General features: G+C 45.8%; 1 protein-coding gene across 5 annotated transcripts; it reads right to left on the bottom strand.

Annotated features, from left to right (window-relative positions):
* Nucleotides 1-8948: 8948 nt before the first annotated feature.
* Nucleotides 8949-69556, bottom strand: SLC6A1 (solute carrier family 6 member 1). Of its 5 annotated transcripts, XM_063411590.1 has the most exons (16): nt 51920-52240; nt 29716-29749; nt 29235-29639; nt 27784-27915; nt 26331-26431; nt 24838-24947; nt 24589-24721; nt 23189-23323; nt 22968-23071; nt 22342-22466; nt 20284-20396; nt 17563-17694; nt 16444-16546; nt 15136-15236; nt 13557-13724; nt 8949-11392 (listed from the first exon to the last, which is right to left on the bottom strand). In XM_063411590.1, the coding sequence occupies exons 3-16, from the start codon at nt 29467-29469 to the stop codon at nt 11288-11290; spliced, it is 1797 nt and encodes a 598-aa protein (XP_063267660.1). In that variant the 5' UTR covers nt 29470-29639; nt 29716-29749; nt 51920-52240; the 3' UTR covers nt 8949-11287. The 5 variants fall into 5 exon arrangements, with proteins under 5 accessions (XP_063267660.1, XP_063267661.1, XP_063267662.1 ...); XM_063411591.1 differs by lacking the exons at nt 29716-29749; nt 51920-52240 and adding an exon at nt 69418-69556; XM_063411592.1 differs by lacking the exons at nt 29716-29749; nt 51920-52240 and adding an exon at nt 52247-52384.
* Nucleotides 69557-143705: the final 74149 nt, after the last annotated feature.

Here is a 143705-nt window from a genome sequence, read left to right on the forward strand (position 1 = left end):
GGACCAAAACTGATCAAAGTGTGAGACCTGGTGACCGTTTGTCCATTTTGTGCCCATTTTGGGTCCATTTTGTGCCCATTTTGGGTCCATTTTGTGCCCATTTTGGGTCCATTTTGTGCCCATTTTGGGTCCACCCTGGGTGTAGCCCTGGCCAGGCTCTTGTCCTGCCCAAGGTGTGCCCTAAAGGCCTTTCAATAAATCCCTGCTTTATTCTCTGGCTCTGCCCAGTCTCTGTTCCAGCTCAGCCTCCCAAGGCATCATTACCACTTGGACAGCATCCATCCGTCAGTGTAGGTTTTCTTACAAGGAATTCCAAACTCCTAAAGATGCCCAAACTGAAATCTTTGGAGCCAAACCCTGTGAAAAGTCTGCACCAGGGAAGAAAAATCTGCACGTGGGAAGATGGGTGGAGAAAACACCCAAGGCAATCCTCAGTTATTCACAAACCAACCCAAAGAACCCCAAACCACATGGGCTGGTCTCGAGGAAAAGGTTGTTTACAGGAATGAGGAACATTTGCTCAGTGTTGGCACCAGCCAGGAGGATCTTGGAGCAGATTTCCCTCCTCCTCCCCTGATTTTCTGTTTCTCAGGAGGCTCTGGAAGAGCTGGTGCTCCCCTGTGTTTGGATCTTGCTGTCATCACCTGCCCACACAGCAGATCCTCTGCATTTAGCACAGAAAACCCCCCTGCTCCCTGTTTAGCACAGGTGAAATTCTCCAGGTTTCAAGAGAAAAGGGAATTTTTTACAAGCTCCTAAATTCAACCCTGCCTCCCTCTCTGCACTCTGTAGCTGTATGTTTCCTGTGAGATGTTTTGTATCCCAGAAGGACCTGGTGCTCTGTTAGAAAGCTCTTGGAATTAAAAATAGACTTTTTAAATTAACAATTTTGTAATTCTCTTCATTATTAAGCAGTGAGGAAAATCAGAAAATCATTAAGGTTGAAAAAGACCTCCAAGAACCTTCAAACCAACACCATGGTGCAAAGTGCCACATATACTAAATTTTTTTTATATTTCCAGGGATGGTGACTCCACCACCTCCCAGGGCAGCCCATCCTAATAAATACATGAGAAATTTGATTTTATGGAAGTAATTTTTAACTTTGAAATGAGGACATGTGTATCAAAAGCATGTTTATCTGTGATTCTTCAAGGGAAAAGAAAGTAAAGGTTCTTTTCAGCCATGAATAAATCTTTTAAGAAGTATGTCATCTGCACTAATTTATTCAAAATATTTTTGTTCTAATTAATTTCTAAAGTGTTCGGAAACATTTGCATAAGGAAATCTTTGTAGTTTTGACTCCTTTAAAAAATAAAATCAGCCGTTCATGATGTAATAATTAGTGAGCAGTACAAAGTGATCTAATACCCATTCTCCTGCATCAAACTGGCTTTCATTTTTAATCATAAATGCTGCCATTCTTAGCTCTGCAATAATTACAATTTCCATCGAGCTGCCTAGGGGATGTGCTCAGCCCTGGGAGAAGGAAAACAGGTCACTCCTTTGTTCTTGTTTTCAAAGGCCAGACCCAAACTTTTCCTCCCATGGTGGGAAAGGTGTTGGGAACCTCACCCCATAAACACAGCCACGCTTCTCCCTGCGTGTGGGCATTGCTGCTTTGCCTTCTGTGGCAAATGTGGGTCTGGAGAGCCTCAGGAGATGGAGTCCCAGAGATCCGTCTCATTAGTGAGTCATTAGGAAATGCTCATTGCTCTTAAACCAGCTCACTGCAGCCCCTGAAGTCCAGCAGGTGCCTCCAGGTTAAAAGTCAGCCCAGCAGTTCCTAAAGCAGTTTTATTTTGCATGAGTGTAAAATAATCAGGCTGCAGGGTCACAATTCATTGCAGAATTTAGGGGCCAGGTGTTGGCGCTGATGCCTTTTTTGGGCTACCTAAATCAGAGACCAGACAGAATTCAGGGAATAAAAAGCAGTTCTGTTTATGGAAGGGCCTTCAGGTACATTTTGGGCAGACAAAGCCCCCCAGGGCTACACCCAAAATGGCCAACAGGTCCCAGGTTTGCACCCTTTGATCAGTTGGGTCCATTTGCAGATTGGGGTTCATCTCCAATTGCAGCTTCAGGGAATGAAGTCATTCAGCCCAAGTTTGCTGCCCCAGCTCCCTTTTGTTGCCATCTCTCAGGCCTGAGGCAGTGAGGTGTCCTTGACTGCCAGGCCTGGAGAGGAATTGCTGTGTGTGCCCAAACTGGGGGAGCAGCAGCTCCCACTGTGTGTGGAGTTTGGAGTTCTGCACTAAAGAACTGCAGGAGTACAAATAAATTTAAAAACTACAAGCTGAAATCCTAAGGCATCAGTGCCTTTTTGCCAAAGTCTCCTCAGCAGTTTGAGTGGGTAAATAGCTGCTTTTGCAGAAAAACCTGATGCTCCTTTCAGAGTGGTGGAAGGCAAAAGGAGCTGATTTGAGTCATCACAGGCACCAGTGATGTCTCTGGGAGGGGCATTCCCTTTAACGTGGGAGGTGTGCAGTAATATTGAGTACTTCCCATATGCAGGTGGCATAAATCCCGTGGATTTAACAAAATTTCATGGAGGGATATGTGTGAAGATGATTTCTTGTCTGAAACAACAAGATTCAAAGTTCTGGAGATGATCCCTGTGAAAAACAGAACTGGAAGCTGGCCCTGGTGAGGTTTAATTTCTAGAAGATGCTGAGAACCTTCTGAGCTGAGGCTTCTCTTTCCTTGTCCTTTAGGATGGTGGGAATGTCACCTGAGCCTGTCCTCACCCAGACTGGGGTGTCCCCCTGCCACGGGAGTGCAGAATTTGGATTTGTCCTTCACACACAGGCAGAGCTTGGGGGAGGAACCTTTGCCCTGCCTGGAAAGCTGAGCTGAAACACCAAAACACCAAACCCTGCTCGTGGCTTTGGGTTTGTGCAGTGCTGAAGGAACGAGAGCCTGGCTTAGCCAGGACCCAGGGGCTGCTCCAGTGGCAGTGGGAAATAAGGAAATAAGTCAAGGAAATAGGGAAATAAGGAAATAAACAAGGAAATAAAGAAATAAGGAAAAAAGTCAAGGAAATAAGGAAATAAATCAGGGAAATAAGGAAATAAAAAGTAAGTAAGTAAATAAGTAAATAAGTAAATAAGTAAATAAGTAAATAAGTAAATAAGTAAATAAAGAAATAAAGAAATAAGGAAAAAAGTCAAGGAAATAAGGAAATAAATCAGGGAAATAAGGAAATAAAAAGTAAATAAGTAAATAAGTAAATAAGTAAATAAGTAAATAAGTAAATAAGTAAATAAGTAAATAAGTAAATAAAGAAATAAATAAAGAAATAAAGAAATAAAGAAATAAGTCAAGGAAATAAGGAAATAAGTCAAGGAAATAAGGAAATAAGTCAAGGAAACAAGGAAATAAGTCAGGGAAATAAGGAAATAATAAGGAAATAAGGAAATAAAGAAATAAGGAAATAAGGAAATAAGGAAATAAGGAAATAAGGAAATAAGGAAATCAGTCCTTGAGCAGATAGAGACGACGAGCGGTGGCGAAGTTCAAGTGCCACGGCTTGAGCTCTGATGTAATCACAGAACCTGCAATTTGCCACCCTTTAAAGTCCATCAGGATGTTCCCGGGGCGCTGTGAGGGCAGCGTGTGCCAGGAGGAGAGGATGAGGTGAGGTGAACTGGGAATGGTGTCCCCTCTGTCCCAGCGGGGGCTGCTCCTCCCTGGGATGCAGAGACCGCCCGGCCACCCTGCTCTCAGCACGTGGACTCACCAGGGACCTCAAGGGGGAGGAATTTGCCTCCTCTTGCCTCCCCTCGCTCCCATCAGTCCCCAGAAGGGTGTCCCTGGCTGGTTTGAAGGCTTAGGCAGTTGTGGCATTTGTACTTGCCCTGACAAAAAGCTGGGCTGCGCAGAGCGGCGCGGGAACATCGTTCTGACAGCCCAGTGAGTTTTACACTCCCAAACTTTCCTGGTTAATGTACCATGGGCTCTGCCCTGCTCCCTGTGCTGGCACACGTCCCCTGGGATGGATCCTGGCAGTGGGATCACCCAGTGGGAATGGGAACGGGAATTCTGACACCCCCACTTAGCCAGGGAAATCTGCACAGGGGTGAGAGGGGAAAGTGCCCAGTGCAGGAGTGGTAAAATGCTGAAAATAGAGATAATGAAAAGGTGGGAGCAGGGAGTGCTGCTTGGGAAAAATGGGAATTTCCAGCTCTTGGCCAGCAGTTGCTGGTGCTGTTCTTTCATTTGCATTTTTGTGCTGATGAAAGCTGCTGATGAGGCTGCTCCTACAGCACTGACTTATCTTGGAGAATTTAGAATGAAATGTTTCCTGAAAAGCCAGCAGTAAATAAAAACAAACCCCCATCCACGAGTCTCAGTTTCGCAATCTTGGAGAATCGAGGTTCATGAGATAAAGAAAAAATCAAAGCAGAAGGTGGAAGTGCAGAACAAGAGTGCCAGAAACCCCTGGAGAGGAGCGTGGCTTACAAAGGAAAAAGATGAGCCAAACCCACAACAGATCATGAAATACTGGATGGTAGGTAACACAGAGCATGTAAAGAACAAAGAAAAAATCTTTTCTGAGTGTATTTGGGCAAGTTTTCTGTGAAAGAAGCTCAAAAGTGACACACACAGCTTTTCGTGCTGACACTTGAATGTCTTTGAGTGATGGAGCAGAGCAAAATTCCTCTTTCCCACCAGCAAAAGGCAGTGGGTTGGTTCCTCAATGTTCTCCAGACCTGTTTTATTGTGCCATTTGCTTATAAGCTGGCGTTTTATTATTTAATTGCAGACATTCAAGTCTATGTATTTTTTTTCCTCCTCAAAAGCCCAACAGCAGCCCCATAAAACAATGTGGAAAGAGAGCAAGTAATGAGAGCAGGTCCTGTGAGGGGCTGAGGGAGCTGGAAAGGGGCTCAGCCTGGAGGAAAGGAGGCTCAGGGAGAATTCCTGGCTCTGCACAACTGGAGGGAGCAGCCAGAGGGGCTCCAGGAGGAGAGGGATGGCCTCAGGTTGTGCCAGGTTGGACATCAGGGGGAATTTCTCCAGAAAAAGTTAGAACAGTGAAGACTGAGTTGGGCAAGAACAAATAACCCCTTCTGTGGCTCATTCCCAGCCTGCATTTTCGTATCCCAGCTGGGCTGGAGGACCTGATGGGTGGCTGGGAGCAGCTGCTGGGAGCTCAGTGCCCTCGGTGGGAGGTGGGCTGGAACCCATTTCCCCTCAGCACCCCGGGAGGAGCGAGGCAGAAGGGTTTTTATGGTTTTTATTGCACATCCCAGTCTAACTGCGGAGGTTTGAAGCAGATCCTGACAGGCAAGCTCTGTCACGATACAGAGTGCTCAGACAGGAGGAACCAGGCTGGGAAAGGTCACCCTCAGCCCCTGAGAGAGGCTGGATCTGGGGGGATCAGCAGGAAAGGCCATGTGCTGCTGCTGTGTGACAGCTGGGGAGGAGCAGGTTAAAAAGCGCTGAGCTCCCTCACTTGCAGGCAAAGTTTGTTGCCTGCAGCCTGAGTTGGTGCTTCTCCCCAGTGTTTTGATTAATTATTTTGGTCATTCACTCAGTGAAGTGTTTGCAGTGCGGTGCAGTGAACTGAAACGACCTAGAAATAATTCCCTAACACGACCTGACGCTCCGGCTTATATTCAGAGAGAGATTTTATTGTTTTACTCTCGGGGGATCTTCGTCAGAGCCCTCCTCAGTCATCCCAGGGAAGCAGGACCCGGTTTCTGCAGGACCAAACAGCTTCATACCCACCAGGTGATGCTCAGTGGCCTCCTGCTCATGTGTTGGGACAGAATTTTTGCCCGTGGAGCTTTGGAGGAGCCCTGTGGGATCTGCCCAGGGGTTCAGCGCCGGCAGCAGGAGCTGCAGCTGATTTTTTGGGAATCAGGCCTGGCACAGCAGCTCAGACACAGCCAGAGGTGGGGGAACTGCTGTTTGTGGGCTCTGGGTGGGGTTTTACCAGGGGCACTGCCCTGCAGGAGCTGGAGTTAACTTTTGGTGACTTTCCATCCACTGGGAGCACTGGGATGCGACGGCAGCTCTGTGTCTGCACGTGGGGTGGCCAGTAAATGATAGTGCCAGTGGGGCTGGGAAACCTTCTCCTAGACTAAACCGAGCCTCCCAGGCTTCTCTCTTTATGTTAAACATTTCCAGACGTTCCCAGGTTGCTTTAGAATAATTAGAAGGAACAGGAAGTGCATGATGTAAGGGAATGAGGCAGCGACTCGTTCCATTCAGTTTTATTCCCCTTCCAGCACTGTGTGGGTTTCCAGTTTGGTAAAAGTGCAGAGGAAACTCCAGACTGCAATTGAACATGTACATTTGGGCTATTTTCTCCCCTCTGTTGCTTTGTTTGCAGCCACCTCTCAGCTGCTGGTCCCCAAAGGCACGGCAGGCAGCTCTTGCAGCCTGACTAAAGCACCATTGCTGGCAAATCACATTAATTTTTGTCCTGGTGACAGTGCCTGATCCGTCCTGCCCTTCTCCTAGGCACTGCTGGACACATTTAGCACCAGCATGTTCTTATGACTCACAAATAACTCACAGGATTACTTCAGCCTGCTTGAGATTCCAAAATAATCGCTCAGGATTTGCCACTGAGTTGGATGTGAGAGCGTTCACGAACCTGGGGGGGAAAGGGATCAGATACGGAGTTGCAAAATCACAGAATTACGGAATCGCTGGATGCTTTGGGTTAGAAAGGACCTTAAAAATCATCCCATGGGCAGGGACACCTTCCACTATCCCAGGCTCCTCCAAGCCCCAACCTGGCCTTGGACACTTCCAGGGACCCAGGAGCAGCCACAGCTTCTCTGTGTGCCAGGGCTGGAATTCCTTCCCAATATCCCACCTAACCCTGCTCTCTGTCAGTCCTCCCCTGTCCTGGCACTCCAGGCTCTTGTGAACAGGCTAAAACTTCTCTCCTACCAATCCACACGTTTTAAAAATAATGACAAATCTGAAAGAACGTGCCATTGTAGTGTGTGGTCAGAAGGAAGAACAAACCACAACAACACAACTCTAAAAGTTAACGGGATTTCTGTGCAAACAGAGGAAATTTGCCCATTCTCCATCAATTGTCAGCAGGAAAGAGTGATGTAATTATTGACTGGCCTCAAATTGTAAAGGCAGGAATGAAAAGTGGCAATACTTGGATCAGCTTCTTAAGAATACCTTAAGCTGTGTGAAGGGATGAATATTTTGTTTCACTTTACCCCATTTGTGCTGGGTTTTTTTTGTTTATTTTTTTTTAATTATTTTTTAACTTCACAGGAAGAAGAGAGGAAGTAATTTAGATTGCAGAAAAGAAGTGTTACATGGGTAAATCCTTTCCTCCCAGTTCATTTTTACTGGGTTTAAAATAAACACCCCGAGCAGGGCAAGAAGCTGGGAAAGAAGAGTGAGGGGGGAGTAAAAAGAGCCTTTAGGATGTAAAGGCTGGTGCCTTCCTTCCTGAGCACTGAAAGTGGGTAATTGTGGTGCTTTGGCAGAGTCAAAGAGGGGCTGGCAGCTGCTGCAGCTCTGAGCTGATCCTTTCAGGGTGCTGGGAGCGAGGATTTGGTGTTGCTGTGTCTGTCCGTGGGTGTCTGTCCGTGCTGTGCAACATCTCACGGGCTCCTCTTCCCTGGAGTGGAGTGAATCCATCCTGGAGGGAAAAGGATCAAGAGGTGCATGTCCAAATGCTTTAGTGCAGCCCCTTCATGCTGGGCTGTGCCCACGGAGGGGTGTTGGCAGCAGGAGCTGCTGCCCTGTGCCATGGGATCACCCTGCCTCGAGAATCAGCCAGCAGTGGGGGCTGAGCAGTTCTAATAGCTAATTGTAATGCTATTGTGGCCTGAGCAGAACAAAACAGAAATAATCAGGCTTAAAACAAACAAAAAACCCCCAAAAGCAACACAGTGTTATTTTAGAATAAAAGCACATGTAGCTGAATTAATAGACGAGCAAGGACACGGATTCCTCCCAGGGCATCCTGCAGTCCTGTAGGGGAGAAGTGACCTTATTTGCATTTTTCTTGTTGAATTGCTGTTGGGATTTCTGCAGCACGGCAAGAGCAAATTCCTCCAGGAGAACATGGAAATATCACGGCGCTAACGCAATATCCTCCAAGAAGCTCCCTGCTCCTCAGCCCCTGCTGCCCCCCTGCCCTCCCACTGTCCCCAGCCAGCAGTGACAGCCCTCAGCCCCTTCCTTTCCCATTTCCCTCTGTATTCCCAGAATTGCTGCTTCCCCTTTTCCAGAACAATCTGGGGCCTCCCCTCCCCGCCGTGCCCTCGCCACGTGCGTCTCCCGAAGGTCGGCACTTGGCAGTCGAAGTCTGTGATTCCAGACGCCTCTCGGGAGCGTTTTCCATTCTAATCAGGTCCTCTAAATTGCTCAGGCTCTTCCCCAGCATGAAGCCCTGCTCCAATTTTGCAGGCGGATAATTAAATCCCGGGCCCAGGAGCGGCGTTGCAGCTGCGCCGCGACTTCTCCTCCGCGTCTTCTCCGCGCCTTCCCGCCCTGCCGGGGCAGCTGAGACAGGAGCACGGAGCTGTCGGAGCTTTGGAGCCACGGATCCTCTGCCTGTGGAGTATCCAGCACGGGGATGGCTCCAAAATCAGGGAGGCACCGCAGCTCACACCCCAAAGCAGCAGAGGAGCACATGAGGAACCGTCCGAAACATTCCAAAATCCAGTTTTTTTCCTTCTCCCAGAGCTCGCTCTGCCATCTTCCCACAGGAGAATTAAAGCAGCAGGATGCCAGGAAGGGCTATTAACTGTCACCCCTAAAGCTCCCTGTGTAATGTATGCACATACTAATTACATCGTAGGAATGGCATGGATTAATTATACACATCACATGTGGGATACAGCGTTTTGGTATTTAAAGGATATTTTTATAGAAATGACACATTTGGAACTTGAAAATAGCGCAGATTGGGCTTGTCCAATGAAAGACTGCAAAATTCTGAATTTAATGTATAATATAACCTTTATTCTTTTTCCTCTAAACTCTTGGAAACTTACATAACAATCGTGCTTTAATTATGACACCGTTTATAGACATTTAAAATGCATCTTAATTTATAAATATTTTACATTTGGTCCATAGAACAGGTTGCAATTTACTAAATAATACTGTACTCTTTTAAACAGGCTCTGTATATATTTTTGAATATGTATATATTACATATATATTTTTATATAGAGATAGATTTGCTTGGTGTTGGATATTTCCTTATTGCAAAAAGCATATATGATCATACAATAATCTTTCTTTTTCAGGGCAAGTACTACAAAAAAGATACAGCTATTCACAGTTTACACACAGTAGTTCTACAACACTAGCTTGTGCTATGTGATAACGTTTGTACAGCTTTTTGCTAAAGAGCAGGTCTGTCAAACATCTGTCATAATTGTTTACAATCAAACATTAAATACTGCATTTCTCTTAGAACAACATGGGACTCGGTTACATTAAACAATAAAGAGAAAGTTGGAGTTTTTATCCTTAGTCTAATGAAATCCACAAGTATCATGTATCATGTGTGATGTCTGTGTAGGATGTAGGGGTTCCTCTAAATCCCAAAGACTTACAGGACGTTTGCATCTCAGCTATGGCCGTTTAGGATGGAGCTTAGATCTCGTAGTATTTTACATTTGACCTAGGTATGAAACAGTTTAGAACCTACCCAACATACTCTGAGAGTTTAGGATGTAGTTTGAAATACATGTGTATTATATATATATATTATTTCTACATAATGTGCTTGACATTCTGAGAATAATACCTTATTGCAAGAACATGTTTGTCACCTTCAGACGAGAACAACAAAAAAACCCAACATTCACAGGTAACATGATTTTTTTGTTTTTTCCACGTTGTAGTTCTACATAAATTGTGCTATCTAACATTGTACGGTGCACAAAAAAAGTTTTGCTGAAAAGCATGTTTTCATTGCACAGTTCTGTCACAGTCATTTACAATCAAACATCACCCTCCCAAAAAGAAAAAAAAAAAAAAAAAAAAAGAAGAAAAACAAACAAAAAAAAAGCCTCTGTGCCTGTCTTATAGCTGCCAAACGAGAAATGCCAACCGTGCATTCCCCACGCAGGGAAAACTTCCAGGGGCTCTCTGGCCGTGTGGCAATCGCAGGACAGAGCCCAGAGCGGGATTGCATCGGGATCAAAGAGCTCTCCCTCGTGCCCTCGGCACCACCCAGCCCCTGGAGAGGGGAACCCACTGCTCCCACAGTGCTGCCCATGCCGAGTTTGGGGTTGGGAACTGGAGGAGTTCTCCAGCGGGTTCAGTCGAGCCCTAAATTGGACCTTACAAGGAGGAGTTCGATCTTTAGGCCGTTGTTTTGGTTTCTATTTTGGTGGCAATGCAATAATAGTGGAGTGGTAACGGCGTGATAAAAGCTCTGGGAAGCTGAGCTTGAATGGCAAATATTTTGTGTTTTACTCCTGGGAATCTTTAAGAGCTCTTGGCTATCACTTTCCTAAAAAAGTTAAAAGTCGTATTCGTGCCTCTAACATTGATTCACGAAGATATCTTCTTTTTATGAGAAGCAAGACATTTTTAAAGGAATTTATGACCTTGTTTGAAAGTCACCCTGAAAGGCTGAGCACAGCCAGTGTGTTTGGCCTGGGCTGCTCCGCCACAAACAACTCAATTTTTGCACTAGGAATGTTTATAAAGGCTGTGCCTGCTGTTAATTGAAGGAAGAGTCTCTCCCCCCTCAAATAACCTCAGCTGGAACAAATTTTAAGGGCAGAATTTTGCACTGGAAATCGCTTGTTTACAAAATACTCCATTCTTTTTTGTACAAAACAACTCCAAACTTAATTTAACTCCTGCAAAGTCAGAAATAACAGTCTTGGGATTCAGTGGTAAGAAATAGTGATCAACTACTAAAAATCAGCAGCACAAAACTTCAAATAGTCGTGCTAAAAGGTAGATTAAAAAGGTCTTGGCACATCAATTTACAAATTCCAAGGTATGCAACTATCATTGTGAAAGGATAAAAACATTAACAGTCTGTGGATTGCTGGAGAACACAGAAACACTGTCAAACATCTGAGCTCGCGACGGCTGGATCGAACCCACGGCGATTCCCTCGGAGTGGAGATGACCTTGTTGCTTTTGTTCTTTTTTTCCTTTTTTTTTTTCCTTTTTTTTTTTTTAATACGTAATTTTTTTTTTTTTTTTTTTTTTTGCCACTAGAGGTAGGTAATTATTTTCTCAGACGTGAATTTGTGGTCGTATTCAACCATATTTTTTGTTTTTCTGGAGGAGGAGCGGGACTCGGACAGAGGGGGGTTTAGATGTAGGCTTCCTTGTTGGCAGAGTTGCTCTGCTGGGCCTGGTCTGGCCCGTTCTCAGGGTGGGTGATGTCTTCACTTGGCTGAATCATCACTTGGATGCGCTGTTCAAAGGACAACAATAAATGTGAGGCAGCCAAAAAGCTCCTTCTAACCTCACTCTTTTATATTTTTTTTTTATATTTAAAGACAACTCTTTACAACTGCCTATCCTCCCAGTGAGCCACTTCCACTAAACAGAATTCCAGCTCTGTCCTGAACGTGGCAGGAGGAGCTGGAAAACCCCGTGCCAAGTGCTGGATGCCAACAAGGAGCTTTCCTGGGGAAAGAAGAGAGGAGAGGCTCTGCTGTGAGGCTGCAGTGGGCAGCAGGGCTGGGCTCCAGAGTCACGGGCATCTCCCCAGGAGAACTGAGAGTTCCTCCAAGGATAAAACAGGTGAAATACACTTGAATTTCAGAGAGTTTTATTCCTGTTTCTGTTCCTATTCCTATTCCTATTCCTATTCCTATTCCTATTCCTATTCCTATTCCTATTCCTATTCCTATTCCTATTCCTATTCCTATTCCTATTCCTATTCCTATTCCTATTCCTATTCCTATTCCTATTCCTATTCCTATTCCTATTCCTATTCCTATCCCTATCCCTATCCCTATCCCTATCCCTATCCCTATCCCTATCCCTATCCCTATCCCTATCCCTACCCCTACTCCTACTCCTATTCCTATTCCTATTCCTATTCCTATTCCTATTCCTATTCCTATTCCTATTCCTATTCCTATTCCTATTCCTATTCCTATTCCTATTCCTATTCCTATTCCTATTCCTATTCCTATTCCTATTCCTATGTATTTCTTTATCCCTTTGTCCTCTGTTCCTTCAGCTTCTCTGCCCAGCTCACATTCATATCTTAAAACAAATCCCAGTTTGGCTCCCCCCATCACTTAATAATCATTTGTCAGTGCTTTCAGAAATGAGACCTTAATCCACAACAAGGCTGAGATGAGGAACTTTCACCCTGTTCTTACACAACCCTGCCCAAACAGCCGCTGAATTTTTGGCCAACAGTTCTCCTTTTGCACCTCAAAGTTTGCGTAAGACCGAGGGAAATCTATTCAAAATGTAGGAGCTAAGAATAGGCAGGAGGGCAAACAAAAAAAAAAATCAAAATCCAGATTTTTTTTTGCAGACTTCTTTGAAGCCTCACTGACTCCTTCAAAATTTGCTGAAGACAAATATTTGGATCAAGACAAGAGTATTTCATGAGGCATCACTCGTCAATTCTGCTTAAGATCATCCAGCCCTTTGCAAAGATGGCTCTGTCAGCTGATTTTAGAATATTCCAGAAGTCCTGACAAATTCCTTTTGACAGTCTTTTGTTCCCTCAATCACAGAGTGTTTCAGTACTTGGGCTGGAGAGCTGGCTCTGATGTACAGGAGGAGCAGGAGAGGCAAAACTGAGGATCCACCCCGATTATAAAAAATGAGGTGTGGTGATTGTAGGTGGTTCCTGAACAATGTGTGGGGCACTAACGTGGTCAATATTTCCCCCTCCTTTAGCAGCACATCTCTGAGGACCTCAGAACCGACTGAATAAAAAATAAAACCTGACTGAAATAAAACCTTACTGAAAAAACCCCTGACTCTCCTTCATGAGAAGTGTTACCTCCTTTTAAAAAACAGGGTGAGCAACCAGGGAGAGGCTGAGGGCAATGAGAAAAAAGCCCCCAATGTTCTCCACCGAGTGACTGCTCACAGAAATCCCACAAATAAAGGGAAGGGCTCCCAAGATATTTCATGTCCCCCCTCCCAGCAGAGCAGAGCAGGGCAGGTGTGACCCAGAGCAGGTGAAAAGCAGGAGCTCAAGCCTTGGGGGCATCAGGGAGAGGCAGGATGGGGTCACTGAGCATGCAAACCCCGAGCTGTGAGGATTAGTGCCTGACTTTGATTCCAGCTCCCCAGAGCATCCCCTGCCTTCATCCACGGCCGCGCGTCTCGCATTAATCAGGACAAATTTCCATATCCTGCAAACTGCTCCTCTGTTTTCTAGGTGTGAGGAGCTGGAATGCCAAGAGCCTGCAGCTGCCAGAGCAGAGATAAGGACCCTGTGGAACGTGGGGAATTGTGCCCAGCAACAGATGGCTCAGACACTCTCTTGTCTCTTGGCTGGTGCTTTTTGTGGGTTTTTTTAGCTCAAAGCAAAATAATAGATGACAGAAAAGAAGTGCCCAGCAATCTTTGTCCCAGGGGTTGGGGACAGGCGGACTTACCTGTTTTAGGGAGCCTTTCAGGGTTAGGAACATGTATGCCATGTAGCCGGGTATCAGCACCATAGAGGAGAGGGCCATGAACCAGCCAACCCCCTGGCCCCATTTTGGGAACACGTAACTCCCCATGGTCAGCGGGGTCATCTGCACAGCACTGAAGATGAACACTCCCTGCAAAAGCAGAAGGGAGGGTTTGGGGTGAGGTCCCCAGGGTGTTCTGGCTTCAGGAGCTTTTCTGGAGCTTCCCAAGACGCCTCTTGCCAAAATGAGCGTTTCACATTTAATGCTGTGTTTTCACATATAAACCTGCACCTCAGATAATCCAGGTGTGCTGCTGGTGCCAGTACAGTCCTGGGATAACCTGCACAGAGCCCGAGGGGAGGGGGCTGCAGGGGAAAAGGGGAATCCTGGGAATACCTGTGGACAGGGTGCCACGGAGCAGCCGCAGCCACGTCTTGCTTTTGGGATGTTCTCCAATGGTGCCCTGCAGATGTGGTATTCCATAGGCTATTCCCAGGAAAAACTCCTCTCCTGGATTGCCTCAAAGGTCTAAACCAGCCAGGAAAACCTGCTGAAGTGAACCAGGAGAGAGGGAGGCTGGTTCTGATCCCGGGCTGAGGTCGTGTGAGGGACAGATTCCCAGGGGAGGAGGCAGAGGCAGATTTTTATCCTGCTCTGAGCTGGGCTGGGCAGCACATTCTGCTGAGGACCTGACAAATCTGGGCAGTTTTACAATGTTGGGCATCTTCCTCCTGTGCCACTAAAATAAAATTTATTTCTTATGCCTTCCTGAACATTTAATTTTACAAAAATGAAATCTGCCTTGCTCTGGGAAGGGATGAGTGGAGGAACCCTCCACGTGAACACATTTCTGTGTGTCCTTAGTGCTCCTCATTTGCTTTTCTCTGGTGAAATGCTGGCTCGTGGAATAGTGGCTGCTTGTTCAGTCTGTTACATTGCACCTGGGTTCAGTGTACGTGCAGTAAATTTACATTTCTTTGCCCATTACTTCACTGAATGGGATTAACTGGGTAAAGTTTGGAATCAGAAAAGGCTGTCCTGTGGTTTCCAGTACAGGTTCCTTGCAGAGTTTGCCAGAAAACCCACAGCAATGAGTATAAAATGATTAATCTGTGCCACAGGATCCCATGAGGGAGAACACAAGCTTAGAACCCCACTCTGTCACCAGAAGTGTCTGTGGAGGAATTCAGTTTACAGAATGTTGGTATCCTTGTGTATATGGAAAATACAGGGTTTAGATTGCTGAATTCTATTTTAGAATTAAAAAAAAAAACCAAAAGAAGAGGTTAAAATTTGTTCCTTACAGTTTTCTAACTCTGCCAATCAACCTCTTGAGCATTTCTAGAGGTCTAATAAAAATCTTGGCTTATCTTTCTGGGGCACAAGCTTCCTCTAATGACACTGCTTTTGCTTACTGCCTTCAACAGGATGGCTCAAATCCTTAAAAAAGGAGCGAGGGCAGAACTAATATGAACCTGTGGGGGTGGAAATGACAAGGCTGCAGCACCCAGGCCACCTCGTTTACATCCTTTCAACCAGAGAATAAAAGTTTGTTCCTTACTGCCACGATGATAGGAGTGAAAAAGGACCAGCAGAGTTTCCACCAGATGCAGGGTCTGTATCCCACCATCTCTTGGATGTTGTCATAAAATCTATTAACACCTGGATATAGAAATAAGAAACAGCACAGAAACGCATCAGGTAATGGAGCTGACTGGAAGCTCAGTGGTTCTGAGAGACATTGTCATAAATTTTCATAAATCATGATTGTATTTGGACGCTCTACAAAGATCTCAAGATACCTTTTCCCCTGTCTGGATGGGAAAAAAAATATGCAAGCTCAAAAGCACCAAAAATCACCTGTTCTCACTCTTCCACATCGCAATTAATTAATTAAATTTAATTAAACAGAGACTAGCAAACTCATTCCCATGCAAAATGAGGAAATTGTACATGGCAAGGTCAGATACAAGAAACACCCTTGACTGATTTCAACTCTAGGTCATATTAGAATGAGACATTTAGGGTGTTTTACAATTATAAAAACTGTGCTTGTCACATATTTATGGCTTTGCTTTCCTCATGGTCAGAGCCTGGAGCTGATAATTCCATGGTGTGGTTCAAGCCCTTCATGGATCATCCACCCAAGCTCCTTGTTGGTTCCTTTCCGGCTCAGAATATTCTGTGATTTCTGGGATAATTTGGGGGTGTTTTTGCATGTGCTGGGTTCACCAGCAGTGCCTCTCTCCCATCAAATGCTGTTCCATCCTCTCAGGCCCACTAAAATCCAGCAGGAATTCTCCAGTTCAGCTCTGGAGCAGCTGGAGTGCCTTGGTGATGATGGGAGTGGCTGCTCAGAGGAGCTGACACAGCCCTGAGGTCAAGAATTCTCTGTGACAATATCCCACACATCCACTGATCCTTAGAGCCAGAGATTGCCAGTCCAGGCTTCTGGAAAATTCCAGCTGATTATTCCCTAACTGACCAAGGAGCCTGACTCACTGCAGGACCCTGGAGTGAGAGAATTTCTGGAAAAAAAATGAAATATTAAAAATCCCAAGAGCCCTGAGGCAATATGCACCCAACACCTCTGAAGATCCAGGCTTTCCAAGGGAGTGGGACAGGAAAAGAGATGAAATATCACATTTTAATATTCCTGGAACACTTCACAGCTCTCAGGCCTCTAGGTAGGGTGTTTAAAAGGCAGCAGCACCTTCCACAAGCCAACTTTGAATTATATCCACAGAAACCAAGGCCACTTTCACTTCCACCCCCAGCATGTGTTTTCATTTGTTCAGGCACAGATCAGAGGATGAATTATCCTGGGGGTGTGTAAAGCTCAGAGAAAAAGTACAAAGAGGCTGTTTACCATAGCACCAGGATATCGAGATGCACTCAAAGAATACAAGGAACAAGAGGCTCATTCCACTGGCAGAGTAGTAGTCAAAAAGCTTAAACACATAGATTCCACCCTAAAACAAAGGAAAGAAAGTGTTAAAAACAGAGCAAGGCCTCCGGCTTCAAACTGTAAGACACAAACTAGAAATGGTGGATAGGTTAGGGGCCTATTAGTGTAAATTAAACAGGTTAAATCCTTTCAAGGCTCGAGGTTAATCCTGACAAAATTGAGATTGCTGCTGTTTAAACTGAAAAGTTTAATTTAGCTTTTTGCTCTTTGTTTGATAATTTAATCATAATTTAATCACTAAACATTTCCCTCAAATAATTTGCAAATTCAACATCTCCAGGTGCCACTTTTTGGAGTGTAAGGGTGTGGGGATGTGCATTTTGCTGTCCCCTGAGCCCTGCAGGGGACACCCATGTGATGCCTTTTTTGGGCTACCTAAAAACAGAGGCCAGACAGAATCAAGGGAATAAAAAGCAGTTCTATTTACTGAAGGGCCTTCAGGTACATTTTGGGCAGACAAAGCCCCCCAGGGCTACACCCAAAATGGCCAACAGGTCCCAGGTTTGCACCCTTTGATCAGTTGGGTCCATTTGCAGATTGGGGTTCATCTCCAATTGCAGCTTCAGGGAATGAAGTCATTCAGCCCAAGTTTGCTGCCCCAGCTCCCTTTTGTTGCCATCTCTCAGGCCTGAGGCAGTGAGGTGTCCTTGACTGCCAGGCCTGGAGAGGAATTGCTGTGTGTGCCCAAACTGGGGGAGCAGCAGCTCCCACTGTGTGTGGAGTTTGGAGTTCTGCACTCAAGAACTGCAGGAGTACAAATAAATGAAAAATACAAAAGCTAAACATATAAAAGCTAAAATCCCAACATAAAATAAATAACTCTAATATAAACAAATAAAATATAAATAAAAATATCAAAGCTAAAACCCTAAGGCATCACAGCAACCGCAGGGCGTTCTACACTTAAACCGCCAAAACCCTGGGTAGCGCCAATCCCTGACATTTCCGTGGCTGGCAGTGATTCCGGGCTGGACCAGGGAAGGGAAAATGCTGCAGACCCAGAGCCCTGGGCAGCAGTACCTGAGTGATGTTGGACAGCCCTATCACGTAGGACACGATGCACACCACGGCGATGAAGAGCTCGCGGCGGTTGCGCAGCAGCTTGGGGAACTCGTCCACCAGGGCTGTGATGAACCCTTCCACGGTGCAGAACTGCAAGGGAAAGGACACAAAACACAACCTGCTGGAGCCCTGGGCATTGAAAATTTCATTCTTTCTGTGCTGCCAGGCACTGACCCCCAAGCAAACCCTGCACTGACCTGAGGCCGTGGAGAAGGCTCCAAAATTGAGTGATAGCTCTGGGATTGTGGCTGTGGGGTTTGGATAGAAGTGTGTGACAGCACAGGGTGCAAAACTCAGAGTTTCAGGGTTTAGAATACAGGAATATCTCTATAAAGCAAGGTGGAGGTTTCAGGGCAGAGGCCAGTCCTGCTTTTTCACCTTCTCCTTCACGGCTCTGGGTGGTGTTTTGTAATTGGGGAGAAAAGTCCTCATTGCAGCCAGGGGTGATTGGGTATTGGGTTAAAAATAAAAAAAATATTGGTGTTATCTCATAATTGGACAATTTGTTCATAAAAGACCTTGGAAAGAGTTAGACACAGCCATTTTTCACCTTGTTAGCTAGAGCTCACAACTTGTGAGACTGCAATATAGATAAGAATTAATAAACCAGTGAGTCTGAACACCAACTGTGTCTCTTGAGCATTTAATCCCAGCTCTAACACAAGAAAGGAAGACAAGAAACCCACAACAATCCATGGCAGGATGGAGTTTTGGGGAGCAGTTTGTAATTGGACCCTTCACTGGCCTAAGGCTGCAGCCGTCCAACGAGAAGTGAAAATTCACTTGACGGCAGTGGAAGCTCTGCTCCTGAATATCCTTGTTTCTGTCTAAAGAGATCTGTGCAAAAAGATTTCCAGCTCAGGGAACACTCAAAATTCTGAGCTATGAACTGTTGCTTCCGCTCTGTGAACAGGAACTGCTCTTTTTTTGCAGAAAAGATCATAAACCTACAGTTGAGGGCTTTGATTCTTCAATCCTACAAAATAAACTTCTTTTTTGTGTGATTTACTCACATACAAGAAAGCCAACACTCAGAGAAAGCTTAACCAGACTGGTGCTTCATGCAGAAGATTAAAGATTCTCATATGATTTTCATATGTAATAAATTAAATATTCTTTGTATCCCCAGAAAACATTTTTGTTGAGGCCATGTCCTCCAAATGGAAATCATGGCCACACTCCAGGATCCTTCTATGTGCATATATTCAGATAAATGTTATCATGATGGTGGCTGAAATAGTGAAAACCAGAAGGTAAGTAAAGTTTTATCAATTTTCAGCAGAGCAAGTAGAATTCAACCAATGGTTACAGCTCCTGTAAATTACAGTGTCTGAAATGTTTCAGTGACAGACAGAAAACGCAGAAAGCATGACAGCTTGTAGATATATATTCTTTTTAATAATATTAGACCACCTTCCTCAGCTGTTAGTTGCCTAGAGACAAGTGCTTTCAAGAATATTTTTGACCCAATTAATTTCACAGCAGTTTTCCCCCAGACTGAGCAATGGGTTTTAATGTCAAGCCTGAAGCTCACTGAAAAACAAAGCAATAGAAAGTGTAAATTTTCAGCTTCCTTTCATCTGCCAGGATGAAATGCCCTCTTGGTTTTCTTGTGTTCACAGGCTCAGTCCAGCTTGGATTTGTGGAGAATGATGGATTTTCTCTGCTGCAAGGCTGGAGCAGTGCTAGGGCAGTGAATCTCACATTCCTTTACGTGCTGGGAGGGCTGTGCTAGGAACTGGGAGAGGCTGCTCTGCCAACTGCAGCTGACTGCAAGTAAATTAACACATCTGCCCAGGACTGGGCTCATAAAAATGATCCAAGAGTTCAGCAGCCAGGGGGGACTTCCCTGACCGAGCCCTCCAAATATTCCTTGTCAAATAAATTCAGGGTGCTCTCCTGGGTACTGCCAGCGGGGTTGGTCTCTGTGTTACAATTAGCACTGATTAACAAAAGGTTTTGTTAATAGTTATTTCTAAAGGTTTTCTCTTGTGCCGTGTGCTTTTTTATTCATGTCACAATCAACATTTCTAATGAGTCCATGTCTTAATTATGTCATAGTTTAATCTAGACAGAGAATGTTTCAGATTTGCAGAACCCCGGGGTTGAGCCTCCTCATTCATTTCCAGTTGTCAGACACCACCCAGGGCTTAGGTGAGGCCTGAACCAATAAATTTGTGATCCTTCCCCTTGGGAATTGATTTCAGAACATCAAAACACAGAATATTCTCAGTAACCATCCCATTGCCTACTGAATTAACTCCAGATATTAAAAGGAAATGTGTGCTGTGTCCTTCCACTCCAGTGGAGAGTTCTGCAGCTGCCTTTCAGAAAAACCTGTGGCCTCTAAATCTTGTAAAACACATCCCAGCGTCTCCTACATGGCTGAACACTGCAAAAGTGTTTTTAATATTGTGATTTAACAGGGAATGTTTCAAAGCCAAGCTCCTTTTTGCCTGCAGAATAAATTTTCTGCCCATTTTTCATGTTCTTCCAGCAGTTCATAAAAGAGCAGAAGTGTTTAAGCGTCAGGTTTTTACTCAGTGCCTCCTATTCTTTATCTGACTGTTCCAGGGACTGTCCTGCCCCAGCTGGCAGTGGAGAGCACAGGGAGAGCCCAACCTCGTCCCCCCAGTGGCAGAAAATCTGTATTTTCATTTGTTTCCACCCCGATTTTACCTGACTGTCAATGCCGAGCATGAGGAGCATGGAGAAGAAGAGAATTGCCCACAAAGGGGAGATGGGCAACTGTGTCACTGCCTCTGGGTACGCCAGAAACGCCAGTCCAGGGCCTGGGGGAGAAACAGGACACAGAACATCAGTGGGGAGGGCTGGGGCTGCAATCTCTGCTCCTGCTGAGCTTTCCTTGCGTGGCTCTGGATGCTGCACCTGGGCAGGGAGTTCAGCTCTTCAGGGCTCGCTGGGGGCACTGCAAGGACCTGGCTTTTAAAATGAACCAGCCAAAAGCAAAAACAAAACACTAAAACCAACCCCAGAACCCCCCCAAGCCAACCAACCAGAATACTGAATGCAGCTCCTGAGAGCCCCTTGGCACAGCCAAGGCAGGAGTGTTATCCTGGGCTAGGGTTACATCTTCAGGCACTGCTCAGCTCTCTCCCCTCAAGCAGTTTTGGACAGCTGCAATCTCCTGCTTTGCACCGTTCAGAAGAGAAACAGAGACAGCTCAGAAATGGAGAAGACACTTTGCAGCATTTCCACTATCCCCATTTGCTGTTCCATTCCATTCACTCTCTCAAAATACTCATTTTAATAAACTCTCTAGTTGTGGACAACCAAACCATTTTCTTCTTGATAACTGCTGATGGGGGGCAGAGAGTTGGAAGGAGAATTTGAATTCCTATTTAAAAGGAGTTTTTTTGTTCTCATGGCGTAGCTGGACATCAGGAAATTTAATAAACACAGAAATAAAGCTCGTGTGCTTCAGCTAAGGAGTGTCTCTGATTTTCCAGTTTCCATTAAAAGTCTGTCAGTGACAAGGGCTTGGTCACAGCTCCCAAACCAGTGGAGCAAGGGTGGCATCAACACCTGGATTGTCAAAGCCTAATGAGGATTTTGAAGCAATTAATTGCTAACAAGAGCAGATATGATTGGAAAGCAGTTCAGAAAGCATTCCAAATAGCAGTGCCAAAACCAAAAAAAACCCTTCAGATAAATATGTCAATTTTACTCTGTTTTGCATTCCACAGAAATGCAGCTACACCTTTTAATAATATTACTTGTTTTATAAGGCTATATAGAAGATGGAAAAGCAACTCCTCATGGTGGTAAAATCTGGCACCAGCCTCCAAGCTTCCTAGGAGGAATAGAAGCCTTAATTAAAGAGTCAAATTTTCAAATATCCTTTGCAATTAGTGGTCATGGGCATCTTTCAGAGGTCTGTCATCAAATGTACTTAATATGATGTAAAAATATTGTCGTGTTTGCAGGTGTAGCCTTTATATAACTCAATCTGTGTCAAAGACATAAATCCAAAAAGCTTATTTCACACACCACTGCCTTTCCAGAGCAGCTTTTAATAACAGTGCCTGCCATCATCATTTTGCACCTAATCTCTTTGTACGTGTAATTTATTGAAGATTATTTTTAGGGCTTAAATTCTCTCCTTTCCTAACTGAGGAGATGTTTCAGTGGGTTGTGTTTGCTGTTGCAGCCATCCAGATTTTGCCCACCAGTGAGTTCCAGCCAAGCTTGGGGTTATGAGATCCCTCCCTGTGGCCAGAACTGCTAAGTGAGTATCTGGTGCACCAGCTGGGGTAGGGCAGCCATCTGCTCTGCTGCTTTCAGCTTTTTCAGCTGGAAGACAGACAAGAGACTGCAAAGAAAAACAGGATCCTCCCGTGGACATCTCCCTGCCCTAAATAAAATGTCTTTCATGATAGAGAGTCCCGTGAAATAGGTGTAGGTCTGGGCAGGTGAGAAATGGATCTGCCTCAAAGGGCTTAACATCAAGAAATGGGAAAAGGAATTAAAACCCAACTGAATGGGGAAATATTAGCAATATTTTAATATTAGAAAATATTAAAAACCACCCCATAGTGACCAGCATTCCTCCTGCTCTGCCTGGAAAGGGTTGGGACAACACTTTTCCTTCTGCCATGGGGGCACTGAGGGGACAGGGAGCTGAGGAGCTGTGAGGAGGGATTTTGAGCAGCTGCAGGAACAACCTGGAAGCAAAGAACCACTGATGCACAGCTGAGAGGAAAAGATATCAGGTACCTGATGCTGCAACATCTGCAATCGGCCTCTTTGTGACATTGGCCATGAATCCCACAATGGAGAAGATGACAAAGCCAGCAAACATGCTCGTGCATGAGTTTATGCAGCACACTATGATGGAGTCCCTGAAACAAAGGGAAGCAGCTTTAAGCAGCAGGGAAAGCAAATGTTCATCCTTTTTTGTTTTTGTTGTTTTGTTTTTGGGTTTGTTTGGTTTTGGTTATTTTTGTTTGTATTTTAGGGGGGGTGGCTTGTGTTTTGTTGTTGTTTGTGTGTTTGTGTTTTTTTGGTTTTTGGTGGTTTGGTTTTTGTTTGTTTGTGGGGGTTCTTTTGGTTTTTGTTAGCTTGGTTGGTTGGTTGGGGTGGGTTTTTTTGTCCTGTGGAAAGATTTAATGATTTAGGATTTCACTATTTAGGATTTCACTATTTAGGATTTCACAGTTCGGGTTCCACCTCATGCTGGGGAGGTCTCTCCCATTGGTATAAACACAGTTACACATCTCACCCCCAGCCAGACAGAACAGGTAATGTTCAATACTGAACTTCATTTCAATTATCTGTACACAGAGACAGAACCCAGCTCCAGCTGAGACAGTGCACTGCAATATGTGCAGTCATCTGCTTACCTGTAAACATTATTGTGGAAAGGGTTGTAACTCCCAAGGGCAATCAGTGAACCAAGACCCAACCCGTAGGAGAAGAAAATCTGTGTGGCAGCGTCCAGCCAAACCTGATTGCAGGAAACAATTTTTTAAAAAATCTGTTTCTGCACTTGAGGAGCAGGTCATATGTCTGAAAGGGGAACAGTGAGGAGTGAAACTTTTGTTTACCAGAAAGGAATATTTACCTCAGAGTCTGAAAGCTTACTGAAGTTGGGAGTTATATAGAATAAAATGCCTTCTTTTGCTCCAGGCAGTGTTACACCACGGAAGAACAAGATAAGCAGCATAACATAGGGATAAGTAGCAGAGAAATATACCACCTGATGTGAAGAAACAAGACAGTGTAAGTGTGCAAGGAAGAATGATCAAAAATATTTGCTCCCTGAAAATACTCTAGCAGCAACTGAGCATGGCTCTTAAAACTGAAGCACTTTTCAATGAAAAAGCCTGGGAAGTGCCTACAGCAAAATTCCCTAAACTCCAGGTCTAAGGGCAGGTGGCTGTTGCCTATTTTTCTGCAAAGAGAACAGAGCAGACTAGGATAATTTCAAATTTTTTTTTTTTGGTATTTAACACAGGGAAGTCCCAAAAGCACAAGGATCACGGCACCAGGATCCTGCTCGTAAAACATCTGGCAGTTTATTTCTCCCACTCTCTCCTCCTCTATATTACAGGCTCCCACTTTCTTGCCTTTTCAGAGGTCCTATAAAAAAACCCTTTCTGAAGTCGGACTCAGCCCTCTTTTTGCCCTCTTTGTGCTTTGCAGGCAGCAAAAAGGAAATAATTTGCTCTGAGCTCAGCTAAGCCCTGTTCAACACATGGTTGGATGTGGGTCACAGTTACAGCCTCTTACCAAAAGCCAACAATCCTTTCCTTCAGTGTGAAGAAATCCCAGTCCTCTGCACCAGACCTGAGCTCTTCTAACCCAACCTTTGTGCTGACACCAAACCCCGTTGCTGTGGCTTCTCATTTCCCTGGGATTTCTTCAGACAGGGAAAGGCATGAGCCAGTGTCAGATGTTGCTGCCCTTTCATTCAGGAAGGTCTCTCAATAATAGAACTTCCTTTAATTGATTAGTAAATCCTAATTTCTGCTCACAGCCACTGTAGGTGTGTGCCAGGCCCCAAAAGCACAGTGTGAAATCCTAAAACCTCAAATGTTTCTCTCTCCCAGGAGGGAAGGTGGGAGCAGCTCTTCCCAGCACCTCCTAATGTATCCAGGTCCTGCAAGAGCTGTGCAATGAATGCACAATTCTTGCTGAAACCAAACTGCTCCATCCTCCCTATGTTGCTATTCAAACCAGCTGGAATATTCATCCCAGGGACAAGCAGGAATAATTTTAGATGATTTAAACCTGGCCAAGCCAAGGGGTCTGTAAGTGAAGCATCTGAGACCTAGCTACAGAGGAGCCAGCTCTTTCAAAAACATGGGGCTGTATCAATCCAGGAAAACACAAATTAAATACTGCACAGAGCTCTGACAGCCAAACTGCCCCCAGCGCCTCTTACCTCAAGAATTCTCAAAATATTTGGGCAAAATGGGCATTTTTTAATTGAAAGGTACTCAGAGCGCTTTTTAATCTTACCTTTCCAGTCCAGCCTACCCCCTTCCAGATACAAAAGTACACCAGGATCCAGGCAATTGCCAGGGTGATTGCCAGTGGCCATCGGATTTGCCCGGGCTTTTCCAGGCCGTCGGTCATTTGGTGCATGTTGCGTCTGGAACGAGCCAACAGAGCAGGCTTTGGGCAAGGAGTTCAGAGGACAGAGCAGGAGGGACAACAAGGTGACCCTCGAGCATGCACGGCAGGGAGGGAGGGACATGCTGAGCTTACTCCCAGAACTCCACCACGGCACTTGTCATGTTGGTGGTGTTCGCTAGGGTGTAGTTGGAGAAGCAGCGGTCGGTGTTCCAGGGGTTCTCACAGTGTTTCCAAGGAAGGGTCTGGGGAAGGAAGAGAACCAAAAACCCTGAAGTCAAACACTTTTAAAGTAAGAATTGCCTCAAGTGTCTCTTTCTTTCACTAGCTGAGTGCAGAGCTACGGCACCTGGAGCTCTGCAGACATTGATCTCCCCGGGGTGAAAGTTATTTAAATTCCTATCAGTTGTGCAAGGCAGGTGTGAAAATATTCCTTCTTCCCTTTAACACAGCAGCCCAAACGCTCTGGATCCAATACTCTCACCATGAGAGTGTATTGAAACAGCAGCAAGGACCTCCTGCAGGTCCTGGTTCCTCTTGTTGCACAAGAGATAATAAAGTTGTGATGGTTATTGATCCGAGATTTTCATTTTCCCCTCAGTGTCAGGAGATAATTAGAAAAAGGTAAAATTTCTATTTGTTACATGCACGTTCTGCATCTGTCCATCCCATCTTTCAGAAGTTCTGAGGAGCAGAACCTGTTTCTCAAGGTATCCATTAGAATGAGCTTCATTTAGATATAATTTACAGATCCTTCTGATGGCAGTGGTTGGAAAATCCTCTCCCAGAACTGTTGTATCATGGCACTGTGTGCTTTATACACAAGGATAGGAGGCTTCAAGGGAATTAGAAGTCAATATTCATTTAACATGGGCCACGAGAAACACTTCCAGACTCTGCCTGACCTTTCACATCAATAACAATTCTGAGGACAACAAAGCAGAAATGGTCGTGTCACTCCCAGACAGTAATTAATGCAAATTTGGTCAAGGCAAAATTCTTTAAAGCCAAGAACAAGCAAGCATGAGCAAAATTTATAGAAGAGACAATTGAACAATGATGCATTAATTATATACAACTTATGTAAGAATGCCTCCTCAGATGGCCAAACCCCACAAATCAGACAAGACTTACTCAGCTGATGAATCACCCTTGAGGGTGAAAAAAAGGCAGCTAAAAATAAAGTAAACAGGAAAGAAAACAAAGCAAAAATAACAACAATGAATGGAAGTTCAGAGCTAATCAAATCACAGACCTTCCATTCCATGGGGGCGTCTTTAATAAACCCCTTCATCATTAAAACACATTGCAATGATACAAAGAACTCATGTTTGTGTGGCTGCTGCTGAAGAAATAAAATAATTAGTTGTACACTACAATTTTTCTTGGGGGAGTGACTGGCCCATAAGCTCAGTTTTCTGCTCTAAATTTCTTGTGGAGAAAAAAAAAACATTAAAGGGGTTTTTACAAAATAGTTTTTTTCCAGTAAGAATGGATTATCCTAGAGATTACTGTGCATGCTGTGTTAACCTCACACATCGACACTGAGGCAGATTAGTGATGTATTCATATTTTACTTGGCTTTACATCCAAGAAACAATTCCCCATCCCCTCTGACACACACTTACAGTGGTAAAGGAATTATACAGGTAGTATATGGCCCACGAAATAATCACAATGTAGTAAATATTTAGCCAAAAGGACAGGACTGCAGCAGCCAGTCCCACACCTGTAAGGAAAACAAAGAGAAATAAAACAAGGGAACTTCCAATTGAGGAGCAGCAGTTCAGGGCAAACACATCACAGGGGGCAGGCACCACTTGGGAAATGTAGAAGGGAGAGTTTCAGAAGTGCCATTGCACAAAGGGTAATTATTTGGGTGATGGCTCAGCCATCCAAGAATTCACTGCCAGCATTCAGCTCTCCCTGCTGCAGTCCCACCTGCTGCTGCTGAGAGTTCCCTGGCATGTGTTACTCCCAGGAAAAAGAGCTAAATCAGCTCATTCTGTGGAACAGCAGCCCCACAGGACCTGGTGGCAGATGCACACACAGTGAGAATGTGTTCCAGGGCACTTAGCACACGGGGCAGAGTGCCTGGTGCTCAGCACAGGGCTGCTGGCTCGTCAGAATAAAGAAATGCCAGGGTTCCACCACGGGGATGTCTCCTGCTCCCCTGGACACTCCAGGGCTGTTCTGAACCACTCAGGACAGCATCCCACGACCCTGAGCAGGAGGAAGTGCTCACGATAATCAGGATAATGCAGACCAAGGTTGTACCAACCCCCACCAACAGCAATTTGAGCAAAACCACTTCTCTGTGAGGAACAATTTAATCTCTCTGTGTTTTCCCAACGTGAAATCTCACAGAGCAAAATCCAATCTCAACAAACCTTCAGCTCCCCCTGTGCTAATTGTCAGTCCTACTGGGTGAGGTAATTTGTAACACCACGTGCAGCTCTGCTGGGCCAGAACTCAGCTCAGGAGCTGGGGAGTATCAAAGGATTTGGGATTAGAAGGGTGAAAAGCATCCTTTGAGAGGTTTGTGGGCCTGTGCAGAATCGGGATTAAACCCTGGGGTTCTGGCAATCAAACCTCACACTCAAAGTCAAAGTGTGGAGTCAGTTTGTCTTAAGGAATTCAGCATGAAATTGCCAGAAGCATCTGGCTTTTGAATTTCAGTTAAAAAAACAGGTGATGTCAATCTCCGCGAGCTCAGAAAAATTTACCAAAGTTTACCAAATTACTGTGAACAGTTCCAAACCTGCTCAGACAACTACTGCTGGATGTCCTATTTTTAACACTCTTTATGCATTTCTACAAGAAACCCCAAGAGTTTTTGAAGTTCGAAAATAAGTTTGTTGCGATTCCAAAGCTTAAATCTTGCTCTTTTTAATGGAGAACAAAAAATATAGCCCAGCACGTTTCAAAATCATCAGTTACGCCTCAGAAAATCAGTGTTTCCTCTAGAAAAATCATGGTTTAAATAGAAATGAAAGGCACCAAGAAACATCCTCGCCTTGGCACTTGTGAAACTTCTGCAGTTTGGAAACAAATGAGAAATAATTGGAATCCATGCTGTACCTTTGAACATTGGAGCAAGCTTCCACACTCCAAGGCCTCCTATGGATGTATACTGACCAAGAGAACACTCCAAAAGGAACAGTGGCACTCCAGCAAAAATTAAAGTAAGGAAATAGGGAATCAGGAATGCACCTAAAAAGAAATTTTAAAAGGAGTCAGTTATAGTGGGGAAAAACACGACTGAATTTCCAGTTTCCATCCCTGTTGTATATGAAAAGAAACCCACAGGGTTTTTTCCCTCTCAGGTGTAACTTTTCAAAAATGTTAGTGGCAATCACACATGCACTTCTGAACCAGCGCCTCAAGAGGTGAAAATGAAGGGAAAAACATCACTCCCCATCCTTTAAATGTTTTCTGCTGAAGTAAAAAGCTGAAATCCAAAAGCCTTTGTGTTTTGTTGACTTCACCTCTCACGGAGAGCACAAAGGCTTTTATGGGGAGCTCAGAGTCAGCTAAAAACTCCATGAAATCCTCTCAAAACTCAGCCCAAAAAGAGGGATGATCTGCAGGGTTGGGTGGAGGGCAATGTGCTTTAGTTCTGCTCTGATACTTTATGGTCTTTTACGTGCAGCTGGCAGCTAGGAGTTAGAATAAACTTCAGGGCAGAGCTCAAAGCAGAGCTCCACGCTCCAAAATGGCTCTGAACCGCCTGGAAAAGTGGAATGCAATAGAACCCAAAACCCCCCAAAAGCAAACCAAAACAACAACAACAAAACCCAATCCCCCCACCAAAACCAAAAAAACAAACAAACAAACAAACCAACCAAAACAAAACAAAAACCCAAAACATCACAGCAAACAACCAAAAAATGACAAAAACAACCCAAACCAAAATAACAACAAAAAATGCCCAAAGCCACAACAAAACAAAACAAAAAATCAAAACCAAACCAAAACCCCAAAAACGCAAAACAAAACAACCCCCCTGCAAAAAGCCAACAACCCCCACAAAGCAAGCAAACAATAAAACCAAAAAACCAAACCAACAGCAAAATGCAAAAAATCCAAAACAAGACAGAAATCAAAATAAACCTCAAAAGACCTCACAGCAAACAAACAAACAAAAAACCAGAGCCCCAAACCAAAACAAGACAACCCAAAAGACACAAACCAAAAAACTCAAAAATACCCCCACCAAGAACATCAAACAGCAAACAAACAAAAAGCCAAAAAACCCCCAACCCCCCAATAAACCAAATCAAACCAACCAGACCAAAAAAAAAAAACAACCAACAAACAAAACCCAAAAAAACCCCCCAAAAAACCCACCAAAAACAAAACCCAAAAAGCCGTCAAAAGAAATCCTGCAAACCCCCTCAAAATACCAACAAAAAATGCCCAACCAAAACCAAGTACATGTAAGAAAAATCTGTTAAGACCAGGTTTTGATTTGTTGTTAATTTGATGTAATTTGGTCATTTGATCCTGATGCACGAACACGGCCAACGTACCTCCACCGTTCTTGCCACACAGGTACGGAAATCTCCACACATTCCCTAAGCCAATGGCATAACCTACACAGGACATAAGAAAGTCAAATTTCCCTTTCCATGTGTCTCGGTCTGGAAGGTCCGTCTTCTTCTTCTGCACTTTTACTACCAAGGTTTTGGGCTTGTCGTTGGTGATGGAGGCGTCGACCTCGGTGGAGATCTGTCCGTCCGCCACTTTGGTGCCGTTGGTGGCCATGTCTCTGGGCTTGGCTGGCGAGGCTCTGGCGGCGGCCGGGCGGGAGATGTCAGCACCAGTCCACGTGGACAGCAGCTTTGCGGCTCGTGGCGATCCACCCGGGAGCGACGGCGAGGGCAGGGACGGCCCACGGAGCCGGCACGCGGAGCCTCAGCGCGCTCCGCAGCCACCTGCGTGACACGGGGACACCTCAGACACTGACAGCCACGGAGGGGACACGGGGACACCTCAGACACTCACAGCCACCTGCGCGACACGGGGACACCTCAGACACAGCCACCTGCACGACACGGGGACACCTCAGACACTGACAGCCACCTGCGCGACACGGGGACACCTCAGACACTCACAGCCACGGAGGGGACACGGGGACACCTCAGACACTGACAGCCACCTGCGCGACACGGGGACACCTCAGACACTCACAGCCACCTGCGCGACACGGGGACACCTCAGACACAGCCACCTGCGCGACACGGGGACACCTCAGACACAGCCACCTGCACGACATGGGGACACCTCAGACACTGACAGCCATCCCAGGCCCCATGGAGGGGACACGGGGACACCTCAGACACTGGCGGCCACCCCAGGACCCATGGAGGTGACACAGGGACACCTCAGACACTGGCGGCCACGGAGAGGACACGGGCACACCTCAGACACTCACAGCCACCCCGGGCCCCGCGAAGGGGACACGGGGACACCTCAGACACTTGTAGACACTCCAGAACCCATGGAAGTGACATGGGGACACCTCAGACACTTGCAGCCACCCCAGGCCCTGCGGAGGGGACACGGGGACACCTCAGACACTCACAGCCACCCCAGGCCCCATGGAGGGGACATGGAGACACCTCAGACACTCACAGCCACCCCGGGTCCTGTGTAGGGGACATGGGGACACCTCAGGCACTCGCAGCCCCTTGGGCCCCGTGGAGGGGACATGGGGACACCTCAGACACTGGTGGCCACCCGGGGTCCTGTGTAGGGGACATGGGGACACCTCAGACACTGGTGGCCACCCCGGGTCCCATGGAGGGACACGGGGACACCTCAGACACTGGCAGCCGCCCCAGGTCCTGTGTAGGGGACATGGGGACACCTCAGACACTGGTGGCCACCCGGGGTCCTGTGTAGGGGACATGGGGACACCTCAGACACTGACAGCCACCCCGGGTCCCATGGAGGGACACGGGGACACCTCAGACACTGGCAGCCACCCCGGGCCCCATGGAGGGGCCGGGCGCTGCCCTAGGGGATTGCTCTGGGCTCAACAGCAAGCAGGGGAGAATCCTCACAAAACAATCTCTAAGATCTGCTGGTTACAACTTTGCATTCTGAAAGAATTTAAAAAAATAATCAAGGAATAGCAGTTGGCACCATTATAGTGGATTTAGGGAGTTCGCTATTAATGCAATCTCCAAGATCCACTTATTTTTTTCCTACAGATTTCCTATGAGTCTACAGAAAAAAGAATTAAAAAACACACAAAACAACTCTAGAAATATCAGTTGCCACCTTTAAAAGTGGATTAATACTGAATTTAGAATGTTCACGATTAATCCAACACAATCTCCGAGCCCCACTGATTCTATTTCATCCCTATAGATCTCTTATGAGTCTACAGAAAGGATTAGAAAAAATAAATTAAAAATCAAGGAATATCAGTTGCCACCCTTAGTGGTGGATTTAGAGAGTTCACTACTAATGCAAAACAATCTCCAAGGTCCACTTATTATATTGGGTCCCTATAAATCTCCTATGAGTCTACAGAAAGAATTAAAAAAAAAAAATCAAGAAATAGCAGTTGCCACCATTAATAGTGCATAAATAGTGAGTTTAGGACATTCCCTATTAATCCCAAACAATCTCCAAGACCTACTGATTATAATTTTTCCCATAAATCTCCTATGAGTCTACAGAAAGAATTAAAAAAAATAATGAAGAAATAGCAGTTGTCACCATTAATAGTGGATAAATAGTGAGTTTAGGACATTCACTATTAATCCAAAACAATCTCCAAGACCTACTGATTATAGTTTTTCCCATAGATCTTCTATGAGTCTACAGAAAGAATTAAAAAAATAATCAGGGAATAGCAGTTGCCACCATTAACAGTGGATTTAGGGGGTTCACTATTAATGCAAAACAATCTCCAAGATCCACTTATTATTTTTTCCCTATAGATCTCCTATGAGTTCATAGAGAAAAAAATGAAAAAAAAAAATCCAGAAATAGCAGTTATCACATTTTATAGTGGATTAATACTGAATTTAGAACATTCACAGTTAATCCAAAACAATCTCCAAGACCCACTTCTTATATTTTGTCCCTGTGAATTTCTTATGGGTCTACAGAAAGAATTAAAAAAAATTTAAGAAGCAGCACTTGCCGCCTTTAATAGTGGGTTAACAGTAAATTTTAGAAGTTCACTATTAATCCAAAATGATCTCCAAGGCGCACTGATTACATTTTGTCCTGATAGATCACTTACAAGTCTAGATAAAGAATTAAAAAAAATTATGTAATAGCAGTTGCTACCTTTAATAAAGGATTTCTAGTGAATTTAGAAAGTTCAGTATTAATGCAAAACAATCTCCAAGACCACTTGTTATCCGTTTTCCCTACCTCTTATGAGTCTACATAGAAAAGAATTTTAAAAATACCAATCAATAGCAGTTGCCACCTTGAAGAGTGGATCAATACTAAATTTAGAATGTTCACTATTAACCAAAACAATCTCTGAGATCCACTGATTATATTTTGTCCCTATAGATCTCTTATGAGCCTGCAGAAAGAATTAAAAATGTAAATCAAGAAATAGCAGTTGCCACCATTAATAGTGGATTCATAGTGAATTTAGAAAGTTCTCTTATCTAAAACACCTTTCCCTAAACTGCTCCCAAAGGAATTTAATAATAAACCACATCAAGAGACGGGACTTAATCCTGGGTAATGATGTCAGGTTTTACATGTGGTTATAATTAGCTGTTAATGTAAGACAAATCTTAAATTACGAGCGCAGTAAGATGACAGCCTGCAATGATCTCTCCTCATTTCTGTTTCCAGCCATTCATGGACCTTTTAAAACACCATTGCTGTTGCTAGGTACAACTTCAAAATCTAAATAAAAGAATATTCAAGAGAGCAATTATGGATTATAAAAAAATGACCTGGGGTATTTCAGTCAACTCAGAAATGCTTGTGGCTCCTGCAAACTTCCACAGCTCTGCTTCAGCTGGAAATAACACTCTGAAATAATTCTTTTCATGTCCTCTGTGACCCATCCACCACTGATTTGTTGCCTGTTTTCTCTTGATAACTCCTTTTGCCACATGTCAGCCCAGTGCTCGAGCCAGAGGCTGCAACACACGAGACGCTGGCCAGGGTGAAGGAGCTGCACCTTGTAACACTGGGCACGAGGTCAGGCAGAGATCAACAATAATTTTATTTACAGAGTTCTGAAGGGAGGTTGAGGTTATTAGCTGTTCACTTCTAATTGAAAATTATGGTAAAAGAAACATTAAAAAAAGAGTAAAGTCTGTATTTTTCTATGAATTCTCATTTCTGGTCACTGCATGATTATAAAGCCACATCCAGCTATTAAAAGGAAAGGTTTTGGCTGGAAGCTGTGGAAAAACCAGCTGTAGGTGTGGTTGGAGTGAGAACAAGGATGGTGCTTTTAACTTTCCTTCCTCTCTGTTCCCTTTCAGGATGAGACTCAGAGAGGGAAAATCCATCTCTGCCCCATCCTCACAAACCCTGTGTGCCTCCCTTTTTTGAACCCCACTTTTCCACATCCCAAGCCTGCCCTATTTCCTGCACCACTTTCCTGGAAGTGCATTGCAGGAAATGCATTTCCCAATGCAGGAGGAAATGGGGATCATTGTGGTGGCAATGGGACCTGCCCGGCTGCAGGGCCACGCGTGGTGGCTGGGGCCAGCTGCAGGTGCAGCCCCAGATGTGCAGTTTGTCAGCTCCATCTGCTGCTCAGCAGCCAGAACTGAACGTGTCTCTTTTCAGCCAACACAGCCTGGATGGAAAAAAACCCCACCAGGGTGTCCTGGGACTTTACCAACACTCCAGCACTAGATTAGGTTTGTTGTTGTTGTTGTTGCAGTTTGTGTTTGGGTTGGGTTTCGTCATCAGCAGAGTTTCCAAGTGTTGGAAGAGGCTGAGTGTGGTGAGGATGAGTGAAAAAGAACCCCAAACCAACATAAAGCCCCCTCCAATACCCCAACACTGCAGGGAAGGATCTACACTTACATCTCTTGTTTGATTCATCATGAGGGAGAAATTCCTGCTCGCAGGGACCTGGGCTGAGTCAGAACTGAGCAACCAAGCCAGGAGGAACAGGGATGGAGAGGAGCAGGGATGGAGAGGAGCAGGGATGGAGGGGAACAGGGATTGAGAAGAACAGGGATTGAGAGGAACAGGAATTGAGAGGAACAGGGATTGAGAGGAACAGGAATTGAGAGGAACAGGGATTGAGAGGAACAGGAATTGAGAGGAACAGGGCTTGAAAGGAGCAGGGCTTGAGAGGAACAGGCATGGAGAGGAGCAGGGATGGAGAGGAACGAGGATGGAGAGGAACAGGGATGGAGAAGAACATGGATTAAGAGGCACATGGATTAAGAGGAACATGGGTTAAGAGGAGCAGGGATGGAGAGGAACATGGGTTAAGAGGAACAGGGATTGAGAGGAGCAGGGATTGAGAGGAACAAGGATTGAGAGGAACAAGGATTCAGCTCCTCAGGTCTCCAAACGGGCTCTGCAGGTGAGCGCTGGGTATGGAGCCCATCCTGCTGCTCCAGCCCTCCCAGGCTCTGCAGAGCTCTGGTGGGATTAAAGCTCTGCTGGATGCAGAGAGGACTCCATGACAAACAACGGGTTAGTGAGGAAATCTTCAGGAATGAACCAAGGAACCTCCTGGAGGAAGCAGCCCAGACCTATTTCAGCACCTCTGTAGTGCTGAGACTTCCCAAGAACGCCCAGCACATTTGTGTCAGGGTGAGGGGTGGCTGGCAGGCAGCCTGGGGCTTTTTGTATTAAAAGACACTGAAAACAGTGGTTCAAACAATCACCTTGTGCACTTATGGCACAACACAACCACTGCACACACCACAAATATCCCAAACCTTGCCAGCAGCAAAGCCAGACTCAGCAGAGGCTCCTTTGGAGAGGATGCAGGTGGGGATTGACCAGTTTGCTCTGTGCTGCCCTACCACTGCTGGGCCATTATTCCAGGTTTTACTGGCATTGGCGTCCGTGCATGGACATTTGTGCATTTATGGTCATACAGCACATCAGCATCAGACAACAAACAAATACTTCAATTCCACAGTTTGGAAAGAAGGGGTCATTCCAAACTATGAAAAGTAACTTTTCCCTGGCCTAAGAAATAACGATAATAAATGCCAACAACAGAAGTGGAGTCTAACCTCCAATCCACACTCTCCACACACTGCAGTGCTTTATGACTTACAAAAACCTGGAAGAACTGGCAGTGCAGCAGCAAAGATCCTGGGTTCACGCTCTCTAATCAGATTAGGCACTATCCCACAGCACTGGGATTTAAATTTCAAATTGCTCTGACATGGAATGGGACAGAAAGACACTTATGTAAGCTCCGTGGGCTGGCCTGGGCAGGAGGAAATACAAATTGCAGCTGTCAGGCAGCAGGGCAGGTACAGCACTCACTCCCCCAGCGCTGGCTTTGTGGGAAGGAGATGAAGAAATCCATTTAATAACTCTGTCTTTGCTCTGCTGTCCCTTCAAACAACGGCAGCTTCCCACCACATTCCTCAGGGCACAAAAGAGCTTCCTTGACTTCAGTTACTAGGGCTGCTGAGCCAAGGGCTGCAAGCCCTCTGCAGCAGGGCTGGATCCCAGCTGGTTGTCCCGCAGCACCACCACGCTGGAGAAGAATGGCCTGGGAGAGCCAAGCTCACATAGCAGCCAAGGGCTTGGGCACTGCCAGGGAAACGGCAACAAAGGCGGCCCCACGGCACAAAGGCATTTTGCTCCCTCCTGGACTGCACAAAAGGGGATGGGAGGAGTTGAGTTCATGAAAGTGAACTGCAATATTGCTGTCATCTTTCACAAGTTTTCGTGCTTGTGGCAGCAAAAATCTCCATTTGTGCACAAGCAGCTGTGCAGGCATTTCTGCTCAGGATCAGGCCAGGAGTGGGGCGGTAGAGGGAAATGCATCAGAGGCACTCTCCAAACTGTGGTGCCTAAAGTAGGACGTGGAAACTGATTTTTAACATGTCTGTATAGGTGATAGCATTGAGAAAAGCAGAATTCTCCATTTTGGATGTCTGAAGCTTCTGAAGAGCAGGGATCCAGTACCCACTTCTGGAAATCCCAGCTCACTGGTTTCAAAGTCACCCGTAAAACATCAGCTCACCAGACTCCAAAGAGTACAAATATATGAAATAACCAGAACTGCAGAGTTAAACCTGAGAAAACCTTCTCTATTCTGGCACAGCTCTTTAATCCAGCTGTGCTGACAGAAAAGACACCAGAACCTCAAAATCAGATTCCTGGGCACATCTGTGCCCTAAACCCTGCAGAAAGGAGTTTGACAGGGCAGGGCAGGGCTGGGCTTGAGGGAGGGCTCAGTGTCACAGGCAAAACTGCTGCTGATTGGTGGCCAAATATTCATCAGGAGAAGGCACCACCATGGTCTGAGCAGCAGAGAAAGCTCTTCTCAGTTAATTCTCCACTGATCAAAACCCCAACAGTTCCGAGGCATCTTTGCCCTTCTCTACACAGGACACACTAAAAGCAGGAAAGGCTCCAGTTTGAGGCAGATCTCAGGACAGAAAGGAGGTATTGGACCAAATTGGACAATATAAATTATAACTTCTCTTACTGCCTGCTGCTCCTGCTAGCCCAGGATCCAGATTAACTCCCTGTTTCATTTATTTTATGTGATCATGCAGGTCTGTGCACACTTCAAGCTGGGTGGCAGAACCCTGCTGCACCCAGGCAATATTTTTGGAAACAAATTTTGCATTGATGTGGACATCAATGGCCACAGGGGGCCATTCCTGTGGGATGGGGACAATCCCTGCCCTGGTCCTGTGGCCTCTCCATTCCTGACCCAGCCTAGGGGCCACTGGCCTCTTGCCCACCTGGGCACACCTGGGCACACCTGGGCACACCTGGGCTGGTGTCCAGCTGCTGTCCCCGCACCCCCAGGGCCTTTCCCACCTCTCCAGCTGCTTCCAGGTCCCTTCCTGCCAGACAATTTCCCTTCAGGCTCTAAGACACGTCAGGAGAGCTCATCTGCTCGCTCCCAGTTCTAGCCACCCCTAAGGAAACAAATTCCCTCTCTGGTCACACAGCAGAGTCTGCAGGAGAAGGGAAGAAAGAATTCAGTTTCCTAAAAATAGCCTGTCTTGCCTCTCCCTAAAGGGTACCAGCCTTCCTATGGCTCTTATCTGTCTCTCATGGGATGCAGGAATTGCCACAAAAATCCAAAGAAATCATAAGGATGCCGTATTTAACCATGGTGTGGAAACAGGCCCATGAGCACCAGGAAGGAAAAGCAGCAGCTTTGTAGTTTTCCAATTTTCACATGCAAGGATAACTCAGCGCTGCAGAAATAAAGATGAAAGCCACAGAAGGTGACCAGGGACTGTCCAAATTTCTGTGGCATGCAGAGATTCCTGAGGAGGCATCTGTGCAATTTAGAGCCCAAAGGACAGGTATTTACTGCCCAAGTCCAGCTTCAGTTCAGTGATCAGATTTACAACTTTCTGTAGCTCTCCTGGTATGAAATTCCTGATTTAAAGATACCGAGGTCGAACCTGCAGAGAGAGCTTGGCTCTTATACAGTGCTGCCATAAAGGACATATCCTGGTTAGATCCTTAAATAAATACTAATCACTAATCCTCAAAAAACCCAAATTTTCATGTTTCTAAAGGATTTACTAGCAAATGTGTAGTTGTGCAATGATAAGGGATTCTGTAATTAGTCTGAAAAAAGCACAGTAAAATTAAAGAAAAAACCACACTAAAATTAAAGAGAAACAAAAAAGAAATACAAGATGTAAAATCATGAAAAGTGATGGCCACATAGGCCATAGCAAGGTTATTTCTGAAAGAATAGATTTTGTTCTTTTTGTTACCCTCAGGGTCAGGATACAGCAAAACACACTTAAACCACAAGTGCAAAATTATCCTGACCATCTTGGCAGTCTGCATGAGGCCCATTGCAAAATCCACAATATTTCCTTGTAAACATGTAGTGATATTCCCCTCTTGACCGTGCAAGGTTTTTAAGGTTTAAAACAGTCAATAGATGCTGGAAGGAGCAGCTTTTTCCACTCATCCTGGAATTATATCAAAACTAATTGATAATCAAAGATTTTACAGCGATTAACACCAATTCCTAATCAACCCCAGTAGCTCTACCAAGGCTGGGGGTGGCCATAAACTATTTTGAGTGTATTTTTCCTCAGCCCACAGCACCATCTGCTCCTACTACTTTATATTTACACACCACAACATTTTGGGCCCAGCTTCAGATGGATTTCTAACAATTTCCAACAGAACCAAATGGCTCTGAGGGCCTGCTTGCTTTGGTGATTCCCCCTTCTGGAATGGTGTTCCCTTTGCTGTTTGTACTCTTGTATTCCTTTGCAATAAAGTCTTTGTCACAATTTCTATATTTAGCTTCTAGACTGATTAAATATAATAAATATAATCAATAATAAATAAATAAAAATAAGTATAACAAAAGTTGATAAGTATATAAAATATAATAATCACCATCAACTGCAACCACACATTCCCTTCTAGCTCCCACACAGTAAATAGGATGTGCTTTAGAAAAGCAAGAACAGCATTTCCATATTTTTTTTGGAATCCTGGATTTGCTCCCATCCATCTGAAGCTTAATGGAGCAGGGTGATAATACAAGTTACTGCTGCATAAAAATGGGTTTGCTCTTTGTTCCTTGCATTGTTTGGGCGTCATTCTTTAGCCCTAATTGGTGCTAATTGTTGTTGTGCAGACCCCAGGGCCTTCCCTGAGAGCCCACACAGGTTTGCAGGATAGAAAATGCAACACGGAGAGGCTCAAGAAAGGACATAACTAGTGCCTAGAAAATGCAATATCTGGGGACCAGGGAGAGGCTCAAAAAGGACACGACTGGTGCCAGTCAGCGTTGGGATCGATGCTACAACAGGGTCCATTATTCCTCTGCTGACACCCAGGAAATAACCCAACATTCCTGGTCCACCCTGGCCACAGAAACAAAGCCAAATCTAAATTTAGTGGAGTAGTGGATTTACGGCCCTGTGCTGAACTGGAGAATTGAAAGGTTCTCTCTCCCAGGTACCACCAACCACAGGATTTCCTTCCCCTCTCCCATCCCCTAGCCTGGGAGGAGAGGAGGGTGATGAAGAGCCCACCCACTCTTTTCCCTGCTGTTTTGCACCCCTTTTTTGGTGTTTTTGGAGTTTGTAACCCAGGGAGGTGCTGCGGGCAGGAGTTGGGCAGTTCTGAACTGCAGAATTGAAAGGTTCTCTCTCCCAGGTACGACCAACCACAGGATTTGCTTCCTCTCTCCCATCCCCTAGCCTGGGAGGTGAGGAGGGTGATGAAGAGCCCACCCACCCTTTTTCCTGCTGTTTTGCACCCTTTTTTTGGGTGTTTTTGGAGTTTGTAACCCAGGGAGGTGCTGCGGGCAGGAGTTGGGCAGTTCTGAACTGCAGAATTGAAAGGTTCTCTCTCCCAGGTACCACAGATCACAAGATTTCCTTCCCCTCTCCCATCCCCTAGCCTGAGAGGAGAGGAGGGTGATGAAGAGCCCACCCACTCTTTCCCCTGCTGTTTTGCACCCTTTTTTTGGTGTTTTTGGAGTTTGTAACCCAGGGAGGTGCTGCGGGCAGGAGTTGGGCAGTTCTGACTTCCTGCCTTGGGGGCATTGAGCTCCTGCCGGCCCCGGGAGCTGCACAAAGCCCGTCCTTGGAGACACCCCAATGCAGGAAGCCAGCGCTGAAAAAGGGAGCAGCAAGTGCTCACAAAGGCAAAGTCATTTGCCCAAGCAGGAGGCTGGAGCAGAATTTAGAGCAGAGTTTCTTTGCGTGCCAGTGCAATCCCTTAACCTTCAATAACAGCGCTGCTACCCTCTCCTGACGGCCTCTTTTCATCTGCAGCATGTACAAATGACTAAGTATGAAAGACTTTTTGCCTCGTGGAAGCAAATAAAGGCAAATAAAAGCACATAAAAGCTGCAGCAAGGATCACGGTCTCTGGGGAAAAAAAAAAATTCTCAGTGTAAATAACTGGAGGTGGTGTTTGTTATTTAATTTTTTACCAAACTCTAAGCTCTGTGCTGTGTCTGACCCCAAAGGAGAGAATGCCATGGCATGCCACAGCCAAATTTGTGGGCAGGCAGTGTTCCAGGGGGGAAAAGAGGTGGAGAAGGTGATCCTGCTGCCCTGGGTCTGCTCTGCCAGTGCCTCCATCTGCCACAGCCAGGCCCGGGCACTCAGCACGAGGGGTTTTGGAAGCCCGTGAGAACCAACACTCTGCCTAAATTATTTGGAGGAGCCACTTCCCCAAAGTAAAATGTTTCCTTTGGTGAAAACATGATGTGAAAACATGATATCAAACGCTCTGCCTGCCTTCTGTACCTGCTGCTCGAGGCCCCCGGGATTTGGGTTTGTTTGAGCACTGGAGGCAGCTCCCATCTGTTACTGTGTCTTTTTCTTTTTCTTTTTTTTTTTTTTTTGAAGTGTTATGGTTTTGGGTGAGAGGAGGTAGAAGCACATGTCAGAATGCAGCAGAAGCAGCACAATCCCAGCCTGAATTTCTGGTATTTAAAGGAATCACTGATCAGTTCCTGTGTCTTTGTGTTAGGCCCCACGTCACACACAAGAGCCCAGTGTTGGTGGGGAGCAGCAGCCAAAGCAACACTGAACACTTTGATTAAAATTCCAGGGCCAAAATTCACAGAATCTGACCCAAACACACAGATTTTCACCAAAGCCTTGGGGTTCCTCAGCCTCTAATTTCCCACGTAGCTCCCAATGCCCAATCAGGCCAAATTTAGACCAGACACTGTCTTAAAATGGATCTTAAGGCTGTTGACTCTTAATGCTGGAAAATGGGCATCTTCACCATTGTGGAGAGAGAGAAAGTTTTAACAGTGTTTACAATTCTCTTTATTAGATTTAAAAATATTTACCCAAGTTTCAATTTCATCCTTAAGAATGAAGCCACAAGGAGAAGAAAAACAATTTCTGCAAAGCGATGCTGAAGAAAAATTAGAGCATTGAAGATCAATTCAAAGTCAAGTAGAGCTTCAAAATCATGAATAAAACCAACAGAATCTGGCCCACAAAAATGCAACATTTTTGTTCTGGATGTGTTCTCCCTTGTGTTTCTCCTGCCACCTCCACTGAGTGCTCCAGATTTTGGGGATATTTGAGTTTCTCTTAAACCTGAAAATGCTGCCTGAAAGTGCCAGGGCTGAGTTATTGTTCAGGGGATGACATCTTGGCACATCTGAGATCAGATTTTGTCTGTGTGACTGGGCAAGTCACTTTGGGTGACATCCAGAGGGGGAAGTTATCTGCAGCTCCCAGACCCACCCACCAGGCAGGATCCACGGACTCCAGCATCAGAGTGAGGGCTAGAAATACATTTTGACAAACAGAATTATCCCCCTTTTTTTAGAGGCAGGCTGTGCCACCTTTGTGCAAGTTGAGCTTCTTTCAGTTTCTATCATTTCATTGCAATTTATTTTTTTTTTCCCCACAACTCCCACAAAACTCCTTGTCCAATTTGAGCCCAGCTCAAGACCTGCCCTTCCCCAAGCCTGGTGGAGAGGAGGCAGCTCTGGCAGATGCTGTTTCCTGGTTTACAAAGCCTCTCGACTCACAACAGCAGCTGCCAGCACTGCTAATCCAAGGGATTCTAATTTTGGGGCTTCCTCTACGTCTTAGCTCATGGCTTCTTTTAAATAGGCCCTCTTTTCTGAATAAAGAAAGACTTTGCATTTGTGATTCTTACATGCAGTTATCATACAGAGCAAAGCAAACAAAAAAAGGCTGCAGGCACATGCACATGTTAATGCAGTTAAGACTCTTGGCAGGAGAAATTGGAAAAATCAGACCATTTTGGAGGGGGTGCAGTAGAGGGAAGAGAAGCCCCGAGTCTGAGGTTACCCTTTTCAGACATAGCTCCAAGCTAAAGCCACATTTTCTATCTGTTCTCTTTTCTTTGATCCTCAAACTTCAATCCAAACCTTCAGGTTTAAATGGGATTTCAGTCTGAAATAAAGCAGTTTAAATGGAAACAAGACATTCTTTCCCCCTCACCCCTCCTGCCAAATTAAGAATTTGAAGCTCCAATATCAAGGTGCTTTGCAAATCTGTGAAACTTTCTGGCTTGAAGTGATAAGGACAAACAATCAGGGCACTCACTCTGAAGGTAGGAGATAAATAGAACAATTTGTTTTCTTTTTAGTTTAAAAAAAAAGAGGAAATATAAAAATAATAAAAGCAAAAAGCTTAAGAGAAACTCGAGCATTTTGGAAGTGGTCAGTGCAGGAAAAGCAGTCCTTGCTGGTTTTGTCTGATGGCTCAATGGCATGACAATGGCAGCAGGGCAAGGCTTCACGCCTGTCCCAGAGGATTTCCAGCCTCCCTCGAAGACAAGCACTGGGCTCAGAGTCTGTTCTGAAACGCTGGCATGGCTCTGAACGGAACAAAAATTCGTTTGGGGGGATTTTGGAGCCCTAATGCCCGGAACAACAACTCAGCAGCACCTCAGATCAACTTCCTGGAACTAATGGGCCTTTAGGAGATGCAAACCTGCTCCTGAATTCTCACACGCTCATGGCAGGAAGTTCTTGGAACCCTGGAACCTGAGAACTTTGGACTCTCTGTGCTGCCAGGCACTGACCCCCAAGCAAACCCTGCATTGACCTGAGGCCGTGGAGAAGGCTCCAAAATTGAGTGACAGCTCTGGGATTGTGGGTGTGGGGTTTGGATAGAAGTGTGTGACAGCACAGGGTGCAAAACTCAGAGTTTCAGGGTTTAGAATACAGGAATATCTCTATAAAGCAAGTTGGAGGTTTCAGGGCAGAGGCCAGTCCTGCTTTTTCACCTTCTCCTTCACGGCTCTGGGTGGTGTTTTGTGATTGGGGAGAAAAGTCCTCATTGCAGCCACGGGTGGTTTTTATTGGGTTAAAAGTAAAAATAATTTAGGTGTCACTTCTTAATTGGACAGTTTATCCTTAAAAGGCCTTGTAGAGAGATAGAGAGAGCTCCATTTTTAGTTTGTTAGCTGGAAGTGCTGTAGAACTCACAGTTTGTGAGACTGTAACAGAGATAAGAATTAATAAACATCTGAGTCTGAACAGGAAACACCTTCTGGAGCATTTAATCCCAACCCTGGCAAAGAATATAAAACACAACAACCACTGTCAACATCTGGGACAATTTCCCCCTCAGTCTGTGCCCCAGAAGAAGTGCTTGGAGTTCTGGATCTGCTCTGTCAGGGATGCTGAGGCCACACTGGAACAGAATTAACTGGGGTAATGATCAGGAGCCCAGAGCAGCAAGCAGGAGAAGGAGAAAAGCTGCAGGTCCCGGGTGGAACAGGTCACTGGGGTGAGTTCAGTCCTGTTCCTGACAAGGGCCAGGCACAGGTTCTGGGGGTAGCAGAGGGTCCTGGGGAGCCTTGCTGGTCACATGGAAGGTCCTGTCCAAAGTGCTAAACCCTCACTTTGAGCCCACTGACCATCTCTATTCCAAGGGGACTCGTTCAAAGGCAGAAATTGAATTATTTACTCCCAGCCTTGACAAAACACCTTTTCCTTGGTCTCTGGGGCACATTTTTCAGTACAAAGCCTTAGGAGGCAAACACCTTCCTTGAGGAGGCAAAGGAGGGGTTTACCTTCCCCCCACACAATTTTTTTGAATAATAAACCACTTGAGCAAATATATGACACATGGGAGGTGTGACTTTTTTTCCCCCTGGAGGAGATTAGGTTAAGCTTGCTTTTTTTCCAAAGGTACACAGTTCATCAGCAAGAAGTTTAAGGAGGAAAAATGTGTTTTCATATCAGGTAAGAGCGCACACAGTGCTTGCCTTGCTCTCAAAATGGATGAGTCTGCAGCAATCTGCACGACTGACAGCTTTATTTTCATCTGCCTGCCCTGATAGAGCAGATCAGGAAACATTTTTCCAGATCCACACTTGAGGATTTGAACATTCATACTGATACCACTTTAATCTCATTTGACTCTATAGGAAAAAAAAAAAAAAAGCCCAAACCAGTTATATGCATTTAGTTACATCAGCTAAAAGCTTATTTTCTGCAGCAAATAATTTGGTTTCCTTCCCCCCTTTTTTTGGGAACTGCTTTTTCTCCCCCTCAGACTTTCACAGCCTTCCAATTGCAAGGTTTGTGGCACTTGCCGAGGGTGAAGGAATCTAATTTGCTAATTCAATGATCATTTGCAAACTAATGACTGTGAGCACATATAAAACCAACATTAAAATATCTGAAACAGCAGCCATGGTGGGGATTACATTCTCAGAGTAAACTAAACCACCTTGCAATTGAAGCATTTAAAGCCTGAGCACATTTCTGGTTCAGGAATTTAGTCTCTTCCTGGACAGCAGCTCTATTATTAATGAAATTAGCAGTAATAAAAACACAGATCAAACCTTCTCCCACAGCTGGGCTTCTCCAAGAACTCCAGCTGGACTGACTTTTGGGTTAAGGCAGCACAACAGGAAGAGCAATGAACCCCCCTAGTTCCCAATCAGTGCTTCAGATTCACCCAAGAAATTGCATTTCTTAGTGGTTCTCTTTAAAATCCCTCAAGCTCCCTAAATTCCAACCCAGAGTAAAGGACATATGTATGAAAATAAACAAAAACCCACCATCACCCAACAGCAACATTCAGTTCTCTCTATTGACATTGCATTGGGCCAGATCTGTAGTTGATAATCAGCAAAAATTCAGTTTTCTGAAGCTTGACTGGAGCTCCTACCTTTAACCACCTCTAAAACCTGCCTGTGACCCTGAGCTGGCAGAGAGGATCCTCACAGGAAAAAGGAATGTACAAATAGACCACAGAGCACACTCCTGCCATTCAGGTGCTGCGAATGACCCCTAGTCTCAGTGAGTCCAAATTAAATTATTGTGCCAGAGTTTCTCCAGTGGAGATGTGAGAAGAGAGCCCTCGGGCCACCACAGATGCAATAATAAATTAATTTATTTGAGAAAACAGCCTGAAAATGGGTATTATTTTTTTTTGGACAATCAGGAGAATGTGTCTTCTCAGCTGCTTTTGGGTAATAGATGAGGAATGTTATTTATCAGCAGGCATGCAGTGATATTCAGGATGGATTAGCAACCACTCCTTCGCTGCCATGCCGTAGCACATGTTCTACTCCACGCTTTTCCCTTCATGGATTTCACTTTATCCCACCACAGGGACTCCCTGGGATCGATGCATTCCACTCCCATCAGCATCTCAGGACTGCCCACACAACCTTTCCAAGCAGAGCACATTTCCAGGTAAATCCATGGAGCAGATCTTACAAAAACACGTGTTTTCACACTGGAACAAATGAGGCGGGTATTGATCTTGCATGATGCCTGGGAGATCTCTCAGCAGCAGCAATCCCTTCCTGCCAGGACGTTACACAGAGCAGCTTTCAGAGGGCAGAAATCAATCGAGGAACATTTGTCTGGTTTACAGCAAAGGCAAAGAAAAAAAGAAAGATGAAATGGCCACAACCATCTGACAGGAACTGATTGAGCTGGAAGGGGAACCTGGGCCTCTTCAGGAACAGCAGGTCTGACTCCAGAGCACAAAGTGTTCCACATTTCCACGAGGTTTTCCCCACCCAGCAGGCTCTGGAGGGTCAGGTGGCTGCAAACACCTCCAAGGGCAGCCTCTTCCTGCACAGAGATCCTGGGGAGGGAAACGTTTGAGTTTCCAAAGGTCACCATGAACTTCAGAAGAGCAGCTGACACAATGCCTGTCCTCCTCCCCTCTCAAAATCAGAGTGCAATTCTCAGTATCCAAAGGATTTGTCTCACCAATTCCCACATTCTGGAATGAGCATTTCAGCAGCAATTGAGTATCCAGGTCCTTGGGGAGATTTTAGCATCTGAAGTCTGATTGTCTGTGCCATAAACAACTTCCCTCTTCACCTCTGGGTTTGGATCAAAAGAGGGGCAGGAAACAAGCTAAAAAATCAAACCAGTGCATAGAAAAGCTTTGCAGAGAAAAAAACCATGGAAGGACATGGCTAATCCCAGCTCCAAAACAGGCTTCAAATGGAAAGCAAAAAAAGCCTCCCTTTATCAGCCACCATTTCTGCTTTTCTACATTTTGTTTTATGCATTTGATGGAAAATACTTTGATAGCAAATACTTGATTGAAAATACTTCAGGGCAGGCTGAAGGCAGGGTGGTACCACTTCAAATTCTTCCCAAAGAAGGCCCAGAGTGCTGGTGGGAAGGTCCCAGGCATCCCAGAATCAGCCCCAAGCAGAGCATTCCAGCAGCCAGGCAGTTAAAAAGGCTCGGAAAACGCCAGCTCAGCTGCCACACACAGCCCTGTTGAATAAGCTCATCAAATTACCCACTGGAGCATTTCCAGTGGCCCAGCTGACTTGCTGAGCTCGGGGATTTGCTTGGCTACGCTGGCACAGGGAATTTCAGTCCCGCTTGCACGGCCACGGGATCTGCTCCCTCCATCAGCATCTGCCGCTCCATCCTCACTGTGCCGCGGAAGAATTCCGGGTGGAAGGTTCATCCCAGCTGGAAAATGGGAGAGCAGGGCAGGAACACGGGAAGGGGAACCTGCCCGACCTGCAGGGAGCAGGCAAAGACACAGCTCTGCTCAGGGAGATGTGGCAGTGCTGGTGGGGACATCGCTGCTCCCCCTCGTCGCCTTTTGAGAAGTGGCTGCCACAGCAGAAAGGTGTAAAGAGAGGGGGCTCTGCCAAAGGCAAAATAAACACCCCCTGACCTCAGGAGCTGTGATTATGGACCACACTTTCAATCTGAAAAGTTCATCTCGTGCTCTCTGTCTCAGGCCTCAAGTGTCTGGAATGTCTCTGAATTACCCTTCTCCTAAGGGCAGACTGCTTTTCAAGAAGTATTCCAATCAAGAAAGAGAAATATGACGGTCTTTCTTCATTTTTCTTCTCCCTTCTGTCCCTTTTGCCATGAAGAAATGGCATATTTTTGGACGCCAGGCTCTGACATGCTTACTGATCCAGCGCCCAGAGGATCAAAAATTAAGTGATCACCACACTGCATCCCTGATCTCAGCGACCACATGCCATGTCTGGGGGACTAAAACCCCTCAAACCCTAAAAATCCCAGCCTGTTCTTAATCACAGACAGACCTGCTTGCTCTCTCTTGAAAATTTAGCTCCTGGGTTGGTTTTGACTGCACTTCACAAGCTTGACAATATTCCACACATTTTGTCCCACTCCTTAAATGTCTCCATTCACTTGCTGGTGGGACCAGCTTGTTTGGAAAGGATTGCTCAGACCAGAAGTGGGAATTCTTTGCTGCCATCTGATAAGGCAGCAGACAGCCCCAGCTCCAAACCTTTTCCATTTCAGTATAAAACTAAACAAGTGAAAAAACAAGTGAAATTTCCTTTTCCGAATGGGCTTTATATTTAACCTTCAATTATATTAACTGTGCCATAAAAGTGGATGTACTACTGTAATTATACACTCAAAAAAGGCTGCTTAGAATCTGGAGTGATTGTACTGCTTCACTGCCTCGCTGCTTTAGAATATTTTCTTTTCCAAACATCTCCTTCTCTCAGTCCAAAGGAAAAGTTAAAGGTGACAGGATCTCTCCGAGCACCGAATATCCCTCAGAAAATTGCACTTTCAGGTCCTACAAAGCCAAGAGGAGCTTAATTGCCTGCAACTGCAATTCCAGCCACTGCAAATCATATACAGCTCTCCCATGAAAGCATTAAAGAGCTAAGACTTAATTAGCATCCCTGATTAAATAGCAATTCATACAGCCATTATATCTCCCAGTTAGGCAGCGCAGTGCTCTGGAAAAGCAGAGAAGGGAAAAAAAAAAAACCCCAAACCACACACGCTCCTTCTCTCAATCAAAAAATTCACCTCCACCCACTCTCCCCAGGCTTGATCCTGGGAAATGTTCATTATTTACGATGTAAAGGCCACACTTTGAACGCTGCCAGGCAGAGTTTCCACCAGCAAACTCGACCTGTGTGAGAGATCAGAGAGCCCCTCGGAAAGCCTGGCAAAGACAAGCACAAGGAGCAGCTCAGGGAGAAAAAGCAGCATGAAAAGGCTCCCACAGGCAGTCACGTTCCAGCAGCCCCGGGGAGGGAAAGGGGGGGCTCTCAGCAGAGAAAACACCACGTTGCTGATAAAAGTCTCCAGAACAGGCATTGCTGAAACTCTGCTCCTGTTCTCCCCGGCTTCCACTTCACAATTTCAAAGACAGCACAGAGGAGAGGATGAGCTCCTCCCCGGGGTAGGTGGGATGGCAATTCTTCCTCTCCCTTGCCTTTGGGAAATGAAGTGATGGAAAAGGGGAGCAGGAGCGATAGTGGGAGGCAGAGACACATCCAGAGACCCCCCCTCTGTGCTGGGATAGCACAGCCAGGGGTGGCTTTATGCTGGACTGAGCTGGTGTTTTGTGGTGTGGGAAATCCCTTGGATTTTGGATTTCCAGTCCTGAACAGAATTATTCACCTGTTGGTTCTGCTGCCTCGTCCCTGTTTCTTGCTGGATTTGGGAAGATCTCCAGGCAAAGAGGAGCAGCATCTGTTGCATTTTTTGCCAAGTGGATAATGCAGCACAGACAGCTCCCTCTCCCCAGCCAGCTCACAGCCTGGCCATGCTCTCCAGGCTGGAAGGATCACTCCAGCCCCTTGTGAATCTCTTTTTATGAAGCCAAGCAGGGAAAATGTACAAGAGGCAGTGATGAGACAACAGCAACAGCAACAAAGAAGTAAGGAAAGGGAGCAAAAGTAAATTTGCACCACATGTGCAATTGCCATCACAGGACAACATTTTATCAGGACGGGTGCAGGATTAAAACACTGATCCTCCTCTACAGCAGACTCTCAGTTTTCAGATCAGGAAGACAAATGATTTGTGGCTTTTAATGATAAGGAACAGGGTCAAGAACTGGTTTGGGGTACTACCACACTGCTCCAGGGCAGCACACTGAGATTTTGGTAGCTTATCTCTCAGATAAGCAGAGAATTGCACTGCAGCAATAATTCCTTCCATCAGCCAAACTGGAAATCTTAGCTACATGAAATAAGTCTGTCATGAGGATAAATAAACTGTCATATGACAAGACTTCAGTAAATTAGCCAGACAGACAGAACAATGACACATGGGATATAGGAGGAGAGGGAGTTGCTGTATTTAGTGTTTGAAATGTCATTTGGATGCTGCTCACTGCTAATGTGCCTCCTGGGCCTTGCAGAGTCCTGCTCCATTGGCCTTCAGAGAGCCAGAGGTCAAATTTACATAGAATAATCTGAATACTTGCTCATATTTGAACATTCCCTGCTTCCTGCAAAAAACCTTCTCAAGTAACTCTGTGGAACAAATGTGTTCTGTGCAGCACAGTCGGACAGTCCCTCACATGCACCACACGCTCCTGTGCCACCTCTGGCATTCCTCTCCTGCCCCCAGTCCCACTCCACACTATTCCCTTTCCAGAGGTCTTGGAGCAGCGTTCCTTCCCCTAGAACTGAAGGAATCTCCTTTTTCCCATCGCTCCTAACTCTTATCCAGCTATTTGATGTCACTGCTCAGGGCACTGTTTGCTCTCTGATGCCCCACGCCCTCACCAGCCGAGTTCACCTCTGGCTCTCGTTTCTCCAGCCTGGCACCGGCTCCTGCTGAGGGAACAACCAAGATTTTTGGATTTTCAGAGCCCCCAAGAACTCAAGACCATCACTGAACACCCAAAATAACTCAGAGGTGAGTGTGGAGCAGTCTCAGCTGTTTGCACTGTAATACATGACTGCTCAGTTGAGGAAAAGCTTGGAACAACATATGGTCCCAATTACCTCTGTCCTCCTGCAACCAATACTTTTCTTTTCCAGATACAATTTATCTGGGCTGCTTGGCAGCTCAGCTGGCTCCTCTTCTTCTCCAGAGGAACACAACCACACGCAGATGCTATTTATACACCGCGCAAATTATTTCTGCAACCATATTTTCCCAATAAAACCGGCCTCGTGTCCCATCCAAAAGGTGAGAGTCGTGATCTGTGACTGTGAAAGATGCCTTGGCTTTCTGAAAAGTGAATCCAGAGTCCTGGCAAAGTGTCAGCTTTGTAATTGCATTCTGTGGACCTGTAGTAGCTCTTTCCTAGCAAACAGCTGACGAATTCCACCCCAGATGTGACTGGGAGTCAGTCCCAGGTTCAGCTGTTAAATCAGAGAATAAACTTCATAATGAGCACCATAATTACGAGCCTTATTTTTCTCATGGACCTGTCCTCACAGGTATTTTTATGCTCTTTTTCAGCTCCCACAATCCCTTCACAATAGCTGGGCTCAACAGGAACCACAGGAGGAAATCTCTTCCTCACTCTCTCTTTGAAATGCTGGTCAGAAACCCAGGGGAATACAAATGGCACACGAAACCTCATTTCCCTCACTCCCCACAGCAGCAGCTTGGGAGTGTTCAGTTACTTCCCATTTAAACCTTTCCAAGCCTTGGCTGAAGGGAGAGTCCCACAGTGCCAAATACTGACAAACAGATCTGAAGGGGGGCAAAATGTGTTTTGGGAAAATGAACTCAGATTTATTTCCCCTCACACTGGCTTTATAGGTGCATTGCTGAATTTAGGAGTAAAAGTAAACCAAAAAAAAAATTGATTTGCAAAAAGCCAATTGCAAACCAGCTGCTTCTAAGTAAGAAAAAATCCCACCACACATGAAAACTGCTACAGAAATCCCCACAAATGCCAAATATCTTTCTATGCTATGTCTTAGGGCCCATTTAATTCATACAATTCAAAAATGAGCACAACATGCTATCAAAAGCACTTAAAAAAACCCAGAAACCCAAGCCCAGCATTATGATGAGGCACCATATTTATTGCACACCAATGGAATATCCTTGCTCAGCTCATCAGTGTCCACAAAAAGCCCCAAACATGGGAATTCTGTGGGCCAGCTCTGCAAGCTCAGCCAGAATGTGAATGAGAAGAGGTGTTTGGAGCATCTCCTCTTGTGCCACCACCCCCCAGGCTGAACACTTGTCACAGTGCCATGTGCTGCCAGGTACCCAGCAATTTGTTGCAAAGCAGAGAGATGGATGCTCAGTAACCCTCCTGAACTAATTTTTCTCACTCTCTGGAAGCAATTTTCTAGGCCATCTATCTGGGAATGTCACCTTCCTAATGGGAAGCAAATAACTGCTGCCTCCTCCAGCTCCAGGAGAACACAGCTGAGCTTTATTTTCTTTTTATTAACAATCTACAGCAGTGATGGCACAGGAAAAATGGATTTTATTCAAGCCTTTAATCAACACTTGATGAGAATTACGTGCTTTCCCTCTTTAAGTGTAGCTCTGTGGCTTTTTTCTTTATACTAAAATGGATATGTTTTGCTTTAAACTGGTGAGTTTGATGCTTGAAATTAAGGTAACACCCCAGAAGTTTAACATAGGTGAATAGCAGGGGGAAAACTTTGAGCCGTGAGAAACCTGCCAGGGAGAAGGTGGTTCCATTATTGGAAATGTCTTTTTTATTTGCCTCACTACAAATGTTTCCATTAAAACAAGGAAAACATAAAACAAGCTGAGATGTCCCCAGCTGGATCAAGGTTTCACAGAAATTGAGAGAAACCCCAGTGAGCACTGAACCTTTCTGGGTCCTGTGACTGGGAAGACTGAGTGAAATATTCAAAATACTATCTCACTTCGATGAATTTTTAAAACAAAATGGAAAAGATAATATCAGCACCAACATTTCTTGAAAAAAAAAAAATGCTGAGCCTAATGCAAGACCACTGAGCAGCACTGCCCTGCTCATGCAGAGCTCCTGGAGGAGAGCTCCGGGAGCAGGGAATAGAGGAGAAAATTCCCTTCCACGCCCTCCACTATCCCTGGCCCTTGGTTGGGAAGAGGAGGGAGAGAAGTAGGGAGCAGGCAGAGTAGTATATATATATTATATTTTATGTATTTAATATATTTTATGTATTATATAACTATAGTACATTATAAATTATATATATAATATATTAGATATATTATCTATATATCTATATATATTATCTATATTATCTATATATTATCTATATATATTATCTAATATATATATTAGAGATATATATTATTTATATTAGATATAATAGCTATATCTACTATATTATAGATATTAGATATAGTAGATATATGAGATCTATTTCTTACCTGCCACAGAGAATCCCAAGGCAGCTCCTCATCCACAAGAAGCTGTCACAACTTTGGGACCAAACCCCCTCTCAGCCCCATCAACCACGAGTCCGCAGAACCCTGCGCTGGCTCCTTCCCAAAATTATTTTTCTATTCCCCAATTAAATTCGCTTCCCCAGGGGCTGGTGCACCTCCCGAGCAGCAGCAGAGCTGTGTCCCCACAGCAGCGCTGGGCTCTGGAAGCTTCCGTGACCCTTTTGGATTCCAGGCTGGGAACACCGCGGCCTCGCGCGGCTGCCGTGTTCCTGAAGGAACTGAAAGTGTTCCTCGGCTGCATTCACCCACCCATGCCGGGAGCCCTTCCCTCTCCTCCCGGGAGGGAAATTCCGAAGGGTTGGAAGCCAAAAACCGCTGCCATTGTTGAGGCCTCAGAAAGGCCCGGCCGAGGGGAGGCGGCGCCGGGCCCGTGGCTCCTCCAGCCCCGCGACGGGAGGATGGAGGAACAGAAACTCCCCTTGGGAACATTAACCTTGGAAAGGGAAGCCTTGCAAAGGCTGAGGATTGTCCCAAAACAAATCCTGACCTATATAATCCAATAGTTTTTGTGTACTGAGGCGTGAGCAGATACTACTCCGCTGCTTTAAGTGAACAGGCCCGGCGCCAAAGCTATCAATGGAATTATATCTGCCTGTGCTGCTGGGAAGTTCTGCTCTTTGCACAGCATTCACTGAGGTGTAAAATGAGGACTTTATGTTACTTGCTTGGACTCATTTCAAAAGCAATTGCTGCACCTGTTCATACCAAGGCATAAAGTTCTTTTTTTTTGTCACCAGAGCTCAACACCACAAAACCCGGATTGAAATAATAACACTGTCTTTTATATTACTCCACATTTCTTTATTCTTAACTAATCACCTCCTTTTCAAAATGGATTTTTGCCAAAGAAATCAAAATAAAAATGTGTTTCTGCCCATTAGACAATAAGCAATTACTTGGCTCTTCAGAATGAGAGAAATCTTTCTGTATTGCACAATATTGAGTTGGAACAACACATCCCAGCTCCTCTGGAGCTTTGTCTTCCAGGTATTAACCAGGCAATGGGGACTCCTCAAGGATAATGCACATTATAGTTCATTCCATACCCCCTGAGTACAATGAAATACCAAAACAAGTCAGATTTCTCCACAGAAAAAATCTCAGTTCTTATCTGCATGGCCCAGATTGAGGGAAGAGTTCTCCCCTGTGAATGAGCACTAAGCCAACACAAAGCAGCAAAGGACCTACTCCAAATATCCTGCCAGACTGCAGGGATTGTGCAAACGGGGGCCTTGGCTCTGGAAAGCAGTGAATATCCTCAGCCTCCACTGGGAGCCCGTGTTCCTTTGAAGAAAAAAGGAATTTGGCTAAAGGGAGCAAATTTTAACCTAATCAAACAAACAGCACACCACGGTGTAAAGTTATTCCAGTAAGGAGAGCAATCTTCATCACCCTGGGGTTACAAACATCTACGTGCTTGGAAGGAGCAGAGAAAGTGAGAGGTGTGCATAATTCATTGATTTATTGCCATTTGTCTATAAGCCAGTCAAATGCAGACCAACAGCCAAACCCAGCTCGCACATGGATGAGCCTGATGACCTCCAGAGGCTCTTCCCAAATTTTCTGAGGTGCACCATGAATTTTGGAGGTGTCCATCACCTCTAAAGGTGGCCCAGAGATCCTGGGGGAAGCCAGGCCCATGGAGGCAGCTGCTGTGAATGAAGCTTTCCATCAGGGAAGGCAGAATAAATCCTCCTGCCTTTACTTATTTATTTGTTTATTTATTTATTAATAGAGCAAATAGACTCCAAATAGTGTTTCTTCTCAGTACAAACATTGGCTAAAGTGCCTCCCACCAGCTGAGGCTGCATTCAGATACCTCCAATTTTGCACTTCCATCATTCCCAGCTTCAAACCACAGGACCTTTTATGTTTTGTTACCAACACAAATATCAAACTCTCCCAATAATCCTGAAGGGATAACAACACTCAGGGCAAAATTGGCAGGCTGCTTAAGAAGGCAAAAACCTCGCCACATTTCAGCAGGGCCCAGGGTATTTGCACATTTTTATAGTGTCCTGTTTCTTCAGGTTTGTTCAGGGTAAGAAAACTTGTGCAATTCACAGCAATTCACCGCCTAACTCAATGAGAGACAAGGAGGAAACTGAGGCAAGCTGGCTTCTCTTGAGCCATGGAAGCACTTGTGGGTATCAAGGGGTAAAATTGAGAAAAAAACCACCTGTGGGAGCATTATTGTTTTAAAACATTATATGGGCAATGGGAATATCACATAGCAAATATTTATATGCAATTCAGAATGTGTTGATAAAAGATCACCATTGGATTATGTTAAATAATGTGGCTGAATGTTTTAAAAATAAACACATGCATTGCAGTGGGATTGAGGTGTCTGTCTTCCTTAGACTCCTAAGAGAAATTAAAAAACCCTATGCTGACTGATTAATGCCTAGTTTGGGTCAGAAATACCAGGTTTGATTAAGTTTTGTTCTAATGGCTGGCTCGGACCAGGGAGGGAAAGATGTGGATGGGGGCAGGAGAGAGGTCACAGCTGCCTATTACATCCACAAATAGCAAGACCATTTTTAAGATCCATGGGGCCAGAGCTCGGAGCCTTTTATTAGCCAAGAAATTCCCATTTCCTGCGAGTGCTCCCCACAAGACAGCGCCGCACACCTCGCATAACCCAGCTCTGAACACAACCCCTGAGTCTCACTCTTCCAGCTCCATCTCTATTATGCACCACATCCTCCAGTGCTTTCAGCAGCTCTTTTTAGGGCTCATCACAGCAAAGAGATGACAAAGTGTCAGCTCCCAGCTCCCCTTGAAGATCCCCCCTCCGTGCCGAGATGCCAATCTGAGATCCCACAAGCCAAGGCACGCTCGTGTTCTATCACATGTCAGGAGCTAGAAACAACAGCCTGGAGGGTGCCTCTCCCCCCCTCCGCCCCTGTAAACAAAGGAACTCTTTATTCCTGGAGTAGTAGATCTCGCAGGGAAGCTGTGAATCCCGGCTGCTACATGGCACAGAGAACTCCTGCTCCTGCTAAGCGAAACTCCTACAGATAAACCGTGGTGGTGCTGGAGGCATTTATTGTGAGGCAGTTTAGACACCCTCACACGCAATTCCTTCTGTGCGTTCCAGAGTGATTCCAGTGATGGGGTTTCACTCTGGTTTTAAGGAAGCTGCCACCTTACACCAACAAAATATAGAGCCTTGTTTTAAATTGGACGGAGGTTATTTTAATTTGCTGCTCCAGAACTGGAAACATTTTGTGGAAGCAGCAGTGACATTAAGGAGCTGGATTAAAACTGTAAGGAGAATAAATGGAAGCAGCATTCTTTTGTGATTCCCATCCTCCAGAGAGAACAATAACCAATTCAGTTTTCCTGAGGAAAATAAGGACCCTCCCACACAAAAACTCACAGCAGCCCAGCTGCCGCCCAGTCCACATTTTATGCTCCCCATCACCATCCAAAAGCACAGAACTGCATTGTCCACTGCTGGAAGGGGACCCAGGCCAGTGGAGCTGTGGCTTTCTGCAAAGACCCCATTTCTCTCTCTTCCAGCTCCAAGAGCTTCCTCTCATTTCCAGGAGCTGTTTCCAACCCTCCATCTTGAAGGCAGCAACACCATGGAGAAAAAAACTGCTGTACAACAAACATTTCAGCTCAGAATAAAGCTTAGAACAACTCCTTGTGATCAATCCATGCACAAACACAGCAAATGCCTTTAAAAAATAATAAACAGACAAAGCAGTGTGATCTTAAGCAGCCCAACCCAGCAGAAAAGACAAGGGGATGTGGCAAATCCACAGGCTGGCTTCCCATAGGAGCCATCCCAGCATCGTCACTGCAAACACGAGCCCAGCAGAAGGGATGGCATCGTGGAATTCTCCTTCCAGCAGCCCCTCTGTGCAGGAATGCATGGACCCAGCCCTGACGAGCAGAACGAGTTGCAGACAGATTTATTTTGATTTCACTCCCAAGACAGGCTGCCACACGTGCCAGATGCCAAGCAGAGTCATCTCTCGTGTCCCAGCGCTGCTTCTTAAACAACAATTCTTAGGGGTTTTGCTCTTTGCCTGGTTTGTTTGGGGTCTTTCAGATGCTTAAAGCATTCTGCAGAATTGTTTTTTGCCTGTTTATGCTCCTAATCCAGAAAGCATTGGGCAGACTGAGGTACTGCAAGCTGAGGTTGTTCCCTGCTGCTGCTCAAACTCTTCAGCTGCAAATTCCTCTCTTGGTCCCAGCTCCCAAACCCTGCACCCTCTGGGGAGGGCTGGGTTACGAGGACTTCTTGTTGCCAAAAATTAGCACAGCAAGTGGAATAAAATGGTGCAAAAACAATGCCCAGCCTTTGGCTCCTTGGCCATTCCTTAATCCCAGAGGATGCAAGAGGGAGCACCCGCTCCTCCAGGACAAGCAGCAAATATTTCTGCACTGCTGCTCCCACTGCTGCCAAAACCTCCTGTGACCAGCCAAGGCAGGCAGGGAGGGTGGCCTTGGTGGCTCCCATCTGCTTCCCAAGGAAGATAATGCTGGATCCCCTCATTGTGGCCGTTCCTCTGCAGATTTATTATTTCTGTGTGTCCCTGTCCCCAAGGGAAGTGCCACTGACACATCTCTGGGCACTTAGAGCAATTTTTCCTCAGTCTGCACACCTCGGTCACCCCCAGGGAGAAACCTGCCCAGAAACCTGCCCAGAAACCTGCCCCCTTTTATTCTGCTTGCTTTATAACTGTTTATTATCACCAGTGTGGTCTTTAGATTGTCTGCACGGATGGTGGAAGCAGCTAATTTTGACATGAGCTCAATTAATCCTCACAATAGATTGTGGCCAAAATTAATCCACGTGAGCTTTGGAGGGAGTCTGACTAGAAAGAATTTCAAACAAGATCTGTGCCTGCTGTAAAAAGGCAGATTACTGCCCTGCCCCTCCATCTCACCTCTAACATCAGCACATCTATAAATGAAAATAATTCACCTGTGGCCACAACACACCTGGATTTTAGCCACCAGGTACTCACATTTTTACCTGCTGTGCCTCAGGCACCTCTCAGCAATCCTTTTTATAACCTCTTGAAGCAAATCCCAACACAAGCAGCTCTGTCCTTGCAATGCAATTCTGTTGAGGTTTTCTAGAACTTCAAAAATGACCAAAGGAAAATTTAGCGGTCTCATGACAGGAAAAACAATCTCTTGAAGGGTTTGCTCAGAAAGTGTGTGTTCCTTGGAAATAGAACAGCTTTTGTGTTGCCCAGAAGACAAGGCAGCAAGTTCTTATATAAAGAACAAAAGGAACTAAATGGAGTTGCCTTTCTACCACTGTCAGTGCTGGCACAGATGTGAGCTGCACATAATAGTGCTTGTGGCTTTTTAAAAATAGACTTTAAAAAACTATCTAGGAAATTTTGGGACCTATTTAAAGGCCCACCTAAGCATTTTTCATTTGTACATATTTGTCCATTACCAAACCACTCTGGAGAAGATATACAGGCTCCTGTAAGATAAAAGACATTCTTGGAGGATTTTCATTTGAACCTTCCCCGTCCCAAAGACATTACCTCCATCAGCTACCCATTTATTTTTATGTCATCTGCATAAAGACAGGAGCAGGCTGTGGTGCTGAAGCTCAATTTTCAATATGAAAAGGTATAAAGCTGTAATAAATCCCACCAGTCACCGTTCAGCTCCCTTCTGTGGGAGGAATCACACTGAGACAAATCCAAATGTTCCACGGCCTCTCCAAATTGCTTCTGAACGATGTCCTTGAGCACCTCCGATTCTTTATTATTTCCATCAAACCCAATTTCCACTGGGACTACCCCAGCAGTTTATCATCACTCTATAAACCTGTCAAGAGCCTTGGAGACCCCTGGCAACAGCTTTTGTCACTCCAGCGCCTCCTTGGAAGCTCCTGTTGTATAAAAGCAGAACCATCCTCCTGCTCAGTGGAAATTGATATCCTCGGAGGGGCTGAATGCAAATGTGGAGAGCAATCTTCCCCCAGCCCTGCCAGCGTGGCTGGGAGGCGCAGCCATCCCTCTGCTCCTCCAGCCAGCCGTGAGGATGCAATCCCACCACGTGCCCATGCACTGGCACAGAGCTGCCTCCTCTGGGAGGCTGCTGTGAGCACTTCCAGAGGGAATTGTGAGGGATAAACCACAGCCAGCCCCTTTGTTGGTGTCTGAGGTCCGGCTGAACGCTGCCTGTGCTCCTCAGGGTGTGGCCCAAGGTGCCAGGGCCACATTCACAAGCAGGGCAGACTCCTGGTGACCTATCCAAGCCACTGCCCTTTCCAAGGTACACACTTGGCTCCCTTCCCTGCTGTCCTCTCCAGGAATATTCCTTCTCATTCCCCTCTCAGCACCACAGGCTGATCACTGGGACAATTCTGTGTTCAAGCCAGCAAGCAGAGCTTTTGTGGGTTTGGGTTTTTTTCTCACACCTGCTCTCCTAAAACTCGGCCAGCCACAGGGAGATAATTCACTGTACAATGCCAGTTTTAGTGCAGTGAACAGGGTGGAATCACAGGATGTTGTGCACCACAGCCCAGCAGTCAGCAAGAGCTCTCAGGTCAGAGGAGCTCAGCCAGGAGAGGTCACCTGAGGGCTCAGGTGGAAGGTGAGCATTTGGTGACTGGGAGGTTCTCCATGGAACAGCACCAGATTCCCTGTCTTTCATGTGGTTTGGTATTTATCCCCTCAAAGTCTACTTTTTCAGAAAAACAGCGTTTGAGAAGATATCACAGAGTAATCACAGTCTCTGGTTTTATCAAATTTAGCACCATTTTGGTATGGAAAACTCCTAGGTGCAGAGCAATAGGCTGACATACATCAACCCCATAAAACCCCATAAACCCCCCAAAACCCCATAAAACCCCCACAGACACGCAGCCAGGCTGCTGTGTGTGGTTATAGACATTTCTGCTTGTCCCCACACCTAAAGCTGAGCTTTCTTTAAGGTGCTGCTAGCCCAGGACTAGCCCAGATAAGCCAAGGACAAAGGAGTGACAATCCATGGCAGTGCCACTGCTGCAGGTTGGCCCAGAACGACATTGTCACCTCGTTATGCTGACAACCACTCCCAGCTGGGTGCACAGCCCAGACCAGAGGAAAAACCCAGCTGACATTCAGTCTGTTCACTTCGAGCTGGACTGAGAAACTTCATAACCCCAGAAATCCCCTCAAACACTGCCAGGTGAGGGCAGGAGCCTCCCTGCCACAGGAAAAAGGGAGGAAATGCGGAGTACACCCATTTTCACACACACAGGTGATGGTGGGGTGTGGATTTGCACATTTACAGGCAAACCAGCTGGCAGAAATCCCAATCCTGCTGTGCACAGCAGCTGCACATGGAGGGAGGGATCACTGCACACGTGAGGCGCTGCTCCACCACCAGTCGGGTTTTGCTCAGGCAGAATTCTTACTGATATCTAAAGCCATGCCTAATGTCCAAGCTCATTAATTACTTCACTTCCTATATACAAAATATATTTTGTTTCTAGAAAAGACTAAGATTTTCACCCATAAAATTATTACATAAACTCGGAAAACATTAAAGCATTACCAAAAAACACCAAAAAATCCCAGTGAACCAAAAAAACCCCAATGGCTTTAATTAAACATATCAAAGTCCACTAGGGTGTTTAGGTGCTCTAAAATATCACTTTCTGTACGTTACAGGGCAAGTGACCTGGTTATCAAAAGATGTCTTAAATGATATCTCAGTTTGTCCTGGCTGTACAAAATCCCCGAGAAGTCCAGAGGAGCTGATCCAGTACAACCAGGTTTTGGGATTGTCAATAAAACTGGAACTCTGCTGGGATGTGGTGGCAGGATTGAAACCCAAACCAGCAGGAGAGGATAAATGGAATGGCTCTCTGAGCACCACACTGGACATGACCTGCGCTGAAGAACAAAGTCACACAAACCTGCAAACCGTGCCCAGAGGGCACAACAGCCTCGAATTTCTAAATCTGTCCTCCCAGACACATTTCGGACAAAGAACACCTCAGACACTTTTTAAGTTCACCATCTCTGCCCCAAGAAAAGCAGCTGATTGGAGCTGAAAACCTCTCTAATTCACAGAAAACCTCTCTAATTCACATCCCCTAAAGGTCCAGTACTTTTAAGGTTGATCCAGACAACACCGGAAGGTCCAAACAGCACAAGGCAGGTATGAAAAACACAGATTATTTCCCTGCTAAGGTCAATAATTACACAACATTTTCTCTAACAGGCGGCCGATTGCCAGCAACCCTGCTGAAGGCAAGCAAGAGTTTGTGGCATCAGCCTTCCCAGGGGGCAGACATGAGAAGGACAGGAATTTAATTTGCATTACCTCATCTGCACAGTCCTCCTGAGCAGCAGTGGGCCCAGCTGCCTCTTGCCAAGTCAATAAAGCACTGAGAAAGTTTTGCTGGTTTTTGTCACTGAGGATCTGGGCTAGAGGAGCAACAATCAGAGTTTCTTTGTCATTCCAGGAGCCAGAAGTTCAGGCTGTGAAATTACAGCAGAACCAGTCCTGCTTTGTTCATTTTTATGCAAGAATCCCAGCCTCACCTAGAAACAGGACCAAGAGTGATCCTGCTCGCAGAGAATTCCTCCAAGTTAAAACCTGCATGCTTTTCCAAATGAAAACCTTCACGTTTCACCTTGCTCCAATTGAAAACTTTCATGTTTTACTTTCCCCTAAATGAAAACCTTCATGTTTTGCTTTCCCCCAAGATAAAACCTTCATGCTTTACCTTGTCCCAAATGAAAACCTTCGTGGTTTATTTTCCCCTAAATGAAAACCTTCGTGTTTTACTTTCCCCTAAATGAAAACCTTCATGTTTTGCCTTCCCCCAGCTTGGGGAAATGGCCAGTACTGCCATAATAATAATGTTTGGCTGCCAATGAGTCGATGTTTCTTAATCCCACTGTTTTGCCCAGTCCTGCCACTCCTTAGACTCGTCCTTGGCAAGCTGGGACAAAAATGAATTTTCAGTGCTAGCAAGAGGAGCAATGAAGGGACACAGAGGGAACTGTGACACTGTGCAGGTGTCCAGGTGCCAACCACCACAAGAAACATTCCACAGGTGAAAGTTCAGCTTCCTGGGGCCTTTTATTGTCACTTTTATTGTCCCCTGGAGCCCCTCAGCTCCAGCTCTTCATTAACTCCAGCCCAACACGCAGTGCTCTGTGAGCTCCACCAGGAAAGGCTGTGACCCTGAGAATTGTCCCCAGGAATTCCTGTCCCCATCCCGTGCAGAAGCCAGCTCTGCTCAGAGGAGGAAATTCTCCCTGGCCCCAGCCCAGCGGATGAGCTGCTCTGCCTTGCCAGGTGGGACACCAGGCACAAAGCCCAGCGCTTCCAAGGAATCCAGGAAATCTCAAATCAATATTCAGCACAGATCCCCGCACCACAGCAGCCACATTATCTTGTGTGGCACATGCACCGTTCCCATGGCAACCAGCATCCTTCATCCAACTCCATTATTTCGGCTGTTTGAGGCTCTCAGAATCTCTGGTGCCCAAGCCACGGCTCAGAGCTACTTTGTGCTAATCAGCCTCAAGAACAGAGACAAGAAAAAAAGAAGAAAATGCAGCAAAGTCTGGTTTTTCTAATCTATCAGCAACATGGAAAGGAAGAAGTGGCATGGGAAATACATTTCCAGCAGCTGAGGGGAAGGGACTCTTATGTAACCACCTTCATTAGGCGAGACTAATGTGCTGCAAATCCACTCCAGCCTTTTAATTCCACAAATTTCACAGCCTGCTCAGCCAGTTTGTTCACCAGGAACGGCTTTGTAAGAGGTGTTAGGAAATAAAAATCTCCCTGCACATCTATTGTGGCATTAATGCCTCTATAATTGATATCACACAGGTCTTTATTTTGAAAAAGGGCTCAGCTTGTCAGCACCAGCAGCACGGTCCAGGAAAATAATTTGATTTTGACCTTTTTATGATGTCTGCTATTAAAGTTTTGAAGGGCTATTATAAAAATCTATAATCTTTATAGTATAATCTATATTTGCTTGATATAAACTGTCCCTAGACACCTTAAGCAAGCTCCACCAATAACACAATTCCTTTTTTTTTTTTTTTTCTTTTTTGGCATTTAAGCATTTCCACATCAAAGCATTACAGAAACCTCATTATGCTTAATACAAAGTTTCTCTTAGTCACCAACCAGGGAATTTCAGGCAGAAAATAAATAACCTCAATTATTAAAGCGACCCTTGACAAATCATCCCTAAGTTGCCAGCCCGGGGTTTATCCCTGGGAAATACACATGGGTCAGTAGGAACACACACAAATGCTTTGAAGTTGGAGGGTTTGAACGCTCCTAAAAAGAGCTGTTGAAATAAATAAATAAGGCACCGTGGCAGAAAATGTCCTTACAAGTGACAAAGGAGACTGACAGGCTGCTGAGTTAAGCTGAGCTTAAATGTGCTCAGCGCAGGTTGGGAAGAGCAGGAATGCTCTGAGCGTCCTGAGCAGCGTCTCTGACAGCCACATTCCCTGCCAGGGCAGCTCTGGGCTCCTCTGGAGGTGAGCAAGGCCTGAACCAAGCTGGGTCATGCCCACTGGGAGCAGGGAGGTGGAGGAAGGAGCTGTGTCCCTCTCACCATCCCCATCCCTCCCCAGAGCACCCAGGCAGCACCAAATCCCAATTTCCTGGCTTCTCATGGATCCAAACCGTGCAGGAACAGGGCTGGCTGAGCTGGGGGCCATCCCCTTTCCTCTGCAGCCCCAAAACAAACGTTCCACCCCGAGCAGAGCCCAGGAGGGGTCCTGTCCTGGCGGGTGCTGCTCTTCCAGGCTGGAGAGCTGACATCACAACTTTCAAACAGAAGCAATAAACACTGAAACCCCAGAAAACAAGACCCCAAAAAAGCCCTTTTACCACTGGCTCATGAATGTGTCAAGCACTGAGGGAAAGCAAGTGCACCACGAGAGGTTTGAGCTGCTGCCAGGGGTCGTGGCTGGGTTCAGGGCACAACCCCAGTGCCCTGCTGGTGCCCCAGCCCTGCAGCCAGGCTGCCCCTCTGCCTGCCCAGCCCGGGGCAGCAGGGACAGCCGTGGTGCCCGTGCCAGCGTGGAGCTCCCATCAGATGGCAGCGGTTTTCTGGGACAGAGCTGGAATTTTGCTCGTGTTCCACAGCCAGCGAAATCAGCGCAATTAAATTCGGGCCGTTTGTACCATTTAAACCCGCAGAGAAGCTTAATGTATTTAATCATATAGATTCCTTCCATTAAATAATTTGCCAGAGGAAAAGGTGTGGAATTTTCCAGCCATGCTTTCCCTTGGGAATGTGCATCACAAGCGTGCAGGGCTCCCTTTTTCCTGCTCGTGGGATGGAGAAACTCTGTTGATGGCCCAAACTGCTCTTCCTTTTTGTGTGCTCCAACCCAGGGATGGCTGTTTACTTCCAGGCTCTGTCACCCTCCTGTACGAGACCAGCAAGGCATGCTAAAATGGGAATAAATGGGGAAAAATGGGGGAAAATGGGGGAAAAAATGGGGGAAAAATAATGGGGGAAAATAATGGGGGAAAATAATGGGGGAAAATAATGGGGGAAAATAATGGGAAAAAATGGAGAAAAAATGGGGAAAAAATGGGGAAAAAATGGGGGGAAAATGAGGGAAAATGGGGGGGAAATGGGGAAAAATGGGGAAAAATGGGGGGAAAATGGGGAAAAATGGGGAAAAATGGGGGGAAATGGGGGGGAAATGGGGGGGAAATGGGGGGAAATGGGGGGAAATGGGGGGGAAATGGGGGGGAAATGGGGGGGAAATGGGGGGGAAATGGGGGAAATGGGGGGAAATGGGGGGAAATGGGGGGAAATGGGGGGAATGGGGGGGAAATGGGGGGAAATGGGGGAAATGGGGGGGAAATGGGGGAAATGGGGGGGAAATGGGGGGGAAATGGGGAAGAAAATGGGGAAGAAAATGGGGAAGAAAATGGGGAAGAAAATGGGGAAGAAAATGGGGAAGAAAATGGGGAAGAAAATGGAGAAAAATGGAGAAAAATGGGGGAAAATGGGGGAAAACGGGGGAAAATGGGGGGAAATGGGAATAAAACGGGAATAAAACGGGAATAAAATGGGATTGGGAGCTGAAGGAAGCAGCACACGCAGCTGAGGAAGATGACATTGTGTTACCCTGAAGCCCATCTGCTAAGCCAGAGAGGATCTAGCACACAAGAGCAGCAGGATCCTTGAGGAATGATATCTTTTTTCAGAGATGTTCAAACCCCGTTCAAATAATCCCAGTTAATTTTAATTTCGGAAGGTTAGATAGTCCTCAGAATTTTCTCTAATTGCATATTCCTCAGAATAGACTCCTCTGGTTGCTCTGTAATCAAATCATAATTAAAGCATCTGTGTCGTTTTATTCATCCCTTCCTGCTATTTGTAGCGTTTACAGAAGGCAACAAAGATGCAGAATGCAAAATTTCCAGCAGCCAGGCTGGGTGGCAGCAGGGCAATAATGGGGATCTGTGGCTGTCTCAGTCTCCTTAGGCTTTCACTGGCCTTTAAAAACAACCCAGGAGGGGAAGAACAGCAAACAGTGCCCCCCTTGTTGTGGCCACGGCTGGGGGCCGTGCTTTATTCCCGGGATCCTTGTTTTTAAGCAGCTGCCTCCTTTCATCCCAGCTCCTCTGGGCAAACGGGCCTGGGGGAGGCAGGGGGGGCTGGAATGGAGGGAGGTGTTAAACAGCGACATCACCTCGGCACAGGGGAGAGGTCTCTCTTTGGGCACCTTGGGTGTTGTCAGATGAGTCTCCTCTCATCCAGGGAAAAAAAAAAAAGTCTCCAGATGAGTCTCCACTGCTTTCCAGCCAGGAAAACAACCCCAAACTCAAGCAACCAACAGCAAAATGATTCCCTGAGCTTTATCCCAGAACTCAGAGAAACTGCTTGGATTGTTGGTGGTACCCTTTGCCTTCCAGAGCGTCTTAGAAATCAAATTTCAGGTGCAAAGTGTTCCCATAAACTTTTCACTTCACTGTTGTGAAGTGATGAAAACACTGAGTAAACCTCTGGGAAAAGATTCTGCAGCTTGAGTTTTGTCTGCTGTACTTCAAAAAGATAGGGGGAAAAGAATCCCAATTTTTTGCACAAGCAGAGTTTAGAATCAGACTGGGATAATTTCCTTAGGAATTTGTAGTTTATGTTAAAAGGAATACAGAGACTGATAAATGAAAGCATCAGTTTTTCCAAAGAAAATTTTGTGATGTATTTAGGCACCACTAACACAGCTTTGACTTCCATCCTAGATTTTAGTCTTGTTACACAATTTTGTAACCCTGCAGAATGAACTTCAGCTGTGTAGGCATCACTTGATAAACTCCTGAATACCCTAAAAAGTATTAAAAGTACTGATTTTTCACTGTATGTTTTTCATTGTAGCATCACCCTCATGAAACATTAAAATAATTGTTATTTTGCACAGAAAAGATTCCATTTACACTGAGGTTACTCTGAGCACTTCAGACTAAAATCAGCACTGACTTTGCTCTCAACATCACTTTCCTTCCAAAATATAACTTACAGATAAAGATCAAAACTGGAATTAAATCAAAATTTCCCAGCTTAACAATTCAATGTAGGAATCATTTTTAAATAACTTCTATTTTTGGGCAACGAATCCTTTCAGAACCGGCTGTGAGTGGAAAAGAAATTTTGGAAAACCTGACACCTCAGGTTACTTAATTTCGGTCTTGAATAGAATTTTCATAGCTATTGGATAATGTTAGCTACAAGATCTGGGGTGATTTTATTCATTTCAGGGGGTGCTTTATTTCATTGGGATTGCTGCAGATCACTGGGATGGGATTGCTGCAGATATTTGGGATTGCTGCAGATCTCTGGGATTATTATTTTACTTTATTTCCTAGTTTCTAAGGGACAAATCCTGTCCATGTTCCGTCAGATTTTTCTCCATCAATAAAGAAGACCCAGCTGCAGATGAATTCACTTATCACACTACACATTTCAAATAACTGCCAGTCTTGCCCTGATAAAAGGCTCACACGAGTGGTCTGGGAAGCTGTTACAGATTTTATTTTCCCCTGAAAGATCTCCATTTAAGAAGTAAATCCAATAACCCAGCTGGTGTCTCGTTCTATCCCCACGCAGAGCTGAGGACGGGAGCAGAAGCCGGGGCTGAAACGCTGCCTCTCCTCACCCTGACAGTCACAGCACTGGAAGCAGGGGGGAAAAACCTCCCAGGCAGGTTCTGAAGCAGATTGATTGCTGTTCAAAAACCTAAAAAGTGAATTTCTCATTGCTACTGGCACAACCAGAGACCCAGCTGCCTGGTCTGGGCTCCGCTGAGGCTCTGCACGGACCGAGCCCGTGTGTGTGTGTGTGAGCTCTGCCCTGATGTGACCATGGCTCTGTCCCTTTCTGTCACCTGCTCAGAGAGGTCAGGGATGCTGCAGCATCACCCCTGCCCTGCCAGCTCGGAGGTGCTCTGCTTTATGTAACCAAATGTGTCACCACATCCCAGGCACAGCCATGCAAATGTCACAGCTGACCCCCTGACGTGCACTTGGAAGGCACAGATTTATCCCCAAGTCCAAACTCATCTCTCGTCTCCAGCGTTCAAGGCAGGCAGGAGTTAGAAGAAATCATGGTAAGTAGAAAATCCTAAGATAACTTGAAAAGAAATTGTCACCAAGGATTCTCTTCAGAGATAATATTTTTTTTCCAAATCACTTGTTCGTAGTTGAGTCATCCCAGAGAGAATCTAAAGCTTGTGGAGATTTGTCACTGCGTGTAGTACGAGGAGTGCAGAACTCTCACAGATTATTTAGAAATTTCCCTTTTGCATCTGGAGCTTGGATTGCACTTGCAGGGTGAACAGATTCAAACACACAGCCAAAAACATCCTCCCCCACCACCTTCCCACTCGTTCCCACTCCTCATGTTCAATTACTACTCTGGTAGACTTAATGGTGCCATCAACGCTGCCGAGTTCTTGAGCAGGAATAAAATCAGCAATCAGTGCCTTCAGTAAATACACGAACACCAGCTCATCCACGCTAACAAATCATTGTTTACTTCTGAAATATGTTTTAGCAACCCACGATATTTATCAAGCAAGGGAGGCTGGTCTGTGCAGCCTCTGAGTGCTCTGAGACAGGCACAGCTTTTCGCTTTACCAAACAGAACTGCACGTTGCACAAAACAAAAGGAAATTTCTACATTTCTCCCTTTTCCACGTGTGAAGCAGGGAGCTTTGCACACCTAAAACACACACTGCCCTGTCTGGAGCCTTTCAAACTCGCTGTCTGTGCAGAAATTCATGATCACAAAGCTGGTGAGGAGGCAAAACATCTAAAATTCACCCAGACCGTGCCCACCTGGACGCACACGACAAAAACCAACAGTAAAAAGCAGCAGTCCCTGCTGATCATCAGCAAATGACACCGTTTGTGCCTTTAGACTCAGAAGAAACCAAACCCATCTGTTCTGTACACATTCCACACGCTTTAAGGATTTAAAACTCTCTCACAAGGAGTTCCCTGCGATGACAGCGTTGCTATTAACATCCTTCAAACTTACCAATTATGCTGCCTAATTAGAAAGATAAATAAATTCTGAGCTGTCTTCAGTACCGTTCAATAGCATTCTTAACGTGGCAACTCCTGACAGATTTCCTGCATTTACCATTAGAACTGCAATTTATTGTGGCAGCTGAAGCTGCTCCTGCTTGCTCGGTGCCCCCTGCAGCACTCCAGCATTCAGACTCGCACTCATTTAGTGACTTGATCCTCTTTGAAACCCGAGCCACTCTCGCACCTGCACGCGAATTTAAGTAAGTCCGAGTTTTAAATCGCTGCCCTCCGCAGCCAGAACTCCGCGTTTGAAACACGAGCTGCCAAGTTCCTCAGCTTTTGACAAGACCAGGAGCGGCCACTGTCCCTTTAATGTTCCACCTCATCTCCAAAAGAAACGTCTTTTTACTAGAGCTCAGTGTGATTCATTGGAATTTGCCAGGCAGGTCAGGAAATCCCCTGAAGCAGAGGAAGAATATTAAGGAGATGGGACATGTATATCAAATCTCATTACTGTTCTCTTGTGAGAATCAATCAGGTGAAAGGATGTGATGATGTCATTATGACATCATTGACTTTGGGATTAGCAATTCAGAGCTACTTAGCAACCGGAGCCGTCCAATGCAGAAGTGAGAGACCCAGTGGAAGATGTTATCATCTGACCCACTTACTGCAAGAGAAATATTTGTCAACCCCGGTTTCGAGACTTTACAAGAGATGCAAAAACTTGCGGACAGCCTTGTTTCGAGTGCAGAATATTCGAAATAAAACGTCCCCTCTGAAGCTTTCCCATTAATATCCAAGCGTATTCTCTACCCCATGACAGCTCATATCCATGTTCCCTCTCTGTCATCTTCTTCCTCACCTTCCCACAAATCTAAACCCTAAAAATGAGCAAAGAAAAGCCTTGTGCTAAACAGACTTTATTATTTTAAGGACTACAAGCTCTAGCAGAAACTCAAACCTCGAATAGTCAAGGGAGACTAATATAATTGCATCAAAACGCAAGCTTAGAGAGCATGCTTATTTCATTAAAGTCAGCTGAAAATATCCAGTTGATGAGCTCCGGTATCCGTCAGAAATTCCAACCAAAATAAAATAGACAAAGCTTTGTGCATGAAAAAAGAATTGGTCACGCTACTTCTGTGGCTATTTCTGGGACCTGAAAGGGTTTGATGCCCGGAATCTATGGCTGACCTGATTTTCTTTAAAGTTCACTCGTCTCCCTTGAAAATACAGTTTTGAACGAGTTCTAAAGCAACGGAGCGAGGCTCTGAGATGCACTGAAATTCTGACTAAAGCTTTGAACCCATTACCGACAAGCCCGGAGCGGAGCTGGGCTGACACTCCGTGCTCGGCAGCCGCGCTCCGCCACGGGCGAGCGGAGCATCGGGACGCGTTCGGGGAGCAAACGAAAGAAAATAAACCACTCCGCCTTCTGCAAAGAACTTTTATTATCGGGGCGAGGCCAGTCCGGCTTTCCACGGCTCCGAGAGCCCCGCGCTGCCGGGAGCGCCCGCCGAGCCCCGGAGCCCGCAGCGCCGGCTCTGCCGCCGGCACGGAGCGCACGGGCACCGGCCGAGGCTCCGCGGGTGCGGGCGCGGCTGCCCGAGCCCCCGAGCCCCGGCTCGGCGCCTTCCCGAGCTCCGGCAGCCGGCAACAGGCGGCCGGTCCCGGGGGGGAGCGATGCTCCGAGGAGACGCCGGCTCAGCCTCCCTCCCCCGGGGGCTGCCGCGTCCCCCTCCGCGCCCCGGCAGCGTCCCCGCATCCCTGAGCATCCCCGCATCCCCTAGCATCCCCACATCCCGCAGCATCCCCGCATCCCCGAGCATCCCCGCAGCATCCCGCGTTTCCCCGCGGGGCACGGCGGGGCTCGGGGACGGGCCGGACTCCGCACAGCCTACCTGCCGCCACGGCCGAGGAGGAGGAGGAGGAAGAGGAACTGGAGGTGCCGCTGCCGCCGCCGCCGCCCGTCCCGAGCCACCGGCGCTGCCCTCCCCGAGCGATTTTAATGTTCATTTAAAGCTCGGCGCCCGCCGCTCCGCCGCGCCCTCCCCGCACGGCAGCGCCCGCTCGGGCTGGGGGCCGGGCCCGCACCGCCCCCGCCCGCCCCCGGACCGCCCCTCGGGACCGGCGGGTCCCCTCGGGGGTGGCAGACCCCCCTCGGGACCGGCGGGTCCCCTCGGTATCCTCCCTGGGGCTGATGGATCGCCTTGGGGCCAGCAGTTCCCCCTCAGGGTTGATGGATGTTTTCGGGGCTGGTGGGTCCCCTTGGGGATGCCAAATCCCCCTCGGGCCCCGCGGGTCCCCTTGGGGCTGGTGTCCGGGCCAGGTGTCCCCTGTGTCCAGCTCCCCCTGTCCCCTCATCCCGCTCCGGGCAGGCTGGAGGGTCGGAGGGCAGAGCCAGCCCCGGGTTCTGTTGCCCTCAGCTGGTTCTGCCCCGGCCCCAGCGGAGCAAAGTTGAGCAGAGAAGTGGAGAATGGCAAATCTGGAGAGCTGCTGGAGGCTGAGAGCTCCCTGACCGGGTCTGGGTCACGAATGTGTAATTTATTTCCAACAGGAATGCTTTGAACTGTGTTTTCAACGTGTGGAAGGAGGCACAGATGTGTTCCCAAGCCTCCTCAAAAATGTGGGTCCTGCTCGGTTTGGGGCTGCCTCAGTGAGATCAAAGTGATTCAGGGACAGGTGGGGTCACCTGAGCCAGCCCAGGGACAGCCCGGGGCCGGGGCAGGTGAGGAGCAGGGAGCGGGACCATGGAACTGAGCGGGAATGTCCCAGGCAGGTGAGGAGCAGGGAGAGGGACCATGGAACCGAGCAGGAATGTCGCAGGCAGGTGAGGAGCAGGGAGAGGGACCATGGAACCGAGCAGGAATGTCACAGGCAGGTGAGGAGCAGGGAGAGGGAACATGGAACTGAGCAGGAATGTCACAGGCAGGTGAGGAGCAGGGAGAGGGAACATGGAACTGAGCGGGAATGTCACAGGCAGGTGAGGAGCAGGGAGAGGGAACACGGAATGAGCGGGAATGTCACAGGCAGGTGAGGAGCAGGGAGAGGGAACATGGAACTGAGCAGGGAGAGGGACCATGGAACCGAGCAGGAATGTCCCAGGCAGGTGAGGAGCAGGGAGAGGGAACACGGAACCAAGCAGGAATGTCCCAGGCAGGGACAGCAGCCCGGGGGACAGTGCCCGGGGAGCTCCTGCTGCAGGGAGTTGTGTGATGGCTCCTCTTACAGCAGCATTAAAACAACCATCACAGTGATGGATCCTGTCCTGTGCCTTCACTGCCTGAAAACGCAGCTTACAAGGTGGGGTAACACACGCATTTTTTGTGTTAAAATCCACAAAATTGGTAACAAAACCAGCCACACGAACTGCACCGTCCAATACTCATTGAATGAAGAGGGTCTGACCTCCCCTTTCCATCCCAGCAGGCCTGAGGGGGGTTTCTAATATTATTTACCCCCAAACCCTTCATGAACCCATCCCGGGTGTTTATTTCCTCAATGTCTTCTTGCTCGGTGTGAATTTAAGGCTGATACCGAAGCAGTGTTTAACACGTGATAATCACACAGCAATAGGAGCATAAACACTGATGCTTATCAGGACATAAAGATCAGGAGGCTACATCCCATAAAACGGGCTAATTACCATTTCCAAACCCAGCTAATTGTGCAGCGGTTGCCAGATTGCTCCAAATCTTCAATGACTTCCTCTCAAGTTTTAATGGAGAACACATGTCAGCAGAGTTTAACTCTGTTGCCCATTAATTACAAGGAGTATTAATGCTGAGAACAATAATTGGATTGCCCTGTTAATCCACCATAATAATCAGGAATTTTCTTTGCCCACGTGGCTTGAAAAGGTAACAGCTAAAATGATATTTGAGCTGATTTCTCCAGCAGCAATGAGTAACTCCTCTCATTACTTCAGGGTTATGGATTTTGCCACTGATTAGCACTTGATTAGTGCTTGTCCTCATCACAGTGCCATTGTCCTGGCATTTTGGTTAAGGATTGGTGCTGATTGACGGAGCTGTTTTAAAATACAGGATGTATCGTGTTGTTCAGACCTGCCCTCAGAGCAGCAGTGTTCCATTCTCCCTTGAGGCTGGATCTGGGACAGGAGAGGTTCCTTTCGCTGGGCTGGGCCATGCCATGAGCCCTGGTGACACTGCAGTGGGGCTGGCTGTCCTCTGTCTCTGTGACAATTTGCAGTGGAAAGGTCAAAACTGCTGGAAAAGGTCAAAATTGCCTGACCTGGGCACTGGCACCCATGGGTGGGACCACTGCTCACGTTTTTGGTGCAGTGCTTGAGCCTAGATGTATTTATAGTGGAAAGCTCCAGATCTGCAGAACAAATTGACATTAGGGAATCAATTCTGTGAGGGAAGTAAAGGAAATAAATTGCATTAACAGCCACCAAGGTGCAGACCAAAACCCCCCAAACCCTAATTAGCACAGTGGGTCCCAAATTGTCCTGGCTAGTGCTGTGACCTGCATTCCAGCCCTGCACCTGTAAGACAGCAGACTTCAAAATCACCTGAATTCAGTTTAGTCTGATCCATGAGAGATTTGAAAATCTAAAATAATCCTGGGGCTCTGATATTAGAGGGCAAGTCTTAGGAGAAGGAGCTGAGGGAGCTGGGGTGGTTTAGCCTGGAGAAAAGGAGGGTCAGGGGAGTTCTTACCTCTCTCTACAGCTCCCTGAATACAGGGAGATGGAGATCAGTCCTTTTTCCCAAGTAACAGAGGACAGGAGAAGAGCACACAGCCCCGGGTGGTGCCGGGGGGGAATTTGGAAAGGAAGAAATTTGTGCTGTGTTTTGGAGGCAGTGCCATAACCTCTCTCTAAGCCTGACCCATGAGGAGAGCTGAGGCAGGGTCCAGTGGAAAGATCTGATTGAGATTAGAAGGATCTGCAGCTCATCCTAACTCAGAGATCTGGAGCCAGAGGAGTGTCCAAGCTGCCTTTGAACCAACAGCCACAGGATCAAGGCATGGATTCCTCCTGGTACCTCCAGCAGGAACCCTGTCTGTCCCCTGAACACCCCGATTTGAATCCCTTTGTGTGCTGCAGTCCCTCACAAACACCCAAAGGGAGCTCCTGCTGCAAGCAGCTCGTGTGAGGGAGGAAAGCTCCGGTTTCCCCCGAGTTTCCCCCAGATTATTTATAAATGTGCCAGGCTTCTCCTGCTGTGCTGGCAGGCTGGTGACTCAGAGGCACAGCTCTCGGGGATCTGCTGGATGGAGGCTCCCTGGCTCCGTGGGGTGTGCCTGGGTGCTGGCTCCCCTCAGGGACATTTTGGGGTGGCTGCAGGTGCCAGGGTAAGAGGGAGAGGCCTGGAGCATCCCACTGCAGTGCAGGGACAATCCCCCAGGCTGCCCAGGGGACAGGGCTGTGCACAGGAGCAAGAATTCGGTGGCACCTGGACAGCCTTGGCAAGAAAAGTGACCCAGGCACGGGTTAGGAATCTAAGGGAATATTGAGGGCTTGAGGGCTGAAACCCTACACATCTTCCCAGCTGAAAAATGAACTGGGAGCTGTGGGAACCCTGGGAGCTGAGAATTTCATTCTTTCTGTGCTGCCAGGCACTGACCCCCAGGCAAACCCTGCATTGACCTGAGGCCGTGGAGAAGGCTCCAAAATCGAGTGACAGCTCTGGGATTGTGGCTGTGGGGTTTGGATAGAAGTGTGTGACAGCACAGGGTGCAAAACTCAGAGTTTAAGGGTATAATATAGTAATATATATATATAATACATATAAGTATATAGTAATATATCTATAAAGCAATATGGAGGATTTAGGGTGTTGGCCAAGTTCTTCTTTCACCTTCTTCTTCATGGTTTTGGGTGTTTTTTTTTGTAATTGGGTAGAAAAAAACCACATGGCAAACCCCCAGTGGTCAGTTATTGGGTAGAAAAGTATAAATAATATAGTTGTCATCTCATTATTGGATAATTAGTGCTTGAAAGACCATGGGAAGGGTTAGAGCCATTTTCTGCCTTGCTGGCTGGAGCTCACAACTCGTGAGACTGTGCTATGGATAAGAATTAATAAACACCTGAGTCTGAACACAAACCCTGCATCTCCTGTGCTCTAATCCCAGCTCTAAGAGAAGAAAAGGAGATAAAAACCCCACAGGGAGCTGCTCCCTGCAGGCCTAAGGAAGGCAGCAGAGGCACTGCCAAGCCCAAGGCACCTCAGCCCTGCTGCTGGCAGTGCAGGGGCTGTTGCTGTCCCTGTCTGCAGCAGTTTTAAAGCTGCTGAACCCCCCCAGCTGCAGTGCTGTGCTCGTGGTGCTGTTCTGGGTGGCACAGAGACAGACTGGTGCTTTGATCCTTGCATTTGTCAACTGCTGAAACAATTCCACAGTGTCATCTTTTATCCCAAAAGTAGCTGCCTTTTTTTTTTTTTTCTGCCAAAAGGAAAACACGTCCTTGTGGTCAGTGTTGGCTGTTTCTTGGTTTTGCTTTCTTGTTTCTTGGTTTTGCTTTGACACTGCTCCTTTTGATGTCTGGAGATCCGACAGGAATTTACTCAGAGCAGGTAAAGGTGATGCCCTGAATAATGGAGCAGATTCAAGCAGGAACAATCAGCCTTTGCTGCTGCTGATTTGCTAATTTGTCAAGGCTTGTGGTCATTGTGGGTTGCAAGTCTCAGGTTTGAGTTCAGTGGGGTCATGGCCAGCCAGGACTTGGGTGAGGGATGTCACCCACGGGGTGACACTGCTGGCTGAGCAGAGAGGTGCTTGTAGGGTGTCACATTCCCCTGGGGAATGGTTTCTCCCCCCTCAGGGACTCCTAGAGTTTCTAACCATGTAGTTTAACCCTTCCTCCCCTTTCTGACCCTGTTGGCTGTGTCCCAAACTGGAGCAGGAGCTAAGAAAAGACCTCTCCCTCTGTGCACGCCCTCTTTCCCTCTGGACACCACCTGGAATAAATGTCTGAACTGCAGCTGGGGGTCAGAGCCTCTTTTGGGTCCTTTATCCTGTCCATGAAATATCCTCCAAAGCCTTCCAAGGCCTGAGCTAGCACTGGAACCTCGGAGTGGTTAAAAGGAGGATTTATTTCAGTAGGGAAGGCTGGAAGGGGATCCAGTGGATCCCAAGGTCCTGGCCAGCATTTTTGATGCCAGGCCCTGTACCTGCTGTCTGCACAGCATTCCAACTCACACGGTTTCCACCTGAGAAATAATTGCCAAATATTCCCGTTGGATTTCCCAGAGCCTTTATCCCACGCCCTGCTCCTTGCACAGATGGGTGTGTTCAGGAGAACAGCTTCGATCTTTCCAGCCTTCCTTCAGCTCAATCTTCCCTCAGTTCCAGCCTTCCTTCAGTTCCAGCCTTCCTTCAGTTCCAGCCTTCCTTCAGCTCCAATCTTCCTTCAGTTCCAGTGTTCCTTCAGTTCCAGCCTTCCTTCAGCTCCAATCTTCCTTCAGTTCCAGTGTTCCTTCAGCTCCAATCTTCCTTCAGCTCCAATCTTCCCTCAGTTCCAGTGTTCCTTCAGTTCCAGCCTTCCTTCAGCTCAATCTTCCCTCAGTTCCAGTGTTCCTTCAGTTCCAGCCTTCCTTCAGCTCCAATCTTCCCTCAGTTCCAGTGTTCCTTCAGTTCCAGCCTTCCTTCAGCTCAATCTTCCCTCAGTTCCAGTGTTCCTTCAGCTCCAATCTTCCTTCAGTTCCAGTGTTCCTTCAGCTCCAATCTTCCCTCAGTTCCAGCCTTCCTTCAGCTCCAGTCTTCCCTCAGTTCCAGTGTTCCTTCAGTTCCAGTGTTCCTTCAGTTCCAATCTTCCCTCAGTTCCAGTGTTCCTTCAGTTCCAGCCTTCCTTCAGCTCCAATCTTCCCTCAGTTCCAGTGTTCCTTCAGTTCCAGCCTTCCTTCAGCTCCAATCTTCCCTCAGGTGCAGTTTTCCTCAGGGAAGGGCTGCACTGCAGGGTTAAAGATCACCCATCCCCTTTGAACTCGTAATTAAGCACAGCATTTGGCCAACTTTATCAAGAGCTCTTGGAGCCTTTGGGATGAAATATGCTATTATGATTGTAATTTGCTGGTAATTATCTGTTGATTAAAGGCAGCAGGAATGTGTGTCACTACCCACAGCTCCCTGTTGGCAGGGTCGGGCAGCAGTGAGACCTTTCTGCTGCTTTGCTGGGTTTGGTGTGGAAGTATTTCAGTTTTTACAATGGAATCGGTGCTCCTTATCCCTTGTGTGAGGATTTCTTGCCCTCACCTCACCTCTTTGGGCTGGGATACAGCAGGGACTGGAGCTGTGGAGGTGGGGATGCAGAAAGGGACACAGCCAGAGGAGATGACAAGGACAGAACTGAGCTGTTCTCTGGAATTTGTTGCCCAAACTTCCCCAGGCAGTGCTGTGGAGATCTCTGTGTTTAACATCTCCACCAGCAGCACTCTCTGTGCTTGTTTTGGCTCTGGGAGCATCAAAGACAACTTCTGCAAGCTTGGGCAGCTCAAACTCTGGTCCAAAACACCCCAAACTCAGTGGGAGAAAGTTTCTTGTTGACTTTGACAATGGTCCTTGGAGCAGGTCCCTGGTGATGACTGAGCTGGAGCCCAGCCACAGTGACTCTGTCAGAGCTGTGATTTGGCCTTGACAGACGATGAAAAAAAAATCTAATAATTATTACAGCACTTATTTCTGCATTTCTATAGCATTAAAAGGCATTCAGAAGGCTTTGTTGTATTTTTACATCTCAAAGAAAGAAGGTTGGCTCGAGTTGTGTTTTAAAAAATAGCTTACATCTGTCTTGGCTGCACAGAGCAGTCATTGGGCTTAGAGAACATCTGGAAGGGATGTAAAACTTGCACACAAGGAGAGGGACTAAGTATAGAGGGACAAAAGGCTTGAACCTCTCATCACAGCCCCGAGCCAAGGGAGAAAAGGGACTAAAGAGGCCTTGTGTGCCTGAGGAAGTGGCAAAAGCCAGCTCCAGCAGGGACAATGGCTGCAAAAGCTGCTGCCAGGGCCAGCCTTTCCTCCTGTCCAAAAAAGTTTGCAAAATTTCCTCCTCCTCCACCACACTCTGCTTCAAAGGAGCCCCCTGCACTCGGGCTGGTTCTGCAGTTTATTGATGCAGTGAGGAGATTATTTTTCCAAATGCAGTTAGCATTATTTTCATCCTGCAAATCATGTTGGATTAATTTGGGACAAGCTGTGTTTGGTTTTGGTTTTTTTCCCCCCTCCTGCCAGAACAGTGTGTTGGGCACTTTTTGGAAGCCAGGGGACCTTGCTGTCTAGGAAGATGTCACACAGAGGTGGCTGCAGCCACATGTCCCAGGGCACCAGGGCCACACAAATTCTGGGGAAAATATTAAAAAAAATCTATAAAATTTGATTATAACAGGAAAATAGAAAATCTTCATGGACACAGCACAGGGAGAACTCCAAGCCCTCAAAGCCATGGGAAGAAGAGGACAATTCCACATAGGTTTGGGTTTTTTTTTTACCTTTAAATTCCTTTTTAGTTATCAGTGAACAGCACAAAGGGGATCAGTGAGACCTCAGACCTTTCTCCACACAGACCACATCATCTAAAATACACAATTTCCTGATTGCAGTGTGCTCGTGCCAGGATTTGGGCTTGTGCAGACCCTTCTTTAGTGTTTTTTTCTCCCCAAATCTTTCAGAAACAACAGTTTGAGACACAGAAAACTGGAGAAACCCGAGGGGCTTTGTCCTCAATGCATTGATCATTGTCCTCTGAGGGTTTATTGGATCTCACCCGTGGGAAATGGGCTTGGGAATGCACCCAGTCAATTGAGTGAGGTCTTTTGTACCACTTAATTGAATCTCATCAGCATTTCCTCCTGCTTGTGCAACTGATAGCAAGCTGTGTTCAGCCAGGGTGGTTTGCTGAGGAGAAAATTCAATTTTATGTGGATATATATCTATTTCTTGGTGTGAATGAGGTTTGCTTTCCTGGTGTGGATGAGTTTTGCCTTCTTGCTCATAGAGAAGGGAAATAAAGCATTAAAACCCTGGAAGGAAAACTGCAGAAGCACCAGATCCATGCTCCACCTGCTCTTGAAAAGGTTTAAGGGTGCAAAAAGCAACATTTCATTGCCTCAGTCCAGGAGCTTGAAAGAAAACCTCCCCTCACTCCTGTAACACTTCTCTACATCGAGGTTTATGGTCCCTTGGAGATGAAGGTGGTGTTTGTTCAAGGCATGACTGGCAAATCTGCCTCCAGATTTCACACCTCCAGGAGCTGTATCAAAAAAAAAAAAGAAAAAAGAAATTGAGTTCTTCTCTCAAAGCATCAATGCATTTTTTTTGTGGATATCACAAAAAAAACCCAAACCAAACCAAAAAAAAACAACAAAAAAAATTGAGTGCTTCTCTTAAAGCATCAATGCATTTTTATTTTTTTTGTGGATATCCCAAAAAAAAAAAAGAAAAAAAAAAAAAAGAAAAAAAAAAAAAGAAATTGAGTTCTCTCAAAGCATCAATGCATTTTTATTTTTTTAAACTTACAGTAAGGCAGGTGATGCAAAGCATTATCAACTTTAAATATCAGAGTTTCTGTTTCAAACCTGTTTGCTGGGAGAAAGGGAGTATCCCCAAATACCTGAGCACAGGGACTGGCTTTCTGAGACAAGGGCATTTCTAGGGATTGAATCTAAGGGTTTGGCTCTGTTTGGGGGGTGAAATTCTTTGTGTGAATCAGAGAAATGAGAAGGAATTTCTGCCCCCAAGTCAGAGGAGATCTCTAGAAAGTGCCAGAGAACTGAAACCAGGACAATAAATGGACTCTCAGTGAGGTCAGTGTTATTCAGCCAAAAAACCCCTTGGATCCCTCTTGACAAGGAACAGAGGTAATGTCACCCCCCCTTATCCCCTAAATGAGCTCCCAACTTAAAATAATCACTCACATCACAAATCTTTAAGAGTCCTTGAAAAGGGAGTGCTCAAATCTCTGCCAATCTCTTTTTCCCCAAAACCCACACGAGCTGTGCTGTGTGAACTTGTTGATGTGCAGAACTAACACTCAGAGCAGTGCTGGACACACAGAGGAAGACTGAAAATGCTAAAAATACCCTCAGTGATCAACCAAACACACCGATAGATCTGTTTGCAAAGAGGAAAAACCTTCAGAGATTTCATTCAGGCTTTGCTTTGGAATTACCAGGACAAACCCTTCCCCAGTGGAAGTTCTGCCATCACCTTCTGATGATTGGACACCCTCATCCATGTGTCAGCCTTGATGTCAGTTCAAAACCACAAATATTAAAATATTGAAATATTAAAATATTAAAATATTAAAATATTAACAATAACTTTATATGCAGAGCCATTTAATGGACCTTTTGCCATTTTAGCAGCCTGCCAGCATTTTGTGTTTTCTGCATTCAGTGGTGTGTCTGCAATGTCTGTTCAGGATAGTTAGGCAAATTCATCAGTTCTAGCTCAGTAGTGCAACATTTCCAATATTTTGATGTTTCTTTCTATTACTCCCTCTCTAGTGTGGTTTTTTCCCTCCAGAAGGACGAGCAAACAACTTTTTAAAGCCACCTGCAGGCTCTGGATTTTAAAGGCACCTGCAGGCTCTGGATTGCCAGCAGCCTCCTGTTCCAATGGTGCTGTGCCCTAAATTTTGGCAGCAAGCCCCCTAAAATCACCTCTGTGCTGTGGGCTTTGTGTCTGAATCGATTTGGCTTTTTACCCCAAGGCAATAAACAGCAGAAAGCAACGGGGACCACTTCCCTGGGAGCCCGTGGCTGCTGAAATGCTGGCAGCAGTGCCCTGGGAGGTGCTGTGCCTCAGACAAAGCCAAAGCAGGCCCTGGTGCTGCGGGAAAAGTGGGATTTGTTCCTCCCTTCACAGGAGGAGGAACATTCTGGCTCTGTTCCACCCCATCCTGCCTGCCCTGGGTTCTCCCTGCAGCTGTGATTGCTCCCTGTGTCCTGCTTTTGGCTGAGGCAGAGTTAATTTTCTCAGCAGTTCCTGGTCTGAGGTTCGTTTCTGGTCTTGTGGCCAAATTTTGACCACACAGGGATGTTCAAATCCCTGGGGAACAGCATATTTATATTTTTATATTTACACATCAAGGCCTTCTCTGCTGCTGAGCCTGCCAGGAAGGAAAGTGGGGTGCAGGAGAAATTGGGAGGGTGCAGGGCCAGGAAGGCTGATCCCAGTTATCCAGAGGGATATTCCATGTCCTGGGGCATCCTGCTCAGCAATAAAAGCCACAGAAACGGAGGGGATGGAGTGGGAAATGTTCAGAGCTCTGGTATTGCTCTTCCCAATAAAAACTGTGCGAGCTGGAGTTCCGCTTTCCTGGGAATGGCCAAACATCTGGGATAAAGGGAGTGAGCTCTTTGCCCTGCTGGTTGTGCCCTCAGCTGCTGTTTCACCTCTGAAATCATCTTCATCTCAACCTTTTTCTCACTCTGCTGCCTTGATCCCGGTCTGCAGGGTGGGAATGCCACAGCAAAGCCACAGCTCCAGTGAGGACTGATGTGGTTTTGGGCTAAAACAAAACTAATGGAATGAAAAGCAGTTCTATTTACTGAGGGGCCTTCAGGTACATTTTGGGCAGACAAAGCCCCCCAGGGCTACACCCAAAATGGCCAACAGGTCCCAGGTTTGCACCCTTTGATCAGTTGGGTCCATTTGCAGATTGGGGTTCATCTCCAATTGCAGCTTCAGGGAATGAAGTCATTCAGCCCAAGTTTGCTGCCCCAGCTCCCTTTTGTTGCCATCTCTCAGGCCTGAGGCAGTGAGGTGTCCTTGACTGCCAGGCCTGGAGAGGAATTGCTGTGTGTGCCCAAACTGGGGGAGCAGCAGCTCCCACTGTGTGTGGAGTTTGGAGTTCTGCACTAAAGCACCGCAGGAGTACAAATAAATAAAAAAACCCACAAGCTAAAATCCTAAGGCACCATTCCCAGTGACACTCAGGAAGTGGCTGCTGGATTTGCAGTAAATCTCAGCTGCAAGGGGGGTCTGTGCTGTGTTTTTCCCTCTCCCATACGTGTGACTCCTGTGTGAGCAGGAGCAGGCAGGGAAAAAAGCGGGCAGGGGAAGGAAAAAAGCGGGCAGGGGAAGGGAAAAAAGCGGGCAGGGGAAGGGAAAAAAGCGGGCAGGGGAAGGGAAAAAGCAGGCAGGGGAAGGAAAAAAGCAGGCAGGGGAAGGAAAAAAGCAGGCAGGGGAAGGAAAAAAGCAGGCAGGGGAAGGAAAAAAGCAGGCAGGGGAAGGAAAAAAGCAGGCAGGGGAAAAAAGCAGGCAGTGCCTCTTGGAGCAGCTTCTGAGCGTGGCTGCTCAGCCACCACGATGGCTTTGGGCTGCAGGTTGATGTGAGCAACATCTCCAAGGGAGGAAGTGAACTCCAGCAGCTGGAATTATATTTTGATTGCACTCTGATTAATTTCCCGGCGAGAGGGTGAGATGCTCTCGTTTTGCAGAGATGTCTCAGTGTTTTCTGTCCTCCTCTGAAATCCTCCAGGCTGGATTCTTGCAAGGACATTGAGGCCCTCCACAATTTCAGTTTATTTTGGGACCTAACCTGACCCCCCAAATGGGATATTTATAGACATTTTATGACCATTCTAATGATCTCCTTCCTACTGGCCGTGGGTGTCCTGTAAAGGGGAGCCCCCTTGTAAAAGCAGTTCTAAAATCATTTTTACTGGAGGGAGAGGGGAAAAGCAATTAAGCAGCTACAAGAGAATTGATTTTCACTGGGAGAATTAAGAAGTATTCTGGATTTTTCTGTTGAGTTGTGTTCCACTGATGATGGTGATTGTCTGGTCCCATTAGCAGTGTCACACATTTTGCTGGTTCTATAAAGTTATTAAAAATTATTTCATGTGCTGGAAAACCCCCAAACAAACACATGTGCACACACTCACAAATACATATCCCAGCAGGAGTTAATGTCAAAAGCACACTGCCAGCCAGCACTGCTTTTCTATGGATGATTTAAAAAAAAATTAATCAATTTTTAAAAGTCTCTTCAATCCTTACCCTGTAATTTCCTGCTCCCCACACACTCCAGCCACGTAGCAGGGATGGAAAAGCAGCAGCAGCAGTTTGGAAAAGGGGAAAAAAAAAGGAAATTTTTATTTCCCAGCACCATCTCATCATACAGGGAGGTGCAGAAAGAGCAGGTGGGGCACGGATGTGAGGAATTCTTCCACAGCCACACCCTGAACTCGCTCCAGAGCAATTCTGACTGAGATTTGTAGACAGAAAGGTTTGTGTCTGTGCCTGTGCAGCCTTCAGGGAGCACGAGCAGCGTGGCAGCCACAAAGGGGCTGTGACCAGCCCTGTGAAGGCTGTAACCCTGAAAACCTGGTGTGAGCAGCCTTAAAATGCCTCCAAAACCCTGAAAACCTGGTGTGAGCAGCCTTAAACTGCTCCAAAACCCTGAAAACCTGCTGTGAGCAGCCTTAAAATGCTTCCAAACCCCTGAAAACCTGGTGTGAGCAGCCTTAAAATGCTTCCCAAACCCTGAAAACCTGGTGTGAGCAGCCTTAAAACTGCTCCCAAACCCTGAAAACCTGGTGTGAGCAGCCTTAAAATGCTCCTAACCCCTGAAAACCTGCTGTGAGCAGCCTTAAAATGCTTCCAAACCCCTGAAAACCTGGTGTGAGCAGCCTTAAAATGCCTCCAAAACCCTGAAAACCTGGTGTGAGCAGCCTTAAACTGCTCCAAACCCACCCAGAAATTTTGGATTATTTTCTCTGACCTTCACTGTCAGTACAACTCCCTTAGCCTCACCCACCCCAGCCAGAGCTGGAGTTCATACACTTAAAATATAATTTTTAAAAAATATATAATTAAAAATTCAGATTTGATGGGGGTATCCCAGCAGCTGAGTGTGTGGGCAAAGAAGTGTCTGAAGGACCAGAAGAGCCATAAAAATGCCATGAATTTCACCCCAAACACCACAGAAACAGCCAGCTCTTCCCAGGCCTTTTCCATCTTTCTCCCTTCACACACAGCAGCTCCTACTCGCAGTTGTGACCCCTCCTCTGATGTTATTAATAGTTTTAAAGTAGTTTAAAAATCGACAAATCCTGTTCCTACAACCCCAAATATTTCTTAGCTCCACCCTGCAGATGGTTCCCGGCCCAGCAGGGATGGTATGGATGGTTTGCATCACCCAGCAGGGATTGAAGAGCTGTGTGGGTGCAAATTCCAGGAATTTCCAGAGTTTTCAGCAGCCTCAGCCATCCACTGCCACTCTGGGTGGTCCCAAGCAATCCAGGGAATGCCCTGGTAGCTGATTTCTCCAGCTCATGGGAATTCCATGGCAGGGGATGCTCCATTTACCAGCAGCTTCTCCGCTTGTTTAAATCACACTTGATGGAGTTCCCCCTTAAAACTCTTCCCTTACTCCATTCTACAAACCAATTTCTATCACTAAATGTGCATTTCTTCCAATTCTTGCCAGAGAAGCATCCGTGGAGCAGCAGCTGTAGTGCAAACTGAATTTCTTAGTGAGACAGGAAAGCGAAGATTGCTGAAATCTGTGATTTCAAGTGCCTGTCCTCAGTAAACTGGAGAAGGATTTCTCTCTGGGAAATGCTGAGCAGCGTTTCCTGGTTAGTCTCTCAAAGTGAGCCCAGAATTACCAAGTTCTTTCAGAAAGGTATCCCATCTCATTTTGGAAAGAGCCAAAAAGGCTTGAAGTCCTTATTTTATATCTTTTTGAATAAGGACTTCCCAAAGCTCAGATGCAAAGTGGTTGTCAAGAATTATATGAGGAAATCAGAGCACACCTTATTAAAATTTGTTTTAGCAGGAAAACAGAAACGTTTTCACCATGCTACAGACATTGCCAGTGTAAAGATAATTTCTGCCTTGCTCTGATAAGAACATTTAAAATAAAAGTCCTGTAGGTAAGAGATAAGTTGAAAAAACCAGAGCTGATAACATTAATTAGCTATTCATGTAAAGAAAAAGGACACAGAACTTGAACACAAAAATATGTTTGAGATTCCAAACTGTTTTCCACTTTTTATGAGCTGGCATAAAATCCTCACGAGAATGGTTTGTTTGAAGAGTGATAACTGAGATAAAAATGAACAATGTAATTCTGGGTTTGAAAGTAAAGAGTTTGGGATTGATCCTATGCCTCAGAGAGATAAACGTGATCTGTCTTATTCTGCAATTGTTTGTGTCCTTACCAGCGGGCAGGAACACACAAAAGTCATGTAAACCCAAAGCTGTAACTTCAAAAGATTTATGATTTCCTTGGGAGGATGAGGGAAGGGACAGGAGGCAGCACAGCTGTTTCTGCAAATGCCTTCTTGCTCCGTAAAAAAGATTCAAAGTGGACACAAAATATATTTATATAATATATAAAACCTATAGCTCCTGCTGGCCAGCAATGTTTGGAGCTCAGAATCATCTGAGCTTCTTGTTTTGATGGTATTTTAATTCTCTGCTGACTTTCCTCCATTCTCCTGCTTCTCTCTGCCTTCATCAGCCACAAAAAAATGTCCTGGCAGATGCGTGAGCTTTCTGAGAAGGTTAAATGTTGTCGAGCACCTGCTCCTCTTGGTTAATGTCTGCAGGAGTTTATTCCCACTTCCTAAAAACGCTCTTCAGTGTGTGATGGATGGTGTCTAACACCAGCTGTCGAGAAACCTCATCCCATAACACAATCAATATTATTCACCCTCCCCTAAAATGAAATAAATCTCCCCTTTTCCTGAGGCTAACTGGGAACCCAACCCTGCTTTTTGTGGGGAGCAGGATCAGGAGGGCTCTGTGGCAGTGCTGCTCTGGACAGGGATTTCTCACAGCTCCCTTCAGTGTCCCCTGGCCTCAGGGGTGGCAGCAGCAGCCAGGGGATGTCACTGCAAGCGTGAGTGGCTGCAGTGCTGCTGTTCCAGGGCTCTGCTGGAAAAGCCCAGAGACAAAATTCTCACTCCTGGCCTGAGTTTGCTGCCTTTAGCAATGGTCACCAGCAGCTGCCTTGGTTTTACTCCTGGACTTGGCCTTACCAAGGAGTCATTAGGAGAGCACAGGTTGTGTTTTATCTTCTTTTTGCCAGGGTCGGGGTTAAATGCTCCAGACAGTGTTTTGTGGAGATGTTCAGATGTTTATTAATTCTTATCTCTGTTACAGTCTCACAGACCATGAGTTCTACAGCACTTCCAGCTAACAAATTAAAAATGGCCCCCATCTCTGTCTCTACAAGGCCTTTTAAGGATAAACTGTTCAATTATGAAATAACACCTGAATTATTTTTACTTTTAACCCAATAACAACCACCCGTGGCTGCAATGAGGACTTTTCTCCCCAATTACAAAACACCACCCAGAGCCGTGAAGGAGAAGGTGAAAAAGCAGGACTGGCCTCTGCCCTGAAACCTCCACCTTGCTTTATAGAGATATTCCTGTATTCTAAACCCTGAAACTCTGAGTTTTGCACCCTGTGCTGTCACACACTTCTATCCAAACCCCACACCCACAATCCCAGAGCTGTCACTCAATTTTGGAGCCTTCTCCACGGCCTCAGGTCAATGCAGGGTTTGCCTGGGGGTCAGTGCCTGGAAATTCTGGAATTCTCAGTGCCCAGGGCTCCAACAAACACACAGGGTTTGTGGAGAAGGAAACACTTCCCTACCTGCCAGCACCTTCTGTGGAAAATCTCTGTCAGGACAGAGGTGGTGGCAGCTTCTTAAACAAGAAGTTGCAGAAAATCATCATCTTATTTGTGAGAGCTCTTTGATTCGCCGTGGGTTTTATATTATTACCTGTGAGCTCTGGAGATGAATCTGAGGAAGGTGAGGGCTGCAGCTGCTCTGGAATATCAGCAGTGTTTGGTGGCCAGTCAATGTTCCTGCTCATGATTTAGACTTTCTTTGTGTGCTACACTACTCCCAGTAGTACAGGGAACAGGATTCGTGATAGCGAAAAATCAAAGCACTCATACAATTTCTTTCCATCTATAATTATTTTGCAGGAAGTATCCTGAGCTCACCCCAGATTAAGGAGTCGTTTCAGATGAAACTCCAAGTTTCATTAATGGAACTTTTATCTGATGAAAGAAATAACCCAGTCTTAGCAAAAGCTGCTGAATGCTCCTCCCTGAAGGAATTTTGTCCTGAGGCTGGGTCCATCCAAGAGCTCTGTGTGTGGAAGGAAATAACTCCACTACACCAGTGTCACCTGCAGAGCTGCTGCTCTGCCTCACCTCTTTTTATTTTGCCATCGTATGGGCTGGTTTCCTTTAGTCAAGGAATTTGGAACTGGAGATATTCAGCTGTTAAAAATATTTCAGTTTCCCCTTCGGTGACCTCAGCAGCTGCACACACAAATGAACTCATACATGCATGTGTGATGGAAAAACAAATGTGAGAACGTGGTAGTTTTTAAAAAAATGTTGTCAGGGTTGAGAGGGTGGGTTTTTTTGGTGTAGTTTTTTTTTACTGGATGTCAGGAGTTTGTGAATTCCTCTCCAGATGTCTCAGCACTTGGAGGCATGATATAAATAAGGTAAGGGATGTTTTCTGTGGAGCAAATGGCTGGAAGAGCAGACTGCAAGAACAGTAACAGCAAAAAAAAAAAACCCCAAGAAATGCTAATCTGAGGGCTGTGAGCAAAAACACAGGGATATTTAAATTCAGCATCACCGTAGAGAGAAAATCCATGTGGAGAAGAAGAGGCAGCATCACAGGACTGAATCATACAGAGCAGTTCTGGGGTGCTGCCAGGCACTGCAGACAATAGCAATCATCAGCTTTCCAGTGGAGATGCCCTAACGATGGAGAGGGCTGTGGCACATCTGCTCTGGAAGCTGCCCCTGGCACCCTGGCACCATTCCTGGGGCTCAGGGAAGTGCCCAGCAGCATGGGAGCACTTGGATATTCAGGAGGATGGCGTTCTGATTGCTCTGAGTTCTGCAAGTGATGCTTCTTGGTCGTTCTTTCTTCTTTCTTGTTCATTCCCCAGTCAGCATCTCCTGGGAAAACGCAGAGCAGTGAAATTAGACAACAAAAAACAGGCTAAAGAAAAACAATTTTTAATGCTGGCTTCTTGCAGAACTGGTGAAGACACCCTGGTTTAGGTTCGGGGAGAGACGTGAAATTTATTTTCCACTGCAACAAATTCGAAATGCTGAAATCGAAATCGGAATTTTTCAGAGCTGTCTTAAAAGGCTAGATAGGCATCTGCTATTCAAATTAATGGAATTATTTAAAGCAGATTATGTAGCTTTGTGTCTCGGAAGTTCTTTTCACTAGATATCACAGATAAGAAACTTAGCAGTGCTTCATCCTTCTCTTTCAGTGTGCAATCAAGCATTTAATGGTCTGCCACTGCAAATTCATTGCAAAAATGGTATTTACCATTTTTAGTTTAACTAGTAAACTGCTCCTCAATAATGTGGGCTGGATCCCCTTGTAAAAGGGGAATATTTGGCTTTACTTTAAGCAAGGCAGGTTTGGGGATATTTTGCTTTCAAAGGACACGTTCCCCACGCTCTTTTGGAGCTGTCAGTTGGATGGTTTTGCTTCTCTCCAGCCTCAAGGGATCAGAACCTGGGTTCTGTACATACAGAAAGGTGTTGAGGCTCCTCACAGGCACTGAGGGTGCTAAGGGTGGATCTGTTTGGGATTTGTGAGACTCAGAATGAAAAACTGCAAGTGGGACAACACAGAAAAAGTCAAAACCCCTCCTGCTCCAAGGGGATGCTCATCCCCATTGGTCCTGATATTTAAAAGAAAGAAAATTTGAGTGAATAGTTTCTCTTGCTGTTGCTACTGAGGAAATAGGTGCGGTCTGGAGCCCTGTAATATAAGCTTTGGGATAAGAGGATTGCTTGTCTGTACATTTCTGGGGCTGGAAATGCAGTTCTAAGCCCTAAGTAATGAGATATTAGAAATCCTATTAGGAACCCTATGGTTAAACGTTAAACAGGGATCCCATGGTACCACTGAGCACACAGCTGCCACAGAGCCACTGGGGCAACTTTAGTGGCAAAGCCATCTCCAGGCTCACTGGAAACTGAAACAGCCAGGGAGAAATGGGGAGCTAAAACCTCTGAACCCTGCAAGGAAGAGCAGAGGGGCTGCTCAGTCTGCACAGGGTGAGGGATGAGGGAAATGTGAGGTGAGGGAAGGAAAAGGGACTTTAATGCTGATTTTGGGAATCCCTTTGCATGGCAGCCAGGGCTGCCCTCGAGCTGCACTTTCCCCCCAGTGGTGAACAAGGTCCAGCCAGCCCCTCTCCTCCTTTGGAGAAGATTTCAGCTTTTATATTTCTCATTTATTTGTACTCCTGCAGTTCTTTAGTGCAGAACTCCAAACTCCACACACAGTGGGAGCTGCTGCTCCCCCAGTTTGGGCACACACAGCAATTCCTCTCCAGGCCTGGCAGTCAAGGACACCTCACTGCCTCAGGCCTGAGAGATGGCAACAAAAGGGAGCTGGGGCAGCAAACTTGGGCTGAATGACTTCATTCCCTGAAGCTGCAATTGGAGATGAACCCCAATCTGCAAATGGACCCAACTGATCAAAGGGTGCAAACCTGGGACCTGTTGGCCATTTTGGGTGTAGCCCCTGGGGGGCTTTGTCTGCCCTAAATGTACCTGAAGGCCCTTCAGTAAATAGAACTGCTTTTAATTCCCTTGATTCTGTCTGGCCTCTGTTTTTAGGTAGCCCAAAAAAGCATCAAAGGGAGTTCCCACCATTGATTCCAGGAACCTCCTGGGTGGTTCCTACCCTGCTGTGTGTCCCTCCAAGGGATCCTGGGCTGAATCCCACACAAGGACCAGGGTTTAAGCTGAGGCTGCTCCTGCAGAGTCTCCCTGGGCAGATGCTTGGAGCAAACCCCACCAATGTCACCTGCCCTGCCCTCCCTCTCTCCTGGTCCTTGGTGGCTCTGCATCCATCCATCCCCAGGGGAGCTTGGTGACACAGAGGGGACACCCCCTGCTCGTGCCCCTGCCTGTCCTCCCCCATCCTTCCATCCCAACACTGCAGCCACGGGAGCCACAGGAAACATAGGAATACAGAAAATACAGTTTCACTCTGAAATGTCTTGGAACATGGACGTGGTGTTCATTTTCTGCCCTCCCTCACATGAGAGAAAACTCTGCTGTTAGTGGTGGGATGGAAATGTTTTCCCAAAGCCAACAGCACTTTTCAGACTCATTTCCTCTTCCAAATGTTCTCAGTGTTGTCAGCCTCTTGCTCCTGTGGCTCTTTGGCAAAATATACCCTCCTATTTTAGGTGAATAAACCTAATAATCTTCAATTTCCTTAGACAGATAATGAATAACTTGCTGCCTACCTGGGGGTAATATTAAAATTACTTGCTGCTGTATGGGATGAGCAGGAGGAGGTGACAGAAGGAGAGTTGATTTTGTCCCTGATGACTTTTTGGGATTGGGTCCTAGGCAGGGTTAAAATTTAACAGGACACTTGCCTGGGTCTCTGCTGCAGGTGGAGAGAGGAGTGTGCAAGGCTTTGATGTGTGAGACTGAGCATAAAAAAGGGTCAGGAAGAGCAAACAGATCCCAACAGAGATCCCTGCCCTGTCTGAGTACTGAGCCAGGAAAAATAAATGTAGATCTTTTCAAAGCAACCCAACAGAAATGGGGAAGTGCCCAAAGTTTGGGGTTTTTAATGTTTAGTCACAAGTTCCCTGAGCATCCTCTGATCCCAGCTGGGGACTGGATTGTGCTCGAAGATATGGGACTCCAAATTCAGCTGGAGATGCACAAATTGCCAGCTGACTCCTTTAATACCATTTTCTCTGCCCTGCCTGATAGAAGACCTTAGGCTTTATGTTGTGCCTCTGCTGGATCTGTTTTTACTCCTCTTTCTGACCCTTCTCCAACCAGTTCTGGTTTCTGCCAAAAAAAGTTGTTACCACTGGGTTTTACCAACACTTACGTATTATTTTGGAACACTGATAATTTCCCCTAAATTGAATTGTTATTCAGAATATAAAAGTCAATGCCTGCTGAAAAAGAAAGTTTGACAAAACCAGGTATCTTTTCTTGAGTGCTGCTTGGATGAAAGGGGCTCTAACACTGCCAAAATGTCATTTTCTTACAGAAATATCCTGTTCTCATTATTTATTGTAGCAGAAGAGGCCTAACCACATGAATAAGGTAAGGCACGCTAGGAGACCAAATATCTTTTGTTAGTCCAGATGATCCATCTGGAAAGGAGTCAAAGGCTGTTTCTGTTTCAGGCCTGAAGCAGGAGCTGCATGTCCCAAACCCTGTTGTTTACCAGTGATAGCAGCTGGTACCATAAAAATTGTTGCCATTTCCTCCTTCCTTACCTGCTTCGATTTTTATTTCACAGTTTTCAATCTGCTCCTTTGGATTTTGTTGTTGTTGTTGTAATTAGAAGAGAACAGGCTTTTTAAACACCCAGATTCAGGACAGAATTTTTAAAACAGGAAGATTTTTTTTGCATTTAGAAGCAGAGTTGAAGTGTTGAAATCTCACTGTCCTTCAGAGCAGAGAATCCAAGTCCTGCTCTTTTCACCTCAATCCCTGATTTCTCAGTGGGACAATCCCTAATTCTGTCTTTTCTGCATCTTTACCAAGAATTAGGTCCACGCTGCTGGTCCAGGCCTTAGGGAGTGTTGCTTTTTATCTTCTTTTCTGCCAGGGTTGGGATTAAATGGCCCAGACACTATTTTGTGTTTGGACTCTGATGTTTATTAATTCTTATCTCTGTTACAGCTGTGAGTTCTACAGCACTTCTAGCTGTAGAAAAATGGCTCCTAGCTCTTTCTTTACAAGGCCTTTTAAGGATAAACTGTTCAATTATGAAATGACACCTAAATTATTTTTACTTTTAACCCAATACCCAACCACCCGTGACCGCAATGAGGACTTTTCTACCCAGAGCCGTGAAGGAGAAGGTGAAAAAGCAGGACTGGCCTCTGCCCTGAAACCTCCACCTTGCTTTATAGAGATATTCCTGTATTCTAAACCCTGAAACTCTGAGTTTTGCACCCTGTGCTGTCACACACTTCTATCCAAACCCCACACCCACAATCCCAGAGCTGTCACTCAATTTTGGAGCCTTCTCCACGGCCTCAGGTCAATGCAGGGTTTGCTTGGGGGTCAGTGCCTGGCAGCACAGAAATTCTGGAATTCCCAGTGCAGGGTTCCAGCAGGGATCAGTGTCTGTGAGAAGAGCTGCATCCAACAGCAGGAGATGGGGTAAGCCTCATTCTCCTGAAGGGATGATCCAGGAGGATCAGAGCAGCCCCAGGTGAGCACCAGGATGGTGAGGTGGACACTCAGGCCCTGCAGGCCCTTTTCTCCCAAGGTTTTCTCTTACAGGAAGAGTGTCACCAAGTGCCAACTTTGGTCAAAAGAACCCATCCATGATGTTTCCCGCCAAAAGCCAGGCTGGCCCTTGGGTGGAGAACACGAAGATGAAGGAGAAGGGGACACTGAGGCCCTGCAGGCTCCCTTCTCCCAAGGTTTTCTCTACCAGGTGCCACCCTTGGTCACCTCTGGAGCCACCTGCAACACTGCCCACCAACATCCAGCCTGGCCCTTCCATGGAGAACACGAAGGTGGAGGAAAACTGGAGGAATGTCAAGCAAAGCAGAGCTGCCAGGGCTGTTTGTTTAGCTCAGCAATGCTTCCCTCAGCACTCCTCACAGGCTTGGGGCTCGTTGTGTAACAGGCTGGGAAGGGAGCAGGCTGCAGGGGAGCCAGGGGATGCTTTGGCCCTGGCAGGGGGCTGTTTGTGCTCTGCTGGGATGAGACAAACCCGATCTGCTTCGTGGCAGGGTGCAGCTCGTGCAGCGAGCCCAGGGCCCGGCCGTGGGGACAGCAGGGCCTGAGCAGCCCCAGCTGCCAGGGGACTTTGTTGTTCTTCCCATCCTGGGAGCTGAAGCATGGAGAGAGGCAGCCTAACCTTTTGTTCCAGCCGCATTTTTCACATTTCGTGTCGGTTTGTGGTATGCTGAGCGAACTCCTGACATCTGGAGTCCCAGCAGTGCCTGGCCCCCGAGCGCAGTTTCCATTACAAGGCAGACCCCCCTCTCTGCCTTTTCATTTGCACAGGAACACGACACCCTGGCTCTGCAACCCTCTGTGCAGTGCCTGGCTCCCAGGAAACCACAGACATTCACCTTCCACCTGCTGCTCTGCTCCTGCCCCGTATCCTGCTGTTTGCAGGATGGATTGAGCTGCTATCAACTGTTTTCTGTCTATTCAAGAACTTAATTTAGAATTTTCTCTAATGTACATGCCTGGACAAAAAGCCTCCAGGAAGGGATTTCTATTTTGCCTCCTTTGGACTGGCTGTATCCCATTCCTTAAGCCTGATCCAGCTAAATTTTGTCACCCTGCTGTGCCCAGGTTGGGAAACTGAGGCACTGAGGGGTTAAGGAGACATGGTAAAGTCTACTCCCCTCTTGGGGCTGACATTGTGACCCTTAAATCCACTTCTCCCTTCCCAAGGACACCAGGTGACATCAGAGGTGTGGTTTGACAGGAATGCAGGATCAGCCTCTCCTCACAGCAGCTCTCCAGCACATCCAATATTCATTCTTCCTTGTGATGTCTTTAAACCGAGAGCAAAGCAGTTTTGTCAAGTGAGAAGGTGTGAAATGTCCATTTGTGGGGTTGTGTTGTGTCTTTGCCAGAATGGTGGGAGGCAGACAAGGATTTGGGACTGAGCTCCTGCCCATCCATCCCCTGGGAGCAGCAAGGCTCCGTGCCCTGGCACTGGCACAGGGTGGGGCCTGATGTGCCCATCCCTTGTGGGGAGCACAAACCCAGACTGTCAGGATAACCCAGACTGTCAAGATAACCCAAACCCAGACTCTCAGGATAACTCAAACCCAAACTCTCAGGATAACCCAAACCCAAACTCTCAGGATAACTCAAACCCAAACTCTCAGGATAACTCAAACCCAAACTCTCAGGATAACCCAAACTCTCAGGATAACCCAGACTCTCAGGATAACCCAAACTCTCAGGATAACCCAGACTCATGGGATAATCCAAACCCAGACTCTCAGGATAACCCAAACCCAGACTCGTGGGATAACCCAAACCCAGACTCATGGGATAACCCAAACTCTCAGGATAACCCAGACTCTCAGGATAACCCAAACCCAGACTCGTGGGATAACCCAAACCCAGACTCTCAGAATAACCCAGACTCTCAGGATAATCCAGACTCTCAGGATAACCCACACTCTCAGGATAACCCAAACCCAGACTCTCAGGATAACCCAAACTCTCAGGATAACCCAGACTCTCAGGATAACCCAAACCCAGACTCTCAGGATAACCCACACTCTCAGGATAACCCACACTCTCAGGATAACCCAAACCCAGACTCTCAGGATAACCCAAACTCTCAGGATAACCCAAACCCAGACTCTCAGGATAACCAAACTCTCAGGATAACCCAAACCCAGACTCTCAGGATAACCAAACTCTCAGGATAACCCAAACCCAGGCTCTCAGGATAACCCAAACCCAGACTCTCAGGATAACCAAACTCTCAGGATAACCCAAACCCACACTCTCAGGATAACCCAAACCCAGACTCTCAGGATAACCCCACCACCCAGCTGCCCTCGGTGTGAGCAGCCCTGTGAGCTCCTGTGGGACTGGGGAATCCACAGCCCAGGGTAAATCACCCTCTCTAATCACAGGGCAGAGCTTCAGAGGCTGAGCTGCGGGATTGTCCCTGCAGGGGCAGGCAGAGCAAGGCAGGGCAGACAGGAGCACAGAGAAAATGACTTCTGAGCACTCAGCCCTTGTACCCAGCCAGGAGCACTGACGATTCAGAGCCCTTCAAAGCATCAGCCACTACAAATGTTCCGCCACAAGTGCAGCTGATGAAATCTCACTGCTCCTTTCTTTTTCTGCTTTTTTTTCCCTCCCCCTACAGCTGCATTTTGTGAATAGCCCTGAATTCTGTTTTGTCACTTGCACTGTGCTCTCCCAATTAGAATCACAGAATCATTTAGGGTGGAAAAGACTCCTTAAGATCTTCATGTCCAAAAATTAACCCAGCACTGCCAAGTCCACGAACCCCTGTCCCCAAGTGCCACATCTGCACATCTTTAAATCCCTCCAGGGATGGTGACTCAAATACCACCCTGGGCAGCCTCTGTCAGTGCTTGACAACCTTTTCAGTGAAGAAATTTTTCCAAATATCCAGTTTAGGTCTCTCCTGGGGCCACTTGAGGCCGTTTTTCCTCATTCCATCCCTTGTTCCCTGGGAGCAGAGCCCGACTCCCCCCGGCTGTCCCCTCCTGTCAGGAGCTGTGCAGAGCCAGGAATTCCCCCTGAGCCTCCTTTTCTGCAGGCTGAGCCCCTTCCCAGCTCCACTCCTGGGGCTCCCTTCCCTTCCCTAGCTCTGTTCCCATCCCTGGACACGCTCCAGCCCCTCCAGGCCCTTCCTGTGAGGGGCCCAGAGCTGCCCCAGGATTTGGGGTGGTGCCTCCCCAGTGCCCAACACAGGGGCTGCTGTCAAATATTGCTCAGATTTTCCATCTTTGAACTCACTGGAGTGGTTAAAAAAGCCCCCAAACCTTTTCCTGTGTGTCAGGCAGCACAGGGGTTACCTGGTGACTTCAACAGTTTGACCACGGACCAGTTGAGAGTTTTCTTCTTTTTAAACCCAGCAGACCAAGAAATAGTGAGAATCACCTCAGTGGAATATAAAAGTCCCCAGGAGATTGTCACCACAGTCCCTGTGGTCCTGTAAATTTAACAGAATTTTCTGACCAGAGCATAATTCAATCCAGCAGGATTCCCACATTGGATTGGTGGGATGCAAGATGTGGAAAGAGGTTCTGGCCTCAGTGTCTGACACACTCCACTCTTCCATGGCTATTCCATAAAAAAACAAGGAGATTAAAAGAATGCTTATGTTATTTAACTAAATTTTCAAAATAGGTAATAACAGCTGAGGTTTTCTGTATTTCATTTCTTGTTGGTAGAGGAATTGCTAAATGCAGAAATTACATTATGTTTCATGGCATTCCTTTTATATTGAGTTTTGGGCTTTTGCCAGTCTTTTGCACTTCAGAAAAGTCACTGTATTTTCCCTCCCCACTGAAATTCAGGTGAGCAAAGAGCAGCTCATTATTCTTTGGCATGATAAAGATAAAGAGCTGCCCTTTATCCCCATTTACAAGGGTTTTACCTACAGAATCTCACTCCCAAATTGTAGGGAAATGAAACCCCAAATGCAGCTGAGAACACTCATTACAGAGGGATATTTTATATTCTCAGTCCATTTTTGTGCCTGTGGGTTATGAGCTGCTCCTATCACAGATTTACCAGATGTACCCACTCAATTGTGTGTGCAGAAACAGAAAAACCCAAAAAAATCAAAACAAAACAAAAAATAAAAACAAAACTAACAAAAATATCAGGGCTGGAGCCTTAGCCCTGATTTTACTAACTGAAACAACAACTGCAACCCCCAAATTTCCCCAAACTGCACCATTACAATCTGTAATTATTCTGAAATGGCATCTCCTGGTGACTGGAGGTGGAATCTTGTCGGCGTTTGTGGGGTGATGAGTTCCACACACATTTTTTCCTGAAGTAACGACAGATGGCAAACAAATGAGGGGTGAAGTAACCTGCTCCACGCCACGAGAGGAAATGTAGCATTTAAATTCCCATCTGGAATGCCTTCCCAGTCGAGTGCTGTGCCGGGCTCTGGCCGTGGATTTGTGTCCCCAAGCCCCCAGTGTCACTTGGGGTCCCCCAGCTCTCCTTGCCTGCTCAGCTCGGGGGGCACAGAAGGGACAATTCCAGCCCCTGCCAGGGGCTCAGGGCCTGGGCACATCGTGGGGTTTTTCACTGCAGAAAGCTGGGAAACAGAACTTTTCCTAAAAGCAGATTTCCTAAAAGAACGTTTCCTGATCCTCCTGCCACACTTGGATTTCAGCGCCCTCTGGGATTTCTGGGATTTGCTGTTCCCTCCACCAAAAGGAATTTAGGTGCACCTTAAAATCATTCAAATCCTGGTCAGATAAAGCATTTAAATCCTGGTTAGATAAATAATTCAAATCCTGGTTAGATAGATAATTCAAATCCTGGTCAGATAAATAATTCAAATCCTGGTTAGATAAATAATTCAAATCCTGGTTAGATAGATAATTCAAATCCTGGTTAGATAAATCATTCAAATCCTGGTTAGATAGATAATTTAAATCCTGGTTAGATAAATCGTTTAAATCCTGGTTAGATAAATCATTCAAATCCTGGTTAGATTTCTCACAAATGCCTTTCCACATCTGGATTTTGCTGCTCCCTGGGATTCCATGATCTGCTGTTTCCTTTCTCCTTTGCCATTAGGAATTTAGGAGCACCTTAAAATCATTCAAATCCTGGTTAGATAAATCGTTTAAATCCTGGTTACATAAAGCATTCAAATCCTGGTTAGATAAATCATTTGAATCCTGGTTAGATAAAGCATTTAAATCCTGGTTAGATAAATCGTTTAAATCCTGGTTAGATTTCTCACAAATCCCTTTCCACATCTGGATTTTGGTGCTCCCTGGGATTCCATGATCTGCTGTTTCCTTCTCCATAAGGAATTTAGGAGCACATTAAAATAATTTAATTCCTGGTTAGATTTCTCACAAATCCCTTATCCACATTTGTTTCTTGGTGCTCCCTGGGATTCCGGTTCCTTTCACCATAAGGAATTTAGGTACACCTCAAAATCATTCAAATCCCGGTTAGATTTCTCACAAATTCATTATCTTCTCTGCTAATCCACTCATCATCTGTACTGGCCTTGCACTTTGCTCCAAAGTGCCTCCTGGAAATCCTGGATGGTCACACATCACCTGCTGAGGGGTTCTGAAATGTGCCAGTGTGTCAAAAAAAAATTCAATAACCACACACACACTTTTTACAGGCAATGCCAAGTATTTCTAGACACATTTCTTCAGAATATTGTCCTCTGACAACCTCTCATTATCACTGCCAATATTCAGGGCTTTGTTTCCATAGATTCCCTACTTTAAAATGCTATTTTATGTATCAAAAATGGTATTTATTAAATGCAGTGCCTTCCATTTTGGTAATGCAGTATGCTCAGGCTTCCTCCTCCCATTTTTTCACGACAATGGGGGCATTCCCTAAGATTTATGCTGGCTTCAGGACTGATTATTTAGGAAAAACTCTCTGTGTGCACTCTGTGGTAGGACTGTGATGAGCACAGAGCTCATCCCAGCTAAGCCTGGCTCAGCACTGAAATTACAAAATAATAACCACAACAGTGCTAAAATCCATTTAGTATTGCTCACTAGCAAAGCTCCCAAATCCACTGGCACTTAGCCTGAAAAAAAAATAGTGATTTAATACCTGATTTGTTTTAATTAGGGTGGGCTTGGCATTGTGTTTATATTTGGGATTTAGTGTGAGAGGTGTTGGTTGCTTTTCCTGTTGTCATGTTTTTGCAGAACAGTAAAAATTACTGGGTAATCCCCTCAAATAGGTCTGTTAGGAACTTGGTGTCTGTGTTGAATTATAAACACACAAAGTTCTTCCAGGCTAATTCCTTTACTTTTTGAAATGCAGTTTAGCAATTTAATAGCTAAGATTTTACCATTAGTATCACATGGCCAGTCAGCATTTCATCCATAAATATAAAAATTGCACTCTTAATGCAGGTTTTTGGCACAACTGTACCTTTATTTAGGTATTTTACACATTTTCATGAAAGGTTTTGTGACTTGCAGGCTCTCCTGGTTGTTCCTGCTGCAGTTACCTGTGCGATTGTTTTCCCTGGAATGAGCTGGCAAGGAGAGAACTGAGAGCTTCAGGATTATCCCTAAAAAGAGACAATTTACACTCATCTCTAATTAATCCCAGGACTAGCCAAGAGTATCAGCTCCTCCTGCTTCTGCTGGCTGTTTTTCATTCATTTGAGGCTGTCTAAAATTATCCTGTTTATATTTTTGTCTTGTTTTACCTCCCCTTTCCCACACAGCCCTGGTGAGGGACACAGCTGTATTGTCTTTGTGAGGACAGAATTCCCCAGGGCCAAATCTTTCCCACATCTGCCTATCTTTAGTCCATCTGTGTCTCATTGGAAGATGAATAAATAAACAGAATATGCCACAAACAGGGATCACTTTCTGGAGCCAGCTGGGTGGGAAACAACCTGCTGGACAATTATCTCTGGGGCAAACCTGTCATTCTTCCTGGAGCTCTGGAATTATCCAGCACTGGATAATTCCCTGCTGAGCTTCCCTTGTTTGCTCCCCAGAGGGCTGCCTGGGGTTTTTATATCCATTTCAAGAGCGTGATTTGAGAATATCAAAGCACTGCCAACAACTGTGGTTTAGATTCAGTTAAATTCACCAATTTCAAGGGAACTGTGTCAAGTTAGGGCAGAGCAGCTCGGTGCTGCCTTTAGTCAGAAACTTTCTGGGGAATTGTTGCTTGAAGATGAGCGTGGAGGTGACAGTAAAAAAAAACTGTTCACAAATTTATTCAGACACTGGGTGTCCAATTCTTCTCTTGTCCCTAGGACCTGCTTTGCCAGCCCAGCTCTCCCTCCCTGTTCAAAGGGGGAGATTTTCCTCCTAAAAATGAACTAAATGATGAAAACAGGACACTGGTATTCAGTTATCACTGAGGTGTTCAGTTCCCCCATCTACATCCTCAGTTTCCTTTCCATTGCTATCACAGGAGACAGTGTGAAACCCTTCTGTTGGAGTAAAATTCTTTGTCTCTGTCTAAAGATTTGGGAGAACCTTCCAAGTGTGAAACCCTTTTGGTGGAGTGAAATTCTTTGTCTCTGTCTAAAGATTTGGGAGAACCTTCCAAGCAGTCTCTTAGAACACGTTCTGCCCTTAAATGTGAATAATGCTCCCTGTTGCTGTGCAGTGAGGAGCACAGGCAATGCCAGCTGCTGACATAACGCCACGTTCAGGCCTTCCAGGGGCTCTCAAAAGGACCTAAAAGTTCAATAAAGCACATTTTCATTGAAATCACAAATTCATCTGCCACGGGAATGAATCCTGCGTGGATTTAAGATCAGAGGTTGGGTGGATTTCATTCCTTTGTGGCTGCAGCTGAAGCTCCTTTTGCTGTGCCAGGCAGTGTGACCTCCACGGAAATGGAGAGCAGAGTGAACCCTTGCACAGCCAGGGAATGTTTCCCTCCACTGCCTCTCCACAGGGCTTTTCCTGGCCCCCAAAGCTGTGCCTGCACTGGGGTGGGGGACACACAGGAGCAGGACAGATTTTGGCACCGAGTTTCAAATCCTCAGGGGGCTGGAGGTGCCCAGGCAGGCACAGAGCAGAGAGTACAAACCCTCCTCTTTCCAAAGCCGTGTGTTTGGAACCTGCACCAGCGAGGCCTTTGTGAGTCTGGGCAAGGACTGTGACCCACAGATATTCTTTCTGCTGGGTTTCAGCCTGCTTGCTCTTATTTTCCTTTCTTGCCCCTTGTTTGCATTCTGGGGATGTCTTTTTGCTGGCCCAGCTGACCTCCACACCCACTGGGGTTTTATTGCTGTGCCATCCTTCTCTTCTGGCTTTTTCCCAAGGTTTTCCAGGTCTTAGCCTATGGTTTGTGTGGGAGCAAAATCGCAATTTTCACCATTGCCACTCTTGTTGTCTACATTAATCCATGAGTTCATCACAGGCAAATGAACTTCATTTTTCAGCCCCACCTTCAAGTTCAGATGTGCAGATAGTGAGAATCTGACACAAAACCCAAGCAGACCTTAAACAGTGAGGGCAAGAGTGTGAGAACTCAAAGAGCTGCCTGTTAACAAAGTTCCACAGGTTTTTATCGGACAACAACCAGGATTAATCCAGCCTGAGGATCTGAGGATCTGAGGATCTGAGGATCTGAGGATCTGAGGATCTGATCCTTGTATCAACCAGTCACTTAAGAGCTAGACCTTCCAACTCAGAATATTCTGGGATTTCTGGTTATGGTGAACAAAAACCAAAACCAAAACCAAACCAAAACAAAACAAAAAAACCAAACCAAACCAAACCAAACCAAACCAAACCAAAACAAAACAAAACAAACCCCAAAAAAAACCCCAAAAAACCCCAAAAAAACCAAAAAAAAACAAAACAAAAAAACCCAAAAAAACCCCAAAAAAACCCCAACAACAACAACAACAAAAAAAACCCACAAAAAAACCAAAAAACCAAAAAAAAACCCCCACCAACCAACAAACAAAAAAACCCACCAAAACAAAACAAAAAACAAACAAACAAAAAACCCACAAAAACCAAAAAACAAACAAACAAAAAAAAAGACAAATGCCACATTAAAGACCTCCCATGCCCTCTTATTTTATTTTTTCCCCAGCATGTGAAAGCAATAATTTTAAAATCAGCCATATCAGCGTCTCAGCTCATTATTTGTTGAAGAACAGAAATGAATTCAAAAATTCAAACCCTCAAATTTCCTCTGGAAATTCAAAGCCTCGAGACAAAGAGGTTATGAACGGATCCTGCTGGCAAAGCCAGGGCCTGGAGAACAGGGTGAGATCAGAGCTGGGAGTGGATTTCTGCTCCAGGAGATCCAGACATCCCAGCAGTGAGCTGCTGCACGATCCGCCCTGGAATTCTGCTGGCTCCTGGAGCAATTGCAGCACTATTTTCTGCTTTTGCTTCCAGCTCCAGCAGGATGAAGCTCTTCCTGCAAGGATACTCCAGGCAGTTCTCCCCAAAGCTCCCCTGACTGCAGGAAGGTTCCAGTGCAGCTGCATTGAACACATTTAAAAGATAATTCAGCCCTTGCTCCAGAGGAGGCTGAGGCAGGGGCAGCCTGTGAAGGGTTGGGGAGGGACTGAGCACAGCCAGGATGGGTTTTGATGTTGTTAGTGAGGGTCAGAGTGGCAGGAGCTGCACAGAGCAGGGGTTCCCTGAGTGCATGTGGCATCCACGGGAGATTGGTGCTTTTTATCTTCTTTTCTGCCACAGTTGGGATTAAATGCTCCAGACAGTGTTTCGTGTTCAGACTCAGTTGTTTATTAATTATCTCTGTTACAGTCTCACAAACTGAGAGTTCTACAGCACTTCCAGCTAACAAATTAAAAATGGCCCCCATCTCTCTCTCTACAAGGCCTTTTAAGCACAAACTGTCCAATTAAGAAATGACACCTGAATTATTTTTACTTTTAACCCAATAACAACCACCCGTGGCTGAAATGAGGACTTTTCTCCCCAATTACCAAACACCACCCAGAGCCGTGGAGGAGAAGGTGAAAAAGCAGGACTGGCCTCTGCCCTGAAACCTCCACCTTGCTTTATAGAGATATTCCTGTATTCTAAACCCTGAAACTCTGAGTTTTGCACCCTGTGCTGTCACACACTTCTATCCAAACCCCACAGCCACAATCCCAGAGCTGTCACTCAATTTTGGAGCCTTCTCCACGGCCTCAGGTCAATGCAGGGTTTGCCTGGGGGTCAGTGCCTGGAAATTCTGGAATTCTCAGTGCCCGGGGTTCCAGCAGGGATCTCCCAGCACAAAATGCTTTTCCTTGCTGAGTCCCTCTCTCAGGGCTGGAGCCCTGCTCACCCCCTCCCTTTGCTCCATTCCCCTCTCAGACACAGCCCAGCCTCAGAGCAGCACACTTCAGAAAAGGCAAGCGCCAGGAAGGCTTTAAAAAGCAGCAAAAATGTGTGAAAATCTCCAAGGGGCTGATGATAAATGACATATAAAGGAGTCAGGAGGGGCAGACCATGGAGCAGCTGGGTGTGTGGAGCCCTCAGAGCTGCCCAGAGGGGCAGGACAGACACACGGATGGTGCTGAGCAAACCAGGCAGAGAGGGAAGGGGAAAAAGCTTCTGTGAGCAGCAGAGCAGAGCAGAGCAGAGAGGTGTCCTGAGGCTGCTCCAGCCCTGCCCTGCCCTGCTCCCTCCTCTATGTGCTGGGTTCTGCCACCCCCAGAGAAGAAAAACCCTCTGGAATTTCATTCAGCCCCGTTTTGTGCCCCCCATCCTCCTTTTTCCAGCACAGATGGGAGGCACAGTTAACAAAACCCCCTCCAAAGCGGGCCAGGCTGCAGGGAAATAAGCCAGGCTTTGCATTCAGGCTCATCCAGCTCTGGTCTGACTTAAGGACTTCAGGAGGAAAAACTTCTGTCATTTATTTTGCATTCTTCATCAGGGTTAAATAATTTTCTCTTTTTTCCCCCTCCCCTCCCCTTCCCTGCCCCCAAATTGACTCATCCATCACTAGAATCAATATGAATGCAAAGATTTTTGGTGGATTTGTTGTCATGGAAACCACTTCTCCTCTCTGATATTCCCTTACAGGCTTTCCAGACCTTTTCTCGCCTTTAAATCACCATCCTGCCCTACATTCCCAACAACACTGGGGCTTTAATTCCACGTGCTGAGCTCCATTTGGAAACAAACCCTGCACAGGCAAAGCCAACAGCCAGGAGAGAAACCATTCCCTGCTGGGAGAGCGAGCACCAGGGATGGTCCTGAAATGGCTGCGGAGGGAGGGGATGCTGCAGCCCTTCCCTGAGACAGGATTGCTGCTCAAATCCCTCTCTGGAGCTGCTTTGTTGCCCAGAGAAAGGCTCACTTGGTGATTAAGGCAGCCAGGCATGAAGTGAGGCTCTGCAGCAGTTGGAATTACTGGCATAAATAAAGTTTGCGGGGTTTAATCTTGTATTAAACTCTCCCTGCTTCCACTTGGCACAAACTGCCGGCCCAGGCACTTGGGTTTTCTCACAGACATGCAGGTGATCCCTGTCAGGTGTTCTGGGATCCTGGGATGCTGCAGGAGGCACCAGGAGCAGGTAGAAACCTTCCCATAAATATCAAATATCAGGGGGTCCAGCCTGTCATTCCTCCTGCACCCACAGCCCACTGCCAATTCCCAAGCAAACCGCACCTTCCATTGGGAGAAAATACAAAACTCTCACATTTTTTAATAAATTTTTGTGCTGATTCAGAAGTTATGCTGGAGAAAGTTTTCCTAGAAAGCTCAGGAAGGTTTGTGGCCCATTCTGTCGAAAGTGAGAGCAATCTGTGCTTTTAACGTGGATAAATAGAAAAAAACTCAATAAGAAACCACCATCTAAGCCAGGTAATTAAAGAGGGAATGGAGAAACCCCAAAATGCATATTTCTGTACATTCCCAAGTTTATTCTGGAGAGTTCAGGGGTTGGCAGGAAGCCTCAGGGTGACAGGAGTCGATTTTCAGTTTCCCTTTGCTCTGCCCCCCTCTCTCATTCAGCACAGTTTGCTGTTGGTTGCCATCCATTGACATCACCAATATTTTACCAAAAAGGGTTGAAAGTGTCCCAAAGTGATGCTCCAGAAAGGTGCATTGGGAATGTGAAGAGGTCCTGTCTGCTCACAGAGTCTGCAAGGAATTTCTGATTTATTACCTGCCCTACTCAAAGTCTGGATCAGGTCAAACTGGGTTTTTTTAGTTCTGGGCAGGTCATTTTTGGTTTTGTTGGTTTTTTGGTTTTTTTTTGTTGTTGTTGTTGTTTTGTTTTGGGTTTTTTGTTTTGTTTTGGTGGGTTTTTTTTTTTCCTTTTTTTTTTTTTTTTTTTTGAGCACCCTTTACAAATCTAAGAAGCTTCTACCTGAAACATTTTGAAAAGAAAAAGTCCAAATCAAATTTCAAATTTTAGGACATTGGCAGAATTCAGCTCCTCTTACCCCTGGGAGAAAAACTGATCTACTTTGCCCAAATTTATGCCAAATTTAAAATCAACTTTGGACTGAGCAGGGCACTCCCAAGGATCTGATGGAACAATTCTGCCTGTCCATAGCTCAGGAGTTAAAATCAGAAGTCTAACAGGCCTGTTCATCCTCTGAATTAATATTTTGGGAGCAAGAAACAAGATGCATTTAGCAAGTCAGCAAACTACAGACATTTCTGTGCATAAAAATACAAGTTTAAAATCAAGAATTCACTTTTTTTCTCCTTTTAAATTAGAGAAATGAGACCTCAAATTCTGCCTTTGTGTTGGAAGCATTACACTTTCCATGTGCTCCTGTTGGGGGTTTGTTTATTCTTGTTCAGAGCTTCTAAATTAATTTATTGGGTCAGGTCTGGTGCTGAAGGAAAAGGGGTTTGGTTTCTTTAAAAGAACATAAAGACTGGACAAATCACCACACTTGCACTTTTGCCTAATATTTGTCTATTAATTGACCTGTGAAAGCACAGATCATCCTGAAAAGAAAAGACATTTGGGGAAAAAAAACAACTCCTAGGAAGGAGGGAAAAAAAAAATGGCAGCAAATGCAAAAAGATAATTCTCCAAATAGAAGACAAAGTCTGTTCCAGTTATTTTTGTAAGGGGTTGATTGCAATTTGCATCCTGCTCAACCAGCATCTGCCATCAGCAGTGCTCAGTAGTCTTTTCTCTCTCTCTTCTTTTTTATTTTTTGTGTTTTGCCTGTGAATGTGGCTTGATGACATTTCCTTCCCAAATCCTCGCAGAGTGATCACCCCCTTCTCCTCAGACCTGAGCACATCTTGCCACGAGGTCCAGGTGATCTGGAGCTTTTATTCCTCCCATAATGTCCCATTCCTGTCCCAGGGGGTCCCGCCCAGCCCTCAGGGTGTGCTGGATTCAATTTTATTGGAAAATTGGATTCCCCGGGGAGCACATCTGGGAGCTGTGTGAGGCACAGCAGTGTCCTGCTTTCCTCTGGGCTGGGAGGAGGATGAGGATGGGGAGTGAGAGGGGAGGATCCATCCCTGTGAACTGCACGATTCCCTTCAGAGGCGCACCTGGAGAGCAGAGCACTGCTGGAGGGAGGACAAGCTCCAAAAACGCCTCCAAACCCTTCCTGCCAGAGGGCCCCTGCTCCCGGGGGGCTGAGGGGGTCCCCAATCCTCACAAAATCCCCGTTTGCATTTCCCATTCCCTGCAGACAGGCAGCTTCCATCCCCAGCGCCCGGAGCTGCCTCTGCGCAGGGCAAACCAGGACAGAGCTGCTGTTCCTGAGCAGTTTGTGTTGCACGGGGTAATTAGATCCAGATGCTGGTTTTGTTCGTCCCTCTTGCCTTTGAGTCTTGCTGGGTGTTTTTTGATGAGTGACAGAGGGAAATTCATCTCTCAGCAGCCACGAACAGGAGGGAACCTGCAGTGCCTTCCCCTCGCAGCTCAGGGGTTCAACCTGGCTCAAAGGCCAAAGAATTCCAGGGAAAAGCTTTGAGGACTCCCACAGATTTATCTTGAGGATGATATTCTTGGGAATTGCTGGAGCAGTGTGAGAGAGGAGCAGCTCCCAGCCACTCCCAGCACTGCTAAATTAGAGAAATGGGGATGGGTTGAGGGAAATGCTGCCCACAGGTGAGTGAGTGCTCACAGGTCACCAGAGCACAGCCCTGATAACCAGGACGTGGCACAGAACTGAGCCCAGCCTTCCACAGCCAGTGAATAACCTCACTGTTTGTGTTTATTGTACCTCAAAAAGTGAACAAACCCCGTATCCTCCCCATTTCAATGCACTCTGCTGGTGGGCAAGAGCTGCTTTATTCAGAGCAGAGAGTAGGAGATAAAAAGGGGGGGCAATAATCAGTATTAGAAAGAATGAGTGGTGCTGTGACAGCAGGGATTTTGCTAATGTAAGCAGCATAATATGTCAAAAAAAAAAAAACCAAACCAGAATTCTGCCTGCAGTACAGCTAACTACAAGCATGTGTAGCTTGTAAATTTGATTTAACTATGGCAAGTAAACTGCTCAGCTTCAGGTAGCTGGGGTTTGGAATGCTAAACAGCAAATCAAGGATGTTGTGGGCAGGAGGAACCAAAAGAACAGCACAAATTGCAGCTGGCTGGGAAAGGAAGGACTTCAAGGTGTGAATTTTCTGTTAGCTCTGATGGGACTCTCACACCTTGTTCTGTACACGCTGAACCAGCACAGCTGTGAAAGGGGCAGTGCTTGTAATTGGGTGTCCCCCAGAAAACTCAAAAAGAAAAAAGAAAATCAGGTAGAAGTAGGAAAAGGCAAACAGAACATTTTCATGTTTCCCTCATGCCACAGAAGCAGTGCTCATCCCAAGGCACAGGAGACAAAGATCCAGGACTGCAAACGTGAACACGGAGAACCCCCTGTCCCAAAGAGCCAGGTCTGTGCAGAAACAGCCCCAAAACACCTCGAGAGGCTGCTCCAGGAGGTGTTCTGGGAGCATTTATTTCCAACTGCACCCAAAGCATCTCCTCTCAGGGCTGCTGTTTCCCTGAGATTCTCCTTGGGGTTGCTGTTCCCCAAGGTGCTCAGGGTTCTCCCAAGGTTGCTGTTCCCTGGGAGTTTCCCCTGGGTTGCTGTTCCCAGAGGTAATCAGGTTTTCAGTCTTCTCTTTGCCCTGGGTGTTTCACACTGAAGCCAGAGCAGCCAGGCTGAGTCCAGCAGTTTGTGTTATCAAGGCTGTTTATTCTTAATTATCTCTCAGTTCTTGTCCAGCTCTGCAGGGCGTCCCCAGCAGAGCAGGACACGCGGGGGACTGGGGCAGATCAGAGAGCCCCACACCTTATGTACAGTACCCCTGACCCAACCACTGTCCACAATGAACTTTTTATTTACAAAATTGTACCAATACCTGCTACCTATGCTAACATGTCAGTTCTACTCTAAACCAATCTCCAAAACCCAACTCAGCACAAGATGGGGGACGAGAGCAAGAACAAGGAGCACAGGGGCCACTCCCCAATTCCTCCATCTTGTCTCTTCAGCCCCATATACTAAGAATCCTAATTTCTATATTTATATTCTATAATAAACCAGCTACTACTTATTTTAAATTCTTAGGATTTGTGATTCTTTCTGCATGTGAGTGTTCACTCCCATGGACAGGGATCAGAGGCAGTGTCCTCCTGGGACCTGTGTGGGTCTAACTGACCCCCCTGGACAGATCCCAGACCCCCCTGTACAGTCTTCAAACCCTCCAGGGCGGCCAGAGGGATATCCTGGACTCCAACAATCTCCCACTTGTCAGCTCCTGTTCCAGCCCAGCTGCCAGTGGGGTTGGTGAGGAAATCCCTGCAGTGCTGTGCCCTGGGCCATGCTGAGGGTCTGCCAGCACAGACACGGGCAGCAGCTGCAGCACCCCCTGCCCAGTGCAGCCCAGCAGCTCTGCCCCCTGCTCTGGCCTCACAGGGGCTTAATTCCAGCCCTGAGCGAGGCTGGGGGAGGCACAGGGCTGGGGTGTGCCTGCTTGGCATGAGGGGTTCCCTCTCTGGGGGTTTCCACTGTGAGTCCATTTGTGGTTGCCACCTCCATCCGTGGTGCCACGCTCTCCCCAGCACATCTGACAGTTCCACTGATACCTCGGGGTTTTACCTTTTAAATTCTTCAATTCCTGTGCTGCTTTGGTGTATAGATCTAAAACTCCATAGATGTTGGAGTCCAGGGCTGCTCTCTGGCTGCCCTGGCTGGTCTGAGACCCGGGCAGGAGGGTCTGGGACCCTGGAGAGGGGTTGGAGACCCTGGAACAGAGCCCAGAATGACACTGTCTTTGACCTGAGTCCATGGGAGAAACTGCCAACCTTGTATGAAGAATTACAGGCCACAAGAATTTGATATAAATAGCAATTAGTTTATCACAGGGTGCAAATGTAGAATTTGGGGTTTTTAGGATGGAGTCAGAGAAGGTAAGATGGAGGAACCAGGGTGTGACTCTGTTCTTCCTTCTTGTCCTTGTCCTCCATCTTCTGCTGTGGTGGGTCACAGGGGATTGGTTTAGGATAGAAGTGACGTGTCTGACATAGGCAGAAGGTATTGGTAATTAATTGTAAATAAGAAATACGTTGTGGACAATGGCTGGGTCACAAAAAAGGTACAAAAGGTCCGAGATCTCCTCACCTGGGGGGAGTCACTGCGTGCTCTTGCTGCAGCAAGGACCTTGGCAGGGCGCTGAAAGAACTGAGAGATAAAAATAATAAACAGCTTTGAGAAACCTGAACTGGTGAACACCGACTTCCCCTTCTGCTTCTGGCACAGCTTTCCAGGAAAAGAGACTCTTAACCAACATATCTTGGGAAAACCAACCCGAGATAGTGGTGTCCATGGGTGGGCACAAACCACCAACCCTTCAGTGAGGTGAATTGTTAGTGACGGTCTTCAGGTGTTATTCAGAGAATAAACCTGGAACTCAAGGACACCTCACTGCTTCACACCCCAAAAAGTATTAATTAAAGTGAATTGGGGAGGAGCAAACTGGGGGTAAATGACTTAATTACCTCTAATTGGAGGATTAACCCCTGATATGTAAATGGCCCAAACTGATAATTGTCTGAAAAACCCGTGACCATTGTCCGTGCTGGGTGCAGCCCCTGGGAGGCTCTGACTGCCCAAGGTGCATTAGCAAATGAAGACCTTTAATAAATCCCCATTAATACCTTTAATAAATATTAAATCAATAAATATTATTAATAAATACCAAATACCTTTGATAAATAAGAGAATAAATATTTTATTTTCTGAACCTTGCCCAGGCTCTGCTCTAGGGAGCTGCCCCAAGGCCTCCCCACTTTGCAGAGGTGGAATTTGGGTTCCTCCACCTTCCTGAGGCCCTGCTCAGCTCCCTGAGGCACAAGCACAAGGAGGAGCAGGGGTGAATGTGCCAGCCAGTGCCAGCCCCCATTAGATGTGACTCTAACTAGTGTTAGCAGCTTAATATGCTGATGGTTAATGAGGCATTCAGGGAGATCCAGCTTTCTGCTCTGCTGGCTCTGTGAATTAATCACCGTTCCTTAGAGCTCCTCGTTGGCTTTGGAGCCTGCTGGCTCCCAGCAGAGGCTCTGGGGGGCTCTGGGAGCCACTGGGGCTCCAAGCTGCAGCCCAGCCATAGGTGGGGGCATGTGGATTGCTGAGCCACACCAGCTCACAGCCACCAAACACCAGGAGATAAATCTGCTCCCTGAGCCAGCCCTCTTTGGAGAAAACTTTGGGAGCTGCTGGGTACGCCTCTGTGAGCAGCTTCAAATTTGGCTCAGGACTCTTTCAGGTGTCTCTTTCCCTTTATTTTCTCCTTCATCTCTCCATCCTTTATTAACTCTATCCTTTATTAACTCCATCCAAGATTTTTTCTGATTTAACTTTTTTTCCCCCCGGTGGAAACAAAAAACCAAACAATTTAAATAATGAAATACCCCAAATATTTGTTCGGAGAAATCAAATGCTGGAAAAGTGGCAGAGCCCAGAAATCCCACTGAGGTTAATGTGACCCTTGCACAGTGAAAGGAGGGAAATAGAAAACTCTCACGGGGGCTCAGACTTTTGGAGAAGGCTCCAGTGAGCAAACTGAGGTGCTGAACCAACCCATGGAAACACAGAGCTACAAAGAGCAGGATTTGGGGTTAATTAGCCATGTCCCAAACCACCCCAAATCCCACAGCTTCTGCCTCAAAAGAGGTCACAACAATCGAATCCCTGGCTGTCCTGGGGGCAGGGAATGGTCTCCAGGAGGATGCTGAGCATCCCAAATGTCTCAGAGCCAGCTGCAGTGCGGGGCCTTGGAGCCCTCACACCAAGGCTGGGGCAGAAATCAGTCACTGCAGCCCATCACACCTTAAATCAGGGGCTAGTTCAGTTATTGAGGAAATGAACTGACACAATATGGCCGGAATGCAGTTTTGTTTAAATCATCGAGAGCTTTTAATATTTTTTTTTTCCCTTGGCTGAGAGACAAACTTATTTATCAGGCAGAATTTTCCAGTCAGAAAACATGTGCATCTATACATGCAGATGCACACGGGCCTGCCCACATTTACATGGATTTATCCGTAGACATTCATGCAAAACACTTGCCAGCAGCATCAGAAATGGATTGGAGTATGCAAAAAATAAAAAATCCCCTGAGCATCCGCTACAATTACTGAGTGTCTGCGACTTCCTTTGCCTTCCAGAGGGGAATAAAGACATCCAGCAGCTGCATGGAGGATGCAGCCCACTGCCACCACTGCACAGGGCTCTGAGGAAGGCTCACAGCTCACAGATTCTGCTCAGAGTGGTGAGAAAATCAATTCCAGACCGAAAGGGCTGGAGGCGAAGGGATGAGATGAAATGTGAGTGACAGAGAGACAGCATCCACTAATGCTCAGCCAAGTGAAAAGGCAAAAGAACACAGGAATGGTAAAACCTCCCCGTTTGTGTTTTAATTGGGAGGGGACTTAACAGGCAGCTCTGGAGCTCCAGGCAGCCCCTGGAAATGTTAACTCTGCTCTGTGCTGAAGCAAAACACGCAGAAAACACACACAGGGCCCTTTGCCTCGAACACTGTGCCATGGCAAAATGAGACCGTGATTTCCTGTGACATTAGGATGAAATGAGGTTGTCAAATCAAGTCAGAGTGAAGTGGTGGGGAAATATTCCTGTGCTCTCTGGTGCTGAGGTGGAATTTGAAGTCAGTGTCCTGCATGTCGCTGCATTTTGCCTTGATGTTTGTGTTCTTGAATGCTACAAATGCAAACAACCTCTGGAGGTGGCTTTCCTCCTCAATCCTCTTCATGCTCCGGAGAGGAATTCAAGGATATATTAAAAAAAATATATAAATATATAAAATAATTCAGTTGGATTCAAACTGTTGAACCCCAAGATGTTGGTGTTATAATCTCAAATGTTCAGCTTGGCTTCCTTCCCCACGGCTTCAGTGTCCCCTCCCATGGGACACCCTGTGGGCAAAATCCTCTGAGGGCTTTGGGAGATTGCAGGGTTTGAGGAACACCAAAATGTCTGGCTGAAATAACTCCATGAGTATGAACTGTTATTTATATATACATAAAAATATAAATAAATAAATATATATATATATATATATAAAACCCTGTATATTTTACATATATATATATATATATATAAACTATATATAATAAAAACCTCTCTGCAGCTTTTTAAAGCTTATTTTTAAGAAAGATTATAATAAAATTATGGAATGGTTTGGGCTGAAAGATTAACGAACTGCAAGAGCCAGACTGAAGTGTTTGAAAATGGTGGAAGGGGAAATCCCATTTTTGGCAGCTCTTATTTCCTTCTCTGGTCCTTCCAGCAGCCTGAAGAGACCGAGGGGAAGGAACAAGTGACAGAGACCTAATGAGGAGTGGAAAATGTCAAGCTGAAGGAGAAACAAATATCGACCCAGCCTCCAAGGCAGCAGATGTGTCTGTTGGAGGTGTTGTAGCACAGAGATCCCACACACCCTGAGCAAAGTATGGCAAATTTGTTCATTTATGTTTTTTGGGGGGTTGATCAGGTTGTTTGTGGTGATTTCAGAGAGGAGAGGCAACTTCTCCTTCCTGTCCCTTGGCAAAGAAATTGTGTCCTCAGCAGCACCTGGGGTTTTTGAGGGTTTCCTGCCCTGTGTGATCCCTAAGGCAGCTCCATTCCCACTCAGATGGGAGAGCCTCAGCAGCACGGGGAAGAATTAGGAAAGCTCAAACATCACAAATGCAAGATGGGGAGAGCTGGAAGCAGAGCCAGGACAGCCCAGGAGCAGGAGAGAGAGCTTGGAGTGCAAATCCTGCTCGCTTTTCCAGGAGCCAGCAAAGGAAATGCCTCCTGGGAGTGGATTCCTGCCGAAATCTTCATGTGTGGGGATTAATTCTGTGTTCTGGGATCTTGTGGTGAGGCCATCACACCACCCACAGCTCCAAACCATGTCTGACTGGCACTCAGGACATTTCTGTCCTGTCTGTCCACAGCAGGCAGGACTACAGAGCTCCTTTGTCCCCACAGGGACAAAAACAGGCTCTGCCTTGGTTTTTCCTTCGCGGAGGGAGAGAGCTGTTAATGAGTTACGTGACCCAAAACCAGCCCAGAAAAAGAAAACCTCCCTGCAGCTTTTTAAAGCTTATTTTTACGGGAGATTATAATAAAATTATGGAATGGTTTGGGTTGAAAGGGACCTTAAAGCCCATCCAGTTCCACCCAGGGGCAGCTTCCTGCACCCCAGGGTGCTCTGGTGGCTCTTGCTTTGCCTCAGACTGGTCCTGCTCTGCTTCTGGAGTGCCCTGGGCTCGTGTGCATGGCAGTGCTGGGAGGATGGGAGCAGCTGGAAATGCCAGGGCAAGCTCTTGGTTAACAGCCTGGAACACCAGGGCTTTAGAAGAATTCCAGCAAACCTTTCCTGGGTCAAAGCAAAGACAGGGGAAGATGAAATGTGGAAGGAAGGGTGTCCATTTCGATGTAGTAAGATGCCTTTAGAGACCCAAAAGTGGCTTTATTTTTTTTTTTTCCCTGTAATTACTAATTTCAGGCTCTGAGTGAGTCTCAGCACCCCCAAATTGTCCCTGCCTGCTTTTGTGCCTGTTATTTTGTGTTTTTCCCTGGTATCCCAGCTGGGCTGGGGAGATGTCCTGGTGTGCTCTGAACTCTCCTTCTCCAGGAGGATGCACAGTCTGGGTCCTCCTGCATCCAGAGGTTTGTCCTTGCAGCAGTGAGGGGAGAGCACTGTTGGGGTGCAGATTAATGGGATTTTAATGGAGCTGTGGGTGAACTGCAGTGTCAGAGCAGCGGGGGCTGAGCTGAGCAGTTCACTTGACAAAAGAGCTGTAAAAATGTGGAGTGCTCTGAGCTGAAGCTAATTTGAAATGAAATTTTTTTTGCTCAGCATCATTAAATAACCATATTTTTACTGATACAGGAAGAATGGAGCTCTGCTCTGCACTGCACTGCCGGGATTTCACAGGCACAGAGACAAAGGGTGGGGTGAGCAAAGTGCAAGAGAGACAGAGCGGGGCAGCAGAATGTGCCAGAATATCACAGCGCCTTTTAAATGTGGAAAGAACCTCATTAAATGTGGAAAGAACTGAAAAGCACAGAGTTTGAGAGAGTCAGAGAGCTACCCCTGGAAAAACCTACAGGACCTGACTGACAGGCTCACTTCTCACAACTTGGGCATCAAACTGCTCAAGTTCCATCAATCAGGAGAAAATTGGGCAGCTCCGTGGGCACTGCCACTTTGGCAGCCCCCACAGTGCCACGGGGAAGGCTGAAATGAGGAAGACTCTGGGTACAAAAATCAAGGGAAGTTTTATCTCTCAGAGCTCTTGTGGGGGGACTTTGGTGATGGGGACAAGAGGCTCCTCACATCTGGGACCTGGTGGCACCCCCAGGGCTGCTGCTGCTGCTTTATCTGCTTCAGTCTGACTGCGCAGCACTGATATTCTCAAAAGATTGAAAGTGCTCAAAACAACCTGCCTCAGTTTTTTCCTTTTCTTGGGGAGAGAGCTGTTAATAAGTGACCTTCCCAGCCCAAAACCAGCCCAGAAAAAAAAGAAAAAACAAACAAAAAAATCAACAATTCCCTGCAGCTCTTAAAAGCTTATTTTTAAGGGGGATTATAATAAAATTAGAGAATAGTTTGGGTTGAAAGGGACATTAAAGCCCATCCAGTTCCACCCGGGGCACCTTCCAGTGTCCCAGGCTGCTCCCAGCCCTGTCCAGCCTGGCCTTGGGCACTGCCAGGGGTCCAGGTGCTGCTCTGGGCACCCTGTGCCAGGGCCTGCCCACCCTCAGGTAAAGTATTCCTCCCTAATTCCTGGTCTAAATCTGCCCATGAAATATCAGAGTTCTGCAAACACCCTGGGATGGAGTTTGGCCAGAAGAGGATGTGCAGGCAGGAACCCAGGATGGAGAATGAGGCAGGGCTGGTGAGGAGAAGGGGACTGCTCCAGGCTCTGCTCTGAGGTGATGGCATCACCTTGGGTCACACAGCACAAGTGACAAGTGACTCCTGTCCCTGGAGCCCTCGGCTGCAGCACCATCGGTGCCTCCTCCCTCCCTGCTGATCCCATGGGCCACCAAACACACCCAGAGCTGTCCCCTGGCTGGGGTAATGTGGGGATGGCAGGGTTTAGCTGTGATTTCTGTGCAGCAAAGCTCAGGGACCTCCCAGGGGACAGGGAGTGGTGTTTGATCTTCTTTTTGCCAGGGTCGGGGTTAAATGCTCCAGACAGTGTTTGGTGTTCAGACTCTGGTGTTTATTAATTCTTATCTCTGTTACAGTCTCACAAACCATGAGTGCTACAGCACTTCCAGCTAACAAATTAAAAATGGAGCTCTCTCTATCTCTCTACAAGGCCTTTTAAGGATAAACTGTCCAATTAAGAGATGACATCTAAATTAGTTTTACTTTTAACCCAATAACAACCACCCGTGGCTGCAATGAGGACTTTTCTCCACAATTACAAAACACCACCCAGAGCCGTGAAGGAGAAGGTGGAAAAGCAGGACTGGCCTCTGCCCTGAAACCTCCACCTTGCTTTATAGAGATATTCCTGTATTCTAAACCCTGAAACTCTGAGTTTTGCACCCTGTGCTGTCACACACTTCTATCCAAACCCCACACCCACAATCCCAGAGCTGTCACTCAATTTTGGAGCCTTCTCCACGGCCTCAGGTCAATGCAGGGTTTGCCTGGGGGTCAGAGCCTGGCAGCACAGAAATTCTGGAATTCCCAGTGCAGGGCTCCAAGGAGAGGGGACAACACGAGGAGCCAGGAGAGGGCAGGGATGTCCCCCTTCCCTGGGGGACACCTTCCCTGGGGGCTGGATCCTCTCCATCCTCCACCTGTGGGGTTGTGTCCACACGAGGCACACACAGCTGGAGCCTCAGCAAGGACAAATGTTTGTGAGAGAAAACAAACTCAGAATAAAGCTGGATAAAAGTGCAATGACACCACACGGAGCTCATCACCCTCTGCAGCTGCTGGGGCGTGGAAGGCACCCAAGGGAAAGGATTTTCAGAGCTTTACTTTTGGCATTTCCCTCCTCTGACACTAACCTGCTGCTGGAAGGAGGCCCCCACTTTCTGTCAATCAGCAGGAAAAAAACCCCAGGCCTGTGAGTGTTCTGTGCAAAGCAGGTAGCTCATTTCCATGCAGAATCAATATAACTGCAAATGGAATCACTGCTGCTGAGGGAAGCTGCACTGAACCCTGTGTGTGCATGCAGGGATGTGTGTGGGCCTGGCAGAATCTGCACAGGGCTCAGTGTGACCTCTGGAGCTGCTCAGGAGCCCCTGGTGAGCAGCAGCCTGTGCCAGACCTGGACACAGGCACACCCCACTGCACACCCCAAATATCCTAATTATTATATATATATAATATATATAATATATATTATATATATATTATGTATTTTAATATATAATATATATAATTTATATAATATATGTGTCACACCAAAGAGCCCTCCAGTCCTGTGCGTGTCCCATACAGATGTGCCAAACTGTACAGATTTTTGGTATCTTGATTTTAAGTACCTTAAACGGAAGGTTTGCTGAACCCACACTGGTCAAACGTCAGCTTTGTATGAAATTCTGTGAATTCCCTGTGAATTCCCTGTGAATCCCCTGTGAATTCTGTGAATTCTCTGTGAATTCTCTGTGAATCCCCTGTGAATTCCCTGTGAATTCTGTGAATTCTCTGTGAATTCTGTGAATCCCCTGTGAATCCCCTGTGAATTCTGTGAATCCCCTGTGAATTCTGTGAATTCTGTGAATTCCCTGTGAATTCCCTGTGAATTCTCTGTGAATTCTGTGAATTCCCTGTGAATTCCCTGTGAATTCTCTGTGAATTCTGTGAATCCCCTGTGAATTCTCTGTGAATTCCCTGTGAATTCTGTGAATTCCCTGTGAATTCTCTGTGAATTCCCTGTGAATTCTGTGAATCCCCTGTGAATTCTCTGTGAATTCTCTGTGAATCCCCTGTGAATTCTGTGAATTCTCTGTGAATTCTCTGTGAATTCCCTGTGAATTCTGTGAATCCCCTGTGAATTCCCTGTGAATTCTGTGAATCCCCTGTGAATTCTCTGTGAATTCTCTGTGAATCCCCTGTGAATCCCCTGTGAATTCTGTGAATCCCCTGTGAATCCCCTGTGAATTCTCTGTGAATTCTCTGTGAATTCTGTGAATCCCCTGTGAATTCTGTGAATCCCCTGTGAATTCTCTGTGAATCCCCTGTGAATTCTGTGAATTCTGTGAATTCTCTGTGAATTCTCTGTGAATTCTGTGAATCCCCTGTGAATTCTGTGAATTCCCTGTGAATTCTCTGTGAATTCCCTGTGAATTCTGTGAATTCTCTGTGAATTCCCTGTGAATTCTGTGACTCCCCTGTGAATTCTGTGACTCCCCTGTGAATTCTGTGAATCCCCTGTGAATTCCCTGTGAATTCTGTGAATCCCCTGTGAATTCTGTGACTCCCCTGTGAATTCTGTGAATCCCCTGTGAATTCTGTGACTCCCCTGTGAATTCTGTGGATCCTCATGGCCCATTTCTGAGTCCAGCACACTGAAATTGCACTGAAGAATGAGGACTTTTGGATTTCCAGCAGGAATGCTGCCCAGCTTGCTCAGCTTCCCGCAGCACAGATGCCACTGGAGGGTTCTGATTTGTGATTTCTCCCCCTTTTTTGGTCCCATTTGCTGTTTTCCAGCCTTGGGACAGTCGCTCAGCACCATCAAAAGCCTCTGAAGCCATCCTGGCTATTCAAGGTGAAAATATTTTACTGATCACTGCTCTAAGAACCCTCCAGTGAGAGACAACTCCTTAAACAAAATTCCCTGCAAGCCCTGTAAGGAAGGCTTTGGGAACAACAGGGCTGCTTTAGCTTTTCTCTAATTTCACATTTAACCATGAGCTGTGGCAGGAATTAGTCACCAGTGAGCAGCAAGATCTGCTCCATCAAACAGAGAAGACAACTCTGTCCATCAGGAAAAAGTGGGAATAAGTTGCTGCTCAGCTTCAACCCTGGAAAAATGTTCATTCTGCTTCTAAAGTGGCTCTTCAAACGTTGTGCAAAGGCAGAGGCAGGCAGAAAAATTCTTCCCTGCACCCCTGGTCCCACAGGGGAGCAGAGCTCGTGGCAGAGGATGCAGCCACAGCTCACAGGAATGAGGAGTGGGGATGCCTTTAGGCAGACCACAGAAAATCTGTAGGGTTTTATGGTTTAAATACTTTGGTTTTCTTGATTTTTGGGTGTTTTTTTTTGTGTTGGTTGTTTGTTTGTTTTCTTTCAAGTGGATTGTGCTCCAAAAATTCCTTGGGGTGAAATGAACAGAGCACTGCATCACTCCTCCTGAACCTTCCAAAGATATTTTCCTAATCTTCCATGGGGAATATTTCACCCCTCTTCCCCTCTGTTTTTAGGGGGAAAATTGATGATTTTCCCCATAAAATTTCCCGTAATTGAGACCTATTATTTGTGAAATTGTAATTGCAAGCCTCAAACCAATTGACAATAGGGAAAATCAGGCATTACTTTTCTTGTCTTGGGTTATGTTGTGCCTAAAGCTGAGGGTGAAGAGCAGTTCAAGGGAGGATTGGTGCAAAGCAGCCCTGATTTTGCTCTGCCTTTGCCCCTGGTTAATCTGAAGAGTTTTTTAGCAATTAGACATCATGAAATTGCAGAGCTCACGTTTACCCCAGTTTTTCAGCTGGAGTTGCAAGTAATTTTACAGAGTCCTTGCACTGCAGTCCAGAGGAGGGGAGTGATGCTGGGCTCAGACATTGCTGAGGGGATTTCACTGGACAGAGGGGTGGGAACACTGCTGAGGGAAAAACAGGAACAGGCTCCTGCTGCAGCAGCTCCTCAGAGCCTGAGACAGGCACTGAACCCCTGCTGCTCCCCTGGGGCTCACAAACATCAGTTCTGCAGCTGTAGAGACATTTAGGTGTGGGCTTTGCTCAGGAGTTCATTCCTGGGCTCCCTGTCATCCTCACACAAGGTTTGCGTGCTTGTGCCCTGCATCCCTGCCTAGATTTATAACTAGAAATGCTCCAAAAGTCTCCATAAAACATTTTTATACCGGTCATGGATCCCTGGCTGTGTGACAGGCTCAGAGGAAGGCTGGACACGCTTGAGACGTGGCTGAATTTGATTTTTAGGGCTCAGATTGTGGCTTTGACTGAGATGCTGCACTGGGGGTGGATGAGAGCCAGGTTCCTCCATTCCACTCTGGCAGCACCGCCTCCAACACACTCCCAAAAAAACCCCAGGGATCACAACTATGGAACACAACCCCTGGATCTGCTGGATTCCAGCAGTGTCCCTTAATTCCTGAAAATCCCACGGAGGAAAGCAAAGACCTCACTGCCAGCTGAGCTCTCTGCTTGTACTTATCATCCAAATTTGATAGAAAATCTATTTACTACAGAAAAAGGAGAGGGGGGTCTATCTGCTCCCATCAAACATATTTATTGATTGACAAACGTATAAATTGAAAATCAAGATTTAATTTAGCCGGGGGAGCACCGAGTGCACATTTTCAATGCATGAGAAATGCTGGCATAAATCAAACTTAGAGCTGGACCCTGCTATTACTTGAAAATAACTGTCCAATATCTCTTTGATCTACAGGCAAGGAGCAGAAAGAAATAAATGTGCCTCTGAGGAATCAGGACAGCCTTAATTATTTTCTTGTAAAGGATGTATTTCAGTGCTGTGTAAGCAACACGTTCAATAAAACAAAGAAATGCAATCATTCAGTGCTCATTTCTTTATTTATTTTGGGCTTACAAGAAGCATTTGGCAAAATAAAATCACGGTAGGCTTTGGTTTCTCAGGTTACCTGCACAGTCTCTTGAGTTAAACAATTATTAATTTGGAAAACTGTCCAGAAAACACCAGACAATGCTTGTGAATACAAATCGTGCCATAAATATGCAAGTGGTGCCTCAATGTGACACTTGGCTTGTCTGAGGAACACTGATAGACTGAAAAAAAAAATAAAAATTAAACTCCATCAAGTGTGAGCACAATTTAATTTAGTGCTTTTTGCGTTGAAGGCAAAACTGTGAATTTAGTGAGTTTATAATGTTTCAGCTCACAGATGAAATAGAATATCCATAGCTTGGCATAAACAGGGTCAAGGGGAAATAGTTGGGGAAAAAAATCAAGATCAAGGCAAGGAGCAGACTTAATGATGTGCCACAGTCAGAAGAAAGAGAAAAAAAAAAAAAAAGAAAAAGAAGAAGAAGAAGAAGAAGAAAAAAGAAAGAACAAAAATCCTCCAGGTAAGGGGACACCAGTCCAGACTGAGGGTCTCTGTTTGGCCTGGTTTGATTAGAAATAGTGAGGAAAATGGATTTTTTTCCCTGAAGCTGAATGGGTGAATCCTCCTAGGACAAAGTGCTGTGCACATGCATTGGTTATCCCCATGGTCACAGCCTGGGTGCCAGGAAAAACCACTCCAGGAAAAGGAGGAAAAAATGAACTGCACTGCACTTTTAATTATTGTCCAGAAATTAATAGATCAAAACCAGATTTAGTAACCAAATCTCCCTCGAGCTCATCTTCTCTCCCTCATATCCACTTTATTGTCCAATACACTCCCACAAGAAGCAATTTCCAAGGTTCCACATGCACAGAATCGCTTTGAAAGTATCAAAAATGACATTTTCCTGCTCAAGCCCTGCTGGACTCTGAGCCAGATTCTTAACTCGCTCTTGGATTATTTCTGTGCTCAAAGACATTTCCATCCTTCTCAATCTGCTCTGTAACTCCTGATTTTCTTCATTTCGTGCTGGCAGTCACTGCAGGACCACGGGGAGATGCACACCAAAAAAAAAAGAGCATCAAAACCAAAAGTGTTGCAGACCAGGCTGGAAGGAAATGAGCAGTGAAACGTCCCCCCTGCTCCAGAAGACAGGGAAACCTACTCTGCACAGAGGAGACATGTTTAAATCAGATTGTGTGGCTTAAAATGGGATATTTTACCCCAAAATCAGTGTCCACAGAAGGCCCCAGCCCTGTGGAATCCCTGTGGGGCTCAAACACAGGAACAGGCACACTGAGCACGTTGATTTTCCTTATCTGTGGCTATTATGAAATAAAAACCATCAACAACCACCAGGTGGTATTTTTATTTTTATTTTTATTTTTATTTTTATTTTTATTTTTATTTTTATTTTTATTTTTATTTTTATTTTATTATTTTTATTTTTATTTTTATTTTTATTTTTATTTTTATTTTTATTTTTATTTTTTATATATATTTTTAATATATTTTCCTTATTTTTTTATTTTTTTACTTTATTTTTTTACGTTATTTTTTTACTTTACTTTTTAATTTATTTGTTTTTATTCCCTTGGAGGATTGCCATTATAGTGTACATTTTGTGGATGTACACACTTTCAAGGGAGGGCAGAGACAGCACAGCAAACACACATTTTTTCACTTTAAAACCTTTAAGAACTGCAAGCAGCAGCTGGGTAATGCCTAGAAAAACCTTTTACTTCCTTAAATCCAAAGCAATAAAGAAATAGCCCATAAAGGTGGCCAAAGATGATAGCTGAGTAATTTCTTAGGGTCATTTTTAGGATGTAAAATTGAGACATTTCGCAGAAAAACTCCAATAGAAAATTTCATTTCATTTGCAGTGCTGCTGGGTTGTTATCTGAGGAGAAACAATACCTCAGCTTAGCTCCTCTAATAAAACTAAAAATTCGAGTCCTGAAGGCCCCACACAGGAGGTTTTAATTTCATTATTAGATACAAATCCAAGTGAAGCCTCAATTTCTTTGGATTCAGCTGTTCCAGGGTGAACCAAGCAAGGGAGAATGGGCTCCGAAAAGGGTTTAATTAAGAAGGCAGAGCCTGAAAGGGAGAAGGGAGAGAGGATTTGGCTGAGTTCTCCTGAAAAGGAGGGGCAGAAACTCCACAACTGCACAAAACAACCAAAGCCCTTTGGAAATTCCAGGTGGGACCAGCACCAGCAGGAAAATCCCAGTGGCCCCCCAGAGCAGCTCTGCAAAATAAGAATTCCCTGCTCAGTCTCATGGAAATTAGCGACAAAAAGTCAAATTATCTTCCCAAATAAATGAAAAGCAGCGAAGGGATGTAAAGCAGGTAATTGTGGATCTGAGCTCTGGGAAGCCCAGAGTTCTGTCTTGCTGCTCAAGAGAAAATTTCCCTGCAGAGGAGCTGTCCCAGTTTCCCTCCAGGAGCTCAGATTGGTTTTCACACAGGAATTTCTCAAGGAGCTCAGATTGGTGTCTCAGGGCGTCGTGGGCTTGGGAAAAACAAGCAGAATCCTTTTCTGAACTGCTTCACTCCCAAAATCGAGAGCCCTTTTCCTTCCTCCTTGCTCTGTGCAGCTCCTGCACCCCAAAGTGAAAATGAAATAGAAGTTACTGGATTTATTTTCATTTTGGAAAGAGTTTCATGCTTGTAAGTGTATCTATGATACTTTAAAAATGATATTAAAGCTAAATACAAGTCAAACCCCCTTTTATCTCTTATGATCACTTCTTCAGAGTGGCTGCATGCAATCATTAAATTATTTTTAATAATTTTTTTTTTCCCTTACACAGTATCCAGATACAGAAATCAGTGCTCCTGCTGTTTCTCAGACACAGAACTGCACCCCAAAGCACGGGAACACAGAATTCCCTGTTCAACAACCTGGCTGCACCCCCAGCTCCTTGTAAATCCAATAATGTGGGATTCAGTGTGGAATTCCAGTGGTTCTGGATCTCCTTTCACCAGCACCACAGAGATAATTAACCTCCAGGTTAGCAGAGGTTAGGCAAACTTTTATATGTTTTTTTCCCCACTTTTATTTGGTTTTTTCCCATTTTTATTTGGGTTTTTTTCCCACTTTTATTTGGTTTTTTTCCCACTTTTATTTGGTTTTTTCCCACTTTTATTTGGTTTTTTCCCACTTTTATTTGGGTTTTTTTCCCACTTTTATTTGGTTTTCCCCCCCTTTTATTTGTATTTTCCCCCCTTTTATTTGGTTTTTCCCCAATTTTATTTGGTTTTCCCCCCCTTTTATTTGGTTTTTCCCCACTTTCATTTGTTTTTTCCCCACTTTTTTCCCCACTTTTATTTGGTTTTTCCCCACTTTTATTTGGTTTTTTTCCCACTTTTATTTGGTATTTCCCCACTTCTATTTGGTTTTTCCCCCCTTTTATTTGGTTTTTCCCCAATTTTATTTGGTTTTCCCCCCCTTTTATTTGGTTTTTCCCCACTTTCATTTGTTTTTTTCCCACTTTTATTTATTTTTCCCCCCTTTTATTTGTTTTTTCCCCCACAAAAGCTGTTTGGAGCATAATTGAACACAACAAACATCTCAACCTGCTGCGCATTCACTCCCAAACGCTCAGTGTGGTGAATTCTGCCCCTGTGCTGATGTGTCACACACAGGGACAGCCTTCATCTGCCGTGGTTAAAAAGCTTTGGGAATGAGGATTAATTAGCACGTTGAGCACATCTGGGGATGAAAAAGTGAGCTGCAAAAATCACAGAGAGATTTCTCTGCGCCAGTCTCCTCCCAGCTTCTCAAAAAATCTCATTGCAGTGAATTTATGAATTTAACCTGGGCCTTCATCTCCTCTGATCAAGAATTTTCCAAGGGAATTTGTAATTTATATTTATCTCACCAAGGGAACCGAACTCCTTTGGTGTCTGCTGCAATTTCCCCTCTCAAAGAAAAAATTTGGTTGGTGATACCTAAACCAGAGCAGTTCAAACCCCAGGAACTGCTCAGACCCTGCTGAAATCTGGATGTAAAACCAAAAGGAAGAGAAATTGTATTTCTTTATTCACATCTGGCAACCAGTCACAAGCTCAGAGGGCTTCTTCCGACCCAAAATTTTGTCAGGATGGAGAAAAGTCCTCCTGCTTGTAGATTCATGTCCCCATAAACAAAAAAAAACCCCACAACAGGATCCTCTGAGCTCGACAAAGAACGGGCTCAGAGGCAGCCCAGGCTCTAAAAAATTTTGTTAAAAGTGAATTGCATCACTTAGCAGGGAAAGTTTCTTTCATTTTAGCTCAAAATGATATCTGTGAATTGTATACAGGATGGAAAGACTTTTATTTTTTCCCTATTTGGATCCCCCCCAAATGGAATTCTTCATTTTAAGCTTAGTGAAAATAGTACCAAAAAAGACACCTGTGTGAGACCGATTTTTGGGATTGGAGAAAAGTAAATTTTTCTATTGATCTCTGATCTTTACCCCAATTTTGATTCTGTGGAATTAGTGCAGAATTGTGTAGCTTGATGAGCTGGATTCAGGAAACCTCGCCTCTCTTCCTTATATTTTATTGAATATTTTCTGCACCTCAGCCTGTTGTACAATGAAGGGGGAGAGGATGCAGCTGTGTTTTCTGCACCAGAGGGTTTTCTCCCCTACTCCCAAGTTCTGTTGCAGGATAAATTTAGCTATAACTGCATTAGAAATACTCCTACTTTTGGAATTTACTTAATTTCCCTCCCACACTGATGTGAGGAGGAATTACAAAGCTTGATCTGCGGCTGAGGGCACATCCAGAGGTGACACAGCTGATGGCAAGTGACACTGCTGAGGACAAGAGCAGCGTGCAAACCCACACATCTCTGTCCCTCTGCTTCATCTCAGAAATATTTTATCCAGCAGAACTTTCCAGAGCAGGGGCACCATTAATAAACAGAGTTTAAGGGCTTTGCTTCCTTTACAAAGGTCTTCCAAGCCACCACCTCCTCAAATAAAATGTGCACCACAGATGTTGGTGTTTGATATTTATTTAGCACGTGCATTTTGTTCTTTTTAGCAGCCTGGAAAACTTGTGTTTGTGGGATGGAAACTCTTCAGCTAAGCTCTGAAAGCAGAGGAGAAGTCAAATCAGCAGCATCCACACAGAACTGAGGGAGAAAAACATTTGAAATCACTCACAGCGCTTATTTATCCACAGAAATTATTCCCATTTAATCTCTGGGCAAGAATAGCAACAAAGAAGAGAGAGATTTCATTCCAGCTCTGAGTGTGGACATGGAAAATGATTGTGCTGGCAGAGAGTGGGGTGGTGGAACAGAAAACCCTGTGGGGTTTTGCTGTGCTCAATGCACACAGGGCCCATTGTCCCTCCGCTCCAACTTTAGCTGAATTATCCCTCTGATATTTTGCTGCACTCCCCAAAACCCTTTCAAGGCAGGAACGCTGCTGGAATATGCCAGATAAGAATAGAATCACGAGCAGCACTCAGCGAGGGTGGGCAGGAACAGAAAAATCCCATTGTCTAATTCTGAAATCTATTCACCGGGCTGGGGAAGGTGTCAGAACACTCAGGAGGATTCATCCCAACAGCACTGCTGCAACTGGGGAGATGCTCCAAGGGCTGGGGAGAGACAACAGAATGGGAATCACAGCTGGGAGTGAGGGAAAATCCATTTAGGGCCCCCAGTTCTGTCCCCAGTTCTTTCTCCCAACAGGGTTTCTCACCTGCCTGGGTGGGAGCAGGTGAGGAGTGAACAGAGAGGATCAGGAGAGGCCTCAGGAAAGAGAATATCTGAGAATTGAGATGGATCCCAACCTGTCCCAAGGAGAAAATCAGTGGAGGCACGTTGGAACCCCGGGCACTGGGAATTCCAGAATTTCTGTGCTGCCAGGCACTGACCCCCAGGCAAACCCTGCACTGACCTGAGGCCGTGGAGAAGGCTCCAAAATTGAGTGACAGCTCTGGGATTGTGGGTGTGGGGTTTGGATAGAAGTGTGTGACAGCACAGGGTGCAAAACTCAGAGTTTCAGGGTTTAGAATACAGGAATATCTCTATAAAGCAAGGTGGAGGTTTCAGGGCAGAGGCCAGTCCTGCTTTTTCACCTTCTCCTCCATGGGCCTGGGTGGTGTTTTGTGATTGGGGAGAAAAGTCCTCATTGCAGCCACGGGTGGTTGTTATTGGGTTAAAAGTAAAAATAATTCAGGTGTCATTTCTTAATTGGACAGTTTATCCCTAAAAGGCCTTGTAGAAAGATGGAGACAGAATAATTTTCTGCTTTGTTAGCCAGAACTCACAGCTTGTAAGACTAACACAGATAAGAATTAATAAACATCTGAGTCCAAACACGAAATCCATCTCTCGAGTGTTTAATCCCAGCTCTAACAGAAAAGAAGATTTTGTGTCAGTTTTGTGTCGGTTTTCATGGAAGGAGGAAGAATTCCATGAAGTTCCTTCTGGCCTCCCAAGGGAGGTGAGTTTTTCCCAGCAGAGAGATGAGGATGATGATGATGATGATGATGATGATGATGATGATGATGATGATGATGATGATGATGATGGGATTCAGCAGGAGCCAGCAGGGATCCCCTTGGTCCCAAGCTGCCCCAGGGCTCGTGGTGCACCAGGAGTTTTGCATTTCTAGGATGACTCTGGAAGCCCATCTGTGATTGCATGGGAATCTCAGCCTCCATCAAAGACCTGGCATTAATTTCTAACCATGCTAATTGCAATTTAAAAGGTGTGAAAGCAACATCTTCAAAAATTGCGTCCCCCAACGAGTCCTGTAGTATTTTTAAAATTACGAACATCTAATTTTTAAGATGCCCATTTTGAGAATCCACAGTTTAGAAATTCAAGTAGTAGATGCTCTTCTGCTGGATCACCCCATCTGACATGACCTGGTTTTTTTTGTTCTACATCTAAATTTTAAGTTGAACAACAAAATAGAAACTACTGAATTTATTTTCATTTTGAAAAGAGTTTCTTGCTTGTAAGTGTACCTGTGATACTTGAAAAATGTTGTTAAAGCTAAATAGAAGTCAAAGCCCCTTTGATCTATTATGATCTCTTCTGCAATGTGCTACAGAGTGGCTGCATGCAATCATTAAATCATTTTTTTTCATTTCCACAATACCCAGACACAGAAATCAGTGCTCCTGCTCTTTCTCAGGTACAGAACCTGAATTCAGATTCACACACAAGAAATAAAAAGAGGCAGCCAGGAGAGAGCAGATAGCGACTCAAGAGAACATTCCTTGAATATTAACCATCATTTTGAATAACGGTCTTTACAGCCTTCCAAAATGTTGTTTGCTGTTCCTCAGAGCAAATATTTACAGAAATAATAGAAGGATCTGCTGGGAACAGCACAAAATATTCCCAGCGTGGTGCTGCAGGAGCAGTAGGAACTTCCTGAAAGCGTTTTTGTGTGTACCTCCAGCTCGAGACAGAGTGTTTACACTGCAAACAGCCTGTGGAGCATCTCCGAGAAAATTCATCATCAAGGCAGTGCAGCAGGAATTCTCAGCTGAGCCTCCGACAAGCAGGGAAATGTCTTTATTTGGGGTGTTCAGGGGAGGATCCTGTGCTGGATAACCCAGGGATGTAAGCTAGAGACATCCTGGAATACTAAAAAAAAATTAAAAATGCAGAGTTCCCATGTTCCTGGCATCCGTGGAAACCAGCCCCGTACAGAGCTGGGAAACAAAAATCCAGAGAGGACTCAGCTGCCACAGGGGAGAGCAGGAATTTGCAGGAATTTGCAGGAGTTTGCAGGAGTTTGCAGGAATTTGCAGGAATTTGCAGGAATTTGCAGGAATTTGCAGGTCTGCTGACGGTGGGGAACTTGCTGTGCAGTTTGATGGGTGAATGGTTGTGTCTGGGGGCTGCAGCCCTTGGGGTTCTTGCTGTGGCCTTAATGCCTAAACTTAAGGAAAATCCAAGATCTAAGCACAAAAAAGGCCTCTTAAGTTTGAGGACACTTTTCTCTGGTGATGCTGCCCACATAATTCCACTTTTAAAGCCGTTTCAAAGGCACTGCAGTTACCAAATTCAGATTTTTTTTTTTTCCTGTTTCCATCCCTACCTTCCCTACCAGTTATTCCAGTCAAGAAATTGATCCTTGGACAGCTTTTTTTGTGTGTCCTGAATAAGTTTGGTCCTGCTGGTGCTGGAAGCAGTTGGGCTGGAAACTTTGTCTGCTTTTCTGGGAGGGTGGGAGCTGCTGGAACCAGCACAGGGTGTTTGGCAGAGCACATGGGCCACTGCTTTTAGGAGTTTAGTGCAAAAGCTGCAGACAGCAGGCAAAATGTTAAATAGTTCGGGATACAGTTCGTAACAAATCAATAGTAAATATTTATAGTAAACGAATAAATTTATGATGAACGCATGATAAATGTACAATAAGTGTGGGATAAATTTACAATAAATTAACAATAAATTCATATGTTTATTATCAATTAATGAATTCTTTATTTACTAATAAATTATTAATTTATTATTAATTTATTAATAAAAAATCCCTTGATATGACAAGCAACTCCTCTGCATCTCCCTCCAAGTGGCAAAGGCTGTAGTGGTGATTCATTGGCCTGAATATTTTGTCTTGAGGACTGTGGTTTCTGTGGGGTTGACAGTTTAACTCCATTGGATGCTGCAGCTTTATTCTGATTATTATTCTGATTTTTTTATTATTATTTAATTTTTTAAAAATAATTATATTTTTATAATTATATATTTTTTTAATTATTTAATTCTGATTCAGATTCTTATTCTGATGAGTCACCTGGAATTGCCTGGCACAAGGCAATCACCATTCCAGCTTCTCTGGATTCTCTCCCAGCCTCTCTGCTCCCGTGTTGACCAAGCCCAATGGTCAAACTTCCTCTGCTCTTTGATTTGTGCTGATCTTCCCCTCGACAAGGAGAAGTCAGAATTCCTCCAGCTCCCTCCTTTCAATCAATTCCAGCTCAGAGGAGACAATTCAGGTTTTTATCTGAGAGTGTAATTCCTGTCTTAGCACCCAAATGATGCCAAGCTGGTGGAATTGTACAATTTGAAGTTGTGGTTTTCTGATACCACAAAAAAACCCCAAACCAAACATCCTGGGCTCCAAACTCCACATGTTATGAAAAATTTGAGAACAGACCCATTCCATTTTTTCAGTCACAGCTGTCTCACCCAGCCCTTCTTTTGCTGACTTGCATAGAAAATGTTCCTCCATCTCTGTTTAAAAAAAAGTGATTTTTGTATTGGGTTCCAAGGCACAAAATACACAAACTCCCTGATTTTTGGTTTTTTTCCCCGCTTTCCATCCCGATACAAAGTTGGTGCTGAGAAAACTCAGTAAATTTTGCTTCCCCTGCCTCACTTCACCTTTAAGAGCTGCAAACCTCATTAATGACTAAGAACTCACAGCAAGGGGCTATGGCCACAGACAATGCAGCAGCTCAATTTTCCATGAATAGCATAAATAAAATAAAATAAAATAAAATAAAATAAAATAAAATAAAATAAAATAAAATAAAATAAAATAAAATAAAATAAAATAAAATAAAATAAAATAAAATAAAATAAAATAGACATTAGAAATCCCTTTCAGGTTGCAAAGTCAAGCACCAAACAAAGAGGAAGTGCTGGAATTAAACTTGCCTGCAAAACCTTAATTTGGCCCTTTTATGCACAAGTATTATGATATAGACTTTAATTACATGAACACAGCCTATTTTTTCCACATCTAAATGCATAGATGTGCAAATTCTCAAGCGGTTGACTTGATTACAAGGATGCATAATATAAAAGTTCAATAGTCTATTGATATTTAGTCAGATTGCAGAAATTCCACATATTCATGGCAGCAGCTGACTATACTGGGAGACCATGCCAAGAGCTGAACAAATGAAATCAGATTACTGCAAATGACAAGGAACAAATAGCCAGGAAAAAAAAAATAAAATAAAATAGTAGGGCCATAGGAAAAAAAAAAAAACCAAAACAGCATGATGGACTGTAGACAACTGAATTAGGTTCAGCTGAAACAAAGCAGGAATTCTAAAGCAGCCCACAAATAATATTTAGTCTTTCCTCTGGTCCCAGGAAAACAGAGTAATCAGCACAGAGCCACTTGATATTGGGCAAGTCCAGAGACTAAACCATGAAAATGGGGTCAAAGTAGAGGTTTGAAACACACACAAAATATTCGAGCCGACATCTTGGCCTGTAGGTCTTCTTCTGGCTGCAGAAAAAAAATAGAAAAAGGTTAATTTGAAGGTTAGAACTAACCTTGTTCTGGGTTTTTTTTTCCCCAGAGCCCAAAGCGGAGCTCATGGCCAACACGTCACCTCGAATATCCTTTAGTGTCTCAGCTGTGAGGTTTTTATTAACCTTTTCTGTTAAATCTGGCAGTCAGGATGCCAGTGCTCGGAAGGTTTTGCTGCAGTGTGAAGAAGCTGGGCTTGATCTTCTTTTAATCACCGGCCAAGCAAGCTCAGAGCCTGGCAAGTGTTGGTGGACACATTTTCCACCCTTTTGCACCTCACGGGGAATAAACCAGGGCAGAGCTGGGCTGAGATCTCTGCAAACAAAAGCCAAGGAGGGAAAGGCTTTGTGGATTTATTTATCTGATAAATAATCTAAAATTTATGTGATATCTGAGGGAAATACTTGGAGATACAGGAACATTTTCAGGCTCTTTTCCTACAGTGCTGCACTTTATGATGCTCAGTAATTAATGCCTGGTCCTCCTTCCATTTGCTGGAGAAAGTTCAGGACTTCAACACCTGGCCTTATAAATTCCATACATTTTATATATTCCATAGATATTCAGATAAGATTGGATATTCTATCCAATTTCCAGCAAAAAGAGGTTTTCCTTTAATACTGGTGGTTTTTTTGGTTTTTTTTTTTGGCCACTAATTCCTCATCTGATCCTCTTCAGTCCTGGCCACCAACAGGGATACTCAGAGCTAGTTTCAACTTAAAAGCTACAAGCTGGTCTGAACAACAGGTTTACTCACAGGAGAACTGGAGAGGCTTTCAGTATTTTATTTAAGGTTCTCTCTGTGCTGATATCTTTGGTGATGTGAGGGTATGGTGGAGCTTTTTTTTTTCATTTTCACACAGAATTTCCCACATCCCACCTCATTCACGCCGTGATACCCAGAGCAGGGCATCCCATTGGAAAAGCCTGTGTCACTGAACCTTTTCCAAGGCTTTTCCACATCCCAGTGGGATCAGCACTGCTGGAGGCAGCAGCACTCACCCCTCCTGGCAGGGCTGAAAATTCAAAATACAGCGCAGCCTGCACGGGTGCATTGGAGTGTCTGCCTGCCTCTTCTTGGAGCAAAATGTGGGAATCTCAGCTTTTATTTCAAACCACTGAGCCGAGCCTTCTGCTAATTCTTCTGTCAGATGAGAGAGTCAAGGAGAACTTCACGTTGCAGATCCTTCTCAGGGCTCGCAGTGTACAAATATAGTCCAGAGGGAGGAAAAGCTCCAGGGAAAAGCTGTCAAGAGCAGTGGCAGTGCCCTGGTACAGCAGAGCCAGGCACAGGGAATGCCCAGGGCGTCGCTGAGCTCCGTGTGCTGCAAGGGGATTTTATCTGGGGCAATTAAAGCCAGGAAGAAAAGGGATGAAGGTCAGGAAAGAGGCAGTAAATCTTCCTACCTACCCCCGTTGCTGTTTTGGACAGAAACAGCTCCTGGCTGTGCTGGTGAGGCTCTGAAATGGGGGGGTTTGGGACGAGCTGCACAAACCCAGGCACACCAAATGGATTCGTGCTCTGCAGGTGACAGCAGGAGCAGCAATCCCCAGTTTGGCTGTGCTGGAGAAGATCAGGCTGGTGACACGGCCACAGGGCTGGGAATGCTCCACTGGCAAGCACAGCCTGGAGCCCCTGGAAGGACCCTCACTCATTCCTCCCTGAAGAAATGCAACGAGCACTCGGGGGCTGCAGGAGGTGGGATGGCTGCAGGCTGGGGTGACAGAGCTTGGGGCTTGTTCCCTGCAACTGAACCTTCCCTCCTCCCGGAGATATCCAGAATTCCCTGGACAGCTCTAACTCGGTCTGGAGCAATCTCTCCTTCTCCTGGCATGGATGGTGGCATTGGAGACCCCCAGGAGGCAGCTGGGCTTGGAACTGTGCCACAGCCCCTTGGCAGAGCTCTGCCCTGGTGCCTTGGGAGGGCTGAGCTGGAACAGAGACTGGGCAGAGTTGGAGGATAAAGCAGGGATTTATTGAAAGGCCTTTAGGGCACACCTTGGGCAGGACAAGAGCCTGGCCAGGGCTGCACCCAGGGTGGACCCAAAATGGGCACAAAATGGACCTGAAATGGTCTCATAAATGGCCAAATGGTCACGAGGTCTCACACTTTGATCAGTTTTGGTCCATTTGCACATTGGGGTTGAATTGTCCAATCCCAGCTCCAGGCTGGGAGGTCCCATCCTTCTTGTTCCTCCCTGCAGCCACCCCTGTTTGTGCTTTGGGGCTGAAAGTTGTCCTTGGTGTGCAGCAGGAGAAGGATTTGTTTTGTGTCCCTGCTGTGTCAGAGCTGAGTGAGCCTGAGTGTGAGCTCAGAGCTGCACCCTGGGCAGCACAGGGGCTGGAATAAAGGGAAGATAAAACTCAAGGCATCTCCCCAGCCCTCACTCCAAAGAATGACAAAGAGAGCACCAGGTGCTCCTGCTGCTCCCCTCCAAAGCAAGGAATGGAGTCAGAAATCCCTTCTGATTCATTCTGGGGTTCCTGTTGTGTTTGAGAGGGGCTCTGTGCCCAGCCCTGCAGGGATTCTGGATCTGTGGATTTCCAGGCAGGGAACAAAAGGTTCCTTCTTCCATCAGGGAAAGTTCTGTCCGTGCAGAGGAGGAGATTGCAGCTCCTGTTCACTGGAGCAATGATTTCCAAGCTCAGTTCACAGACCTGGAGTTAAAAGGATGAAGAAGAAAATATCCCAAGTGTTCCCACGTGCTCCTCCTTGTCACTGATAACCCAAACCCTCTGTCCTGCCTGTGGAGCCCAGACCCCTCCACAGGAGCCCAAAGGCTGCCACACAACCTTTTCCTCTATATTGCAGCAGGAATTTTATTACTCTTTCAAGGCAAGGCTTCCCAGAGCTTTCCTAACTAGCTGAGAATGACATTTTTATGGTATTAACACTTGCAATAAAACGCACCCCTGGCTCTAAAACTCAGTTAAGGGCGCAGTGTAAATGAGGTGTGACAAAAGAAAATAGGAGATATTAAAAAGATGGAGAAAAACTTCAACTTCAGCCTCCCACAGCTCCATTAAACATGTGATACTGAATCTCCTGTCCCACAAAACACCAACAAACCTGTCTGTCTGTGGTTTTTAACACATCACCTCTGATTTCCATCCCAATCCCATCCTTTGAGGGCCCCAAAGCCAACATCAAGGGTTGCCTAGCGACAGCACTGAGCCTAGGGGGATCATCCTCCTTCTGCACTGATATTTTGGTTCCCAAGGATGCTTTGGAATAATAAAGGACACACCAATAACCCTGTTTTGTTAATTAATGCTTTTGCTGGTGTGAAAGTCACTGCCATCTATTTGTCAGCTCTCTCAGGGAAACTGGGAGCAGCACAAGAACCACAAACACATCTGGAGATCTCTAAATCCACACAAAAGTCATTGTTTGCCATGAGTTATTGCTGGGTGTGACAGAAAAAAAGCATTTCAGGTTGAGAGATGACTCCAACACCACCTCGACCCAATGAAGGTCTTTTTAATTAATTCTATTCCACCCTTGCAATGAGTGTAAGGCCCAGGAGCTGTTTATTACATACAAATGGATTGCTTTAAATCCAGACCAAAGACAGCAATGATTTTTTTGTCCTTAAGAAAACAGAATAATACTCCTGGGCTAAGTGGCAAATTCCTGTTCCATCCTGCCTCAGCATCAAGGCTCAAAAATACAAATAAAAAGTATTACCAGCTCAAAAATACAAATAAAAAGCCTTCAGTGATTGAGGACAGGACTTTAGTCCCCTTTTCTTTCTGCTGATCTGAACAGAGAAGTCATAGCTGTTGATACAATAAATATTTTTCTTCTACTAATATGCAAAATATACTAAAATGCAAAATTTGAGCAAGAAAATTTGGCTTAAATCCTGTGGCCGGCACAGTAGAGAGTCAATGAGACAGAGGATTTATAGACCTGCAAATAAATCAGCAAGGTGTGAAGTACATCCTAGAAAAGAGTCTTAATTCATGTCTGGGGAAGGTTTTAGGATGTTCCTACTCCTTCTGCTGGCTGCTCAGGTAGGAGGCAGTTTCAGTTCGGGAGTTGAGGATTTTTCTTCCAGAAGGGAAGAAATTCAAGGGTATTCCATACCCAAACCCCCCAGAGCTCCAGCCCAGACCGGCTTTGCAGCAGCAGTGATGGATCCCAAATTTGAATGGGAAGCAGGATTCCACCAATTCCACATGGGAATGGATTAACTCCTGCTGAAAACGGCTGTCCATCCATGCCCTTAAACCTGAATTTCAGATCTGCAGAGCTCCCCACACACAGATTTCTGCCGCCTCTCCTCAAATTAAACTTTTCCTCTGCTGTGGCTGCCAGGAAACTGCAATGGGACCTCAACTGGCTTTGGGGAGGGCTTCAACCTTCATCCCAAAGAAAGCAGCCGGCACCATTCCCTCTATTTTCATGGCAGAGGCAGCTCCCTTTCACAAGTGAGCCCCAAACAGAACAAGCGGTTTGACAATTATCATTTTGAACAAATATTTCCAGCTCCACGCAAAACACCGTGGCACGAAAAAAAGCAAACTCTCAATAAACAGAAAATAGATGATTGTTCTCAAATGACAGCTTTGGTGCTGTTTATCCCAAAGGATCCTCGGAGCTTATGGAGTGTGAAATAAATTTGCCACTGGTTAAAAATGTAAATTCTTTAAATACATAAAACCCTAATGAAAAGGCTTGTAACATTTCCCTTTTCCTGATTCCCACTTTTCTCTTTTTATCTTCCTAGAAGAAGACGTTGATTATAATTACAGTGGAGACTAAAATGTAGGCTTGATTTTGTGGTTAAAAAAATTTGGGAAGTGAAAGGAGCTCTTGGTGTGATTGGGCGTGTGCATGTGCTTCCACACATGCATGTGTGGCTGAATTGTGTCACGGCATTAAAAAATACACAAAGGAGCTGATAAATTTCGTATTTAAATGCACATAATTTGCACAGAGCACACAGAACAGAGGCTCTGCCGATGGAGATGAGAGAGAAAAGCTGCTCTGAGCTTTTCTTTAGTGCTTGCAAAACGCACGGGGTGCAAAAGGCAGGGGCTGAGGCTGCTGTCCTCGGGCAGAGCAAGGATGGAGGGATCAGATCCCTTCCTTGTGGAAGAGCTCAGGTTTTGCAGCCCAGATCCTCCTCTGCTCCTTTATTTTTCTGTGAAAAGAGCACAGACACAGGAACCCTCACAACAGCGGGTTGTTTGCATTTTTAGTGAAATGCCTTGCAAACTTTTTTTGCTTTTCTAAAAAAAATACTATTTTTACAGTCAAATAAACAAACAAACGAAGAGTGCTGAAAAAAATGTACCATCACTTTCCTTTAGTTATGACAGAGACAGAAGTACAAAAGGAGCTCTAATGTTCATGTGGGCTTTAATTCAGATTCAAATCGTGCTTTATATAAAATTTAGGCATTCTTCACGTTTTATAAGCTCTTCTTGAGGGAACTTTGACTTACTTGGTTCTCTAAATTTGCTGTGAGCATGAAGCTCACGCTGACTCTGGGACTAATTCAGGCAACCAAAGTGAAGCCTCAGTCAGGTCTCACCCCAGGGTCGTGGCGGGGGGAACCCAACTGCTTGAAAATGCAAACCCACAGTCACGTTTCTGTGCTGGATTTGGCATTTTTCACAGCTCCGTTCGATGATATGAAATTCATTCAGTTCTCCATTGCATTAATGACAAAGGAATTGGGAAAAGTGTAAAATAGTCTGAAGCAAATTCAAATATTCATTGGACTCTTCACATTTTTATGTGTTCCTTTTTTATTAGGATGGGAGATGCTGAAAAGTCTTTTGTTTTTTTTTTTTTTTAGGTGGTTTTTTTTTGTTTGTTTTTGTTTTTGTTTTTGTTTTTTTGTTTTTTGTTTTTTGTTTTTGTTTTTTGTTTTGTTTGTTTGTTTGTTTGGGGGTTTTTGGGTGGTTTTTTGGGGGGTTTTTTGTGTTCTTTTAAGTTTTTTTTTTCTCTAAGTGATTTATTTACGAGAAGAATAAGAAGGAAAAGTTCTTCAGAAGAAGATACAGATATCTCCTACTAATATTATTCCACGGATTGAAACCAGTGGGAAATTGTCATAACACAGCTATTACAAAGATTATAGCAATTCTAGGGCTGTGATTTCCAAAGGCCTTGTCCCAGCTTTGAGCCCACAAAAGGATTCCAGAATTTCCCCTGACTGGAAGTTTTCAGCACCTTCCTCCATATCAGTTTTCTTGTGTCAAAACATGACAGTGCAGCTTTTCCTCTGTGAGAAAAGAGACTCAATTCCTGTAAAACAGCTCCTGTCGTAGGCTGGCTCTCCTCTCCCTGGCCACACATTTTCAGAGAGCTTTTAGGAATTCCTTGTCCCCATCCCTCTGTTCCCTTCTCTTACCCACTTGGACTTTACCAAGTGCAAAGAGGCCTGAGGGCACGAGGAGAAATGAGTGTCAAAGCCTTCCAAGCTCCTCAGGAGCCCAAGATGGAGATAAATCTGTTCTCAGATATGTCACCCTGGTTTTAAAGACTTTTTTAAGCCTTCTGTTATATTCTTCATATTGGAGTCAGAAGTTTCACCTTATCACACTTTCTACTATAAACACTGGCCATGTTTTGCTAACTGTCTTTTATTGTTTACATATTTCTAAGTAGGAGGAGAAATGTGATTGACAGTTAGCTCGACCAACGTGGATTGAGAGGTGGAATTCCATCCTCCAATCCACGGGCACCATGAGAAATGTATAAAACTAGGTTTTGTAAATAAACTCGCTCTCTTTTCCTGCTTCGCTCACCAGTGTATCCTCGTGTAGTTCTTCCCGTGTCCACTGTGACATCGATATTCTTGGATGAACCCCTGGCTGGAGGGTTTGGGAGGATGGGACCTTCCAGCCTTGCTCCGAGCTCTGCTGGGAGCAGGGGATGTGGAGTTTCTCAGGCTCCTTCTCTTCCCACAGCTCATTGTTCCCGTGCCAAAAGAAAAGAACCAGAGATCTATTTTTAGAGGAGGTTGTTCCAGCTAAATCCACCCGTCATCCTCTGAAGTTACTGTACGTGGGTGAAACCTCTCCTTCCATTCCAAACCACGCTGAATTTTACAAATACAAATTGCAATTCAGGCAGGGCCCAGCAGATGTGGGGGTTCACAGAGGGGTCTGGACAGGCTGGATCCGTGGGCTGAGGACCTTTGTGAGGGTGTGATGCCATGGGCAGGCTGAGCTGGAACAGAGAATGGGCAGAGCTAAAGAGTAAAGCAGGGATTTATTGAAAGGCCTTTGGGCAGGACAAGAGCCTGGCTCTGCACAACTCCTGACAGGAGGGGATGGGGTAAAGTGGGAGCTGATCTCCTCTCTCAGAGAACAATGACAAAGAAATGGCCTCAGGTTGCACCAGGGGAGGTTGAGGTTGGATATCAGGAAAAATCTCTTCACTGGAAGGTTGTTCAGACATTGGAAGGGGCTGCCCAGGGCAGTGGTGGAATCACAATCCCTGGAAATTTTCCAGAGACACTTGGACGTAGCACTTGTGGCCACGGTTTAGCAGTGTTGGATTAAAGATGGGATTCAGCCCTCAAGGACTTTTCCACCCTTCCCCATCCATGATTCCACACCCCTGGAGCTGCACACAGGATCCTTCACAGGTCCTAAATCACCTGATTTGCCCTTCCAGTTCCTATTGTGGATGCACAGAAAAGAGGCAGAGGGAACTTTGCACCCTGCTGCTGCTGCTGCTTGGAAGTCTCTGCACGATGGATTTGTCCAAGTTATTTCTGTTAAAAGCAGCTATAAATAACCTGCATAATGCCTCAAGAGCGTTCAGGAATTATTGGGAGTTTTGCCTGATTAGAAGAAATAAGAAGTAAAAATCTCTGAGGAAGGAGCTCAGGATTTCACACAGCAATAAAGAACCGAAAGTGAAGGGCCATATAAGTATTTGTGGGCTTAAAAATTAAGAATACACTCGAATGTTTTGCTCAGCTGGAGATAACTTTGTGAAATAATAATGGTCCTTATTTACCTAATAAAAAATGGCCACAAGAGGTCTTATCTCACACCATGTGTGAGTTCCATCAGAACTTTTTTTTGCTGTCAAATAATTTATTCAATGTTCTCACCAAAACCTAGTTTATTCCGTGTGTTTGGGTTTCCCTTTTCTTTTCATGCCCAGGATCCAGAAGCAATTCCTCAGGAGCTGTCTAGAGAAGAAAGAAAAGGCGGTTTTAAGGTAGAGAATAAATTGCTAAAGATTTGCCTTGGATAATTCCAGGGATCCAGGGGCAGGCACAGCTTCTCTGGGCACCTGTACCAGGGCCTGCCCACCCTCACAGGGTTTTATCCTAATATTTAATCTAAACCCACTCTCTGTCAGTTTGAAGCCATTCCCCCCTATCCTGTCACTCCAGGCCCTTTTAAATATTATAAAAACAAACTAAGGGAGGCTGAATGTTTTTCCTGGAGCCATCATTTTGCTCCAGTTGGTTTTCTCCATCCTTCCCGATGATTTTTTATGGATTCATTGCAAGATGTGTTTTCCCATCTCCTCACTCCCAGGTGAGATTTCTTTGGAAATCCAAGTTGCAGGTGAGGCAAGAACGCACACGTGGCTCTCAGGCTGCCACGTTCTCTGATGGTTTACTTGGTGAACAGAAATTTAGGGCTGGACTCGTGTCCTGAAAACCTCTTGGAGTTTCTTTTTTCCCCAGCACAGAATTAAAGCTCCTCCTTTTCCACCTGAGTGGTGTTGCAGAGTGATTTGAGTCTGTGATACCAGGGTTAGATGAATCTCACTCCTTTTCACAAAACCCCAGCCTTTAATTCTCTTTTGCTGCTGAGTCAGTGCAACGGGAGAAGCTTTTATCACCTGGGGTTATGAGCTGCTGTTCTGCTTGGCATCTAAATTATACCAGTTTTTGGGAAGATGGCTACCTACTGGAATAGTTTCCAAAGAGAGTCTTGCATTCCCGTGCCAGGAACCCAGGAATTTTCCTCAGCTGAAAAGTTTCCTGCTGAACCCCAGGTTTCCATTAAGTCCTGTAAATGGGGATTCTCAGTGTCTTGGTTTGGAAAGACAGGTGTCTGCCAGGGAGAGCTGGAGCTTCTCCTGGAATGGAGAATGTAAAACTCCTCCCTCTGAATTATTATAATTTTGAAATTAAGGGGCTCTCAGGCAAAGATATGAGAATAGGAATAACAGTTCTTTACTAGGAACTCTAAAAATGTAGTAGCTCAAAAAAGCAAATGAATGAAAAAAAGAGAAAAAACCCTGACAGTCAGAATACGACTGACACCCTGTTGGTCATTTTGGCAATTGGCAGCAGTCCAGTTTAATCCTCCTGCAGTGACAGAGGTGGTTCTGTGGGAGCAGAGATGATCCTGGAGCAGGGTGCAGTTTCCTCTGAAGGTGCAGTGGGGCTGAGATGAGTCTGCTCTTCCTCTGGGAATGCAGAGCACACAGGCTGTGCTGGGCTCTGAATGCCAGGGTTTATCCAGGTGGGAATGCAGAGCACACAGGCTGTGCTGGGCTCTGAATGCCAGGGTTTATCCAGGTGGGAATGCAGAGCACACAGGCTGTGCTGGGCTCTGAATGCCAGGGTTTATCCAGGTGGGAATGCAGTGCACACAGGCTGTGCTGGGCTCTGAATCCCAGGGTTTATCCAGGTGGGAATGCAGAGCACACAGGCTGTGCTGGGCTCTGAATGCCAGGGTTTATCCAGGTGGGAATGCAGTGCACACAGGCTGTGCTGGGCTTTGAATGCCGGGGTTTATCCAGGTGGGAATGCAGAGCACACAGGCTGTGCTGGGCTCTGAATGCCAGGGTTTATCCAGGTGGGAATGCAGTGCACACAGGCTGTGCTGGGCTCTGAATGCCAGGGTTTATCCATTGGGAATGCTGGCTCCTACCCTGGATGATGGAATTGGATCAGCCCTGCAGTGAGCCTCGATGGCCCATGGACAGCAGAGATATGTGAGACTGATATTTCTGTGTCTGAGAGATTTTACCCTCCTAGCAGCTGAAAACTTTTGTCCCAAGGGAAAAATTCTCAAGAAAGCTTCTTCTCAAAACAGTCTTGGCAAAGAACCCTCCTTTCTCCAAACAATCCTTCTCCAGGTGGTGTTTTACTTTTCTAGTTCTCAAAAAAAAACCAAACCATTTTAGCTGTTTCTCTAGTTGAACCAATGGGATTAGAGAGGTGTCGTTCCTATTCTCCAATCATGGTAAGTCTGTATCAAAACACTTTTTATAAAGTAGTAAGAATTAGACAATGAAGCTTTTTCTATACTCTTTGCCTTCTGAAATATTTGGAGTGTCTCATCTTTTTGTGTCCTACAGAAACAAATACCTACCATACCCCTGGAGGGAGGATGGGTCCTGGAAGGGATAAAGAACCCTGCCCCACCTGGTTTTAACAGCTGCCCATGAACAGCAGACACCCATCCCTTCCCCGGGAGTTATGAAATTAAAAAAAAACACCTCTTCAGTAGGTCTCAACAGATGGAAATAGAATAAATCTTGCATTGCAACCCCAGACACTCGGGAAGAGCTGCCCTGATGCCCTCTGGAGACACTGACCTGAACCTTCCATGGATATTTGATGAGATTATCAATGACTGAGGTGTCCTGCAAGGACAGAGTCCAGCTCAGTCACTGCTGCAGGAAGATGCCACATCACTGTGGGTAATGTGGAGGTTTTATTATGGCCAAAAGTGTCAAATTTACAGTCAATCTAAGCCAACCAAGAGCATCAGTGACACAGAAGACCATGACCTCTAGATTTACTCAATTTTCTGAGGTGACCATTGTTTAACCACGGCCCAGTGAACATTTTTGTGTATAAATTCGAGCAGTTTAATCACCCTTCAACACCAGAAGCCAGAATTCTCCTGTTTTGTCTGACTCAAGGCCAGAGTTCAGGAGCTGAGGGACAAGTGAGCACTGAGTTCACCTTCCCAGCCTTCATAATTGCCTAGGAGATGCCCAGAGAGAGCAAACTCCAAACCACCAGCATCCCCTGAACCCAAAACCTGGAACATTGACAAATATATAAAATATCTCACTTCCAGAGAAGAGGGGCTTGGTTCCCTCACTTTGAAAGCCTCCAAAAAGGACAGAGCCACACAATCCCAGTGCTCCCAGTCCCTGGGGAGCTCAGCATCTGTTACCAGGCAATTTGGGAGCAGGCAGCACCCTCAGTACTCTCTCCTTGCAGACCTGTCACAGCCCCAGCCACTCAGTGCAAATAATCCTCTCCACAAAGGCACGAGGTTGATGTAAGAAGATTATACATTTCCAGAAATAAAACTGCTTCAACACTTCTCTAATCTATAGTTAGGGGATGTTCAGTGTATAATTTTCCTCCCCACCACTGGATACTTAATGCAACCACTGATGAGGCCAGAGCTGTTTCTGGGTCAGAGGCACAGAAATCTTTTCAGTGAATTCATCTCTTGGACAGCAGTTGTTCTTCCTGCTTCCCCACTCACACTTTGCTGCAGGAGGGCTTTGTCCTACTTGACAAACTCCCAATGATCTCAAAAGTTATCCCTAAACACACATTATGTGGATCTCCATAGATATTGATGGATTTAATTTACAAATTGGCTCACTCTAGTGTTAGGCTTTGAAGATATTATTCAGTTTATTGTGGGCAATACCTGGTTGAGGTATTGCCCACAGGTTTTTTATGGGAAGCTACTGGAATATTTACTATGAGAAGGGAAGAGACCCCTCAAGTATTGCCAGGGAAAACTGCAGGTAACAGCTGGAGTTTAGCCACCAAATAAATAATATTAAAGAACTGTGGTCAATACACTGGCTCAGACAAGTGAGAAACCAAAATACTTTGGGTCATTAGACAGGAAACCTTTCACTGCTCAAACAGCTTTTTACCTGAGCAAAATTTACATATCATCTGAAAGGAGACATCTTTTGCTGCCTATTTACTAATAATTTACTATTTTTCACCATTTGTTGCTGATTTTCAGTGGTTGAGTGTGCTCAGACGTGCAGACATTTAACAGGTCAGCACTCAGGCAGAGAGAAGAGCCTAAAAGAACAATTTCCAGCAGGAAAAAATCAAATTACAGGGTGGTAGGGCCTTCAGACAGCAAGCAGAAATCACCTGAGCATCTCAATTTTACCACCATGCACAGTCAGTCAAGGTTTTGGAGGTTTTCACTTAAGAAGTGTTAGAAAAGGACAAGAGGTGGCCACAATCTGCTTCCTCCTCTCAAGAGAGGCTGCTGTCATTTGAAGGGTTCAATAGGATTCCAACAATGTCAGTGCTGTCCCAAAACCAATATTTGTGCTCTGCAAGAGCTCGGTGTGCTGCCTGTTATTGCCAGCCTCACACTGATAAGAGCTGCAGGAAATCTTTATCTAAACCCCCAGATAAGTGGACACTTGTAATGCAGAAATTAAAAAAATCAGGCAGTCAAGGCCTAATCTTGCCTGGCTTTGAGTTCAGGCTGAAAACCTCTCACTTTTATTGAGCTGTGTCTCCCATCAGTGACAGCACAATTAGATGTGAGCAGACCACAAAAGAAAAAAAAACCAACCCAAACCCTCCACCTGTGTCTGGGCTCTGAGTGATATTCAGAAAGATTTTAAAGGGATGAGGTGTTTTTCCATAGGTGTACAGGTCAAGGACCTAAAAATAGAATATCTCTGCTCCTCATGCAGGTGATTTTCTGCTTTTCACAGGAGATGGGACATCCAAACACAACAGGGCTGTCCTGGGGTGGCTTTGAACTAACTCAGAAGTGTTCCAGGATTTTTCTTTTCATGGGGATGGTGTAACACCAGATTGCCCAGAGGCTGCAGGGGCTTTGATTCCTGAAAATCTCCCAGGGCAGGCTGGAAGAGCCTGGTCTGTGGAACTGGGGCTGTGGATCTGCCTGGACTTAATAATAATAATCATAATCTGTATAATCATCATTATCATCATCATCTGGCATTGTAATGCAAATTTAATTACAAAAAATCTCAATCTTCGTGAGTTTAAATAGGAATAAGAATTTTAAAAATTCTTGGTGACCACACCAGGTTGAGGGCAAAATTTGCAGCTCCACCTGCACCCAGGAGAGCTCTTACAAACCCTCCACAATCCACAAAATCAAACTTAGCCCAGAAGCACCATCTCCCTGCTTTAAGAGCTCAGCTGAATTTAGGAATATTCCCATGAAATCTCTTTAGCAGATTTTCCTGCAGTCACCAGAAACTTTTCCCAGAGTACTCACCCTGCAGATTTCCTTTAGGATGTGTTCATCTGGATTTCTGTGGCCTGCAGAGCCACCAGATGCATCCCTGGGAGCACAAACAGCCTCCCCTGGCTGGGAGCCCTGCCCCAGCCCTGCTTTTGTTTGGATCCCAGCTCAGGGGGTGTTCCCAAAACCTGTTTAGGTGGGGCTAGGGGGGATTTAAGGTTTGGTGTGACATTCACAGACCAGACCTGAGGAGGCCAAGCTGCAGACAAAGCCTCTCACGTTCCTTCTGCACCCACAATCAACCACAGCCAGTCCCAGAAAAAACCACCCCGTGCCCTATAAGGTTTTTGCATGGCAAGAATGCCAAAAGAATGCAAGGAGTACATTCCTATCCTAAAAGGACTTCCAGAAAGGGCTTCCACTGCTCCTTCAGGCTCGTAAATGAAGTTTAGGGCCACTGGAGCCAGCTGTGGTTTGTAAAACTTGCAGTAAAATGCATCAACAATCAGCCAGTGTAATCAAGCTCCTAATCAACCAAAATAGCTTAAAATGCACATAACTACCTGTTACAAATCAGGTTTTGTTTTATTTTTATTGCTGTTTTATTGAAACCTTGGGGAGGTGCAGTAGAAGAAAGACAGAACCAGATAATCTTGCCAAAACAAGACCAGGTATTAATGTATTTATGGCTAAATGAGGCCAGAATTGCTTGGGGAATAAAACAAGATCCCTCTGTGGGGTTGAGATAATAGAGAATCCAAGAAGGAAAAGGAAAAGGAAAAGGAAAAGGAAAAGGAAAAGGAAAAGGAAAAGGAAAAGGAAGAGAGGGAAAAGGGTGTTCACTGTGCCACCATTGCCTCACAAGGACTTTTATTTCCCAGCCCCACCTCCCCAGCAGTTAAACATTTGAAAGAAAATCAGAGAGAGGACCCCAAAAAAGCATCACTGGTGTTGGACTCCTTTCAGAGGAGTTTGCAGCAGCCTTTCACCCCTGCAGGTTCAATTTTGGGCAGAAGGTGGAACCACATCAAAGCCCCCAGGCCCAGAGCACATTTCCTCTCTGGCTCTGCAGACCTGTGGAGCTGGCTGGGTCTCTGCACCACAAATCTGGGACTGAAACTGAGCTGAGCACATCCAGCCCTTCCAAAGGGGTGGAAAAGGGGTTTTGGTTGTGGCCACACCAACCCACAGAGCCTCTGTTGATCCCTGCAGTTTTATCTTCCCTGTATTCCAGCCCCTGTGCTGCCCAGGGTGCAGCTCTGAGCTCACACTCAGGCTCACTCAGCTCTGCACACAGCAGGGACACAAAACAAATCCTTCTCCTGCTGCACACCAGGGACAACTTTCAGCCCCAAAGCACGAACAAGGGTGGCTGGAGGGAGGAACAAGAAGGATGGGACCTCCCAGCCTGGAGCTGGGATTGGACAATTCAACCCCAATGTGCAAATGGAGCAAAACTGATCAAAGTGTGAGACCTTGTGACTGTCTGGCCATTTTGTGACCATTTTGGGTCCATTTTGTGCCCATTTTGGGTCCATTTTGTGCCCATCTTGGGTCTACCTTGGGTGTAGCCCTGGCCAGGCTCTTGTCCTGCCCAAAGTGTGCCCTAAAGGCCTTTCAATAAATCCCTGCTTTATCCTCTGGCTCTGCCCAGTCTCTGTTCCAGCTCAGCCCTCCCAAGCCATCACTGTAAGGGGCACCTCATGGCCATGAGCTGGCACAAACTCAGATAAAAGAAATAAAATCTGTGGGAATATTTTCAGGATAACAAGTACATCCCCTCTTTGATTAGAACCCTCATACATGAATAGAATGAGAGAAGATTTGGGTTTGTTGTTTTTTTTCCCTGGGAAGGAGGTCTGTGCATCTCGCACTTTGCATTAATGAGCCTTTGGAAACATCCAAGGGCTGCATTTTTCTGCCCGTTTAAATGAACGATAAAGAGGCACAGGGGGACACAAAGGCCCTTTCCTGACACTTGTTTAAAGGGCTGAGCTATTTATGTGTCACCGGGGAGGCATTCATTGATTTCCCAGAGATGAGCTGGGTAATGGAATTCAGAGGTTTGCACTTGGAGTCCCTGAGTCGACTGCAGGTTGTTATTGGCACAGAAGAATCCCCCCTTTGCAGCAGGAGCTGTGTGACCCCACTGATCTCACCTCAGCTTGCATCCCCTCTCCCAAATGAGCCCCAGATTACAATTCCAAGGGTGGTCCCTCTGGGATTTCTACTGTCATCAAAATTCCAGAGGAACATCCACCAAGAAATCCTGCTCGACAAACCCCTCTACAGCAGGGCTCAAGTTAAAAGAGAAACTTGGGTGACTCAGCCAACTAATTATGTAATTAAAACTTCCTACACTGCCCTGACATTCCATTCTGT

This window comes from Prinia subflava, chromosome 14 (genome assembly GCF_021018805.1).
Source record: "Prinia subflava isolate CZ2003 ecotype Zambia chromosome 14, Cam_Psub_1.2, whole genome shotgun sequence".
NCBI classification, from domain to species: Eukaryota; Metazoa; Chordata; class Aves; order Passeriformes; family Cisticolidae; genus Prinia; species Prinia subflava.

What these genes read in the sequence shown, in the direction of transcription:
- SLC6A1 (XM_063411591.1), bottom strand. Translation starts at nt 29,469, where the DNA reads ATGGCCACCAACGGCACCAAAGTGGCGGACGGACAGATCTCCACCGAG. An exon ending in TGTATAATTCCTTTACCACT is followed by an intron (nt 24,948 to 26,330) that starts GTAAGTGTGTGT and finishes TTCCTTCCCCAG; the next exon opens with ACCCTTCCTTGGAAACACTG. An exon ending in GCCGTGGTGGAGTTCTGGGA is followed by an intron (nt 24,722 to 24,837) that starts GTAAGCTCAGCA and finishes GGCTCGTTCCAG; the next exon opens with ACGCAACATGCACCAAATGA.